A 144,179-nucleotide genomic window follows, 5' to 3' on the forward strand; every position below is an offset into this window, starting at 1 on the left:
CCCTTTCCCTCTTCTCACTCTCCCTCTTCTCCTCTCTCTCCCTCTTCTCCTCTCCCTCTTCTCCCTCTTCTCCCTCTTCTCTTTCCTCTTCTCCCTCTTCTCCATCTCCCTCTTCTCCCTCTCCCTCTTCTCCCTCTCCCTCTTCCCCTTTCCTCTTCTCCCTCCCTCTTCTCCCTCTCCCTCTTCTCCCTCTCCCTCTTCTCCCTCTCCCTCTTCTCTTCTCCTCCCTCTTCTCCCTTTCCCTCTTCTTCTCCCTTTCTCCCTCTCCCTCTCCCTCTGCTCCTCTCCTCTTCTCCCTCTCCCTCTCCCTCATCCTCTTCTCCCTCTCCCTCTTCTCCCTTTCCCTCTTCTCCTCTCCCTCTTCTCCCTCTCCCTCTCCCTGTTCTCCCTCTCCCTCTTCTCCCTCTTCTCCCTTTCCCTCTTCTCACTCTCCCTCTTCTCCCTCTCCCTCTCCCTCTTCTCACTCTCCTCTTCTCCCTCCCCTCTCTTCCCTTCTCCTCTTCCTCTTCTCCCTTTCCCTCTTCTCACTCTCCCTCTTCTCCCTCTCCCTCTCCTCTTCTCACTCTCCCTCTTCTCCCTCTCACTCCCTCTTCTCCTCTTCTCCTCTTCTCCATCTCCCTCTCCCTCTTCTCCCTTTCCCTCTTCTCCCTCTCCCTCTTCTTCTCCTCTTCTTTCCCTCTTCTCCCTCTCCCTCTTCTCCTCTTCTCCCTCTCTTCTCCCTCTTCTCCCTCTCCCTCTCTCCCTCTCCCTCTTCTCCCTCTCCTCTTCTCCCTTCTCCCTCTTCTCCCTCTCCCTCTTCTCCCTTTCCCTCTTCTCCCTCTCCCTCTTCTCCTTTCCCTCTTCTCCCTCTCCCTCTTCTCCCTCTTCTCCTCTCCCTCTTCTCCTCTTCTCTTCACTCTCCCTCTTCTCCCTCTCCCTCTTCTCCCTCTCCCTCTCCTCTTCTCCCTCTCCTCTTCTCCCTCTTCTCACTTTCCCCTTCTCTCCCTCTTCTCCCTCTCCCTCTTCTCACTCTCCCCTTCTTCTCCTCTCCCTCTTCCTCTTCTCCTCTCCCTCTTCTCCCTTTCCCTCTTCTCCTCTCCCTCTTCTCACTCTCCTCTCTCCCTCTCCCTCTTCTCCCTTTCCCTCTTCTCCCTCCTCTTCACTCTCCCTCTTCTCCCTCTCCCTCTTCCCTCTCCCTGTTCTCCCTCTTCTCCCTTTCCCCCTTCTCACTCTCCTCTTCTCCTCTCCCTCTTCTCACTCTCCCTCTTCTCCCTCTCCCTCTCCCTCTTCTCCCTCTCCCTCTTCTCCCTTTCCCTCTTCTCACTCTCCCTCTTCTCCCTCTCCCTCTCCTCTTCTCACTCTCCCTCTTCTCCCTCTCCTCTTCTCCCTCTCCCTCTTCTCCCTTTCCCTCTTCTCACTCTCCCTCTCCCTCTCCTCTCCTCTTCTCCCTCTTCCTCTTCTCCCTTTCCCTCTTCTCACTCTCCCTCTTCTCCCTCTCCCTCTCCTCTTCTCCTCTCCTCTTCTCCCCTCTTCTCCCTCTTCTCCTTTCCCTCTTCTCCCTCTTCTCCATCTCCCTCTCCCTCTTCTCCTTTCCCTCTCTCCTCTTCTCCCTCTCCCTCTTCCCCCTTTTCCCTCTTCTCCTTTCCCTCTCCCTCTCCCCTCTCCCTCTTCTCCCTCTCCCTCGTCTCCCTTTCCCTCTTCTCCCTCTCCCTCTTCTCCTCTCCCTCTTCTCCCTCTCCCTATTCTCCCTCTCTATTCTCCCTCTCCTATTCTCCCTCTTCTCCCTCTCCCTCTCCCTATTCTCCCTCTTCTCCCTCTCCTCCCTCTTCTCCCTCTCCCTCTTCTCCCTCTCCCTCTTCTCCCTCTCCTCTCCCTCTTCTCCCTCCCCCTCTTCTCCCTTTCCCTCTTCTCACTCTCCCTCTTCTCCCTCTCCCTCTCCCTCTGCTCACTCTCCTCTTCTCCCTCTCCCTCATCCTCTTCTCCCTCTCCCTCTTCTCCCTTTCCCTCTTCTCCTCTCCCTCTTCTCCCTCTCCTCTCCCTCTCCCTCTCCTCTTCTCCTCTTCTCCCTTTCCCTCTCCCTCTCCCTCTTCTTCTCCCTCTCCCTCTTCTCACTCTCCTCTTCTCCCTCTCCCTCTTCCTCTTCTTCTCCCTCTTCTCCTCTTCTCACTCTCCCTCTTCTCCCTCTCCCTCTTCTCACTCTCCCTCTTCTCCCTCTCCTCTCCCTCTTCTCACTCTCCCTCTTCTCCCTCTTCTCCATCTTCCTCTTCTCCCTTTCCCTCTTCTCCTCTCCCTCTTCTCCCTCTCCCTCTTCTCCTCTCCCTCTTTCTCCCTCTTCTCCTTTCCTCTTCTCCCTCTCCTCTTCTCCCTCTTCTCCCTTTCCCTCTTCTCCCTCTCCCTCTTCTCCCTTCCTCTTCTCCCTCTCCCTATTCTCCTCTCCTATTCTCCCTCTCCCTCTTATCCCTCTCCCTCTTCTCCCTCTCCCTCTTCTCCCTCTCCCTCTTCTCCTCTCCCTCTTCCCTCTTCTCTTCTCCTCTCCCTCTTCTCCTCTCCCTCTTCTCCTCCCTCTTCTCCTCTCCCTCTTCTCCTCTCCCTCTTCTTCCTCTTCTCCCTCTCCCTCTCCTTTCCCTCTTCTCCTCTCCCTCTTCTCCCTCTCCCTCTCCCTCTTCTCCTCTCCCTCTTCTCCCTCTCACTCCCTCTTCTCACTCTCCCTCTCTTCTCCTCTCTCTCCTCTTCTCCCTCTTCTCACTCTCCCCTTCTTCTCCCTCTCCCTCTTCTCCTCTCCCTCTTCTCCCTCTCCCTCTCCCTCTCCTCTTCTCCCTCCCTCTTCTCCTTTCCCTCTTCTCCCTCTCCCTCTTCTCCCTCTCCCTCTTCTCCCTCTCCCTCTTCTCCCTCTTCTTCCCCCTTTCCCTCTTCTCCCTCTCCCTCTTCTCCTCTCCTCTTCTCCTCTCCCTCGTCTCCCTTTCCCTCTTCTCCCTCTCCCTCTTCTCCTCTCCCTCTTCTCCCCTCTCCCTCTTCTCCCTCTTCTCCCTCTTCTTCTCCCTCTCCCTCTTCTCCCTCTCTTCTCCCTCCCCCTCTTCTCCCTCTCCTCTCCCTCTTCTCCTCTCCCTCTCCCTCTTCTCCTCTTCTCCCTCTTCTCATCCTCTCTCCCTCTTCTCCTCTCCCTCTCCCTCCTCTTCTCCCTCTCTGTTCTCCCTCTCTCCTCTCCTCTCCCTTTCCCTCTCTCCTCTTCTTCTCCCTCCCTCCCTCTTCTCCTCTCCCTCTTCTCCCTCTCCCTTCTTCTCCCTCTCCCTCTCTCCCTCTTCTCCCTCTCCCTCTTCTCCTCTCCCTCTTCTCCTCTCCCTCTCCCTCTTCTCCTCCCTCTTCTCCCTCTCCCCTTCTCCCTCTCCTCTCCCTCTCCTCTTCTCCCTCTCTCCCTCTTCCCTCTTCCCTCCCTTCTCCCTCTCCCTCTCTCCTCTTCCCTTTCCCTCTTCTCCCTCCCTCCTCCCTTCCTCTTTCTCCTATTCTCCCTCTCCCTCTTCTCCCTCTCCCTCTTCTCCCTCTCCCTCTTCTCCCTCTTCTCCCTCCCCCTCTTCTTCTCCCTCTCCCTCTTCTCCCTCTCCCTCTTCTCCCTCTCTCCCTCTTCTCTTCCTCTCCCTCTTCTCCCTCCCTCTTTCCCTCCCTATTCTCCCTCTCCCTATTCTCCCTCTTCTCCCTCTCCTCTTCTCCCTCTCCCTCTTCTCCCCTTTCCCTCTTCTCACTCTCCCTCTTCTCTTCTCCCTCTTCCCTCTCTCCCTCTCTTCTCCCTCTCCCTCTTCTCCCTCCCTCTCCCTCATCCTCTTCTCCTCTCCCTCTTCTCCCTTTCCCTCTTCTCCTCTTCTCCCCCTCCCTTCCCTCTCCCTCTCCTCTCCCTCTTCTCCCTCTCCCTCTCCTCTTCTCCCCCTCTTCTCCCTCTCCCTCTTCTCACTCTCCCTCTTCTCCCTCTCCCTCTTCTCCTCTCCCTCTTCTCCCTCTCCCTCTTCTCCCTCTTCTCCTCTCCCTCTTCTCCTCTCCCTCTTCTCCCTCTCCTCTCCTCTTCTTCTCCCTCTCCCTCTTCTCCCTTTCCCTCTTCTCCTCTCCCTCTTCTCCCTCTCTCCCTCTCCCTCTTCTCACTCTCCCTCTTCTCCCTCTCCTCTCTCCTCTTCTCCCTCTCCCTCTCTCCCCCCTCTTCTTCCTTTCCTTCTCACTCTCCTCTTCTCCTCTCTCCCTCTCCCTCTTCTCCCTCTCTCCTCTTCTCCTCTCACTCTCCCTCTTCTCCTCTCCCTCTTCTCCCTCTTCCCTCTTCTCCCCTTCTCCCTTCTCCCTCTTCTCCCTTTCCCTCTTCTCCCTCTTCTCCCTCTCCCTCTTCTCCCTCTCCCTCTTCTCCTCTCCCTCTTCTCCCTCTCCCTCTTCTCCCTCTCCCTCTTCTCCCTCTCCCTCTTCTCCCCTCTCCTCTTCCCTCTCCCCTTCTCCCTCTTCTCCCTCTCCTTCTCCCTCTTCTCCCTCCTCTCCCTCTTCCCTCTTCTCCCTCCCTCTCTCCCTCTTCTCCTCTCCCTTCTCCCTCTCCCTCTCCCTCTCCCTCTCCCTCTTCTTCTCCTTCCCTCTTCTCCCTCTCCTCTTCTCCCTCTTCTCCCTCTCCCTCTTCTCCTCTTCTCCCTCTTCTCCCTCTCCCTCCCTCTTCTCCCTCTCCCCTCTTCTCCCTCTCCCTCTTCTCACTCTCCCTCTTCTCCCTCTCCTCTTCTCCTTCTCCCTCTTCTCCTCTCCCTCTTCTCCTCTCCCTCTTCTCCTCTCCCTCTTCTCCCTCTTCTCCTCTCCCTCTTCTCTCCCTTCTCCCTCTTCTCCCTCTTCTCTCTCCCTCTTCTCCCTCTTCTCCCTCTCCTCCTCTTCTCCCTCCCTCTCCCTCTCTCCTCTCCCTCTTCTCCCTCTCCCTCTTCTCCTCTCCCTCTCCCTCTCTCCTCTCCCTCTTCTCCCTCTCCCTCTCCCTCTTCCTCTTCTCCCTCTCCCTCTTCTCCCTTTCCCTCTTCTCACTCTCCCCTCCCTCTCCCTCTCCCTTTTCTCCCTCTCCCTCTTCTCCCTCTTCTCCTTTCCTCTTCTCCCTCTCCTCTTCTCCCTCTCCCTTCTCCCTCTTCTCTCCCTCTTCTCCCTCTCCTCTCCTCTTCTCTCTCCCTCTCCCTCTTCTTCTCCCTCTCCCTCTTCTCCTCTCCCTCTCCCTCTTCTTCTCCCTCTTCTCCCTCTTCTCCATCTCCCTCTCCCTCTTCTCCCTCTCCCTCTCTCCTCTCCTCTTCTCCTCTCCCTCTTCTCCCTCTCCCTCTTCTCACTCTCCCTCTTCTCCCTCTCCCTCTCTCTCTCCTCTCCCTCTTCTCCCTCTCCCTCTTCTCCCTCTTCTCCTCTCCCTCTTCTCACTCTCCCTCTTCTCCCTCTCTCCCTCATCCTCTTCTCCCTCTTCTTCTCCCTTTCCCTCTTCTCCTCTCCCTCTTCTCCCTCTCCCTCTCCCTCTTCTCCTCTCCCTCTTCTCCCTCTCACTCTCCTCTTCTCCCTCTCCCTCTCCCTCTTCTCCCTTTCCCTCTTCTCCTCTCCCTCTTCTCCCTCTCCCTTCTTCTCCTCTCTCCCTCCCTCTTCTCCCTCCCTCTTCTTCTCCCTCTCCCTCTTCTCCCTCTTCTCCCTCTCCTCTTCTTCTCTCCCCTCCTTCTCCCTCTCCCTCTTCTCCTCTCCCTCTTCTCCCTCTCCCTCTTCTCCCTCTCTTCTCCTCTCCCTCTTCTCCCTCTCCCTCTTCTCCCTCTCCCTCTTCTCCTCTCTCTCCTCTTCTCCCTCTCCTCTCCCTCTTCTCCCTCTCTCTTCTCCCTTTTCCCTTCCCTCTTCTCCCTCTCCCTCTCTTCCTCTCCCTCTTCTCCCTCTCCCTCTTCTCCCTTTCTCTTCTCTTCTCCCCTCTCTTCTCCCTCTTCTCCTCTTCTTCTCCTCCCTTCTCCCTCTTCTCCTCTTCCCCTTCTCCCTCTCCCTCTTCTCCCTCTTCCCTCTTCTCCCTCTCCCTCTTCTCCCTCTCCCTCTTCTCCCTTTCCCTCTTCTCCCTCTCCTCTTCTCCTCTCCCTCTTCTCCCTCTCCCTCTCCCTCTCCCTCTCCTCTCCCTTCTTCTCCTCTTCTCCTCTTCTCCCTCTCCCTCTCCTTCTCCCTTTCCTCTTTTCCTTTCCCTCTTCTCCTCTCCCTCTTCTCCCTTCTCCCTCCCCCTCTCTCCTCTCCCTCTCCCCTTCTCCCTTCTCCCTCTCCCTCTCCCTCTTCTCCCTTCTCCCTTCTCCCTCTCCCTCTTCTCCCTCTCCCTCTTCTCCTTTCTCCCTCCTTCTCCCTTCTCCCCCTCTCTTCTCCTCTCCTCTCTCCCTCTCCCTCCTCTCTTCTCCTCTCCCTCTCCCTCTTCCTCTTCTCTTCTCCTCTTCTCCCTTTCCCTCTTCTCACTCTCCCTCTCCCTCTCCCTCTTCTCTCCTCTCCCTCTTCTCCCTCTCTCTCCCTCTTCTCCCTCTTCTCCCTCTTCTCCCTCTCCCTCTTCTCTCCCTTTCCCTCTTCTCCCTCTTCTCCCTTTCCCTCTTCTCCTCTCCCTTCTCCCTCTCCCTCTTCTCCTCTCCCTCTTCTCCCTCTCCTCTCCCTCTTCTCCTCTTCTCCCTCTCCCTCTTCTCCCTTTCCCTCTTCTCCCTCTCCCTCTTCTCCTCTCCCTCTTCTCCTCCCTTCTCCCTCTTCTCCCTCTCCCTCTTCTCCCTCTCCCTCTCTCTCTCCCTCTTCTCCCTCTCCCTCTCCCTCTCCCTCTCCCTCTTCTTCTCTCTTCTCCCTCTCCTCTTCTCCCTCTCCCTCTCCCTCTTCTCCCTCTCCCTCTTCTCCCTCTCTTCTCCTCTTCTCTCCCTCTTCTCCCTCTCCCTCTTCTCACTCTCCCTTCTCCCTCTCACTCTCCCTCTTCTTCTCTCCCTCTTCTCCCTCTCTCCCTCTTCTCCTTCTCCCTCCCCTTCTCTTCTCCTCTCCCTCTTCTCCCTTCTCCCTCTCCCTCTTCTCCCTCTCCCTCTCCCCCTCTTCTCTCTCTCCCTCTTTCCCTCCCTCTTCTCCCTCTCCCTCTTCTCCTCTCCCTCTCCCTCTTCTCTCCTCTTCTCCCTTCTCCCCCTCTCCCTCCCTCTTCTCCCTCTCTCCCTCTCCCTCTCTCCCTCTCCCTCTCCTCTCTCTCTCCTTTCCCTCTTCTCCCTCTTCCTCTTCTCCTCTCCCTCTTCTCCCTCTACCTCTTCTCCCTTTCTTCTCTTCCCTCCTCTCCCTCTTCTCCTCTCCCTCTTCTCCCTCTTCTCCCTCTTCCCTCTCCCTCTCCCTCTTCCTTCTCCCTCTTCTTCTCCTTTCCCTCTCTCCCTCTTCTCCCTCTCCTCTTCTCCTCTTCTCCCTCTCCTCTCCCTCTTCTCCCTCTCCCTCTCTTCTCCCTCTCCCTCTTCTCTCCCTCTCCCTCTTCTCTCTCCCTCTTCTCCCCTCTTCTCTCTCCCTCTTCTCCCTCCCTCTCCCTCTCCTCTTCTCCCTCTCCCTCTTCTCCTTTCCCTCTTCTCCTCTCCCTCTTCTCCTCTCCCTCTCCTTCTCCCTCTCCCTCTCCTCTCCCTCTTCTCCCTCTCCCTCTTCTCCTCTCCCCTCTTCTCCCTCTCCCTCTTCTCCCTCTTCTCCTCTTCTCCCTCTCCCTCTTCTCCTCTCCTCTTCTCCCTCTCCCTCTTCTCACTCTCCCTCTTCTCCCTCTTCTCCCTCTCCTCTTCTCCCTCTCCCTCTCCCTCTTCTCCTCTTCTCTCTCCCTCTTCTCCCTCTTCTCCTCTTCTCCCTCTTCTCTTCTCTTCTCCCTCTCCCCTTCTCACTCCCTCTTCTCCCTCTCCCTCTCACTCTCCTCTTCTCCCTCTCCCCTTCTCCCTCTTCTCCCTCTCCCTCTTCTCCCTCTCTCCTCTCTCTCCTCTTCTCCCTCTTCCCTCTTCTCCCTCTTCTCTTCTTCTCCCTCTTCTCCCTTTCCCTCTTCTCCCTCTCCCCTTCTCCCTCTCCCTCTTCTCCCTCTCCCTCTTCTCCCTCTCCCTCTTCTCCCTCTCCCTCTTCTCCCTCTTCCCTCTTCTCCTCTCTCCCTCTTCTCCCCTCTCCCTCTTCTCCCTCTCCCTCTTCTCCCTCTCCCTCTCCTCTTCTCCCTCTCCCTCTTCTCCCTTCTCCCTCTTCTCCTCTCCCTCTTCTCCCTCTCCCTCTTCTCCCTCTCCCTCCTCTCCCTCTTCCTCTCTCCCTCTTCTCCTCTCCCTCTCCCTCTTCTCCTCTCCCTCTTCTCCTCTTCCCCTTCTCCCTCTCTCTCTCCCTCTTCTCTCTCCTTTCCCTCTTCTCCTCTCCCTCTTCTCCCTCTCCCTCTTCTCCCTTCCCTCTTCTCCCTCTCCTTCTTCTCCTCTCCCTGTTCTCCCTCTCCCTCTTCTCCTCTCCCTCTTCTCTCTCCCTCTCCCCTTCTCCCTCTCCCTCTTCTCCTCTTCCTCTTCATCTTCCCCCTTCCCTCCCTTTCCCTCTTCTCCCTCTCCCTCTTCTCCCTCTCCCTCTTCTCTCCCCTTCTCCCTCTCCCCTCTCTCTTCTCTCTCCCTCTTCTCCCCCTTCTCCCTCTCCCTCTTCTCCCTTTCCCTCTTCTCCCTCTCCCTCTTCTCCCTCTCCCTCTTCTCCTCTACCTCTTCTCCCTTTCCTCTCTCCTCTCCCTCTTCTCCTCTCCGTCTCTCCCTCTCCCTCTTCCCTCTTCTCCCTCTCCCTCTTCTCCCTCTCCCTCTTCTCCCTCTTCTCCCTTTCCCTCTTCTCTCTCTCCTCTTCTCCCTCTCCCTCTTCTCCCTCTCCCTCTTCTCCTCTCCCTCTTCTCCCTCTCCCTCTCCCTCTTCTCCTCTCCTCTTCTCCCTCTCACTCTCCCTCTTCTCCTCTCACTCTCCCTCTTCTCCCTCTCCCTCTTCTCCCTCTTCTCCCTTTCCCTCTTCTCACTCTCCCTCTTCTCCCTCTCCCTCTCCCTCTTCTCCTCTCCCTCTTCTCCCTCTCCCTCTCCCTCTTCTCCCTCTCCCTCTTCTCTCCCTCTTCTCCCTCTCCCTCTTCTCACTCTCCCTCGCCTCCCTTTCCCTATTCTCCCTCTCCCTCTTCTCCTCTCCCTCTCCCTCTTCTCCCTCTCCATCTTCTCCCTCTTCTCCCTCTCCCTCTTCTCCCTCTCCCTCTTCTCCCTCTCCCTCTTCTCACTCTCCCTCTTCTCACTCTCCCTCTTCTCACTCTCCCTCTTCTCACTCTCCCTCTCCCTCTTCTCCCTCTCCCTCTTCTCCCTTTCCCTCTTCTCCCTCTCCCTCTTCTCCCTTTCCCTCTTCTCACTCTCCCTCTTCTCACTCTCCCTCTTCTCCTCTCCCTCTTCTCCCTCTCTCCTCTTCTCCCTTTCCCTCTTCTCACTATCCCTCTTCTCCTCTCCCTCTTCTCACTCTCCCTCTTCTCCCTCTCCTCTCCCTCTTCTCCTCTCACTCTCTCCTCTCCCTCTTCTCCCTTTCCCTCTTCTCACTCTCCCTCTTCTCCTCTCCCTCTCCCTCTTCCTCTCCCTCTTCTCCTCCCTCTTCTCTCTTCTCTCCCTCTCCCTCTTCTCCTCTCCCTCTCCCTCTTCTCCTCTCCCTCTTCTCACTCTCCCTCTTCTCCCTCTCCCTCTTCTCACTCTCCCTCTTCTCCCTCTCCCTCTTCTCCCTTCCCTCTTCTCACTCTTCTCTCCCTCTCTCTTCCTCTTCTCCTCTCCCTCTTCTCCCTCTCCCTCCCTCTTCTCACTCTCCCTCTTCTCCTCTTCTCCTTCTCCCTCTTTCCCTCTTCTCCTCTCTCCCTCTTCTCCCTCTTCTCCCTCTCCCTCTTCTCACTCTCCCTCTTCTCCCTCTCCCTCTTCTCCCTCTCCCTTCTCCCTCTCCCTCTTCTCCCTTTCCCTCTTCTCCCTCTCCTCTTCTCCTCTCCCTCTTCTCCTCTCCCTCTTCTCCCTTCCCTCTTCTCCCTCTCCTCTTCTCCCTCTCCCTCTTCTCCCTTTCCCTCTTCTCCTCTCCCTCTTCTCCCTCTCCCTCTCCCTCTTCTCCCTCTCCCTCTTCTCCCTCTTCTCCCTCTCCTCTTCTCCCTCTCCCTCTTCTCCCTCTCCCTCTCCACTTCTCCTCTCCCTCTTCTCCCTCTCCCCTCTTCTCCCTTTCCCTTTTTCCCTTCCTCTTCTCCTCTCTCTTCTCCCTCTCCTCTTCTCCCTCTCCTCTTCTCCCTCTCCCTCTTCTCCCTCTCCCTCTTCTCCCTCTCCCTCTCCCTCTCCCTCTCTCTTCTCTTCTCCTCTTCTCCCTCTCCCTCTTCTCCCTCTTCTCCTCTTCTCCCTCTCCTCTTCTCCCTTTCTTCTCCCTCTCCCTCTTCTCCCTCTCCCTCTTCTCCATCTTCTCCCCCTCTTCTCCTCTCCCTCTTCTCCCTTCCCTCTTCCCTCTTCCTCTTCTCCCTCTCCCTCTTCTCCCTTTCCTCTTCTTCTCCCTCTTCTCCCTCTCTCCCTTCTCACTCTCCCTCTTCTCCCTCTCCTCTTCTCCCTCTCCCTCTTCCTCTTCTCCTCTCCCTCTTCTCCCTTTCCTTCTTCTCACTCTCCCTCTTCTCCCTCTCCCTCTCCCTCTTCCTCTTCTCACTCTCCCTCTTCTCCTCTCCCTCTCCCTCTTCTCACTCTCCCTCTTCTCCCTCTCACTCTCCTCTTCTTCTCACTCTCCTCTTCTCCCTCTCCCTCTTCTCCCTCTTCTCCCTTTCCCTCTTCTCACTCTCCCTCGCCTCCCTTTCCCTATTCTCCCTCTCCCTCTTCTCCTCTCCCTCTTCTCCCTCTCCCTCTTCTCCCTCTCCCTCTTCTCCCTCTCCATCTTCTCCCTCTTCTCCCTCTCCCTCTTCTCCCTCTCCCTCTTCTCCCTTTCCCTCTTCTCACTCTCCCTCTTCTCACTCTCCCTCTTCTCACTCTCCCTCTTCTCCCTCTCCCTCTTCTCCCTCTCCCTCTTCTCCCTTTCCCTCTTCTCACTCTCCCTCTTCTCCCTTTCCCTCTTCTCACTCTCCCTCTTCTCACTCTCCCTCTTCTCCCTCTCCCTCTCCCTCTTCCTCTTCTCCCTCTCCCTCTTCTCCCTTTCCCTCTTCTCACTATCCCTCTTCTCCCTCTCCCTCTTCTCACTCTCCCTCTTCTCCCTCTCACTCTCCCTCTTCTCCCTCTCACTCTCCCTCTTCTCCCTCTCCCTCTTCTCCCTTTCCCTCTTCTCACTCTCCCTCTCCCTCTTCTCACTCTCCCTCTTCTCACTCCCTCTTCTCACACTCCCTCTTCTCCCTCTCCCTCTTCCTCTTCTCCCTCTCCCTCTTCTCCCTTTCCTTCTTCTCACTCTCCCTCTTCTCACTCTCCCTCTTCTCACTCTCCCTCTTCTCACTCTCCCTCTTCTCACTCTCCCTCTTCTCACTCTCCCTCTTCTCCCTCTCCCTCTTCTCCCTTTCCCTCTTCTCACTCTCCCTCTTCTCCCTCTCCCTCTTCCTCTTCTTACTCTCCCTCTTCTCCCTCTCCCTCTCCCTCTTCTCACTCTCCCTCTTCTCCCTCTCACTCTCCCTCTTCTCCCTCTCACTCTCCCTCTTCTCCCTCTCCCTCTTCTCCCTCTTCTCCCTTTCCCTCTTCTCACTCTCCCTCTTCTCCCTCTCCCTCTTCTCCCTCTCCCTCTTCTCCCTTTCCCTCTTCTCACTCTCCCTCTTCTCACTCTCCCTCTTCTCACTCTCCCTCTTCTCCCTTTCCCTCTTCTCCCTCTCCCTCTTCTCCCTCTCCCTCTTCTCCCTTTCCCTCTTCTCCCTCTCCCTCTTCTCCCTCTCCCTCTCCCTCTTCTCCCTCTCCCTCTTCTCCTCTTCTCCCTCTCCCTCTTCTCCTCTCCCTCTCCATCTTCTCCCTCTCCCTCTTCTCCCTCTCCCTCTCCCACTTCTCCCTCTCCCTCTTCTCCCTCTCCCTCTTCTCCCTCTCCATCTTCTCCCTTTCCCTTTTTTCCCTTTCCCTCTTCTCCCTCTCCCTCTTCTCCCTCTCCCTCTTCTCCCTTTCCCCCTTCTCCCTCTCCCTCTCCCTCTTCTCCCTCTCTCTCTTCTCCCTCTCCCTCTTCTCCCCCTTCTCCCTCTTCTCCCTCTTCTCCCTCTCCCTCTTCTCCCTTTCCCTCTTCTCCCTCTCCCTCTTCTCCCTCTCCCTCTTCTCCATCTTCTCCCTTTCCCTCTTCTCACTCTCCCTCTTCTCCCTCTCCCTCTCCCTCTTCCTCTTCTCCCTCTCCCTCTTCTCCCTTTCCCTCTTCTCACTCTCCCTCTTCTCCCTCTCCCTCTCCCTCTTCTCACTCTCCCTCTTCTCCCTCTCACTCTTCTCCCTCTCCCTCTTCCTCTTCTCCCTCTCCCTCTTCTCCCTTTCCTTCTTCTCACTCTCCCTCTTCTCACTCTCCCTCTTCTCCCTCTCCCTCTTCTCCCTCTCCCTCTTCTCCCTTTCCCTCTTCTCACTCTCCCTCTTCTCCCTCTCCCTCTCCCTCTTCCTCTTCTCACTCTCCCTCTTCTCCCTCTCCCTCTCCCTCTTCTCACTCTCCCTCTTCTCCCTCTCACTCTCCCTCTTCTCCCTCTCACTCTCCCTCTTCTCCCTCTCCCTCTTCTCCCTCTTCTCCCTTTCCCTCTTCTCACTCTCCCTCTTCTCCCTCTCCCTCTTCTCCCTCTCCCTCTTCTCCCTTTCCCTCTTCTCACTCTCCCTCTTCTCACTCTCCCTCTTCTCCCTCTCCCTCTTCTCCCTCTCCCTCTTCTCCCTTTCCCTCTTCTCCCTCTTCTCCCTCTCCCTCTTCTCCTCTCCCTCTTCTCCTCTCCCTCTTCTCCCTTTCCCTCTTCTCCCTCTCCCTCTTCTCCCTCTCCCTCTTCTCCCTTTCCCTCTTCTCCCTCTCCCTCTTCTCCCTCTCCCTCTTCTCCCTTTCCTCTTCTCACTCTCCCTCTTCTCCTCTCCCTCTTCTCCCTCTCCCTCTTCTCCCTCTCCCTCTTCTCCCTTCCCTCTTCTCCCTCTTCTCCCTCTCCCTCTTCTCACTCTCCTCTTCTCACTCTCCCTCTTCTCCCTTTCCCTCTTCTCCCTCTCCCTCTTCTCCTCTCCCTCTTCTCCCTTTCCCTCTTCTCCCTCTCCCTCTTCTCCCTCTCCCTATTCTCCCTCTCCCTCTTCTCCCTCCCTCTTCTCCTCTTCTCCTCTCCCTCTTCTCCTCTCCCTCTTCTCCCTCTCCATCTTCTCCCTCTCCCTCTTCTCCCTCTCCCTCTCCCACTTCTCCCTCTCCCTCTCCCTCTTCTCCTCTCCCTCTTCTCCCTCTCCTCTTCTCCCTCTCCCTCTCCCTCTTCTCCCTCTCCCTCCCTCTTCTCCCTCTTCTCCCTTTCCCTCTTCTCCTCTCCCTCTTCTCCCTCTCCTCTCCTCTTCTCCTCTCCCTCTTCTCCCTCTCCCTCTCCCTCTCCCTCTTCCTCTTCTCCCTCTCCCTCTTCTCCCTCTCCCTCTTCTCCCTCTCCATCGCCTCCTTTCCCTCTTCTCCCTCTCCCTCTTCTCCTCTCCCTCTTCTCCCTCTCCCTCTTCTCCCTCTCCCTCTTCTCCCTCTCCCTCTTCTCCCTCTCCATCTTCTCCCTCTTCTCCCTCTCCCTCTCCCTCTTCTCCCTCTCCCTCTTCTCCCTCTCCCTCTTCTCCCTTTCCCTCTTCTCACTCTCCCTCTTCTCACTCTCCCTCTTCTCCCTCTCCCTCTCCCTCTTCTCACTCTCCCTCTTCTCCCTCTCCCTCTCCCTCTTCCTCTTCTCCCTCTCCATCTTCTCCCTTTCCCCCTTCTCCCTTTCCCTCTTCTCCCTCTCCCTCTCCCTCTCCCTCTCCCTCTTCTCACTCTCCCTCTTCTCCCTCTCCCTCTCCCTCTTCTCCCTTTCCCTCTTCTCACTCTCCCTCTTCTCACTCTCCCTCTTCTCCCTCTCCCTCTTCTCCCTCTTCTCCCTTTCCCTCTTCTCCCTCTCCATCTTCTCCCTCTCCCTCTTCTCCCTCTCCCTCTTCTCCCTCTCCCTCTTCTCCCTCTCCCTCTTCTCCTCTCCCTCTTCTCCTCTCCCTCTTCTCCCTCTTCTCCCTCTCCCTCTTCTCCCTCTCCCTCTCCCACTTCTCCCTCTCCCTCTTCTCCCTCTCCCTCTTCTCCCTCTCCCTCCTCTCCCTCTCCATCTTCTCCCTCTCCATCTTCTCCATTTCCCTTTTCTCCCTTTCCCTCTTCTCCCTCTCCCTCTTCTCCGTCTCCCTCTTCTCCCTCTCCCTCTTCTCCCTCTCCTTCCTTCAAAGACCTTATTTTAACCGTAGAACATGACGATCGTACAGAGGCCATATGTTTCAGTCCACCAGACATACACAGAATCAAACAGTGATAACATCACAAATAAGTACCATGTACAATATATCAGCCTTTATGTCGGCCTTCACATAGGCCTTCACATAGGCCTTCACATAGGCCTTCACATAGGCCTTCACATAGGCCTTCACATAGGTCTTCACATAGGCCTTCACATAGGCCTTCACATAGGCCTTCACATAGGCCTTCACATAGGTCTTCACATAGGCCTTCACATAGGCCTTCACATAGGCCTTCACATAGGCCTTCACATAGGTCTTCACATAGGCCTTCACATAGGCCTTCACATAGGCCTTCACATAGGCCTTCACATAGGCCTTCACATAGGCCTTCACATAGGCCTTCACATAGGCTTTCACATAGGTCTTCACATCTGTATCCGACAATATGGATTGTAAACAAGATAAATCAGTCGATTAAAGGACAATATTCTAATCTATTGTATTAAATCATCAGCAAAATAATCGGGTGTGTGCAAGGTGTGAGCTAGCAAGAGGTTGAAAGTGAAAATGTATGGAACATTTACAAAATATCTCCAGATTTACTGCAAAGCAGTGTTCTTTTTCAACATTATTTTCTGCGCCAGGGGTGTTATAAAATTGTTATTTTCAGATAAAATTTGAATTTTATTTTGTTGTCAACAACTAGTGAATAGTCATCAAATGTGGAAAAAATGGACAGTTTATAGAACATGTATGGATGTGGACCCAGAACTACCCAGTAAAACATATTTTACCATATTCTGTTAAATGTACAGCTTTTAGAAATACCTTTGTATTTCATGATATCTGACCTCTTTTGTGTACATTATATTTTTAATTTTGTGTGGACTACATTACAGGTTTGTGACGTGATAGATTCTCCAGAGCAGAGCCTACCTTCTGCAGTAGCTGGGAACCAGAGTACTTGGCTGAGATGGACTTGATCTCTCCTCCGAACGCTGAGGCCCACAACTTCACCCTGTACGGAGAACACAGACAGGAGAGCACACTGGTCAGGAATGGACGCACACACACGCGCGCACGTGCACACACAGCTACAGTGTATTTAAGCTACTGTGAATCAGCTTGCACTTCATGGTCTTTGGTGTTTACAGGCCAGGTCTCTTTGTGCAGGCACTGCAGTTTCTTTATAAACATACACTTTGCGACAAATGTATTTGTGAAATGCTCAACACAACAAGATAAATGTTAATTGATCAATACTGACTTGTCTGAAGGTACTAGAAATAATAAAACCACAGAATATTTGTTATCAATCCAATATGATCTAATTCACAGAGGGGCAGTGGGTAGTCTGGTGGGTAAGAGCGTTGGGCCAGTAACCGAATGGTCAAATCCCTGAGCCAACTAGGTGACAAATCTGTCAATGTACCCTTGAGCGAGGCACCTAACCCTAATTGCTCCTTTAAGTTGCTCTGGATAAAAGCTTCTACTAAATGTAGACAGAGGAAAGCACCAGGTGAGAACACATCTGAGGAGAACAGTATGATCTGGTCTTCCGTGATCATTTCATGGGTTTGGTTAGAAAGGCTTATTGAACACTTGGCGGCATCGAGCATAAGATATGTCGTCTAGTTTTTGTAAGAATTTAAAAAAGCAGGTGGTATCACGAACAAAAACTGTATTTTTAGGTTCTAAAAAACGTTTACATTCATTAATAGCTTGTCACTGTATAATACAATTGAATTTATTACATATTGACATACTGTAAACTAAAAAATACTAATATATATTTTGAGTGCAGAGTGCGACTTCCACTGGAGTCGCATATCATCTGAATCCCTATCTGGACCAGACCGACCCCCGCGAAGTGCCTCAGTCAGTAGCCCACCTTAAGCCTACCAAATAAACTTTGTTGCTGAGGTTGGAAATACACAGCTATGAAATATATTCACCCATTATTACACATAATAACAATACAATTTGATCAACTAAAAATAAAAAAGTATTTTATAGGTTGCTATTTGTATTGTGAAAGTGACCGTTATTGACAGCTTTGTGACAGTTTGACATTGATTTTAGTAGGATACTCACACGGAGAGAGGGATGCTGCCTTGGTGCGACCCGACCACACCGACAACCCTCGTGCCAAGACATATCCACACTAGGAGCAGACACACACTCCACACACGAGAACACATCGAGTTCAGATCCCCCGGCATCTTCACACTCCTCCCTCAGTGCCCACTAGGAGTTGGGGCTTTCAGCTACGTCTCTGTGTGCGTTTCTGTGCGCTGCGTCTCCCGGAGAGCCAAGTAGCAAAAATCTTTAACCCAAATTACTGGTCCAATCAATGTTTTAATAAATCATGGTAAATGTTTTAATTCAGTGTGTCCATTCTCTCCGATGTGACAAGGCGGACACGGCGCGACAGTGTTTTTGTCGGAGTCGGTCTTTTCTGGGTTTGCTGCTGTGTGATGTCCTGAGCGCAGCGATTTCTCTCCTGCCGACTGAACAGGCAGTAACGGCTCTGCTGCGCGAGTCGACTCCCGCTGTAAGCAAAGTCTGTTAAACCGCCTCGGTGACCTACTGCAACCGAGAGCTGCCCTTCCGCAGCCAAAGAGTGGAATGAGGAGTAGAGAGAAGTAATAAAAGATTACGGAGAGGGAAGAGACTGAAGGAGACCATGAAATGATGCGGGAGGAGCACGCCTATTGAATGATGTGCCGAGGCTCTTCTCTTCGAGGATACTGAGGAGGATGCTGTTTCTTCGAGGATACTGAGGGGAATGTTGTTATTGCTGTGGTTGCCGAATGACAACATATACTATATATACAAAAGCATGTGGACACCCCTTCAAATGAGTGGATTCCGCTATTTCAGCCACACCCGTTGCTGACAGGTGTATAAAATCGAGCACACAGCCATTCAATCTCCATAGACAAACATTGGCAGCAGAATGGCCAGACTGAAGAGCTCAGTGACTTTCAACCTGGCACTGTCATAGGATGCCACCTTTCCAACAAGTAATTTTGTCAAATGTCTACCCTGCTATGGCTGCACATTCAACTGTAACTGCTGTTATTGTGAAGTGGAAACTTATAGGAGCAACAACGGCTCAGCCACAAAATGGTAAGCCACACAAGCTCACAGAACAGGACCACAGAATGCTGAAGTGCTTTGCGTGTAAAAATCGTCTGTCCTCGGTTGCAACACTCACTACCAAGTGTTGCCTCTGGAGCTGTCGGCAACACAAGAGCTGTCGGGAACATCATGAAATGGGTTTCCATGGCCGAGCCATAAGATCACCACAATAGCAAGCGTCGGGTAGAGTGGTGTAAAGCTCGCTGCCATTTGTATTTATTATGGATCCCCATTTGCTGCTTCCAAGGCAGCAGCTACTTATTCTGGGGTTCGGCTAAAAATTAAGGCAGTTATACAATTTTAAAAACATTACAATACACCATTGGACTCTAGACCAGTGGAAATGTGTTCTCTGGAGTGATGAATCACGCATCACCATCTGGCAGTCTGTTGGACGAATCTGGGTTTGGCGGATGCCAGGAGAACGCTAGAGTACCTGCCCGAATGCATTGTGCCAACTGTACAATTTGGTGGAGGAGGAACGAATGGGCTGAGGCTGTTTTTCATGGTTCGGACAAGGCAGTGAAGGGAAATCTTAACACTACAGCATAGAGTGACATTCTAGACGATCCTGTGCTTCCAACTTTGTGGCAACAGTTTGGGGAAAGCCATTTCCTATTTTAGGATGACAATGCCCCCATGCATTGTCGGCAGGGTAACATAGTGGTTAGAGTGGTTAGAGTGTTGAACTAGTAACCAGAAGGTTGCGAGTTCAAACCCCCGAGCTGACAAGGTACAAATCTGTCGTTCTGCCGCTGAACAGGCAGTTAACCCGCTGTTCCCAGGCCGTCATTGAAAATAAGAATTTGTTCTTAACTGACTTGCCTGGTTAAATAAAGGTAAAATTAAAAATAAAAAAAATGCACAAAGCGAGGTCCAAAAAGAAATGGTTTGTCGAGATTGGTGTGGAAGAACTTAACTGGTCTGCACAGAGCCCTGACCTCAACCCCATCAAACACCTTAGGGATGAATTGAAATGCCGACTGTGAGCCAGGCCTAATTTCCCAAGATCAGTGCCCGACCTCACTAATGCTCTTGTGGCTGAATGGCAGCAAGTCCCCGCAGCAATGTTCCAACATATAGTGGAAAGCCTTCCCAGAAGAGTGGAGGTTGTTGTAGCAGCAATGCGGGGACCAATTCCATATTAATGCCCATGATTTTGGAATGAGATGTTAGATGAGCAGGTGTCCACATACTTTTTGTCATGTAGTGCACCTCTCTCTCCTCTCACTCTCTCTCGCTCCCCCCCCCTCTCTCTCTCTCTTTCTCTCTCTCTCTCTCTCTCTGAGTGTTCTCGATTATACAGGGCTATAATAGCTCCTCTTCAGCTTTCATGTCAGATCAAGTCAGCTCTGTGGGCCAGGTTCACTGAGGCAGGAACTAGTACAAAAGTGCTGAAGAAAGCCAGGAGGGAGAGAGAGAGAAAGAGAGAGAAAGCAAGAGAGCGAGAGAGAGAGAAAGAGAGAGAGATGGCAGAGGGGCATGGATAGACACACAGCTTTCCTGACAAGTGAGAGAGTCTGTCGGGTTCTTTCCGGTCTAGAAACTGGACGATTAAATGCACGTTGCTGGAAATATGTCAATTTGGAAGCGCAGATTTTTGTCAAATACAGGCTACTGTAGTCTCTCTCATGCTGGACACGAGTGAAAGGGAGAGGGCACAGCGCGTGCGAACCGAATCCGCTGACAGATCAAGTTTCACACACAGCCAGAGGAAACATCCCCACATGGTTCTCAAATCCAGAGGCTGAATTTGGTGCCTGGCAGCCATCACATCTGAAACCTGAAGGACTGGGCTCACTCAGCGTACTGCAGTTTCACGGTGCCCTGCAATATCTGAGAAAGACTTTTTAAAGCTAACTTCCTGCAATTCTACACTTACTGCCATCGGGCTTGAGAGAAGATTTTGCAGTTTCATAGCTAATCTCATGCTATTCTTGACATTATGCCATGAGGCTGAGAGAAAATGTTGAGATCCATAGAGTTCCAGTGGACTTTCTCCGAGGCCTATTTAAGCTCTGTTGATTATGCAGTAAACATATAGAGTCTATACTCTGAGTGTCCTCTCATCACCAACCTCTTGCCATGTAGCCTACTGCACAGTTACAGTCAATGTGGTCTCAGAGCATTTTGTATTATTCTGTATGTAAATCCAATACAATCAATTTAGTCTGATATGTTATGTTTCATATGTGTTCATTTGTGGATGTTCATCATCCATTGCGCATGATATGTTACAAATTATAATTAGTATGATATGTTACAAATTACAATTCGTATGAAATGTTACAAATTACAATTCGTATGATATGTTACGAATTACAATAGCATACAATATGTTACAAATTACAATAACATACAATATGTTACAAATTACAATAACATACAATATGTTACAAATTACAATAACATACAATATGTTACAAATTACAATAACATACAATATGTTACAAATTACAATAACATACAATATGTTACAAATTACAATAACATACAATATGTTACAAATTACAATAACACACAATATGTTACAAATTACAATAACACACAATATGTTACAAATTACAATAACACACAATATGTTACAAATTACAATAACATACAATATGTTACAAATTACAATAACATACAACTTCAGCCGCCGACTGAGATGGCCGCCTCGCTTCGCGTTCCTAGGAAACTATGCAGTTTTTTGTTTTTTTACGTGTTATTTCTTACATTAGTACCCCAGGTCATCTTAGGTTTCATTACATACAGTCGAGAAGAACTACTGAATATAAGATCAGCGTCAACTCACCATCAGTACGACCAAGAATATGTTTTCCGCGACGCGGATCCTGTGTTCTGCCTTACAAACAGGACAACGGAATGGATCGCATGCAGCGACCCAAGGAAACGACTCCGAAAAAGAGGGAAACGCGGCGGTGTTCTGGTCAGACTCCGGAAAAGGGCACATCGCGCACCACTTCCCAGTATTCTTCTTGCCAATGTCCAGTCTCTCGACAACAAGGTTGATGAAATCCGAGCAAGGGTGGCATTCCAGAGGGACATCAGAGACTGCAACGTTCTCTGCTTTACGGAGACATGGCTTACTGGGAAAACGCTATCCAGGGCGGTGCAGCCAACGGGTTTCTCCACGCATCGCGCCGACAGAAACAAACATCTCTCTGGTAAGAAGAGTGGAGGGGGCGTATGCCTCATGACTAACGGGACATGGTGTGATGAAGAAAACATACAGGAACTCAAATCCTTCTGTTCACCTGATTTAGAATTCCTCACAATCAAATGTAGACCGCATTATCTTCCAAGAGAATTCTCTTCGATTATAATCACAGCCGTATATATCCCCCCAAGCAGACACATCGATGGCTCTGAACGAACTTTATTTAACTCTTTGCAAACTGGAAAACATTTATCCGGAGGCTGCATTCATTGTAGCTGGGGATTTTAACAAAGCCAATCTGAAAACAAGACTCCCTAAATTTTATCAGCATATCGATTGCGCAACCAGGGGTGGTAAAACCTTGGATCATTGTTACTCTAACTTCCGCGACGCATATAAGGCCCTGCCCCGCCCCCTTTCGGAAAAGCTGACCACGACTCCATTTTGCTGATCCCTGCCTACAGACAGAAATTAAAACAAGAGGCTCCCACGCTGAGGTCTGTCCAACGCTGGTCAGAACAAGCTGACTCTACACTCCAAGACTGCTTCCATCACGTGGACTGGGACATGTTTCGTATTGCGTCAGATGGGAATATTGACGAATACGCTGATTCGGTGTGCGAGTTCATTAGAACGTGCGTCGAAGATGTCGTTCCCATAGCAACGATAAAAACATTCCCTAACCAGAAACCGTGGATTGATGGCAGCATTCGCGTGAAACTGAAAGCGCGAACCACTGCTTTTAATCAGGGCAAGGTGTCTGGCAACATGACTGAATACAAACAGTGCAGCTATTCCCTCCGTAAGGCTATCAAACAAGCTAAGCGTCAGTACAGAGACAAAGTGGAATCTCAATTCAATGGCTCAGACACAAGAGGCATGTGGCAGGGTCTACAGTCAATCACGGACTACAAGATGAAATCCAGCCCAGTCACGGACCAGGATGTCTTGCTCCCAGGCAGACTAAATAACTTTTTGCCCGCTTTGAGGACAATACAGTGCCACTGACACGGCCTGCAACGGAAACATGCAGTCTCTCCTTCACTGCAGCCGAGGTGAGTAAGACATTTAAACGTGTTAACCCTCGCAAGGCTGCAGGCCCAGACGGCATCCCCAGCCGCGCCCTCCGAGCATGCGCAGACCAGCTGGCCGGTGTGTTTACGGACATATTCAATCAATCCCTATACCAGTCTGCTGTTCCCACATGCTTCAAGAGGGCCACCATTGTTCCTGTTCCCAAGAAAGCTAAGGTAACTGAGCTAAACGACTACCGCCCCGTAGCACTCACTTCCGTCATCATGAAGTGCTTTGAGAGACTAGTCAAGGACCATATCACCTCCACCCTACCTGACACCCTAGACCCACTCCAATTTGCTTACCGCCCAAATAGGTCCACAGACGATGCAATCTCAACCACACTGCACACTGCCCTAACCCACCTGGACAAGAGGAATACCTATGTGAGAATGCTGTTCATCGACTACAGCTCGGCATTCAACACCATAGTACCCTCCAAGCTCGTCATCAAGCTCGAGACCCTGGGTCTCGACCCCGCCCTGTGCAACTGGGTACTGGACTTCCTGACGGGCCGCCCCCAGGTGGTGAGGGTAGGCAACAACATCTCCTCCCCGCTGATCCTCAACACGGGGGCCCCACAAGGGTGCGTTCTGAGCCCTCTCCTGTACTCCCTGTTCACCCACGACTGCGTGGCCACGCACGCCTCCAACTCAATCATCAAGTTTGCGGACGACACAACAGTGGTAGGCTTGATTACCAACAACGACGAGACGGCCTACAGGGAGGAGGTGAGGGCCCTTGGAGTGTGGTGTCAGGAAAATAACCTCACACTCAACGTCAACAAAACTAAGGAGATGATTGTGGACTTCAGGAAACAGCAGAGGGAACACCCCCTATCCACATCGATGGAACAGTAGTGGAGAGGGTAGCTAGTTTTAAGTTCCTCGGCATACACATCACAGACAAACTGAATTGGTCCACTCACACTGACAGCGTCGTGAAGAAGCGCAGCAGCGCCTATTCAACCTCAGGAGGCTGAAAAATTCGGCTTGTCACCAAAAGCACTCACAAACTTCTACAGATGCACAATCGAGAGCATCCTGGCGGGCTGTATCACCGCCTGGTACGGCAACTGCTCTGCCCTCAACCGTAAGGCTCTCCAGAGGGTAGTGAGGACTGCACAACGCATCACCGGGGGCAAACTACCTGCCCTCCAGGACACCTACACCACCCGTTGTTACAGGAAGGCCATAAAGATCATCAAGGACATCAACCACCCGAACCACTGCCTGTTCACCCCGCTATCATCCAGAAGGCGGGGTCAGTACAGGTGCATCAAAGCTGGGACCGAGAGACTGAAAAACAGCTTCTATCTCAAGGCCATCAGACTGTTAAATAGCCACCACTAACATTGAGTGGCTGCTGCCAACACACTGTCATTGACACTGACCCAACTCCAGCCATTTTAATAATGGGAATTGATGGAAATGATGTAAATATATATATATATATATATATCACTAGCCACTTTAAACAATGCTACCTTATATAATGTTACTTACCCTACATTATTCATCTCATATGCATATGTATATACTGTACTCTACAACATCGACTGCATCCTTATGTAACACATGTATCACTAGCCACTTTAACTATGCCACTTTGTTTACTTTGTCTACACACTCATCTCATATGTATATACTGTACTCGATACCATCTACTGTATGCTGCTCTGTACCATCACTCATTCATATATCCTTATGTACATGTTCCTTATCCCCTTACACTGTGTATAATACAGTAGTTTTTTTTGGAATTGTTAGTTAGATTACTTGTTGGTTATCACTGCATTGTCGGAACTAGAAGCACAAGCATTTCGCTACACTCGCATTAACATCTGCTAACCATGTGTATGTGACAAATAAAATTTGATTTGATTTGATTTGAATATGTTACAAATTACAATAACATACAATATGTTACAAATTACAATAACATACAATATGTTACAAATTACAATAACATACAATATGTTACAAATTACAATAACACACAATATGTTACAAATTACAATAACACACAATATGTTACAAATTACAATAACACACAATATGTTACAAATTACAATAACATACAATATGTTATAAATTACAATAACATACAATATGTTACAAATTACAATAACCTACAATATGTTACAAATTACAATAACCTACAATATGTTACAAATTTGCAAAAAGTATGATATGTTACTAACATGCTAATTAGTTGCATAGCAGCAAAACATTTGTAAGTAGTTGCAAAGTTGCTAATTAGCTAAAATACTGAAGATGTCCAGGATGAAATTTGAACACGCAACCTTTGGGTTGCTAAACGTTCGCCTTATACACCTACCCATACACCTCGACCAACCACCCTATTTTCATTTTTGCCTTAAGTGACGTTCTATCTCATGTAACCATATCAATCTCATAATATCATACTACAATGAACAAAAATATAAACGCAACATGCAACAATTTCAAAGATTTTACTGAGTTACAGTAAGGAAATCAGTCAATTTGAATGAATTCATTAGGCACTAATCAATGGATTTCACGTCTGTTGGTCACAGATACCTTAATAAACAGTAGGGGCATGGATCTGAAAACTAGTCAGTATCTGGTGTGACCAACATTTGCATCATGCAGCACAACACATATCCTTCACATAGAGTTGATCAGGCTGTTGATTGTGGCCTGTGGAATGTTGTCAAAACTTCAATGGCTGTGCGAAGTTGCTGTAAATGCCTGTCCATACCATAACTGTCATGTTTTGTCTTATATTGTCTTGTCATTATGCTTTCCCTTCTGTTCGTTTCCCCCTGCTGGTCTTATTAGGTTCGTTCCCTTTTTCTATCCCTCTCTCTCTCCCTCCCTCCCTCTCCTCTCTCTATCGTTCCGTTCCTGCTCCCAGCTGTTCCTCATTCTCCTACTCACTCATTTAGTCTTTCCACACCTGTTCCCTATCTTGTCCTCTGATTAGAGTCCCTATTTCTCCCCTTGTTTTCCGTTTCTGTCCTGTCGGATCCTTGTATATTGTTCGCCGTGCTGTGTCTTTGTCTCGCCCTGTCGTGTCTTGTTTCCCTCAGATGCTGCGTGTGAGCAGGTGTCTGAGTCTGCTACGGTCGGTGCCTTCCCGAGGCAACCTACAGTTTATGGTCGAGTCTCCAGTCTGTCCTCGTCACTACGAGTGGAATTAGTTTTTTATGTTTTGTTTTCTGCTCCGATTTGTCTAGGAGTATTGCCTATTTCCTTTACTGGAATAAAGACTCTGTTTTCGCCAAGTCGCTTTTGGGTCCTCATTCACCTGCATAACAGAAGGATCCGACCAAAGAATGGACCCAGCGACTACAGATGCTCGTAACACTGCCGTCGAGATCCAAGGAGCCATGCTCGGCAGACACGAGCAGGAATTGTCTGCTGCTCGTCATGCCGTGGAGAACCTGGCCGCTCAGGTTTCCGACCTCTCTGGACAGTTCCAGAGTCTTCGTCTCGTGCCACCTGTTACTTCCTGGTCTGCCGAGCCTCCGGAACCTAGGGTTAATAACCCACCTTGTTACTCCGGGCAGCCCACGGAGTGCCGCTCCTTTCTCACCCAGTGTGATATTGTGTTCTCTCTCCAACCCAACACATACTCTAGAGAGAGAGCTCGGGTTGCTTACGTCATATCACTCCTTACTGGCCGGGCTCGAGAGTGGGGCACAGCTATCTGGGAGGCAAGGGCTGATTGTTCTAACAATTACCAGAACTTTAAAGAGGAGATGATTCGGGTTTTTGATCGTTCAGTTTTTGGTAGGGAGGCTTCTAGGGCCCTGGCTTCCCTATGTCAAGGTGATCGATCCATAACGGATTACTCTATAGAGTTTCGCACTCTTGCTGCCTCTAGTGACTGGAACGAGCCGGCGCTGCTCGCTCGTTTTCTGGAGGGACTCCACGCAGAGGTTAAAGATGAGAATCTCTCCCGGGAGGTTCCTTCCAGTGTGGACTCTTTGATTGCTCTCGCCATCCGCATAGAACGACGGGTAGATCTTCGTCACCAAGCTCGTGGAAGAGAGCTCGCGTTAACGGTGTTTCCCCGCTCCGCATCGCAACCATCTCCCTCCTCTGGCTCAGAGACTGAGCCCATGCAGCTGGGAGGTATTCGCATCTCGACTAAGGAGAGGGAACGGAGGATCACCAACCGCCTGTGCCTCTATTGCGGACTTGCTGGACATTTTGTCAATTCATGTCCAGTAAAAGCCAGAGCTCATCAGTAAGCGGAGGGCTACTGGTGAGCGCTACTACTCAGGTCTCTCCATCAAGATCCTGTACTACTATGTCGGTCCATCTACGCTGGACCGGTTCGGGTGCTACATGCAGTGCCTTGATAGACTCTGGGGCTGAGGGTTGTTTTATGGACGAAGTATGGGCTCGGAAACATGACATTCCTTTCAGACAGTTAGAGAAGCCTACGCCCATGTTCGCCTTAGATGGTAGTCATCTCCCCAGTATCAGATATGAGACACTACCTTTAACCCTCACAGTATCTGGTAACCACAGTGAGACTATTTCCTTTTTGATTTTTCGTTCACCTTTTACACCTGTTGTTTTGGGTCATCCCTGGCTAGTATGTCATAATCCTTCTATTAATTGGTCTAGTAATTCTATCCTATCCTGGAACGTTTCTTGTCATGTGAAGTGTTTAATGTCCGCTATCCCTCCCGTTTCTTCTGTCCCCACTTCTCAGGAGGAACCTGGCGAATTGACAGGAGTGCCGGAGGAATATCATGATCTGCGCACGGTCTTCAGTCGGTCCAGAGCCAACTCCCTTCCTCCTCACCGGTCGTATGATTGTAGTATTGATCTCCTTCCGGGGACCACTCCTCCTCGGGGTAGACTATACTCTCTGTCGGCTCCCGAACGTGAGGCTCTCGAGGATTATTTGTCTGTGTCTCTTGACGCCGGCACCGTAGTGCCTTCTTCCTCCCCTGCCGGGGCGGGGTTTTTTTTTGTTAAGAAGAAGGACGGTACTCTGCGCCCCTGCGTGGATTATCGAGGGCTGAATGACATAACGGTTAAGAATCGTTATCCGCTTCCCCTTATGTCATCAGCCTTCGAGATTCTGCAGGGAGCCAGGTTCTTTACTAAGTTGGACCTTCGTAACGCTTACCATCTCGTGCGCATCAGAGAGGGGGACGAGTGGAAAACGGCATTTAACACTCCGTTAGGGCATTTTGAGTACCGGGTTCTGCCGTTTGGTCTCGCCAATGCGCCAGCTGTTTTTCAGGCATTAGTTAATGATGTTCTGAGAGACATGCTGAACATCTTTGTTTTTGTCTACCTTGACGATATCCTGATTTTTTCACCGTCACTCGAGATTCATGTTCAGCACGTTCGACGTGTACTCCAGCGCCTTTTAGAGAATTGTCTCTACGTGAAGGCTGAGAAGTGCTCTTTTCATGTCTCCTCCGTCACTTTTCTCGGTTCTGTTATTTCCGCTGAAGGCATTCAGATGGATCCCGCTAAGGTCCAAGCTGTCAGTGAGTGGCCCGTTCCAAGGTCACGTGTCGAGTTGCAGCGCTTTCTAGGTTTCGCTAATTTCTATCGCCGTTTCATTCGTAATTTCGGACAAGTTGCTGCCCCTCTCACAGCTCTTACTTCTGTCAAGACGTGTTTTAAGTGGTCCGGTTCCGCCCAGAGAGCTTTTGATCTTCTCAAAGAACGTTTTACGTCCGCTCCTATCCTCGTTACTCCTGACGTCACTAAACAATTCATTGTCGAGGTTGACGCTTATTTTCCTCATCGCCTGTCGCCATCGGAACGCAACTATGATGTGGGTAACCGCGAACTGCTCGCCATCCGCTTAGCCCTAGGCGAATGGCGACAGTGGTTGGAGGGGGCGACCGTTCCTTTTGTCGTTTGGACAGACCATAAGAACCTTGAGTACATCCGTTCTGCCAAACGACTTAATGCACGTCAAGCTCGTTGGGCGTTGTTTTTCGCTCGTTTCGAGTTTGTGATTTCTTACCGTCCGGGTAGTAAGAACACCAAGCCTGATGCCTTATCCCGTCTCTTTAGTTCTTCTGTGGCTTCTACTGATCCCGAGGGGATTCTTCCTTATGGGCGTGTTGTCGGGTTGACAGTCTGGGGAATTGAAAGACAGGTTAAGCAAGCACTCACGCACACTGCGTCGCCGCGCGCTTGTCCTAGTAACCTTCTTTTCGTTCCTGTTTCTACTCGTCTGGCTGTTCTTCAGTGGGCTCACTCTGCCAAGTTAGCTGGTCATCCCGGCGTTCGAGGTACTCTTGCTTCTATTCGCCAGCGCTTTTGGTGGCCTACTCAGGAGCGTGACACGCGCCGTTTCGTGGCTGCTTGTTCGGACTGCGCGCAGACTAAGTCAGGTAACTCTCCTCCTGCCGGTCGTCTCAGACCGCTTCCCATTCCTTCTCGACCATGGTCTCACATCGCCTTAGACTTCATTACCGGTCTGCCTTTGTCTGCGGGGAAGACTGTGATTCTTACGGTTGTCGATAGGTTCTCTAAGGCGGCACATTTCATTCCCCTCGCTAAGCTTCCTTCCGCTAAGGAGACGGCACAAATCATCATCGAGAATGTGTTCAGAATTCATGGCCTCCCGTTAGACGCCGTTTCAGACAGAGGTCCGCAATTCACGTCACAGTTTTGGAGGGAGTTCTGTCGTTTGATTGGTGCGTCCGTCAGTCTCTCTTCCGGGTTTCATCCCCAGTCTAACGGTCAAGCAGAAAGGGCCAATCAGACGATTGGTCACATACTATGCAGCCTTTCTTTTAGAAACCCTGCGTCTTGGGCAGAACAGCTCCCCTGGGCAGAATACGCTCACAACTCGCTTCCTTCGTCTGCTACCGGGTTATCTCCGTTTCAGAGTAGTCTGGGTTACCAGCCTCCTCTGTTCTCATCCCAGCTTGCCGAGTCCAGCGTTCCCTCCGCTCAAGCGTTTGTCCAACGTTGTGAGCGCACCTGGAGGAGGGTGAGGTCTGCACTTTGCCGTTACAGGGCACAGACTGTGAGAGCCGCCAATAAACGTAGGATTAAGAGTCCTAGGTATTGTTGCGGCCAGAGAGTGTGGCTTTCCACTCGTAACCTTCCCCTTACGACAGCTTCTCGTAAGTTGACTCCGCGGTTCATTGGTCCGTTCCGTGTCTCCCAGGTCGTCAATCCTGTCGCTGTGCGACCGCTTCTTCCGCGACATCTTCGTCGCGTCCATCCTGTCTTCCATGTCTCCTGTGTCAAGCCCTTTCTTCGCACCCCCGTTCGTCTTTCCTCCCCCCCCGTCCTTGTCGAGAGCGCACCTATTTACAAGGTACGTAGGATCATGGACATGCGTTCTCGGGGACGGGGTCACCAATACTTAGTGGATTGGGAGGGTTACGGTCCTGAGGAGAGGAGTTGGGTTCCGTCTCGGGACGTGCTGGACCGTTCGCTGATTGATGATTTCCTCCGTTGCCGCCAGGATTCCTCCTCGAGTGCGCCAGGAGGCGCTCGGTGAGTGGGGGGGGTACTGTCATGTTTTGTCTTATATTGTCTTGTCATTATGCTTTCCCTTCTGTTCGTTTCCCCCTGCTGGTCTTATTATCCCTCTCTCTCTCCCTCCCTCTCTCTCCTCTCTCTATCGTTCCGTTCCTGCTCCCAGCTGTTCCTCATTCTCCTACTCACTCATTTAGTCTTTCCACACCTGTTCCCTATCTTGTCCTCTGATTAGAGTCCCTATTTCTCCCCTTGTTTTCCGTTTCTGTCCTGTCGGATCCTTGTATATTGTTCGCCGTGCTGTGTCTTTGTCTCGCCCTGTCGTGTCTTGTTTCCCTCAGATGCTGCGTGTGAGCAGGTGTCTGAGTCTGCTACGGTCGGTGCCTTCCCGAGGCAACCTACAGTTTATGGTCGAGTCTCCAGTCTGTCCTCGTCACTACGAGTGGAATTAGTTTTTTATGTTTTGTTTTCTGCTCCGATTTGTCTAGGAGTATTGCCTATTTCCTTTACTGGAATAAAGACTCTGTTTTCGCCAAGTCGCTTTTGGGTCCTCATTCACCTGCATAACAATAACCCCACCGCCACCATGAGGCGCTCTGTTTACAACGTACAGTTGAAACCGGGATTCATCCGTGAAGAGCACACTCCTCCAGCGTGCCAGTGGCCATTGAAGGTGAGCATTTTCCCACTGAGGTCAGTTACAATGCCAAACTACAGTGAAGATGACGAGCACGCAGATGAGCATCCCTGAGATAGTTTCTGACTGTTTGTGCAGAAATTCTTTGGTTGTGCAAACCCACAGTTGAATCAGCTGTCCAGGTGACTGGTCTCAGACGATCCCGCAGGTGACAAATCCGGATGTGAGAAATACATTTTTTGTGCATTTCAAATATTTCTGGGATCTTTTATTTCATCTCATGAAACATGGGAACATGTTGCTTTATATTTTTTGTTCAGTATAATTTCAGTGACCTGGATTTACGTTTACTATGTCACGTCTAGTCTATGAGACCAGCTTGTTACAGTAGCTCTGGTCATTGGACAGATAACTTCTCTAGAGGGTACTGTATAGGCCCATGAGGCGGGCAGACACTGTTCCGGCTAATGTGGGCATGCTGGGTGTGTACAGAGGAGGAAATACACAGCTGGAGAAAATCAATAAGGACAGAGCGAATGCGTGGAGCAATTATTAATGTTCTGCTTATTAATGTTCTGCTTATTAATGTTCTGCTTATTAATGTTCTGCTTGTGTTGGAATTCCTCAGAAAGCAACACATAGGGAATAGGATCAGAGGTAACGAACACCGGAAATATATCTTGGGTGGAAAAGCATCCCATTCTGAGACATTTTTCCAGACCTCATAACAACTACATCTTTACTGACCCTAATGTTAGGCTACAAATTCAATATAGGCCTATAATAATTGATACAAATGCTCCAATCATAGAATAATTTGAAATCATGTGTCCTAATGAATATAACATGCATAGGCCTGGAGTTGCTGGATATTGTCTGGAAATGGAACACTGTCGTACATGTTGATCCAGAGCATTCCAAACATGCTCAATGGGTGACATGTCTGGTGGGTATACTCGCCTTGGAAAAACTGGGAGATTTTCAGCCTCCGGAAATTGTGTACGGATCCTTGCGACATGTAGCCGTGCATTATCATGCTGAAACATGAGGTGATGGCGGCGGATGAATGGCACAACAATGGGCCTCAGGATCTCTGTGCATTATCATGCTGAAACATGAGGTGATGGCGGCGGAAGAATGGCACAACAATGGGCCTCAGGATCTCTGTGCATTATCATGCTGAAACATGAGGTGATGGCGGCGGAAGAATGGCACAACAATGGGCCTCAGGATCTCTGTGCATTATCATGCTGAAACATGAGGTGATGGCGGCGGAAGAATGGCACAACAATGGGCCTCAGGATCTCTGTGCATTATCATGCTGAAACATGAGGTGATGGCGGCGGATGACTGGCACAACAATGGGCCTCAGGATCTCGTCACGTTAGCTCTGTGCATTCAGATGCATTTGTAAGTCGCTCTGGATAAGAGCGTCTGCTAAATGACTTAAATGTAAATGTGTTGATTGTCTGTTGCTTATGCCTGCCCATACCAGACATGGTCACGAACAGGGATGTAAACACATATGCGCACAACATTTGACAGAGATAAGCTTTTTGTGCATAAGGAACATTTCTGGGATCTTTTATTTCAGCTCATGAAACATGGGACCAACACCAACACTACATGCTGTGTTATATTTCTATTCAGTATAAAACACACCTCTAGCCATCCAACACACGTTTTGAATCGATGTTATTTCCACGTCATTTCAATGAAATTACCTTTAACCAACGTGAAAAATACTTTGAATTGACGTCTGTACGGTGTGAAATATTTCACGAGTCCCGGTGTTAAGACCTTGGAGTTATTAAAACAGAGCAACAAAAAGTATTTCTATCTCTCTCTCTGTTCTTATCTCACGGCAGAGAGGGCGTGCGGCGTGGAGAATGGATTGTCAAGTCAAACAAGTCAGAGCAGCAATTCCCATCTCCCCCAGGTAACGCAGTCACACACGAAAGTGCATTTCAGACAGCGATTTACCTCCTTCCTAGATATAAAATAAATAAATAAAATAAATCACTAGCAGTTGTTTTTTAACTAAGGGTGAATTTCTTGTTTTTCTGGTAAATCTCAACTGAGTGCCTTTACTCTGGGGTACAGGCCAGTATGTAGTTGCTAACCTAGTCAAAAGTTCCTGATAGCACTCTAGCACAGGTGGGATTGCAAATGTCGGTTGGGTCTTTTTTTGCCCATTTATTAGCAGCAAAGATAAAACATAAAGAATGCAATGCAGGCAAATGTAGTTACCATAGGCGCCTATCATAATTCCAAGGTGTAAATCTTGAGCACATTAAGAACTGTATCAAAGATGATCTATTATATTGACAAGATAGTCGAGTGACCGCTCTAACAATGGAAATACATGGAAGGCAGGCGGGTGGAGGCGATATCACGTGGGACCATTCTAGCCAATGAGAGTTCTGATACGTGTGCGCACAGCAACTCCGATATTTTTCAAAGTTGCAAAAACGCCTTGTGCGTCCACTTATATTAGTGCATTCTTGACAACCTAGCCATTATGACAATTCAATTCGATCAAATAAGCCTCACGGACCAATTAACAATTCAATTTTTTTGTTGACCAAATTCGATATTGACCTCCATACAAAAATTCCTCACTTTGTGGTGTTATTTTTGTGGACAGATTTTGGGCACCGTAAACCATCTTGCTTCGCCTCTTCCTATCTGACTGTATTCTCTCCATACCTGTGCATCCCTACTTCCTGGTCACCTGTGTGCCTATATACTGTACGTGTGATCAGAGACCCATGACCCAACAAATAGTTCCTTCTCGTGTCAAATTTAATTGGAATATACCTGTATGGACAGTGCATTCAGAAAGAATTCAGACCCCTTGACTTTTTCCAAATTTTGTTATGTTACAGCCCTATTAGAAAATTGATTCAAATAGTTTTTCCCCCTCATTAATCTACACACAATATCCCATAATGACAAAGCAAAAACAGGTTATTCAAAATGTTTGCAAACACATGAAAACATTTTTTTACATAAAGTTAGGACACACCTACTCATACAAGGACTTTTCTTTACTTTTCTTTTTTTCCACATTGTGGAATAATAGTGAAGACATCAAAACAATGAAATAACACATATGGAATCATGTAGTAACCAAAAAAGTGTTAAACAAAAAAACAACTGTCATCAAGGCAAAGGGTGGCCACCTTTGTTTAATACTTTTGGTTGCTACATGATTCCATATGTGTTATTTCATTGTTTAGATGTCTTATTCTACAATGTAGAAAATAGTAAAAAATAAAGAAAATCCCTTGAATGAGTAGGTGTCCAAACTTTTGACTGGTACCGTAAGTATCCAATTTGTAAGTCGCTCTGGATAAGAGCGTCTGCTAAATGACTTAAATGTAAATGTATTCAGACCCTTTACTCAGTACGTTGTTGAGGCACCTTTGGCAGCGATTACAGACTCAAGACTTCTTGGGTATGACACTACAAGCTTGGCAAACCTGTATTTGGTGAGTTTCTCCCATTCTTCTCTGCAGATCCTCTCAAGCTCTGTCAGGTTGGATGGGGAGCATCACTGCACAGCTATTTTCAGGTCTCCAGAGATGTTCGAACGAGTTCAAGTCCGGGCTCTGGCTGGGCCACTCTAGGACAGTCAGAGACTTGTCCCAAAGCCAATTCTGCATTGTCTTGGCTGGGTGCTTAGGATCGATATCCTGTTGGAAGGTGAACCTTCGCCCCAGTCTGAAGTCCTGAGCGCTCTGGAGAAGGTTTTCATCAAGGATCTCTCTGTACTTTGCTCCGTTCATCTTTCCCTCGATTCTGACTAGTCTCCCATTCCTGCCGCTGAAAAATATCCCGAAAGCATGATGCTGCCACAACCATGCTTCCCCGTAGGGATGGTGCTTGGTTTCCTACAAACGCAACGCTTGCCATTCAGGCCAAAGAGTTCAATCTTGGTTTCATCAGACCAGAGAATCTTGTTTCTCATGGTCTGAGAGTCCTTAATGTGCCTTTTGGCAAACTCCAAACTCATTTGCTTTTTACTGGGGAGTGGCTTCTGTCTGGCACCTTTACCTTAAAGGACTGATTGGTGGAGTGCTGCAGAGATGGTTGTTCTCCACAGAGGAACTCTTGAGCTTTGTCAATGACCATCGTGTTCTTGGTCACCTCCCTGACCAAGGCCCTTCTCCCCCAATTGCTCAGTTTGGCCAGCCGGCCAGCTCTAGGAAGATTGTTGGTGGTTCCTAATTTCTTCAATTTAAGAATAATGGAGGCCTCTGTGTTCTTGGGGACCTTCAATGCTGACATCTTGTAGAGTCCATGCCCTGACGAATTGAGGCTGTTCTGTGGGCAACTACATATTTGGAAGGTGTTCTTAATGTTTTATTTACTCAGTGTAGTTTGTAGTGGTGTTCAGCTCCTTGTTGCTATTGGAGTGTAGAGCAACTATATTGGGTCTCTAAACAGTGACCCTGAGGTTCCAGCTCTAGTGCACTACGTCCTGTGCTATAAAATTACAGACCTCTTGGCAGATGCCATAGTTATAAGGGTGGATAGAGCCAAAGGGGAGCTCCACTTTCTCTGAAAGGTTTAATTTCATCCCTCAGGCATGTTTTCTCTTTCAATGGTCTCTGTTCCAAAGGTCAACATGTGCACCGCCTCCTGTATCTTCCCTCTACATGGATAACGAAGGTCCCTGGGATGGATAATAATGATCTGGAGTGACAGCAGATCTAGGATCAGATTACCTGATGACCAACTTCACCGTGGCCTTACATTGGGCCATGAAGAACTGTAATAAAACATATAGGAGGTATTTGGAGCTAATCCATGCCACCTACTTTTCCCTCGACCTCAGTGTACTGTACTGTATGTACTCTGAAACATATTGACCAAGAGGAGAATAGAGAGGAGAGATAAGAGAAGATAGTGATAGAGAATGGTGAGAGATGGCTGAGAGAACAGGTGATCAAGATAATGGATAGAGAGGAAGGTGGGAAGGATAGAGTGAGATGTGGGGAAGAAAGCGACATGGAGAGGTGGATATAGAATAATGGAAGATGAGAGAGGGTGAGAATGAGAGTGAGTTGGAGAAGATGGTGGTAGACTAGGGGTGGAGAATGGAGGGATAGAGATGGAGAAAAGAGAAAGGAGAGAGATGAAGGGAAGGGGAGGGAGGGGGAATAGAAGGGGTTAGTAGTGCTGTCAAGACCTGTCACAGACCCCCACTCTGAAGGAGGAGTAGAATTAACCATGGATCATGTCAGAAGGGAAATACCATCATCAAAGGGATTAGCATATCCTATTTTCTCTCTCTTTCTCTCTCTCTCTTCTTGTCGTCCTCCTTCTCTGTCTTCTCTTCACTCTCGCTCTTTTCTCACTTGCTATCTCTTTCTACCTCCCCCTCTCTGTTCCCGCCCCTCTCCTCTCTCTCTCTCTCTCTCTCTCTCTCTCTCTCTCTCTCTCTCTCTCTCTCTCTCTCTCTCATGAACAGTTTCTTTCAGCAGATGGAGACAGCGAGTGCTCCTCTCCTCAGTGTCTGGCCAGGCTGTAATTGCAGTGAACCTGACATCTTCCAACAAAGACCTTCTGAATCAGTCTGTGACATTTCACTTAATGGAGAGTTACCGTGACATAGCTGTAGTCTAGGTAGAACTGGGACAGGACAGGAATACTCTGGAGGCATGGCAATAGTTTAAAGTGATTTTCTTTCCTTCACCTGAATCTGCAACATATCCTATGTGATGACTTGCCAAACTAAAATATTATCCCTGAGTGGCCAAACTCACATGACCTGACCAATACTGCACCACTACCATGTGTTGTTGCTGTGACTGCACCACTACCATGTGTTGTTGCTATGACTGCACCACTACCATGTGTTGTTGCTATGACTGCACCACTACCATGTGTTGTTGCTATGACTGCACCACTACCATGTGTTGTTGCTACGACTGCACCACTACCATGTGTTGTTGCTATGACTGCACCACTACCATGTGTTGTTGCTATGACTGCACCACTACCATGTGTTGTTGCTATGACTACACCACTACCATGTGTTGTTGCTATGACTGCACCACTACCATGTGTTGTTGCTATGACTGCACCACTACCATGTGTTGTTGCTATGACTGCACCACTACCATGTGTTGTTGCTATGGCAGCACCACTACCATGTGTTGTTGCTATGACTGCACCACTACAATGTGTTGTTGCTATGACTGCACCACTACAATGTGTTGTTGCTATGACTGCACCACTACAATGTGTTGTTGCTATGACTGCACCACGGCCAAACAGTATTATAACCACGGTCAGGTAGACACATGATAAAGCTATATCATGACCATGGCCAAAATATAAGGGACCACATTACAAGCATGATGTTTCTCACCTTAATCCTCCCTACAACCTTCTCCGGTCTGACCACGGGGCAAACAGCTGCATGGTCTACACCACCTCGTTATTGCCAAGGTCATCACTGATTACATTATAAGGACGTTATTGAGTGGTGAGTAGGACAATATTTATTTGTGTGGGTGGGCAGGGGTTCGGTTATTTATTTGTGTGGGTGGGCAGGTGTACGGTTATTTATTTGTGTGGGTGGGCAGGGGTACGGTTATTTATTTGTGTGGGTAGTGATGGGTACGGTTATTTATTTGTGTGGGTAGTGATGGGTACGTGTATTTATTTGTGTGGGTAGTGATGGGTAAGGTTATTTATTTGTGTGGGTGGGCAGGGGTACGGTTATTTATTTGTGTGGGTGGGTGGGCAGGGGTACGGTTATTTATTTGTGTGGGTGGGCAGGGGTATGGTTATTTGTGTGTGTTGTGATGGCCCTGAGGGTGGGCAGGGGTGCAGTTATTTATTTGTGTGGGTGGGCAGGGGTATGGTTATTTGTGTGTGTGGGTGGGCAGGGGTACGGTTATTTATTTGTGTGGGTGAGCAGGGGTATGGTTATTTGTGTGTGTGGGTGGGCAGGGGTACGGTTATTTGTGTGTGTGGGTGGGCAGGGGTACGGTTATTTATTTGTGTGGGTGGGCAGGGGTACGGTTATTTATTTGTGTGGGTGGGCAGGGGTACGGTTATTTATTTGTGTGGGTGGGCAGGGGTACGGTTATTTATTTGTGTGGGTGGGCAGGGGTACGGTTATTTATTTGTGTGGGTGGGCAGGGGTACGGTTATTTATTTGTGTGGGTGGGCATGGGTACGATTATTTGCTTATTTGCTTATTTGTGTGTGTGTGTGTGTGTGTGTGTGTGTGTGTGTGTGTGTGTGTGTGTGTGTGTGTGTGTGTGTGTGTGTGTGTGTGTGTGTGTGTGTGTGTGTGTGTGTGTGTGTGTGTGTGTGTGTGTGTGTGTGTGTGTGTGTGTGTGTGTGTGTGTGATCATCTGTATGTTTAGTGTGTGTGTCGGTGTGTGGTAGAACGTGGGACAATTTTAAGTCACATTCTTTGAGTTTTCTTTGCTGATCTTTGTTTTCTTCCTAGTAGGAGCTGGGAACAGGCATCTCAGGCTTAGTTTACGTGGCAGCCCAATTCTGATATTTTGCCCAATGTTTGGCAAAAGATCTGATCTGATTGGTCAAAAGACCAGAATGGGCTTCCTGTGTAAACGCAGCCTTCGTGTGTCTGGGATGCCTATGATCCAAATGAACAATGACAGGACCATTCCATAGTACACTGGAAGCCCAAACCTTTCCATAAATAATTCCTCCTTCCCAGTCTTCCAACTCACCTGGCCCCAGAAATACCTCCCTTAATTTAATTAATGATGAGATTCCAAGATGACAACTTTTATCTGCAGAGCTACTCAACCAGTAGGGGAAACGAGCAGCTCTCAGCCTGTAGGGAGACAGAACAGCCCTCAGCCTGTAGGGAGACAGAACAGCCCTCAGCCTGTAGGGGAACAGAGCAGCCCTCAGCCTGTAGGGGAACAGAGCAGCCCTCAGCCTGTAGGGGAACAGAGCAGCCCTCAGCCTGTAGGGGAACAGAGCAGCCCTCAGCCTGTAGGGGAACAGAGCAGCCCTCAGCCTGTAGGGGAACAGAGCAGCCCTCAGCCTGTAGGGGAACAGAGCAGCCCTCAGCCTGTAGGGGAACAGAGCAGCCCTCAGCCTGTAGGGGAACAGAGCAGCCCTCAGCCTGTAGGGGAAGAGAACAGCTCTCAGCCTGTAGGGGAACAGAACAGCTCTCAGCCTGTAGGGGAACAGAGCAGCCCTCAGCCTGTAGGGGAACAGAGCAGCCCTCAGCCTGTAGGGGAACAGAGCAGCCCTCAGCCTGTAGGGGAAGAGAACAGCTCTCAGCCTGTAGGGGAACAGAACAGCTCTCAGCCTGTAGGGGAACAGAGCAGCCCTCAGCCTGTAGGGGAACAGAGCAGCCCTCAGCCTGTAGGGGAACAGAGCAGCCCTCAGCCTGTAGGGGAACAGAGCAGCCCTCAGCCTGTAGGGGAAGAGAACAGCTCTCAGCCTGTAGGGGAACAGAACAGCTCTCAGCCTGTAGGGGAAGAGAACAGCCCTCAGCCTGTAGGGGAAGAGAACAGCCCTCAGCCTGTAGGGGAAGAGAACAGCTCTCAGCCTGTAGGGGAACAGAACAGGTATCAGCCTGTAGGGGAACAGAACAGCCCTCAGCCTGTAGGGGAAGAGAACAGCCCTCAGCCTGTAGGGGAAGAGAACAGCTCTCAGCCTGTAGGGGAACAGAACAGGTCTCAGCCTGTAGGGGAAGAGAACAGCCCTCAGCCTGTAGGGGAACAAAGCAGCCCTCAGCCTGTAGGGGAACAGAACAGCTCTCAGCCTGTAGGGGAACAGAACAGGTCTCAGCCTGTAGGGGAACAGAGCAGCCCTCAGCCTGTAGGGGAACAGAGCAGCCCTCAGCCTGTAGGGGAACAGAGCAGCCCTCAGCCTGTAGGGGAACAGAGCAGCCCTCAGCCTGTAGGGGAACAGAACAGCTCTCAGCCTGTAGGGGAACAGAACAGGTCTCAGCCTGTAGGGGAACAGAACAGCCCTCAGCCTGTAGGGGAACAGAACAGGTCTCAGCCTGTAGGGGAACAGAACAGCCCTCAGCCTGTAGGGGAACAGAGCAGCCCTCAGCCTGTAGGGGAACAGAACAGCTCTCAGCCTGTAGGGGAACAGAACAGGTCTCAGCCTGTAGGGGAACAGAGCAGCCCTCAGCCTGTAGGGGAACAGAACAGCTCTCAGCCTGTAGGGGAACAGAGCAGCCCTCAGCCTGTAGGGGAACAGAGCAGCCCTATTCCCTTGGTGAGATAGAACAGCACTACCTGATAAAAAGTTACACCGTCATGGATCAAAATATACATAATGCAACAATATACAAAAGATAAACAGGATAGCGCCATATTTCAATTCCTTTAATGAAGTTGTACTTTCAAGAAGCAAAGTTTCTGCTTTGTTGCTGACATGCAAAACACTCCGGGACTGTATCAACAGCGGACTACCAAAATATTGTTTTTGAGTGGAATTCCCCTTTAAATGGCTGTCCCCCTTTCCTCAACATGACAACACCTTGAGTATATGATATCCAAAGCCTAGATGAAACCCATATGGGGTTTCAGAGTTATCATCTAAAGGCCTTTTCCCTTACATTTACAATTCCACCTGTCCTACAGTGGCTATCAGAAACTTTTGACTAGGTTAGCTACTACAAAAGTGTGGTTTCCATACATGTGCATCCCTACTTCCTGGTCACCTGTGTGCCTATATACTGTACATGACCTGTGACCCATGACCCAACATAAAGTGTGCCCTGTATGCAGTGTACAAATTAAATGGTGAAAAGATTGACTCCACACACACACACAACACATGAACCACAGAAGGATTTGTTATCAGCTGGAAAACGGTTTAATTCCAGCCTAAGACAGACAGGCAAAGGGAGAAACAGAGATCCTGTGTGCTGTATCTATCACTCAGTCGATACAGAGAAAAACAGCAAGTTCAGCATGAGAGAGAATGAGAGCAGGAGAGAGAGAGAGAGAGAGAGAGAGAGAGAGAGAGAGAGAGAGAGAGAGAGAGAGAGAGAGAGAGAGAGAGAGAGAGAGAGAGAGAGAGAGAGAGAGAGAGAGAGAGAGAGAGAGAGAGAGAGAGCAAAAGAGAGAGAGCAAAAGAGAGAGAGCAAAAGAGAGAGAGCAAAAGAGAGAGAGCAAAAGAGAGAGAGCAGTGCTGCAGGCTTTCTTATGGGACCGTAAAGATTAATTTGTCATTAAAGGAATCTGCACAGTGGAATGCATATTACTGAGCATAATTGCAATTTAAAGCAATTATACACCAATCATTTATTCTGCACACAGTTAAGAATGGGAACATAAAGCCATTTATGAAACTGAATTAGATTGTATAAGACTCCGGGCTACGACAGGGCTGAGGATTGTCCTCTGGTATCTTTGACCAACACGAAATAAAGCATTTCTGTTGCATTTCTGGACAATGGCAGTTATACAGTGAGTTATATTTAGTTGGTGAATACTGGTGGACCTTCTTCTCAGTCAGTGCATATGCAGCAAAATGTGTGTGTGTGTGTGTGTGTGTGTGTGTGTGTGTGTGTGTGTGTGTGTGTGTGTGTGTGTGTGTGTGTGTGTGTGTGTGTGTGTGTGTGTGTGTGTGTGTGTGTGTGTGTGTGTGTGTGTGTGTGTGTGTGTGTGTGTGTGTGTGTGTGCATTTGTGTGTGTGTGTGTGTGTGTGTGTGTGTGTGTGTGTGTGTGTGTGTGTGTGTGTGTGTGTGTGTGTGTGTGTGTGTGTGTGTGTGTGTGTGTGTGTGTGTGTTGATGTGTTGATGTGTTGATGTTGTTGCAGAAGCACCTGTTAAATAGATGCTCCTGTGCTAAGGAATATAAGGAATGATGATGCCATCCATGTGAGAGGCCAGATAAAACCCACTGCCACTAGACTGTGTCACAGCTACACAAACTATGATTAGCCAAGAAATTAGGTCTTATATCAACACAATAGAGAGGGCTGGGAGAGGAGAGAGGGAACGAGAGGGTCAGAGTGAGAGGAGGGGGTGGAGGGGAGAGAAGAGAGGGAGAAATTGGAGACAGCTATAGGGAGATAAAGGGAGAACACAAAATGAGAAGGAGACAGAGAGAAAAAGGAGAAAATGAGAGAGAAAGAGAATGGAAGAGAAAAACACCTAATAAAAGGGGAGACGGAGGGAGGGAGGGAGGGTGTAGGAAATAGACAGCCCAATAAATGAGAGAAAGAGGGAGGGAGGGTGGAGGAAATAGACAGCCCAATAAATGAGAGAAAGAGGGAGGGAGGGTGGAGGAAATAGACAGCCCAGTAAATGAGAGAAAGAGGGAGGGAGGGTGGAGGAAATAGACAGCCCAGTAAATGAGAGAAAGAGGGAGGGAGGGTGGAGGAAATAGACAGCCCAGTAAATGAGAGAAGACAGGAAGAGTGGATGAGAGGGAGAGGAAAAGAGGGAGATTATTTGGGCCATATAATGTGTTGATAAGGATCCTGGTGGAAATCATTGACCACCAGTGAAACATCACCACTCTCTCACTACGGAGCTCTATTTACTTAGTGTTGTACAACTAGACTTTGGACAAATACCACTAGTTATTCTTCCCTGGACAGAGAAAAACACAAGTCGATAGGTTGAAAACAACACTGAAAAATCCAGACAGAAAGCACAAGACAGAAAACGAAAACATGATTAAGGAGTACAAATATAGCCTAGCCTAGCCTAGCGTATGAGTCTCTGGACCCCCTCCAATCACACGTCACACTGTCTGAAGGAACAGGAAGCTTTGTGACATCTCTCTGATGGTCTCTTGTGCCTGTCTCTACTGTACTATTTATGCTGCTCGCTGCCCTGAAGACCACAGTACACAAGGCACCCTGCCTGGGCTTTTCCATTTCCCCATCATCATGATGGGTTTCTGCCCTGAAGACCACAGTACACCAGGCACCCTGCCTGGGCTTCTCAATTTCCCCATCATCATGATGGGTTTCTGCCCTGAAGACCACAGTACACCAGGCACCCTGCCTGGGCTTCTCCATTTCCCCATCATCATGATGGGTTTCTGCCCTGAAGACCACAGTACACCAGGCACCCTGCCTGGGCTTCTCCATTTCCCCATCATCATGATGGGTTTCTGCCCTGAAGACCACAGTACACCAGGCACCCTGCCTGGGCTTCTCCATTTCCCCATCATCATGATGGGTTTCTGCCCTGAAGACCACAATACACCAGGCACCCTGCCTGGGCTTCTCCATTTCCCCATCATCATGATGGGTTTCTGCCCTGAAGACCACAGTACACCAGGCACCCTGCCTGGGCTTCTCCATTTCCCCATCATCATGATGGGTTTCTGCCCTGAAGACCACAGTACACCAGGCACCCTGCCTGGGCTTCTCCATTTCCCCATCATCATGATGGGTTTCTGCCCTGAAGACCACAGTACACCAGGCACCCTGCCTGGGCTTATCCATTTCCCCATCATCATGATGGGTTTCTGCCCTGAAGACCACAGTACACCAGGCACCCTGCCTGGGCTTCTCCATTTCCCCATCATCATGATGGGTTTCTGCCCTGAAGACCACAGTACACCAGGCACCCTGCCTGGGCTTCTCCATTTCCCCATCATCATGATGGGTTTCTGCCCTGAAGACCACAATACACCAGGCACCCTGCCTGGGCTTCTCCATTTCCCCATCATCATGATGGGTTTCTGCCCTGAAGACCACAGTACACCAGGCACCCTGCCTGGGCTTCTCCATTTCCCCATCATCATGATGGGTTTCTGCCCTGAAGACCACAGTACACCAGGCACCCTGCCTGGGCTTCTCCATTTCCCCATCATCATGATGGGTTTCTGCCCTGAAGACCACAATACACCAGGCACCCTGCCTGGGCTTCTCCATTTCCCCATCATCATGATGGGTTTCTGCCCTGAAGACCACAATACACCAGGCACCCTGCCTGGGCTTCTCCATTTCCCCATCATCATGATGGGTTTCTGCCCTGAAGACCACAGTACACCAGGCACCCTGCCTGGGCTTCTCCATTTCCCCATCATCATGATGGGTTTCTGCCCTGAAGACCACGGTACACAAGGCACCCTGCCTGGGCTTCTCCATTTCCCCATCATCATGATGGGTTTCTGCCCTGAAGACCACAGTACACCAGGCACCCTGCCTGGGCTTCTCCATTTCCCCATCATCATGATGGGTTTCTGCCCTGAAGACCACAGTACACCAGGCACCCTGCCTGACCTTCTCCATCATCATGATGTGTTTCTGCCCTAACACAGAGCAATCTCACCTAGACATGCAGACAGGACCATGGACTCTACACAAACACACATATACATACAGAAACACACACACACACACACACACACACACACACACACACACACACACACACACACACACACACACACACACACACACACACACACACACACACACACACACACACACACACACACACACACACACACACACACACACACACACACACACACACACACACACACCCACCCCATGCCCTCTCAAACAGGCAGTAATACTAAAAGCACTATGACAACATGCATAATTAAAGCTGCCCTAACCAAAAATAGCTGGATGACAGAGAGGATGGGAGGAGTCTGGAAATGAGAGGATGGGAGAGGGAGAGACAGGGGGAGAGATGGAGGAAGAAGAGCAAGGGAGAGAAAGACAAAGAGAAGTAAGAGAACAGTGAAGACTGGGAAATAAAAGGGTGGAAGGAAGGAGAGGTAGGGCAGAAGAGAAAGGAGGTTGAGGGAGAGAAAATAGGTGGAGTAGGAGAAAAAAGAGGTGGAGTATGAGAAAAAGAGGTGGAGTAGGAGAGAAAAGAGGTGGAGTATGAGAGAAAAGAGGTGGAGTATGAGAGAAAAGAGGTGGAGTAGGAGAGAAAATAGGTGGAGTAGGAGAGAAAAGAGGTGGAGTAGGAGAAAAAAAACCAGGTGGAGTATGAGAGAAAAGACGTGGATTATGAGAGAAAAGAGGTGGAGTACGAGAGAAAAGAGGTGGAGTAGGAGAGAAAAGGGGTTGAGTATGAGAGAAAAGAGGTGGAGTATGAGAGAAAAGAGGTGGAGTAGGAGAGAAAAAAGGTGGAGTAGGAGAGAAAAGAGGTGGAGTATGAGAGAAAAGAGGTAGAGTAGGAGAGAAAATGATGTTGTCAATAGCTTGAGCTCGTCTCATGGTATCCTCAACTTGCCACGAGATCGGAGCCACGATCTTAGCAGCAGGAAGGACAGGCATGTCTGTGTCATCTCGAATGGCAGGAGCATAGACTCGGGACAGGGCATCCGGTTTGAGATTCTTCGACCCGGGCCGATAGGTGAGGATAAACTGGAATCGATTGAAGAAAAGAGACCATCTAGCTTGTCTAGAGTTCAACCGCTTCGCCTGCTGGATATACTCCAGATTTTTGTGGTCCGTAAGCACTTGAAACGGGTGAGAAGCCCCCTCGAGCCAGTGTCTCCATTCCTTCAATGCCATCTTAACCACTAGGAGTTCACGATGCCCCACATCGTAGTTCCTCTCAGCCGGGGTAAGCCGGTGTGAGAAGAAAGCGCACGGATGAAGCTTCTTGTCTTCACCCCTCTGAGACAGGACAGCTCCAACACCAACCTCTGAGGCGTCCACCTCCACCACAAACGGTTCATCCGTAGTCGGTAGTATCAGGATGGGAGCAGAGAGGACGCGCTGCTTGAGTCCTTGGAAGGCCGTCTCAGCTTCTCTTCCCCACAAAAACCTTGCATTGCCACCCTTGTTTAAAGCTGAGAGAGGGGCTGCCACCAAGCTGAAGTTCTTGATGAACTTGCGGTAAAAGTTAGTGAAGCCCAGGAAACGCTGAACTTCCTTAACGGATTTGGGGGTGGGCCAATCCGCTACCGCCCCTACCTTCCTGGGGTCCATTTGGACTCGACCGGGTTCCACTACAAATCCCAGGAATTGTACTCGGGATGAATGGAATTCACATTTTTCCGGCTTAACGTACAGATGGCTGTCTAGGAGGCGTTTGAGTACTTGTCTGACATGCTTAGTGTGTTCTTGAAGAGAGCTCGAAAAGATGAGGATGTCATCCAAGTAAACGAACACAAATATGTTAAGCATATCCCTAAGCACATAGTTTCTGAGCGCTTGGAACACCGCTGGGGCATTGGTCAGGCCGAAGGGCATCACCAAGTATTCATAGTGACCAGTAGGCGTGTTGAAAGCGGTCTTCCACTCGTCACCAGGTCTAATCCGCACAAGATGGTATGCGTTCCGCAGGTCAAGCTTAGTGAAAACAACTGCTTCCTGGAGCAGCTCGAAGGCTGTGGCCATAAGGGGTAGAGGGTAACGGTTACGGCATTGAGTCCCCGGTAGTCGATGCAAGGACGTAATCCACCGTCTTTCTTGGCCACAAAGAAAATCCCTGCTCCCGCCGGGGAGGTGGATGGACGCATGAGGCCTGCTTCCAGAGCGTCCTTGATGTAGGTATCCATAGCAGCTCGTTCGGGTGGAGATAGGGAAAAGATCTGACCCCTGGGAGGGCAAGTGCCCGGAAACAGTTCGATGGGGCAATCATAAGGTCTATGGGGTGTTAGCATGGTGGCCCTCTGTTTGCTAAATACCAGTTTGAGGTCATGGTAACACTCGGGAACTCGGGTCAGGTCGATGGATTCTAAAGACTCGGGAGTAGAACTCGGGGAATTCGGGAAAATACAAGTAGCTTGGCACGTAGGACCCCACTGCTTGATAGTGCCCACAGACCAGTCGATGTGAGGGTTATGGCTGTGAAGCCAGGGGTATCCAAGGACGAGAGGGAACTCGGAACAGGAGATCAAATAAAAGTTCATCAATTCCTGGTGTTGTGAAACTGAAAGTCGCAAGGAGGTAGTGACATGAGTGACAAGTCCAGATCCCAAAGGGCTTCCATCCAATGTAGTAACCCTCATGGGGTCACTTAGAGGTTCAGAGGGAACGCCATTCTCCTTCGCCCAGACATCATCCATGAAGTTACCTGCGGCTCCAGAGTCTACCAAGGCTTGCAGGTGAAGCTTGTGGTTGTCCCAGGAAAGGGTGACTGGAATGAGCAGACGGGAGTTGGACGGATGGGAGGAGGTTATGTTTCCCGTTACAGTTCCCCCCGGTCTGTACAGGACAGAGCGTTTCCCTGGAGCCCGGGACACGTGGAACGGAAATGGCCCGGTTTGCCGCAATATAGACAGCGTCGCTCCCTCATCCGGCGGTCTCTCTCAGCCTGGGAGATGCGTCCAATCTGCATGGGTTCCGGTGGAGCCAGCGAGGATAAAGGTGGGGACTCGGAGCTGGGACTGATAGGGGCTAGAGGTCTACGGTTGAGTTCTCTCTCTCTCTCAGACGCTGGTCAATGCGTGAGGCCAACTTGAGCAGGGACTCGAGATTGTCCGGTGGTTCCCGAGTGGCCAGTTCATCTTGGATAGTGTCGAGGCTGAGTCAAGACCACTGCTTGGGCCTTGAAACACTCGTTTGAATTCCTCAGCAAAGGCAGAGTAGCTGGCACAGCAGGAACTATGGGCATCCCACACGGCAGTAGCCCAGGCTAGGGCTTTTTCCGACAGCAGGGAAATTATATATGCGATCTTAGACCGGTCGGTGGGGAACGACAAGGGTTGCAGCTCGAAGGAGAGAGAACATTGGGTGAGAAACCCTTTGCAAGCACTTGGATCACCTGAGAACCGTTGGGGATGTGGAAGACGAGGTTCAGCCAGAGGGTTAACTGCCATGGGTATGTGAATCTGAGGTACTGGGACGGGAACTGTTGCCGGGGTAAATCGATCAGATATCTGCTTTATGGAAGTCAGCATCTCCGACAGAAGATGAGAATGTCTAGCCATTAAGGCCTCTTGCTGAACCAGGGCGGCTTCGTGGCGTTGGACAGTCTCCTGGTGGTGGGACAGCATGGCAACAAGGTCCTGGGAACTGGCTGCCTCTGGGTTCATTTTTGGCTCTGTGTTTCTGTCAGGACCCGGTTACGAACCCGGGTCTCCGGAGTGAGAAACAGTCACTTAACCAACTGAGCCACGAATAGTCGGCAGAACCCAGAAGATGAGGCAGACACAGCAGTACTTGAGACGGTGTATTTAATGAAGTAAAAAGTGAAGTTCTTCAGGAAAACATGTAACTCCACAACCTCAAAAGGAATCCTACAAGAACAAAGGTAATCCTCCAAGACAAAAAAGGTAAATCCACAAGGTGGAAGGTAAAGCACAAAAAGCCTCAAAAGATACTCAAAAAACAGACAAACAAGAACAAAAAACAAAATTCCACAAGAGAGTCCACTGGGATCAACAAAAGTTCTCAGAGTACTAGGGCTGGGTGCTAACATACAAACACAGAGCAAAGAACAGAGGAAAACAAAGGGTTTAAATACAATCAGGGGAAACGAGGCACAGGTGCAAATAATAATGGGGATCAAGGGAAAACAAAAGGTTAAAAGGCACAATGGGGGCATTTAGTGACCAAAACCGGAACAACCCTGGCCAAATCCTGACAATTCAGCTAGGAGAGGTTCACTATGTTGTTGTTAGGGCACTACCAGATTATATTCAGATAGGAGAGGTTCACTATGTTGTTGCAGGGCACTACCAGATTATATTCAGATAGGAGAGGTTCACTATGTTGTTGCAGGGCACTACCAGGTTATATTCAGATAGGAGAGGTTCACTATGTTGTTGCAGGGCACTACCAGGTTATATTCAGCTCTGTTGTTGATAGGGCACTACCAGGTTATATTCAGCTCTGTTGTTGCAGGGCACTACCAGGTGATATTCAGATAGGAGAGGTTCACTATGTTGTTGCAGGGCACTACCAGGTTATATTCAGCTCTGTTGTTGTTAGGGCACTACCAGGTTATATACAGCTCTGTTGTTGCAGGGCACTACCAGGTTATATTCAGCTCTGTTGTTGCAGGGCACTACCAGGTTATATTCAGCTCTGTTGTTGCAGGGCACTACCAGGTTATATTCAGATAGGGGAGGTTCACTATGTTGTTGCAGGGCACTACCAGGTTATATTCAGCTCTGTTGTTGCAGGGCACTACCAGGTTATATTCAGCTATGTTGTTGCAGGGCACTACCAGGTTAAATTCAGCTCTGTTGTTACAGGGCACTACCAGGTAATATTCAGATAGGAGAGGTTCACTATGTTGTTGTTAGGGCATTACCAGATTATATTCAGATAGGAGAGGTTCACAATGTTGTTGTTAGGGCACTACCAGATTATATTCAGCTAGGGGAGGTTCACTATGTTGTTGCAGGGCACTACCAGGTTATATTCAGCTCTGTTGTTGTTAGGGCACTACCAGGTTATATTCAGCTCTGTTGTTGCAGGGCACTACCAGGTTATATTCAGCTCTGTTGTTGCAGGGCACTACCAGGTTATATTCAGCTCTGTTGTTGCAGGGCACTACCAGGTTAAATTCAGCTCTGTTGTTGCATGGCACTACCAGGTTATATTCAGCTCTGTTGTTGCAGGGCACTACCAGGTTATATTCAGCTCTGTTGTTGCAGATCACGACCAGGTTATATTCAGCTAGGAGAGGTTCACTATGTTGTTGTTAGGGCACTACCAGATTATATTCAGCTAGGAGAGGTTCACTATGTTGTTGCACGGCACTACCAGGTTATATTCAGCTCTGTTGTTGTTAGGGCACTACCAGGTTATATTCAGCTCTGTTGTTGCAGGGCACTACCAGGCTATATTCAGCTCTGTTGTTGCAGGGCACTACCAGGGTATATTCAGCTCTGTTGTTGCAGATCACGACCAGGTTATATTCAGCTAGGAGAGGTTCACTATGTTGTTGTTAGGGCACTACCAGATTATATTCATCTAGGAGAGGTTCACTATGATGTTGCAGGGCACTACCAGATTATATTCAGCTAGGAGAGGTTCACTATGATGTTGCAGGGCACTACCAGATTATATTCAGCTCTGTTGTTGCAGGGCACTACCAGATTCTATTCAGCTCTGTTGTTGCAGGGCACTACCAGGTTATATTCAGCTAGGAGAGGTTCACTATGTTGTTGCAGGGCACTACCAGGTTATATTCAGCTATGTTGCTGCAGATCACTACCAGATTATATTCAGCTCTGTTGTTGCAGGGCACTACCAGATTATATTCAGCTCTGTTGTTGCAGGGCACTACCAGGTTATATTCAGCTCTGTTGTTGCAGGGCACTACCAGATTATATTCAGCTCTGTTGTTGCAGGGCACTACCAGGTTATATTCAGATAGGAGAGGTTCACTATGTTGTTGCAGGGCACTACCAGATTATATTCAGCTCTGTTGTTGCAGGGCACTACCAGATTATATTCAGCTCTGTTGTTGCAGGGCACTACCAGGTTATATTCAGCTCTGTTCTTGTTAGGGCACTACCAGGTTATATTCAGCTAGGAGAGGTTCACTATGTTGTTGCAGGGCACTACCAGGTTATATTCAGCTATGTTGCTGCAGATCACTACCAGATTATATTCAGCTCTGTTGTTGCAGGGCACTACCAGATTATATTCAGCTCTGTTGTTGCAGGGCACTACCAGGTTATATTCAGCTCTGTTCTTGTTAGGGCACTACCAGGTTATATTCAGCTAGGAGAGGTTCACTATGTTGTTGCAGGGCACTACCAGGTTATATTCAGCTCTGTTGTTGTTAGCGCACTACCAGGTTATATTCAGCTAGGAGAGGTTCACTATCTTGTTGCAGGGCACTACCAGGTTATATTCAGATAGGAGAGGTTCACTATGTTGTTGCACGGCACTACCAGGTTATATTCAGCTCTGTTGTTCTTAGGGCACTACCAGGTTATATACAGCTCTGTTGTTGCAGGGCACTACCAGGTTAAATTCAGCTCTGTTGTTGCAGGGCACTACCAGGTTATATTCAGATAGGAGAGATTCACTATGTTGTTGCAGGGTACTACCAGGTTATATTCAGCTCTGTTGTTGCAGGGCACTACCAGGTTATATTCAGCTCTGTTGTTGCAGGGCACTACCAGATTATATTCAGCTCTGTTGTTGCAGGGCACTACCAGATTATATTCAGCTCTGTTGTTGCAGGGCACTACCAGGTTATATTCAGCTCTGTTGTTGCAGGGCACTACCAGGTTATATTCAGCTCTGTTGTTGTTAGGGCACTACCAGGTTATATTCAGCTAGGAGAGGTTCACTATGTTGTTGCAGGGCACTACCAGGATATATTCAGATAGGAGAGGTTCACTATGTTGTTGCACGGCACTACCAGGTTATATTCAGCTCTGTTGTTGTTAGGGCACTACCAGGTTATATTCAGCTCTGTTGTTGCAGGGCACTACCAGGTTATATTCAGCTCTGTTCTTGTTAGGGCACTACCAGGTTATATTCAGCTAGGAGAGGTTCACTATGTTGTTGCAGGGCACTACCAGGTTATATTCAGCTCTGTTGTTGTTAGGGCACTACCAGGTTATATTCAGCTAGGAGAGGTTCACTATGTTGTTGCACGGCACTACCAGGTTATATTCAGCTCTGTTGTTGTTAGGGCACTACCAGGTTATATTCAGCTCTGTTGTTGTTAGGGCACTACCAGGTTATATTCAGCTAGGAGAGGTTCACTATGTTGTTGCAGGGCACTACCAGGTTATATTCAGCTCTGTTGTTGTTAGGGCACTACCAGGTTATATTCAGCTAGGAGAGGTTCACTATGTTGTTGCAGGGCACTACCAGGTTATATTCAGCTCTGTTGTTGTTAGGGCACTACCAGGTTATATTCAGCTCTGTTGTTGTTAGGGCACTACCAGGTTATATTCAGCTAGGAGAGGTTCACTATGTTGTTGCAGGGCACTACCAGGTTATATTCAGCCCTGTTGTTGCAGGGCACTACCAGGATATATTCAGCTCTGTTGTTGCAGGGCACTACCAGGATATATTCAGCTCTGTTGTTGCAGGGCACTACCAGGATATATTCAGCTCTGTTGTTGCAGGGCACTACCAGGATATATTCAGCTCTGTTGTTGCAGGGCACTACCAGGTTATATTCAGCTCTGTTGTTGCAGGGCACTACCAGGGTATATTCAGCTCTGTTGTTGCAGGGCACTACCAGGTTATATTCAGCTCTGTTGTTGCAGGGCACTACCAGGGTATATTCAGCTCTGTTGTTGCAGGGCACTACCAGGATATATTCAGCTCTGTTGTTGCAGGGCACTACCAGGATATATTCAGCTCTGTTGTTGCAGGGCACTACCAGGATATATTCAGCTCTGTTGTTGCAGGGCACTACCAGGATATATTCAGCTCTGTTGTTGCAGGGCACTACCAGGATATATTCAGCTCTGTTGTTGCAGGGCACTACCAGGATATATTCAGCTCTGTTGTTGCAGGGCACTACCAGGATATATTCAGCTCTGTTGTTGCAGGGCACTACCAGGTTATATATTCAGGGCTCTGTTGTTGCAGGGCACTACCAGGATATATTCAGCTCTGTTGTTGCAGGGCACTACCAGGTTATATTCAGTTATATTCAGCCCTGTTGTTGCAGGGCACTACCAGGTTATATTCAGCTCTGTTGTTGCAGGGCACTACCAGGATATATTCAGCTCTGTTGTTGCAGGGCACTACCAGGATATATTCAGCTCTGTTGTTGCAGGGCACTACCAGGATATATTCAGCTCTGTTGTTGCAGGGCACTACCAGGATATATTCAGCTCTGTTGTTGCAGGGCACTACCAGGATATATTCAGCTCTGTTGTTGCAGGGCACTACCAGGTTATATTCAGCCCTGTTGTTGCAGGGCACTACCAGGTTATATTCAGCTCTGTTGTTGCAGGGCACTACCAGGATATATTCAGCTCTGTTGTTGCAGGGCACTACCAGGATATATTCAGCTCTGTTGTTGCAGGGCACTACCAGGATATATTCAGCTCTGTTGTTGCAGGGCACTACCAGGTTATATTCAGCTCTGTTGTTGCAGGGCACTACCAGGTTATATTCAGCTCTGTTGTTGCAGGGCACTACCAGGATATATTCAGCCCTGTTTTTGCAGGGCACTACCAGGTTATATTCAGCTCTGTTGTTGCAGGGCACTACCAGGTTATATTCAGATAGGAGAGGTTCACTATGTTGTTGCAGGGCACTACCAGGTTATATTCAGATAGGAGAGGTTCACTATGTTGTTGCAGGGCACTACCAGGTTATATTCAGCTCTGTTTTTGCAGGGCACTACCAGGTTATATTCAGATCTGTTGTTGCAGGGCACTACCAGATTATATTCAATTAGGAGAGGTTCACTATGATGTTGCAGGGCACTACCAGATTATATTCAGCTAGGAGAGGTTCACTATGTTTTTGTTAGGGCACTACCAGGTTATATTCAGCTATGTTGCTGCAGATCACTACCAGATTATATTCAGCTCTGTTGTTGCAGGGCACTACCAGGTTATATTCAGCTATGTTGCTGCAGATCACTACCAGATTATATTCAGCTCTGTTGTTGCAGGGCACTACCAGGTTATATTCAGCTATGTAGCTGCAGATCACTACCAGATTATATTCAGCTCTGTTGTTGCAGGGCACTACCAGATTATATTCAGCTCTGTTGTTGCAGGGCACTACCAGGTTATATTCAGCTCTGTTGTTGCAGGGCACTACCAGGTTATATTCAGCTCTGTTCTTGTTAAGGCACTACCAGGTTATATTCAGCTAGGAGAGGTTCACTATCTTGTTGCAGGGCACTACCAGGTTATATTCAGATAGGAGAGGTGCACTATGTTGTTGCAGGGCACTACCAGGTTATATTCAGATAGGAGAGGTTCAATATGTTGTTGCAGGGCACTACCAGGTTATATTCAGATAGGAGAGGTTCACTATGTTGTTGCAGGGCACTACCAGTTTATATTCAGATAGGAGAGGTTCACTATGTTGTTGCAGGGCACTACCAGGTTATATTCAGCTCTGTTGTTGCAGGGCACTACCAGGTTATATTCAGCTCTGTTGTTGCAGGGCACTTCCAGATTATATTCAGATAGGAGAGGTTCACTATGTTGTTGTTAGGGCACTACCAGATTATATTCAGCTAGGAGAGGTTCACTATGTTGTTGCAGGGCACTACCAGATTATATTCAGCTAGGAGAGGTTCACTATGTTGTTGCAGGGCACTACCAGATTATATTCAGCTAGGAGAGGTTCACTATGATGTTGCAGGGCACTACCAGGTTATATTCAGCTCTGTTGTTGCAAGGCACTACCAGGTTATATTCAGCTCTGTTGTTGCAGGGCACTACCAGGTTATATTCAGCTCTGTTGTTGCAGGGCACTACCAGGTTAAATTCAGCTCTGTTGTTGCAGGGCACTACCAGGTTATATTCAGCTCTGTTGTTGCAGGGCACTACCAGGTTATATTCAGCTCTGTTGTTGCAGGGCACTACCAGGTTATATTCAGCTCTGTTGTTGCAGGGCACTACCAGGTTATATTCAGCTCTGTTGTTGCAGGGCACTAGCTACTTTATTGGGGGGAAATGTAGGTACTATCAGAGACAGAAGATGAAGCGAGACATCCCACTCCCACATTTTTTCCGTTCATATACAGTCAATGAACTAAGCAGACCAGACCCAGCTGCTATCACATTGGTGCCTGTCAGTGGAAGCTGGTGGGAGGAGCTATAGGAGGATGGGCTCATTATTATGGCTGGAATGGACGTTCGGAACGCAGTCAAACATGTAGTTTCCATGTTTGATGTGTTTTATACTGTTCCATGTATTCAATTCCAGCATTACAATGAGCCTGTCCTCTTACAGCTCCTCCCACCACCAGCCTCCACTGGTACCTGTGAGAGAGCCAGCCCCTTAAGCAGACCGGGACATGACAAAGACTGTGGAACTATGACTGTGATATGTGGTTATCAAACCTAGTTAGGATGAATACACTAACTGTAACTCACTCTGAATAAGAGCCTCTGGTAAATTAATCAAATGTAATACTATTGAGTAAGTTTATTGTTTTTCAAGATAACGGTATATATTTTTGTCAACTATTTTTATAACACTTTGCCATGTGGACATTTTGTAAATACTCAAGTATTTTACTGCTCGACACCAACTCAATAGACTACAGAGTCCTCTGTCTTAAAACACTACAGTGGGACTGTAATAGAAGACTATAGTATGGTACTGAGGACAGAAAGGGGAGGAAGATGGATGAGAGAAAGAGAGAAAGAGGGATGTAGATAGAGGGATGGTGGGGAGAAAGATAGATTAGAGAGAAAGAGGGATGTAGATAGAGGGATGGTGGGGAGAAAGAGGGATGTAGATAGAGGGATGGTGGGGAGAAAGATAGATTAGAGAGAAAGAGGGATGTAGATAGAGAGATGGTGGGGAGAAAGAGGGATGTAGATAATGGGATGGTGGGGAGAAAGAGGGGTGTAGATAGAGGGATGGTGGGGAGAAAGATAGATTATAGAGAAAGAGGGATGTAGATAGAGGGATGGTGGGGAGAAAGATAGATTAGAGAGAAAGAGGGATGTAGATAGAGGGATGGTGGGGAGAAAGAGGGATGTAGATAGAGAGATGGTGGGGAGAAAGAGGGATGTAGATAGAGGGATGGTGGGGAGAAAGATAGATTAGAGAGAAAGAGGGATGTAGATAGAGAGATGGTGGGGAGAAAGAGGGATGTAGATAGAGGGATGGTGGGGAGAAAGAGGGGTGTAGATAGAGGGATGGTGGGGAGAAAGATAGATTAGAGAGAAAGAGGGATCCTGCCTGGTAATGCTATAGAAGAGGCTACTGGGTTTAGTTGGACAGAAAATGGTCCTGGAAGTTTCCGTGTAAGCCTACCCAATGCTGTTGCCGTTTGACATTTTCCTGGCAATCTTCAGAACGAAAAAACATTTATTTTCCTTTCCTCTCTTCCCGAGCTTATTCTTCCTTCCACAGCGATTAAGGAAGAGAGACTGGCGCTGGTAAACCATGTTAAGATTATACACAGTAACTTCAAGAGACTGGCTGAGTTCTCATGTTTGAATAGTAAGTAATCCTTGAGCAGACAGACTCACACACACACACACATACACACACACACACACACACACACCACACACACACACACATTAATTTATGCCTTGGTTCATGTTAGAAACCATGAGAACCCCGGTGCTGATCTTATTATCATAAGAGAACTCAAGCATATGTGTAACTTTTTCTTCTTAAAACGTACTCTGTGAAATTACTGAGGCAGCAACATGTCTGTCTCTGATTCATTATGTGGGAAAAAAATAACAAGCATCAAATAGCAAGGTTTTCTGAGAGTTGCATTATAGTGAGAAGATTAAAACAGAACCTGGACTGCTCTATATTCAGAGGACACACTGAATTGTTTTGCCCAAAGCATCACATTCCTCTTTATTTTTTTTCCGGCCACTTCAATTAAACAAAAACCACCTTGCTGTTACAAATCAATCCATTATTTTTGCTTCTTTCTTTCTTTCATTCTCCCACCTTCCCTCCATCAGCTAATTTCAGATATGCAATCTCCTTTTAGCTCCTTCTGCTCTCTCATTGACTGTGCTTCGGTGCTCCTTATTAAAATGTATATTTTCAAATCATTCTTCAAAGGGGAACTGTTAGCCCGGAGAGCCAAACCAATGCTCCGTGTAACAGGAAATGAAAAGAAGGCTGAGTGAAACGAGATATCCCGTCTTTGCCGTTGCTTTCTGCATTCGGCGCATCAGTGTGGTGACGCGAGGCGGCCGTGTATCTCCTGGCTGACAAAACACGGCAGAGATATCTCTGACTCCATCTCTAACAGTTTACTGAGGCCTGGATGGAATAAAAACATGCCACTTTGTGCAGGTGTGTGGGAACATCTTGTGTTGACAACAGCTGCCTTGGGTAAATTGCGAAGATAGGGTTGGGGATGGTACTGTATCTCTTTGAAAACATTCACAATCACCATCCTTACAGAGTATGTGAATCATAGAGGTGTTCACTGCTTGTTTCATTAACTTTTCAACTGCAAAACATTGACCAAGAGATGAAAGCAAGGCCATCCACTAAATCCTCAAGAAGATAATATGATGACTGGTATGGGAAAAGAGGCTTCTGGCTGATTGACTAATCATTTTGTTGTTCTCTACATTTGTCCTATTTAACACATGTACAAGTGTGTATTATATGTATGAATTGGAAATGTGTTTTTTCATATCCCAGCAGCCCCTGAGACACCCTCAGAGAGTGCGGTCACACTGGCAACTCTGGAGCAATTAGTGTTAAAGTGCCTTGCAGAAGGCACAGCAACAGATTTTTTTTCACCTTGTTGGCTCAGGGATTCAAACTAGTGACCATTCAGTTACTGGCCCAAAGCTCTAACCACTCGGCTACCTGCCACCCGCAACGTGATTGGCCCAGGCTGCAATGTTTAATTAACCACTGATTTATCAAACCCAACGCAGGCTCTTTAACCTGCACAACAAAAAGCTCCTATTGGATCAAACCAATAATTGACAATGGGTGATAACCCCGCACATTGTCTCCTACCGGCCATATCCCTGCTCACTAACTAACCCAGACCTTCTTATAAAAGGGAAATAGAGAGAATGAAAGAGGGATGGAGAGAGAGAACAGTCCTCTCCTCTGCCAGTACCTTTCTATCAATAAAGTGCAGTAAGCAGCAGCAAGAAGGCCCCTTTTTTTCAATTTTCGCCTGAATGACGTACCCAAAGTAAACTGCCTGTTGCTCAGGCCCTGAAGCCAGGATATGAACATAATTGGTACCATTGGAAAGGAAACACGTTGAAGTTTGTGGAAATGTTCAAACAATGTAGGAGACTATAACATAATATAGATGGTAGGAGAAAATCCAAAGAAAAACCAACCAAACCTTTTTCTTTTGGAGAGACCATCCTTCTTTTGGAGAGACCACGCTCATATTGAAAATGAGCTCCCTGGATGCAATTCCCATTGCTTCCACAGGGTGTCAGCAGTATACGTTCAAGGTTTCAGGCTTGTAACTTCAAAAACAAATAAGAAATGTGTGTTTGCGTGCACCATGAAGACAGGGCTCACCTGCTAAAATCTGTTTCCTATTGAACATACCTCTTTCCTTTAGAAATATTACGTAAGAAACATAATTTGACCTGTTGAAAGAAAGAAAGTTTTCGGATTCCTTTCTCTGCATGTTGTACGAGTGGATTACTCAAATCAATGGTACCAACTAAACTGACTTTTTGGGATATAAAGAAGGATTTTATCTAACAAAACGACGTTACATGTTATAGCTGGGACCCTTTGGATTACAAATCAGAGGAAGATTTTCAAAAAGTAAGTGAATATTTCATTACTATTTATGAATTTATAAAACCTGTCCAGGTGTAAAAATATTTTGATGTGGGGCGCCGTCCTCAAACAATCGCATGGCATGTGTAATAGCGACTGTAAATTGGGCAGTGCAGATAGACTCACAACAATTTAAGCTTTCAACCGATATAAGCCCTGCGTACCTAAATGTTTAATATCCATAATTTCTATGATTATTTACTTGAATTGCGCGCCCTCCAGTTTCACCAGAAGTTGTCGCACTAGCAGGACGCCGAGGCCTAAAAGGTTCAATCAAATCAAATTTAATTTTGTTGGTCACATACACGTGTTTAGCAGATGTTATTGTGGGCGTTGTAAAATGCCTGTGCTTCTAGTTCCGACAGTGCAGCAATATACAGTTGAAGTCGGAAGTTTACATACACTGCCAAATACATTTAAACTCAGTTTTTCACAATTCCTGACATTTAATCCTAGTAAAAATTCCCTGTCTTAGGTCAATTAGGATCACCGCTATAATTTAAGAATGTGAAATATCAGAATAAATCGGAGAATGATTTACTTCAGCTTATATTCTTTCATCACATTCCCAGTGGGTCAGAAGTTTACATACACTCAAGTAGTACCTGTTAGCATTGCCTTCAAATTGCTTAACTTGGGTCAAACGTTTCGGGTAGCCTTCCACAAGCTTTCCACAATAACATTCCTCCTGACAGAGCTGGTGTAACTGAGTCAGGTTTGTAGGCCTCCTTGCTTGCACACGCTTTTTCAGTTCCGCCCACAAATGTTCTATAGGATTGAGGTCAGGGCTTTGTGATGGCCACTCCATTACCTTGACTTTGTTGTACTTAAGCCATTTTGCCACAACTTTGGAAGTATGCTTGGGGTCATTGTCCATTTGGAAGACCCATTTGCGACCAAGCTTTAACTTCCTGACTGATGTCTTGAGATGTTGCGTCAATATATCCATATCATTTTCCAACCTCATGATGCCATCTATTTTGTGAAGTGCACCAGTCCCTTGCAAGCCTCCCCCTTTTTCCTCCAAACATAATGATGGTCATTATGGCCAAACAGTTCTATTTTTTTTTCATCAGACCAGAGGTAATTTCTCCAAAAAGTACAATCTTTGTCCCCATGTGCAGTTGCCAACCATAGTCTGGCTTTTTATTGAGGTTTTGGAGCAGTGGCTTCCTCCTTGCTGAGTGTCATTTTAGGTCATGTCGATATAGGACTCGTTTTACTGAGGATACTTTTGTGTAAATACTTTTGTGCCTGTTTCCTCCAGCATCTTCACAAGGTCCTTTGCTGTTGTTTTGTGATTGCACTTTTCGCCAGAAAGTACGTTCATCTCTAGGAGACAGAACACATCTCCTTCCTGAGCGGTATGACAGCTGCGTGTGCACATGGTGTTTATACTTGCGTACTATTGTTTGTACAGATGAACGTGGTATCTTCAGGCATTTTGAAATTTCTCCCAAGGATGAACCAGACTTGTGGAGGTATACAATTATTTTCTGAGGTCTTGGCTGATTTATTTTGATTTCCAGCAAAGAGGCACCGCGTTTGAAGGTAGGCCTTGAAATATATCCACAGGTACACCTCCAATTGACTCAAATGATGTCAATTAGCCTATCAGAAGCTTCTAAAGCTATGACATCATTTTCTGGAATTTTCCAAGTTGGTTCAAGGCACAGTCAACTTAGTGTATCTGAACTTCTGACCCACTGGAATTGTGATAAAGTGAAATGTAAGTGAAATAATCTGTCTGTAAACAATTGTTGGAAAAATGACTTGTCATGGCTTCCGGCGCCGACAGAGATGGCCGCCTCGCTTTCCGTTCCTAGGAAACTATGCAGTTTTTATTTTTTTACGTGTTATTTCTTACATTAGTACCCCAGGTCATCTTAGGTTTCATTACATACAGTCGAGAAGAACTACTGAACATAAGAGCAGCGTCCACTCACCATCAGTACGACCAAGAATATGACTTTCGCGAAGCGCATCCTGTGTACTGCCTTTCACCCAGGACAACGGAAAGGATCCCAGCCGGCGACCCAAAAAAACCTACTTCGTAAAAGGGGGAAACGGAGCGGTCTTCTGGTCAGACTCCGGAGACGGGCACATCGTGCACCACTCCCTAGCATTCTTCTCGCCAATGTCCAGTCTATTGACAACAAGGTTGATGAAATCTGAGCAAGGGTAGCATTCCAGAGGGACATCAGAGACTGTAACGTTCTTTGCTTCACGGAAACATGGCTCACTGGAGAGACGCTATCGGAATCGGTGCAGCCAGTGGGTTTCTCCACGCATCGCGCCGACAGAAACAAGCATCTTTCTGGTAAGAAGAGGTGCGGGGGCGTATGCTTCATGGTTAACGTGACATGGTGTGATCATAACTACATACAGGTACTCAAGTCCTTCTGTTCACCTGATTTAGAATTCCTCACAATCAAATGTCGACCGTATTATCTTCCAAGGGAATTCTCTTCGATTATAATCACAGCCGTATATATTCCACCCCAAGCAGACACATCGATGGCTCTGAACAAACTTTATTTGACTCTTTGCAAACTGGAATCCATTTATCCGGAGGCTGCATTCATTGTAGCTGGGGATTTTAACAAGGCTCATCTGAAAACAAGACTCCCTAAATTTTATCAGCATATCGACTGCGCAACCAGGGCGGGAAAAACCTTGGATCATTGCTATTCTAACTTCCGCGACGCATATAAGGCCCTGCCCCGCCCTCCTTTCGGAAAAGCTGACCACGACTCCATTTTGTTGATCCCTCCCTACAGACAGAAACTAAAACAAGAAGCTCCCGCGCTGAGGTCTGTTCAACGCTGGTCTGACCAATCTGATTCCACACTCCAAGACTGCTTCCATCACGTGGACTGGGATATGTTTCGTATTGCGTCAGACAACAACATTTACGAATACGCTGATTCGTTGAGCGAGTTCATTAGAACGTGCGTTGAAGATGTCGTTCCCATAGCAACAATTAAAACATTCCCAAACCAGTAACCGTGGATTGATGGCAGCATTCGCGTGAAACTGAAAGCCCGAACCACTGCTTTTAATCAGGGCAAGGTGACCGGAAACATGACCGAATACAAACAGTGTAACTATTCGCTCCGTAAGGCAATCAAACAAGCTAAGCGTCAGTATAGAGACAAAGTAGAATCTCAATTCAACGGCTCAGACACAAGAGGTATGTGGCAGGGTCTACAGTCCATCACGGATTACAAAAAGAAAACCAGCCCAGTCATGGACCAGGATGTCTTGCTCCCAGGCAGACTAAATAACTTTTTTGTCCGCTTTGACGACAATACAGTGCCACTGACACGGCCCGCAACTAAAACATGCGGACTCTCCTTCACGGCAGCCGACGTGAGGAAAACATTTAAACGTGTCAACCTTCGCAAGGCTGCAGGCCCAGACGGCATCCCCAGCCGCGCCCTCAGAGCATGAGCAGACCAGTTGGCTGGTGTGTTTACGGACATATTCAATCAATCTCTATCCCAGTCTGTTGTTCCCACATGCTTCAAGAGGGCCACCATTGTTCCTGTTCCCAAGAAAGCTAAGGAAACTGAGCTAAACGACTACCGCCCCGTAGCACTCACTTCCGTCATCATGAAGTGCTTTGAGAGACGAGTCAAGGACCATATCACCTCCACCCTACCTGACACCCTAGACCCACTCCAATTTGCTTACCGCCCAAATAGGTCCACAGACGATGCAATCTCAACCACACTGCACACTGCCCTAACCCATCTGGACAAGAGGAATACCTATGTGAGAATGCTGTTCATCGACTACAGCTCGGCAATTAACACTATAGTGCCCTCCAAGCTCTTCATCAAGCTCGAGACCCTGGGTTTCGACCCCGCCCTGTGCAACTGGGTACTGGACTTCCTGACGGGCCGCCCCCAGGTGGTGAGGGTAGGCAACAACATTTCCACCCTGCTGATCCTCAACACTGGGGCCCCACAAGGCTGCGTTCTGAGCCCTCTCCTGTACTCCCTGTTCACTCACGACTGCGTGGCCACGCACGCCTCCAACTCAATCATCAAGTTTGCGGACGACACAACAGTGGTTGGCTTGATTACCAACAACGACGAGACGGCCTACAGGGAGGAGGTGTGGTGTGTGGTGTCAGGAAAATAACCTTACCCTCAACGTCAACAAAACTAAGGAGATGATTGTGGACTTCAGGAAACAGCAGAGGGAACACCCCCCTATCCACATTGATGGGACAGTAGTGGAGAGGGTAGTAAGTATTAAGTACCTCGGCGTACACATCACAGACAAACTGAATTGGTCCACCCACACAGACAGCATTGTGAAGAAGGCGCAGCAGGCTGAAGAATTTCGGCTTGTCACCAAAAGCACTCACAAACTTCTACAGATGCACAATCGAGAGCATCCTGTCGGGCTGCATCACCGCCTGGTACGGCAACTGCTCCGCCCACAACCGTAAGGCTCTCCAGAGGGTAGTGAGGTCTGCACAACGGATCACCGGGGGCAAACTACCTGCCCTCCAGGACACCTACACCACCCAATGTCACAGGAAGGCCAGAAAGATCATCAAGGACAACAACCACCCGAGCCACTGCCTGTTCACCCCGCTATCATCCAGAAGGCGAGGTCAGTACAGGTGCATCAAAGCTGGGACCGAGAGACTGAAAAACAGCTTCTATCTCAAGGCCATCAGACTGTTAAACAGCCACCACTAACATTGAGTGGCTGCTGCCAACACACTGACTCAACTCCAGCCACTTTAATAATGGGAATGGGAAATTATGGGACATTATGGGAAATTATGGGAAATTATGTAAAATATATCCTTCTGTAGCTCAGTTGGTAGAGCATGGCGCTTGTAACGCCAGGGTAGTGGGTTCGATCCCCCGGGACCACCCATACGTAGAATGTATGCACACATGACTGTAAGGTCGCTTTGGATAAAAGCGTCTGCTAAATGGCATATATTATTATTATATTATTATTATATTATTATTATATTATTATATCACTAGCCACTTTAAACAATGCTACCTAATATAATGTTTACATACCCTACATTATTCATTTCATATGTATATGTATATACTGTACTCTATATCATCTACTGCATCTTTATGTAATACATGTATCACTAGCCACTTTAACTATGCCACTTTGTTTACATACTCATATCATATGTATATACTGCACTCAATACCATCTACTGTATCTTGCCTATGCCGCTCTGTACCATCACTCACTCATATATCTTTATGTACATATTCTTATCCCCTTACACTTGTGTATAAGACAGTAGTTTTGGAATTGTTAGCTAGATTACTTGTTGTTATTACTGCATTGTCGGAACTAGAAGCACAAGCATTTCGCTACACTCGCATTAACATCTGCTAACCATGTGTATGTGACAAATAAAATTTGATTTGATTTGATTTGATCATACACAAAGTAGATGTCCTAACCGACTTGCCAAAACTATACTTTGTTAACAAGAAATGTGTGGATTGGTTGAAAAACTAGTTTTAATGACTCTAACCTAAGTGTATTTAAACTACCGACTTCAACTGTAAGTCATTTCAAAACATTTCACAACAAACCTAACAATGATACCTCACAAACTTTTACAGATGCACAATCGAGAGCGTCCTGTCAGGCTGTATCACCGCACACCCCACTATCATCCAGAAGGCGAGGTCAGTACAGGTGCATCAAAGCTGGGACCGAGAGACTGAAAAACAACTTCTATCTCAAGGTCATCAGACTGTTAAACAGCCACCACTAACACATAGAGGCTGCTGCCTACATACAGACTCAAATCTCTTGCCACTTTAATAAATTGACTTAATAAAGGTATCACTAGTCACTTTAAATAACGCCACTATAATAATGTTTACATATCCTACATTACTCATCTCATATGTATATTCTGTATTCTATACCATCTACTGCATCTTGCCTAAGCCGTACGGCCATCGCTCATCCATATATTTATCTGTACATATTCTTATTCATCCCTTTACACTTGTGTGTATGAAGTAGTTGTTGTGAATTTGTTAGATTACTTGTTAGATATTATTGCATTGTCGGAACTTGAAGCACAAGCATTTCGCTACTGTCGTGGAAGGATCAGAATTTGTTGGTAACATTTGTAAGATGTTTAATATTCATCAATTGTGTGTAAGTTACTTCTCATCAGAATGGTATTTTTGTATAATACTGTGGTGAGGTTGCAGTTATCTGTTCTATGTCAAAACTAAGTTGCATGGGCCACAGAGAGGGGAGAGGTCAGAGTGTCATCATGTGTAAACATATCTTTTACTCCCTACATTTTCTAGTGGGGAAAGAAGGGTGGCAGTGTCTGGAATCATTCTATGCTCCCTCTAATGTTGCTTTTATCTTAACCTATAGCCTCACTCTCCTCTCCATGAGCTTGTCCAGGTTTGTATTTTGAGTTGGTTGTATCTAAATGACAATTTGATATATGCCTGTTGATTTGGAGGATTGGTTTATGGTTCTGGGGTTTGGGAAAGGACACAAAGCTGAACGATGAATTATGTCTATGCTGTCTGACTATGTGTGTCTTTGCTATTAAAAGGAACTCAGTTGCATTGTAAGGGGGCTCTCACAGAATTCACTGGGAGACACTGAACTTATCTGAGAGTCACAGGATTGTGATAGAGCTCATATAATTAAAGATGGACTTTTATAACTAACTCTGACGTGTGTGTGTGGTTTGCTCCCATGATTTGGTAAATAGAGGACATTTTCACGACACTACACTCACATTAACATCTGCTAATCATCTGTATATGACCAATAAAATCTGATTTGATTTTCATTTGATTAATACACACAAATCTAAGTAAAGGAATGGAATTAAGAACATATAAATATATGGATGAGCAACATCAGAGCAAACGCTGTGGGAGAAAGGCAAGACTGCCAAATGCCTGCCTGATGCCCGTCCAAATTTACCCACAATCCTCAGCGTCCGTCCCTCTCCTTTGCTCCCAGAATGCAAAGCCTCTTAGACGCTGGGACCCCACCACAGTTTGGCTGGGACAAAAGAATTGTGTGAATTACCCGGCGGGCCTGTGCTTTATGGCTGGCAGCTTTACATATAAAACAGGCAGGCCTATCTGTCTCCTCGCAGGCTGCGGCCACAAAGTCCGAATCCCAGCTTTGAGCACTCTGAGGATCCTCACTCCGGAGTTCTGAGGAGAGACAGATTAACACCACCAAACACGGCTCCTATCCTCCTGCCTGACTGACGGAGGGATGGGTGAGGGAGGGGGGAAAAGCTGGAGGATAGTGTTACAGAGGAAAGTTTATACTCGTGAATGTCTCTGACTTACTTTCACATGTTCTGCAGCAGAATACCTGGCACTTGGTCGGGGAGTTGGTTTGTTGTGTGGAGTCACCATCTTGCTCTTGGCAGACTGAATGTAAAAGTGAATCCAATGTAGGAGTTTCAGCTGCTGAAGTTGACTGCTTGGCACTTCCATGCAGTTGCTGTCCATGGTGCTGAATTAACCAGAGACATAGATATTCAGAATTCAGCTAACAGTCAAGCCAGATGAGGAGAAATGTTAGATCAGTTTATTTGGTCATTTTCATACACCTGGCATTTTGAAGCAATAAAATCCAGTTATATTTAAGTAAACACTGACATCTAGTGGAAGTGTCCTGCACAGACTCAAACTGATATAAAGACAGCTCAGCAGAGAGCTCCACCCTATTCCTGCTTAACAGGAAGGAGAAAAGCTCACAACAGAACAGCGCTGTAACATGCAGCTATTAAATATTCAGTGAACTGTCATTAAGGGATGACCAAAAAACTTTGTAAACAACCAAGAATCAAAACAACAATTAACGGCTAAGGAACACCATCATCCAAATATAGATTTAGACTTTTTTAAAGTAAACCTTCATCAAAAGACTTCCAAAGCCATAACAGAAAGATAAACAGTGAGACATGTCTTAACATCTTCAAGGATCCTGTGGTCCTGTTGTGTAGCCACAGCTTCTGTAAGGCCTGTCTGGAGGAATACTGGAAACAGAAGACATCTCGGGAATGTCCAGTCTGCAGAAAGAAATCATCAATGGAATTCCCCCCCAGTAACCTGGTTTTAAAGAACCTGTGTGAGGCCTACTTACATGATAGAAGCCAGAGAGCTTCAGCAGGGCCTGAGGTGCTCTGCAGTCAACACAGTGAGAAACTCAAGCTCTTCTGTCTGGAGGATAAACAGCCCATCTGTTTGGTGTGTCAAACTTCCAAAAAGCATAAAAGCCATGACTGCTGCCCAATAGATGAAGCTGTACTGGATCATAAGGTAGGAGATGTATTTAACACGACTTACAGCATATATTGTGGAATGTGAATGAAGATCTGTGTGAATCCAATCCTTTTACCCACAGCATATCGTTAAAATGTTGTTTCATTCTAGGAGGAACTCAAGACCTCACTGAAGCCCTTACAGGAGAAATTGAAGGTCTTTGGAGAAGTTAAACTGATCTGTCATAAAACAGCCAACCACATCAAGGTAAGAATACAGAGTGAAGCTGAGATACAATGATACTGTGAAGATATCATAACCCTGTGGAATTATGGATAATCAGTTATTTCTATTTTTGACATTCTTCTCTACTGTCTCCAGAGCCAGACCCAGCACACAGAGGCTGATTAAGATGAGGTTTGAGAAGCTTCATCAGTTTCTATATCATGAAGAGAGAGCCAGGATAGCTGCACTGAAGGATGAAGAGGAGCAGAAGATTCAGAAGATGAAGATTGAGAAGATGAGCAGAGAGATATCATCACTTTCAGACACAATCAGAACCATAAAGGAAGAGCTGGGAGCTGAGGACATCTCATTCCTGCAGGTAAGGACTAATCTACCTCTGATAAATCAACTGCCATATCAACTTTAAACAAATATTGTAGTAATTGATTTTCTAAGATCAATACATCTATTAATGTGTTATTTTGTTTCCCAACAGAACTACAAGGATACAGTGAAAAGGTAATGGGACTTTATTATGTCTCTCTCTTCTCTGTGGTTCTGTATCAAACCCCACAGCAACACTGACTCCTGAATGTTCTTCCAGAGCCCAGTGTACACTGCCAGATCCAGAGAGGGTTTCAGGAGCGCTGATCGATGTGGCAAAGCACCTGGGAAACCTGCAGTTCAGAGTCTGGGAGAAGATGCAGGGAATAGTTCACTACAGTGAGTAGGTCTTTGAGATATAATGGGTATTAAACACTGTGTGTACAAAACATTAAGAACACCAGCTCTTTCAAAGATAAAGCTATGATCCCTTATTGATGTCACTACAAATCCACTTCAATCAGTGTAGATAAAGGGGAGGAGACAGGTTTAAGAATTATTTTTAGTCCTTGAGACAGTTGAGAAATGGATTGTGTATGTGTGCCATTCACAGGGGGAATAGGCAAGACAAAATATGTAAGTGCCTTTGAATGGATATGGTAGTTGGTGCCAGGGACACTGGTTTGTGTCAAGAACTGCAACACTGCTGGGCTTTTCACACAACATTTTCTCGTGAATATCTACAATAGTCCACTATGGGAAGCATTGGATTCAACATGGGCCAGCAAACTGAATATTAGGAATGTGTTCTTAAATGTTTTGTACACAGTGTATATTGGACCAATACTGTAACTCTCCAATACTGAAAAAAATAGAGAGTGAATGATATTTAGAATGACCTATATTCTGCCCTTGAGTTGCGTTTCCATGCAAAACTAGACAGATATCTAACAAATAAGTCTTCAATAAAACTTCCAAGGCCTGAATTTTCTTGAATGAATATATTGAAAATGTTTGTTGTGAAACTGCAAAATACAGAAAAGAATATACTTTAGTATTCAATTCGTCGACATACTGTAGCTGTACATTATACATTTGAAGTTGCATAAATACAAAGCACGTGCTAAGGTCCTGTAATGAAACAGACCTCGAACCCTCGACCCAAGGTAGCGCGCTATCGACCGTGCCGAAAAAGCATGTTCAAACCCCGATTTCCGCGATTATAAACCCCGGGTTGTTATAGTACCATGACTCTGGCATGATACCAAAGCATATAGCTAATTGTTACTCATATGGTAATTGGCTAACTCCTTTCATTACTCTAATAATATACAACCATCTCTGTAGAATAACAATGCATATTACACTAGAAACAGTAACAAAACTACAAAGTTGTATATTTTACCATTTGTTTGCATGACGCATGAAAGGCAAGGCAATTTGTGTGAGTAAATGTAACCAACATTGATATGTAAGAAATTCTATCAATAACAAGATTATCATCACTAGCAATATGCTTGAATCGAATTTACAAACAAATATTTTACGAGGCTGAAGCGTGACAAGAGATCCACACTGAAAGACCTGCACCGTTGCGTTGTTTTCAGCTGCTTCTCGGCGTCTCCTCCTGTTTCCTTCTGCATGTCTCTTCCTGTTTTCCTTACAGTCTAAGTACCAGAAAGCTCCAATAGGGGGCGAAAAACACAATGGAACACAATGAAAATCCATTTAAATCCATTGAAACCATAAAATAATCTGTTACCTTCTAGGAGGATGGCAGCACAACCTACATTTTTAAAAAACATACATTTGCTTTGTACATTTTCTGAGGATCTTCCAATAAGTAATGTGCACATAGAGATGAAGTCAGAATTTTATATGCACCTTAGCCAAATGCATTTATACTCAGTTTTTCACAATTCCTGACATTTAATCCTAGTAAAATTCCCTAAATCAGGTTTGTCAGGTTTGCAGGCCTCCTTGCTGGCACACGCTTTTCAGTTCTGCCCACACATTTTCTATAGGATTGAGGTCAGGGCTTTGTGATGGCCACTCCAATACCTTGACTTTGTTGTCCTTAAGCCATTTCGACACAACTTTGGAAGTATGCTTGGGGTCATTGTTCATTTGGAAGACCCATTTGTGTCCCACCACCTGCCAACCCCTCTTCTTACGTTACTGCTACTCTCTGTTCATCATATATATATATATATTTTTTTTTTTTTACTAGGCAAGTCAGTTAAGAACAAATTCTTATTTTCAATGACGGCCTAGGAACAGTGGGTTAACTGCCTGTTCAGGGGCACCGGTTAGTCAGGATTATTGAGGTGGTATGTACATGTGGGTACATGTGGGTATGGTTAAAGTGACTATGCTGCTTGACCCTTATGCTATGGGGCGGCAGTGTAGCCTAGTGGTTTGTACCTTGTCACCTCGGGGATTTGAACTTGCAACCTTTCGGTTACTAGTCCAACGCTCTAACCACTAGGCTACACTGCCGCCCCATAGCATAAGGGTTGTCTATTTTATTTTTTCTATGATTTGGGATTTCTGTGTTTGGCCTGGTATGGTTCTCAATCAGAGGCAGTTGTCAATTGTTGTCCCTGATTGAGAATCATACTTAGGTAGCCTGGTTTCCAACTTTCTTTTGTTTTTTGGGTGTTTAATTTCCGTGTCAGTGTTTGTTCCACACAGAACTGTTTCGGTTCGTTATTTCACGTGTCATTTATTGTTTTGTTTCAGTGTTCGCTTGGTTTAATAAAGAGCATGAACACGTACCACGCTGCGCATTGGTCCTCCGATCCTTACTACTCCTCCTCGTTAGAGGAGGAAGACAACCGTTACAGAAACACCCACCACCAAAGGGTCAAGCAGCGTGGTAACGGGCAGCAGCAGCGATTTCAGGACTCCTGGAGATGGGAGGAGATTCTGGACGGCAAGGGACCCTGGGCACAGGCTGGTGAATATCACCGCCCCAAGGCAGAGCTGGGGGCAGCGAAAGCGGAGAGGCGGCGGTATGAGGAGGTTGGAAGCCCGAGATGCAGCCCCAAAAATGTATTGTGGGGCGGCACACGGGGAGTGTGGCTAAGTCAGGTAGGAGACCTGAGCCAACTCCCCGTGCTTACCGTGGAGAGAGAGGGACCGGGCAGGCACTGTGTTATGCCGTGAGGCGCACGGTGTCCCCGGTGCGTGTGCATAGCCCGGTACGGTACATAGCAGCGCCTCGTATCGGCCGGGCTAGAGTGGGCATCGAGCCGGCTGCCATGAAGCCGGCTCAGCGCATCTGGTCTCCAGCGCGTCTCCTCGGGCCGGGGTACATGACACCAGCCCCACGCATGGTGTCCCCGGTTCGCCAGCACAGCCCAGTGCGGGCTATTCCACCTCGCCGCACTGGCCTGGCTACGGGGAGCAGGTAAGGTAGGGCAGGCTCAGTGCTCGAGACCTCCAGTGCGCCTTCACGGTCCGGTCTATCCAGGGCCACCTCCACGCACCAGCCCTCCGGTGGCAGCCCCCCGCACCAGGCTGTCTCTCCGTCTCCTCCCAATAGGTGCTCCCATGTGTCCTGAGCTGCCAGAGTCTCCCGTCTGTCCTGAGCTGCCAGAGTCTCCCGTCTGTCCTGAGCTGCCAGAGTCTCCCGTCTGTCCTGAGCTGCCAGAGTCTCCCGTCTGTCCTGAGCTGCCAGAGTCTCCCGTCTGTCCTGAGCTGCCAGAGCCGTCCGTCACCGGCGCTGCCGGAATCGCCCTTCACTCTGGAGCTGCCGGAGTCTCCCGCCTCTCCGGTGCTGCTGGAATTTCCCATCCATTAGGGACCCATTTCTAGGGTCCCCAGTCCGAGGTCAGTGGCGAGGGTCACCGTGTTAAAGAGGCCACGGAGGCGGGGTAAAAGGCGGACAAAGACTATGGTGGAGTCGGGTCCACGTCCCGCGCCAGAGCCACCACCGCGGACAGACACCCACCCAGACCCTCCCCTATAGGTTCAGGTTTTTTTTGGGGGGGGGGGTACTGTCACATTCTGACCTTAGTTCTTTTGTTATGTCTTTGTTTTTAGTATGGTCAGGGCGTGAATTTGGGATTTCTTTGTTTGGCCTGGTATGGTTCTCAATCAGAGGCAGCTGTCAATCGTTGTCCCCGATTGAGAAGCATACTTAGGTAGCCTGGTTTCACGTTTGAGTTGTGGTGCTTATTTTCTGTTCTGTGTTTTAGTTCACCGTTCAGGACTGTTTTGTTTATCATGTTTATTTTTGGGGGGATTCTTCGTAAAAGGCATAATGAATACTTACGACACTACACCTTGGTCCTCCTCTCTTTCTCCCAACGACAAACGTTACAATATAACACAAAACATACAATACATAGCATTATATATCATATACAGTAATGTATTCCCCCTTCATTTGAATTAACATAGTGTGTTTGTGTTCTCTCTGTCCAGCTCCAGTGACTCTGGAACTCAACACGGCCCACCCAGATCTCATCCTGTCTGATGATCTGACCAGTGTGAGATACAGTGATGAGGAACATCAGCTTCCTGACAACCCAGAGAGGTTTGATGAGGAAGAAACTGTCCTGGGTTTTCAGGGTTTTAACTCAGGAACTCACAGCTGGGACATTGATGTTGGGGAGAATATGTACTGGTACCTGGGTGTGATCACAGAGTCTGTCCAGAGGAAGGGAGACAGTGGATTTTGGGATGGATCCTGGGGTGTGTTGTTTGGTGGTGGTGATTATAAAACACAGCAGCCACTCACTCCCTTCATAGTGAGACAGAATCCACAGAGGATCAGAGTGCAGCTAGACTGGGAAGGAGGAAAGCTGTCATTCTCTGACCCTGTCAGTAACACACATCTACACACATTCACACACACTTTCACTGAGAGAGTCTTTCCATACATCAGGAATCTCTGTTTTCTCCACCCTCTGAGAGTGTTACCAGGGAAGGTGTCTGTATCAGTGGATACTGTCTCTGTCTGAATCAGGGACTAACAGGATGTAAATGAGTCAGTAACACCCCTTGATGTGCTTCATTAAGATTCTCACAGAGGGAGGACACACTGTGATGTAGTAGAGGGGACCTTCGTCCAGGAACTCAGGAGCACACAGCTGGGACATTGATGTTGGGGAGAATACATTCTGGTGCCTGGGTGTGACCCCAGAGTCTGTCTGGATCTTCCTCCATTAAGAACACTCCTGCTGAAACACTTGCACCTGTCTGATAATCATCACTATTATAATACTCTATCACAATAATCACTGTTAATATTACAATAATCATTATTCATATTACTATAATCACTATTAATATTACAATAATCACTATTAATATTACAATAGTCATTATTCATATTACAATAATCATTATTCATATTACAATAATCATTATTCATATTACTATAACCACTATTAATATTACAATAATCACTATTAATATTACAATAATCACTATTAATATTACAATAGTCATTATTCATATTACAATAATCATTATTCATATTACAATAATCACTATTCATATTACAATAATCACTACTAATATTACAATAACCATTATTCATATTACAATAACCACTATTACTATTACAATAATCACTGTTACTATACAATAATCACTGTTACTATACAATAATCACTGTTACTATACAATAATCCATATTAATACTATTTATCTAACACTTTCACCTGTCAGACAGTAATCTCTAACATCTGACCAAGTTTCCCAACATTTTAGTTGTGTGTTAACAGAGATTGGTCAAACAGTGGTAGTCATCACTGTTATAGAATATAAATGTCACCTGTTGGTTGTTGGGTTTTCTTTTTACCACATTTAGATGTTGTCACTGGTTATGTTAACACTGGCATGTATCCCAATACACTTGGGCTCCCTGAAAAACATTTGCTGTACAGTGTTGGGTTCTTGGACCAAGACTCCGACAACTAGCTTATTTAACACCAGCACATGTAACCCATGTCTATGGATTGTAACACATTTTCATCAAATTAACATGTTAAATTATCTCAACTGTCTTCCATCTGTGTTGGATCATGGGGTTAAATTAAGAAGTGTCCTGCACAGACTCAAACTGATATAAAGACAACTCAGCAGAGAGCTCCACCCTATTCCTGCTTAACAGGAAGGAGAAAAGCTCACAACAGAACAGCGCTGTAACATTCAGCTATTTAGAATTCTTTGTAAACAACCAAGAATCAAAACAACAATTGAAGACTAAGGAACACAGTCAGGAAAACATAGATTTCTAAGTTCAGATGAGTTTTCAAAAGTGAACCTTCGTCAAAAGAGTTCAGAAGTCAGAAGTGAAAGTAAACCTTCATAACAGAGATAAGCAGTGAGAAATGGCCTCGAAAGCTTCTCTCTCCGAGGATGATTTCTCCTGTCCAGTATGCTGTCACATCTTCAAGGATCCTGTGGTCCTGTTGTGTAGCCACAGCTTCTGTAAGGCCTGTCTGGAGGAATACTGGAAACAGAAGACATCTCGGGAATGTCCAGTCTGCAGACAGAAATCATCAATGGAATTCCCCCCCAGTAACCTGGTTTTAAAGAACCTGTGTGAGGCCTACTTACATGATAGAAGCCAGAGAGCTTCAGCAGGGCCTGAGGTGCTCTGCAGTCAACACAGTGAGAAACTCAAGCTCTTCTGTCTGGAGGATAAACAGCCCATCTGTTTTGTGTGTCAAACTTCCAAAAAGCATAAAAGCCATGACTGCTGCCCAATAGATGAAGCTGTACTGGATCATAAGGTAGGAGATGTATTTATCACTACAATTAACAAAATCGGTACCGGTGCCCCCTGTATATAGCTTCCACACTGACTCAGTACCGGTGCCCCCTGTATATAGCTTCCCCACTGACTCAGTACCGGTGCCCCCTGTATATAGCTTCCCCACTGACTCAGTACCGGTGCCCCCTGTATATAGCCTCCACACTGACTCAGTACCAGTGCCCCCTGTATATAGCCTCCACACTGACTCAGTACCGGTGCTCCTGTATATAGCCTCCACACTGACTCAGTACCGGTGCCCCCTGTATATAGCCTCCACACTGACTCAGTACCGGTGCCCCCTGTATATAGCCTCCACACTGACTCAGTACCAGTGCCCCCTGTATATAGCCTCCACACTGACTCAGTACCAGTGCCCCCTGTATATAGCCTCCACACTGACTCAGTACCGGTGCCCCCTGTATATAGCCTCCACACTGACTCAGTACCGGTGCCCCCTGTATATAGCCTCCACACTGACTCAGTACCAGTGCCCCCTGTATATAGCCTCCACACTGACTCAGTACCGGTGCTCCTGTATATAGCCTCCACACTGACTCAGTACCAGTGCCCCCTGTATAAACCTCGTTATTGTTATTCTTATTGTGGTACTTTTATTATGACTTTTTATTTTAGTCTACTTGGTAAATATTTTCTTAACTCTTCTTGAACGGCACTGTTGGTTAAGGGCTTGTCAGTTCAGTTTGCATTTCATGGTAAAGTCTACACTTGTTGGATTTGATTTGACTTACAGTATGTGGGTAGCAGGTAGCCACCCACGGGTCGCTCTTGATAATAGCAGACTTTTACCATCCTCTCCAAGGGTGTCTCAGGTGGAGTTGGGATGTACAGAAACCACCCTTCCAATTCACATGTGTATTAATACACACTTGTATATGTTAGAATATAAGCTCCCGCCTAATTGTGTTTTTGTATGTGCATACAGTCAATGTGAATTAAGATCTGTGTGCTAATCCACTCCTTTTACACACTGTACCTCTTTATAATGCTGTTTCATTCCAGGAGAAACTCAAGACTGCACTGGAGCCCTTACAGGAGAAGATGAAGGTCTTCAGAGAAGTTAAACTGAGCTGTGATCAAACAGCCAACCACATCAAGGTAAGAATACAGAGTGAAGCTGAGATACAATGATACTGTGAAGATTCATCATAACCCTGTGGAATATTGATATTGATGATTTCTTTGACATTCCTCTCTACTGTCTCCAGAGCCAGGCCCAGCACACAGAGAGGCTGATTAAGATGGGGTTTAAGAAGTTTCATCAGTTTCTATATCATGAAGAGAGAGCCAGGATAGCTGAACTGAAGGAGGAAGAGGAGCAGAAGAGTCAGATGATGAAGAAGAAGATTGAGAAGATGAGCAGAGAGATATCATCACTTTCAGACACAATCAGAACCATAGAAGAAGAGCTGGGAGCTGAGGACATCTCATTCCTGCAGGTAAGGACTAATCTACCCCTGATAAATCAACTGCCATATCAATTATGAAATAAATATTGTAGTAATTGATTTTCTAAGATCAATGCATCTTTAAATGTGTTATTTTTTTCCCCTACAGAACTACAAGGATACAGTGAAAAGGTAATGGGACTTTATTATGTCTCTCTCTTCTCTGTGGTTCTGTATCAAACCCCACAGCAACACTGACTCCTGAATGTTCTTCCAGAGCCCAGTGTACACTGCCAGATCCAGAGAGGGTTTCAGGAGCGCTGATCGATGTGGCAAAGCACCTGGGAAACCTGCAGTTCAGAGTCTGGGAGAAGATGCAGGGAATAGTTCACTACAGTGAGTAGGTCTTTGAGATATAATGGGTATTAAACACTGTGTGTACAAAACATTAAGAACACCAGCTCTTTCAATGATTTCGACTGACCAGGTGAAGCAATGATTCGTTATTGATGTCACTTGTTAAATCCACTTCAATCAGTGTAGGTAAAGGGGAGGAGACAAGTTTAAGAAAGATTTTAAATCCTTGAGACAGTGCCATTCAAAGGGTGAATAGGCAAGACAAGATATTTAATTGCCTTTGAACTTGATGTGGTAGTTGGTGCCAGGGACACCAGTTTTAGTCAAAATCTGCTGCAACACGGATGGGGCTTTCATGCTCAATAGTTTCCTGTGAGTATCAAGTATGAGCCACCACCCAAAGGACATCCAGCCATATTGAAAGAACTGTTTGAAGCATTGGAGTCAGGATTGGATTGGATGGGCTAGTATCCCTGCTTCCGACACATTCTAGAGTCCTTTCCTGACGAATTGAGCCTGTTCTGATTGCAGAAAATATTAGGAAGGTGTTATTAAATGTTTTGTACACACTGTATATTGGACCACCACTATTACTCTCCAATACTGAAAAAATAGACAGTGAATGATATTTAAAATTACTTACATACTGTACATTTATTTTGTACATTTACAGAGGATCTTCCAATAAGTAATCAAATCAAATGTTATTGGTCACATACACATGGTTAGCGGATGTTATTGGTCACATACACATGGTTAGCGGATGTTATTGGTCACATACACATGGTTAGCAGATGTTATTGGTCAAATACACATGGTTAGCGGATGTTATTGGTCACATACACATGGTTAGCGGATGTTATTGGTCACATACACATGGTTAGCAGATGTTATTGGTCAAATACACATGGTTAGCGGATGTTATTGGTCACATACACATGGTTAGCGGATGTTATTGGTCACATACACATGGTTAGCGGATGTTATTGGTCACATACACATGGTTAGCGGATGTTATTGGTCACATACACATGGTTAGCGGATGTTATTGGTCACATACACATGGTTAGCGGATGTTATTGGTCACATACACATGGTTAGCGGATGTTATTGGTCACATTCACATGGTTAGCGGATGTTATTGGTCACATACACATGGTTAGCGGATGTTATTGGTCACATTCACATGGTTAGCGGATGTTATTGGTCACATTCACATGGTTAGCGGATGTTATTGGTCACATACACATGGTTAGCGGATGTTATTGGTCACATTCACATGGTTAGCGGATGTTATTGGTCACATACACATGGTTAGCGGATGTTATTGGTCACATTCACATGGTTAGCGGATGTTATTGGTCACATTCACATGGTTAGCGGATGTTATTGGTCACATACACATGGTTAGCGGATGTTATTGGTCACATACACATGGTTAGCGGATGTTATTGGTCACATACACATGGTTAGCGGATGTTATTGGTCACATACACATGGTTAGCGGATGTTATTGGTCACATACACATGGTTAGCGGATGTTATTGGTCACATACACATGGTTAGCGGATGTTATTGTGACTGTAGGGAAATGTGCACATACACTACCGTTCAAAAGTTTGGGGTCACTTAGAAATTTCCCATTAAAATAACATCAAATTGATCAGAAATACAGTGTAGACATTGTTAATGTTGTAAATTACTATTGTAGCTGGAAACGGCAGACTTTTAATGGAATATCTACATAGTCGTACTGAGGCCCATTATCAGCAACCATCACTCCTGTATTCCAATGGCACATTGTGTTAGCTATTCCAAGTTTATCATTTTAAAAGGCTAATTGATCATTAGAAAACCCTTTTGCAAACATGTTAGCACAGCTGAAAACTATTGCGCTAAAGAAGCAATAAAACTGTCCTACTTTAGACTAGTTGATTATCTGGAGCATCAGCATTTTTGGGTTCGATTAAAGGCTCAAAATGGCCAGAAACAACGACCTTCATTCTGAAACTCGTAAATCTATTCTTGTTCTGAGTAATTAAGGCTATGCCATGCGAGTAATTTCCAAGAAACTGAAGATCTCGTACAATAGTGTGTACTACTCAAATCAAATCAAAGTTTTTGTCACGGGCACCGAATACAACAAGTGTATACCTTACAGTGCTTACTTATAGGCTCTAACCAATGGAGCAAAAAAGGTGTTAGGTGAACAATACGTAAGTAAAGAAATAAAGCAACAGTAAAAAGACATGCTATCTACAGTAGCGAGACTACAAAAGTAGCGAGGCTACATACAGACACTGGTTAGTCAGGCTGATTGAGGTAGTATGTACATGTAGATATGGTTAAAGTGACTATGCATATATGATGAACAGAGAGTAGCAGTAGCGTAAAAGAGGGGATGGCGGGGGCTGGGGGAGGCACACAATGCAAATAGTCTGGGTAGCCATTTGATTACCTGTTCAGGAGTCTTATGGCTTGGGGGTAGAAACTGTTGAGAAGCCTTTTTGTCCTAGACTTGGCACTCCGGTACCGCTTGCCATGCGGTAGTAGAGAGAACAGTCTATGACTGAGGTGGCTGGGGTCTTTGACAATTTTTAGGGCCTTCCTCTGACACCGCCTAGTGTAGAATAAAAGTCCTGGATGGCAGGCACCCTCTGTAGTGCCTTGCGGCCGAGCAATTGCCGTACCAGGCAGTGATGCAACCACTCCGGATGCTCTCGATGGTGCAGCTGTAGAACCTTTTGAGGATCTCAGGGCCTATGCCAAATCTTTTTAGTTTCCTGAGGGGGATAGGCTTTGTTGTGCCCTCTTCACGACTGTCTTGGTGTGTTTGGACCATTCTAGTTTGTTGTTGATGTGTACACCGAGGAACTTGAAGCTCTCAACCTGCTGCACTACAGCCCCGTCGATGAGAATGGGGGCATGCTCGGTCCTCCTTTTCCTGTAGTCCACAATCATCTCCTTAGTCTTGGCTACGTTGAGGGATAAGTTGTTATTCTGGTACCACACGGCCAGGTCTCTGACCTCCTCCCTATAGGCTGTCTTGTCGTTGTCTGTGATCAGGCCTACCACTGTTGTGTCATCTGCAAACTTAATGATGGTGTTGGAGTCGTGCCTTGCCATGCAGTCGAGGGTGAACAGGGAGTACAGGCTGAGCATGCACCACTGAGGAGCTCCAGTGTTGAGGATCAGTGTGGCAGATGTGTTGCTACCTACCCTCACCACCTGGGGGCGGCCCGTCAGGAAGTCCAGGATCCAGGTGCAGAGGGAGGTGTTTAGTCCCAAGATCCTTAGTGGTGAGCTTTGAGGGTACTATGGTGTTGAACGCTGAGCTGTAGTCAATGACTACCATTCTCACATAAGTGTTCCTTTTGTCCAGGTGGAAAAGGGCAGTGTGGAGTGCAATAGATATTGCATCATCTGTGGATCTGTTTGGGCGGTATTTCTGGGATAATGGTGTTGATGTGAGCCATTACCAACCTTTCAAAGCACTTCATGGCTACGGACGTGAGTGCTACAAGTCTGTAGGGATTTAGGCAGGTGGCCTTAGTGTTCTTGGGCACAGGGACTATAGTGGTCTGCTTGAAACATGCTGGTATTACAGGCTCAATCAGGGACATGCTGAAAATGTCAGTGAAGACACCTGCCAGTTGGTCAGCACATGGCCGGATCACACGTCCTGGTAATCCATCTGGCCCCACAGCCTTGTGTATGTTGACCTGTTTAAAGGTCTTACTCACATCGGCTATGGAGAGCGTGATCACACAGTTGTCCGGAACAACTGATGCTCTCATGCATGCCTCAGTGTTGCTTGCCTCGAAGTGATTTAGCTATTCTGGTAGGCTCGTGTCACTGGGAAGCTGGCAGCTGTACTTCCCTTTGTAGTCTGTAATAGTTTGCAAGCCCTGCCACATGAGACGAGCATCGGAGCCGGTGTAGTATGATACAATCTTAGCCCTGTATTGACGCTTTGCCTGTTTGATGGTTCGTCGCAGGGCATAGCTGGATTTCTTGTAAGTGTCCGGATTAGAGTCCCGCACCTTGAAAGCGGCAGCTCTGCCCTTTAGCTCAGTGCGAATGTTGCCTGTAATCCATGGCTTCTGGTTGGGGTATGTACGTACTGTCACTGTTGGGACGACATCCTTGATGCACTTATTGATAAAGCCAGTTACTGATGTGGTGTACTCCTCAATGCCATCGGAAGAATCCCGGAACATGTTCCAGTCTGGGCTAGCTAAACAGTCCTCTAGTTTAGCATCTGCTTCATCTGACCACTTTTTTATAGACCGAGTCACTGGTGCTTCCTGCTTTAATTTTTAGCTTGTAAGCAGGAATCAGGAGGATAGAGTTGGGGTCGGATTTACCAAATGGAGGGAGAGCTTTGTACTTGTCTCTGTGTGTGGAGTACAGGTGATCTAGAATTGTTTTCCCTCTGGTTGCACATTTAACATGTTGATAGAGATTTGGTAGATGTCACGCCCTGGTCGAAGTATTTTGTGTTTATCTTTATGTATTGGGTCAGGCCAGGGTGTGGCATGGGGTTTTTGTATTGTGGTGTGTTTTGTCTTGGGGTTTTGATGTGTATATATTGGGATTGTAGCTAGTGGGGTGATCTAGCAAAGTCTATGGCTGTCTGGAGTGGTTCTCAATCAGAGGCAGGTGTTTATCGTTGTCTCTGATTGGGAACCATATTTAGGCAGCCATATTCTTTGAGTTTGTCGTGGGTGATTGTCCTTAGTGTCTTTGTTCCTGTCGCTGCATTTAGTTGACAAGTATAGGCTGTTTCGGTTTTCGTTACGTTTATTGTTTTGTAGTGTTTGTGTTATTTCGTGTTTACGTTTGTTTGATTAAACATGGATCACAATCTACACGCTGCATTTTGGTCCGACTCTCCTTCACCGCACCTAGAAAACCGTTACAGAATCACCCACCACAAACGGACCAAGCAGTGTGTCAACAGGCAGGAGCCACAGGAGAGGCTACAGAGGCAGCAGCAGCAGGAGCAGCAGCAGCTGCAGTGGGAGAGGCTGCACCACCTGGAGAAATGGACATGGGAGGACGAACTGGACGGTAAAGGACCCTGGGCTCAGCCTGGAGAATATCGCCGCCCCAAGGAAGAACTTGAGGCGATGAAAGCTGAGAGGTGCAGGTATGAGGAGGCAGCACGGCGTAGCGGATGGAAGCATAAGAGTCAGCCCCAAAAATTTATTGGGGGGGGGGCTCAGGGAGAGTGTGGCAGAGTCAGGAGCCAGACCTGAGCCAACTCTCCCTGTTTATCGTGAGGAGCCAAGGAGGAGACCAGAACCAGAGCCGGTGTTGGAGGTGAGCGAAGCAGAGACTGTGAAGGAGTTAATGGGGAAATTGGAGGAGAGAGAAATGAGGGAGTTGCTGTGTTGGTGCTTTAAGCATGGAATTCGCCCGACGGAACGTGTCGGGATTTGATGGCACCTGAGTTAGCACTCCATAACCGTCCTGAGGTGCGTGTTAGTCGGCTGGTGAAGTTGGTGCCAGCCTCACGCACCAGGCCTCCTGTGCACATCCCTAGCCATGCACGTCCTGTGCCAGTACTGCTCTCAAGATCTCCAGTACGCCTTCATGGTCTAGCCCATCCTGTGACACCTCCACACCCCAGCCCTCCGGTAGCAGCTTCCCGCACCAGGCTTCCTGTGCGTGTCCTCGGTTCAGTTCCACCAGTGCCAGCACCACGTATCAGGCCTACAATGCGCCTCTCCAGCGCTGTCGGAGTCTCCCGCCTGTCTAGCGCTATCAGAGCCTTCCTCCTCTCCAGCGCTGCCGGAGTCTCCTGCCTGTTCAGCGCAGCCAGAGCCTTTCTCCTCTCCTGCGCTACCGGAGTCTCCCGCCTGTTCAGCGCAGCTCGAGCCTTCTTCCTCTACAGCGCTGCTGGAGTCTCCTGTCTGTTCAGCGCAGCCAGAGCTGTCAGTTTACATGGAGCAGCCAGAGCTGTCAGTCTGCAAGGAGCTGTCAGTCTGCAAGGAGCTGCCAGTCTGCAAGGAGCTGTCAGTCTGCAAGGAGCTGCCAGTCTGCAAGGTGCTGCCAGTCTGCAAGGAGCTGTCGGTCTGCATGGAGCAGCCAGAGCTGCCAGTCTACATGGAGCAGCCAGAGCTGTCAGTCTGCATAGAGCAGCCAGAGCTGCCAGTCTACATGGAGCAGCCAGAGCTGTCAGTCTGCATGGAGCAGCCAGAGCTGTCAGTCTGCAAGGTGCTGCCAGCCTGCATGGAGCAGCCAGAGCTGCCAGCCTGCATGGAGCAGCCAGAGCTGTCAGTCTGCATGAAGCAGCCAGAGCTGTCAGTCTGCATGAAGCAGCCAGAGCTGCCAGTCTGCAAGGAGCTGCCAGTCTGCAAGGAGCTGCTAGTCTGCAAGGAGCTGCCAGTCTGCAAGGAGCTGCCAGTCTGCACAGAGCCGCCAGAGCTGCTAGCCTACATGGAGCAGCCAGAGCCGCCAGTCAGCGTGGAGCAGTCAGAGCCGCCAGTCAGCATGGAGCAGCCAGATCTTTCAGTCTGCCAGGATCTGCCAGTCAGCCAGACTCTGCCAGGATCTGCCAGTCAGCCAGACTCTTCCAGATCTGCCAGTCAGCCAGACTCTTCCAGATCTGCCAGTCAACCAGACTCTTCCAGATCTGCCAGTCAACCAGACTCTTCCAGATCTGCCAGTCAACCAGACTCTTCCAGATCTGCCAGTCTGCCAGACTCTTCCAGATCTGCCAGTCAGCCAGACTCTTCCAGATCTGCCAGTCAACCAGAATCTTCCAGATCTGCCAGTCAACCAAACTCTTCCAGATCTGCCAGTCACCAGGATCTGCCAGTCGGCCAGGATCTGCCAGTTGGCCAGGATCCGCCAGTCAGCCAGAATCCGCCAGATCCGCCAGTCAGCCAGGATCTGCTGAGACCACCAGCCAGCCAGGATCTGGTAGATCTATCTACCTGCCTGAGCTTCCTCTCACTCCTGAGCTTCCTCTGACTCCTGAGCTTCCTCTCACTCCTGAGCTTCCTCTCACTCCCGAGCTTCCTCTCACTCCCGAGCTTCCTCTCAGTCCCGAGCTTCCACTCAGTCCCGAGCTGTCCTTCAGTCCCGAGCTGTCCTTCAGTCCCGAGCTGTCCTTCAGTCCCGATCTGCTCCTCAGTCCAGTGGGTTTCTGGGTGAGGACTACTAGGCCATGGTCGGCGGCGAGGGTGGACTATCCAGGGACGCGAGGAGAGGGGACTAAGACATTAACTGAGTGGGGTCCACGTCCCGCGCCGGAGCCGCCACCATGGACAGACGCCCACCCGGACCCTCCCTATTGTTTTGAGGTGCGTTTGGGAGTCTGCACCTTGGGGGGGGGGTTCTGTCACGCCCTGGTCGAAGTATTTTGTGTTTATCTTTATGTATTGGGTCAGGCCAGGGTGTGGCATGGGGTTTTTGTTTTGTGGTGTGTTTTGTCTTGGGGTTTTGGTGTGTATATATTGGGATTGTAGCTAGTGGGGTGATCTAGCAAAGTCTATGGCTGTCTGGAGTGGTTCTCAATCAGAGGCAGGTGTTTGTCGTTGTCTCTGATTGGGAACCATATTTAGGCAGCGTTAGTGGAATTTCTAAATTCCTGTATGTTTTGTAGCCAAAACCAAATTCGCACTCATTCTAATTCATTAATGATTTGTAAGTTCATTAATTATGCATGAAGTAGATTGAGACCAGCCTTAAAAGCCAAAGGTAACAGCGTTTATTTCAAGAGAGTACTGACCCAAAATACAAAGAACATTACATTTTAAAGAGAGAACATAAAATGACGTCATTAGTTTCACACACTCTCTCCGACCCCCACAATAGCGCAGTGTCTTTAGGTCTGGAGACCTTCTTCTACTCCCCTCATAAAACTACATTCCAAACTGTCTAAAAGATATACTTTTCTCCACTAATGGAACACAAAACAAACATTCTTATCTGTCTGAAAAGATACATCATCCTTCTCCCTTAAACCCGCAAGGTACAGACAATTAATTCGTTTTTCTTACATTTTCAGTAACAGCTTAACCAAGAACCCATACATTTCATACCATAACATAATAGTATTAGAATGGTTCTAATTAAAAATGTATACATAATTAATAATTTCAACTATAATTTCCTCCAACAGGCAGCCATATTCTTTGAGTTTGTCATGGGTGATTGTCCTTAGTGTCTTTGTTCCTGTCACTGTATTTAGTTGACAAGTATAGGCTGTTTCGGTTTTAGTTAAGTTTATTGTTTTGTAGTGTTTGTGTTATTTCGTGTTTACATTTGTTTGATTAAACATGGATCGCAATCTACACGCTGCGTTTTGGTCCGACTCTCCTTCACCACACCTAGAAAACCGTTACAGTAGAACTGATTTAAGTTTCCCTGCATTAACTTCTTATTTCACTTATCCAGTGAAATATGTCCGAAAATTGAAACTACAGAATTATAATTATTTAACTTTCATAAAATCACAAGTGTAATACATCAAAATAAAGTTGAACTTCTTGTTAATCCAGCCGCTGTGTCAGATTTCAAAAAGGCTTTACAGCGAAAGCACACCATGCGATTATCTGAGGACAGCGCCCCGCATACAAAAGTATGAAAAAATATTTCAACCAGGCAGGTGCGCCACGAAAGTCAGACATAGCGATATAATAAATGACTTACCTTTGATCTTCTTCTGTTGGCACTCTAAAAGGTCCCAAATACATCACAAATGGTCCTTTTGTTTGATAATGTCCTTCATATCCATAAAAATTCAGTTTAGCTGGCGTGCTTCAGTCAATAATCCACCGGTTTCCCTCCATCAAAAGGCATACAAAATTAATCCCACACGTTACTAATAAACTTTTCCAAACAAGTCAAACAACGTTTATAATCAAACCTTAGATACCCTAATATGTAAATAAACGATCAAATTTAAGAAGGAGAATCGTTATTGTCTTTACCCGGAGAAATATACAAAAGAACACGCTCTCTTCCATGCGCTTGGAAACACTACAGCCAAAATGGCAACCACCTAGAAAAACTTTCTGGCTCATTTTTCCAAAAACCAGCATGAAACTCTTTCTAAAGACTAGAAAGCCATAGGAACTGCAATCTGGGAGGATTTTGCCTTATATTAAACATAACAGTCATTGAAAACAGTGGTAGACTGAAATATTGTTTTTTTTTGGGATGGTTTGTCCTCGGGGTTTCGCCTTCCATATCAGTTCTGTTATACTCACAGACCTAATTGTAACAGTTTTAGAAACTTTAGAGTTTTCTATCCAAATCTACCAATTATATGCATATCCTAGCTTGGGCCTGAGTAACAGGCAGTTTACTTTGGGCATGCTTTTCATCCGGGCGTGAAAATACTGCCCCCTACCCAAGAGAGGTTAAGGTCTTCGGCCACTATGAGTGACTCCTCTGGATGAGTGGTTTCCTGTTTGCTTATTTCCTTATACAGCTGACTGAGTGTGGTCTTAGTTCCAGCATCTGTCTGTGGTGGTAAATAAACAGACAGGAAAAGTATAGCTGAAAACTCTCTAGGCAAGTAGGGTGGCCTGCAATTTATCACAATGTACTCTACTTTAGGCGAGCAAAATCTAGAGACTTCCTTAGATTTTGTGCACCAGCTATTGTTTACAAATATTCTCACCCCCACCCCGGCTTACCAGAGTGTGCTGTTCTATCTTGCCGGTGCAGCGTATATCCCGCTAGCTGAATATTCATGTCGTCATTCAGCCACGATTCCATGAAACATAGGATATTACAGTTTTTGATGTCCCGTTGGTAGGATATTCGTGATCGTACTTCGTCTAATTTATTGTCCAATGATTGCACATTGGCAAGTAGTATTGACGGTAACGGCAGCTTTCACAGTCTCCTTCGCCAGGGCCTGACCAGGCATCCGGCTCTTTGTCCTATGTACCTGCGTCGCTTACTCTTGCTCCCTTTTGCTGTAAAATATGGTGGCAGAAACATTATGTACAAAATAAGTTTTAAAAAACACATAATAGCACAATTGATTGGACCCCCGTAAAACTGCTGCCATTTCTTCTGGCGCCAACTGTCTCTAACCAGAATAGAAAGAGGAGTGGGAGACCTCGGTGCACAACTGAGCAAGAGGACAAGTACATTAGAGTGTCTAGTTTGAGAAACAACATCAACAGTGAAGAGGCGCCCCCTGGATGCTGGCCTTCTAGGCAGAGTTCCTCTGTCCAGTCTAAACATCAACAGTGAAGAGGCGCCCCCTGGATGCTGGCCTTCTAGGCAGAGTTCCTCTGTCCAGTCTAAACGTCAACAGTGAAGAGGCGCCCCCTGGATGCTGGCCTTCTAGGCAGAGTTCCTCTGTCCAGTCTAAACGTCAACAGTGAAGAGGCGACTCCGGGATGCTGGCCTTCTAGGCAGAGTTCCTCTGTCCAGTCTAAACGTCAACAGTGAAGAGGCGACTCCGGGATGCTGGCCTTCTAGGCAGAGTTCCTCTGTCCAGTCTAAACGTCAACAGTGAAGAGGCGACTCCGGGATGCTGGCCTTCTAGGCAGAGTTCCTCTGTCCAGTCCAAACGTCAACATTGAAGAGGCAACTCCGGGATGCTGGCCTTCTAGGCAGAGTTCCTCTGTCCAGTCCAAACGTCAACATTGAAGAGGCGCCCCCTGGATGCTGGCCTTCTAGGCAGAGTTCCTCTGTCCAGTCTAAACGTCAACAGTGAAGAGGCGACTCCGGGATGCTGGCCTTCTAGGCAGAGTTCCTCTGTCCAGTCTAAACGTCAACAGTGAAGAGGCGACTCCGGGATGCTGGCCTTCTAGGCAGAGTTCCTCTGTCCAGTGTCTGTGTTCTTTTGCCCATCTTACTCTTTTCTTTTTATTGGCCAGTCTGAGATATGGCTTTCCTTTAATCAGCACCACAGTTTTCAGCTGTGCTAATATAATTGCAAAAGGTTTTTCAAATGATCAATTAGCCTTTAAAAATGTTAAACCATTGGAACACAGGAGTGATGGTTGTTGACAATGGGTCTCTGTACGCCTATGTAGATCTTCCATTAGAAATCAGCTGTTTCTTGTTACAATAGTCATTTACAACATTAACAATGTCTACACTGTATTTCTGATCAATAGATTTTATTTTAATGGTAAAAGAAATGTGCTTTTCTATACAAAAACAAGGACATTTCTAAATGACCCCGATCTTTTAAACGGTGGTGTACGTAACACAAAACATACAACACATAGCATTATATATCATATGCAGTAATATATTCCCCCTTCATTTGAATTAATCCAGTGTGTTTGTGTTCTCTCTGTCCAGCTCCAGTTACTCTGGAACTCAACACGGCCCACCCAGATCTCATCCTGTCTGATGATCTGACCAGTGTGAGATACAGTGATGAGAAACGGCAGCTTCCTGACAACCCAGAGAGGTTTGATAGCCATAGAATGGTCCTGGGCTCTAAGTGTTTTAACTCAGGAACACACAGCTGGGACATTGATGTTAGGAAGAATAAAGGCTGGGACCTGGGTGTGATCACAGAGTCTGTCCAGAGGAAGGGATACAATGGTTATTGGCATAGATCCTGGGGTGTGTTGTTTGGTGGTGGTGATTATAACACACATGTACCAAAGCAGCCACTCACTCCCCTCATAGTGAGACAGAATCCCCAGAGGATCAGAGTGCAGCTAGACTGGGAAGGAGGAAAGCTGTCATTCTCTGACCCTGTCAATAACACACATCTACACACATTCACACACACTTTCACTGAGAGAGTCTTTCCATACATCAGGAATCTCTGTTTTCTCCACCCTCTGAGAGTGTTACCAGGGAAGGTGTCTGGATCAGTGGATACTGTCTCTATCTGAATCAGGGACTAACAGGATGTAAATGAGTCAGTAACACCCCTTGATGTCCTTCATTAAGATTCTGACAGAGGGAGGACACACTGTGATGGAGATTATCATTATCTGACCCACCTGTTACTAATATAGAATGAATATGTAATCTGTTCTTTGCTGGTTTTATTTTTTACCACATTTACATTTTGTCTGGTTGTTTTAACCCCTGCAGTATGTATCCCAATAAACTTGGGCTGCCTGAACGGCATTTGGCGTATAGTGTTGTGGCCTCGGACCATCCCTCTGTTAGCTATCTTGTAGACAATGACACCGTTAATGTATGTCTGTAGAGTGCAACACATTTTCAACCAATAAACATGTTTGAATTACCTGGAGCTGCTTCCATCTGTGTTAGGATTATGGGGTTAAAGGTCAGCTGTATACTGTGTACACAACAGACAACCAGTGGTTTACACAGACACACACAGACCTGGGTGCGTGGTTGACCAGGGGCTCAGCGTGATAACGGGGGAACTTGTAGGTCTTAAACTCCTCGCTGGTGGTAATCCCAGGCCAGGTCAACTCTGTTGGTGTGCCAGACAGACAGACAGACAGACAGACAGACAGACAGACAGACAGACAGACAGACAGACAGACAGACAGACAGACAGACAGACAGACAGACAGACAGACAGACAGACAGACAGACTCAATTTCTACAACCCTTTTGCCTCTTTCTGGGAACCACAGGTTAACATTAGGAAAAGTATATAATCTATCATTGTTTCAGTTACTGTGACATAAAGCCCTTGATATAACCTCACTCACCCATGAAGGGACATAATACTGTTCAGTCAGGATATCTAGTCAATTCCAACGTCCCATTGTTATCTAAAGTTCCTCTTATGTCACATAAGGACAGTGTTTTACACAAAGCCAGTTTGACTGACAGGTGGTCCCTGGGAACAGCAGACCCTCTCCAACTCCTCTAGTTAGCAGTGGATCATGCAGCAAAGCTATCAAGGAAAGTGCAATCAGAGATCCCTCAGGAATTGAGCCCCCCTGAATTATTGACCCCTCAATCCGGATCTAGGGATTTAGTTGGTATTATCTCTTATAATCTACAGCCTCTCTCTACTGAGTAGCTTTATAAGGACAGTGTGGTCCAGATTCTGAGTATCTGAATCTGTAGAGCCATTACCAGGCTACTACTCTACACAGCTATAGGGCCTCGATTAGACTGCTGGATATATTATTGATCTGCTACTAGACTGCTTTATCTACTATAGATCAGCTACTGGACTGCTTTATCTATTATAGATCTGCTATTGGACTGCTTTATCTATTATAGATCAGATTCTGGACTGCTTTATCTATTATAGATCAGATTCTGGACTGCTTTATCTATTATAGATCAGATACTGCACTGCTTTATCTATTATAGATCTGCTACTAGACTGCTTTATCTATTATAGATCTGCTACTAGACTGCTTTATCTATTATAGATCAGATTCTGGACTGCTTTATCTATTATAGATCTGCTACTAGACTGCTTTATCTATTATAGATCTGCTACTAGACTGCTTTATCTATTATAGATCTGCTACTAGACTGCTTTATCTATTATAGATCAGATACTGGACTGCTTTATCTATTATAGATCTGCTATTGGACTGCTTTATCTATTATAGATCTGCTACTAGACTGCTTTATCTATTATAGATCAGATACTGGACTGCTTTATCTATTATAGATCTGCTATTGGACTGCTTTTGTGCTTTTATAGATGAGGAATACCATCGGACTAAAAGCCGACTCTACGCCCTTCCAGTGTGTTTCTTAGATATTATAACACAGGTGTCTGGCCAGGTGGGTAGTGCAGGTGGGTAGTGCAGGTGGGTAGTGCTCACCACTCAACTCCACTGCCCCAAAAAGAACAGAATGGACCAACGACAGCTTCTCCCCAATCTCCATGGAAACATCTCCTCCTCCCCGGGCTCGGTCAGTGAAGCGCTGCTCTCCAGGACGGGCTTCACCATCCTGGCGGTGATCGTTGGTGTGTTCTCGGTGTCCGGAGTCTGTATGAACGTCCTGGTCATCGTGGTGACGATGAGACACCGGAAGTTGTTCCAGCCTCTGAACTACGCCCTAGTCAACCTGGCAGTGGCTGACCTGGGCTGTGCTCTGTTCGGGGGACTGCCCACTATGGTCACCAACGCTATGGGCTACTTCAGCATGGGGCGGCTAGGCTGCGTGCTGGAGGGTTTCGCTGTGGCTTTCTTTGGTGAGTTACCATCGAGGACCACTTTGGAAACAAGTGTTTTACTAAATACTTTTAAATCCTATCCTCTGAGAATACATTGTGCATCTAGTTGTATATGTTTTCACCCAATTAAATTCAATTAAATTCAATACAACAGTTTAGGGGTAGTAAATGGATGTGTCTGACTATGCAGAGAGAGTTAGATTTGTCAAATCTACAAGGCCTATTGATGTCAGTTGAATGGATGTGTTTGCTGGGTTATTGCATGCTTTTAATCAGGGCAAGGTGACCGGAAACATGACCGAATACAAACAGTGTAGCTATTCCCTCCGCAAGGCAATCAAACAAGCTAAGCTTCAGTATAGAGACAAAGTAGAATCTCAATTCAACGGCTCAGACACAAGAGGTATGTGGCAGGGTCTACAGTCAATCACGGAATACAAAAAGAAAACCAGCCCCGTCGCGGACCAGGATGTCTTGCTCCCAGGCAGATTAAATAACTTATTTGCCCGCTTTGAGGACAATACAGTGCCACTGACACAGCCCGCAACCAAAACATGCGGACTCTCCTTCACTGCAGCCGACATGAGGAAAGCATTTAAACGTGTTAACCCTCGCAAGGCTGCAGGCCCAGACGGCATACCCAGCCGCGCCCTCAGAGCATGCGCAGACCAGCTGGCTGGTGTGTTTACGGACATATTCAATCAATCCCTATCCCAGTCCGTTGTTCCCACATGCTTCAAGAGGGCCACCATTGTTCCTGTTCCCAAGAAAGCTAAGGTAACTGAGCTACATGACTACCGCCCTGTAGCACTCACTTCCGTCATCATGAAGTGCTTTGAGAGACTAGTCAAGGACCATATCACCTCCGCCCTACCTGACACCCTAGACCCACTCCAATTTGCTTACCGCCCAAATAGGTCCACAGACGATGCAATCTCAACGACACTGCACACTGCCCTAACCCATCTGGACAAGAGGAATACCTATGTGAGAATGCTGTTCATCGACTACAGCTCGGCATTTAACACCATAGTGCCCTCCAAGCTCGTCATCAAGCTCGAGACCCTGGGTCTCGACCCCGCCCTGTGCAACTGGGTACTGGACTTCCTGACGGGCTGCCCCCAGGTGGTGAGGGTAGGCAACATCTCCACCCCGCTGATCCTCAACACTGGGGCCCCACAAGGGTGCGTTCTGAGCCCTCCCTTGTACTCCCTGTTCACCCACGACTGGTTGGCCAAGCACGCCTCCAACTCAATCACCAAGTTTGCGGACGACACAACAGTGGTAGGCTTGATTACCAACAACGACGAGACGTCCTACAGGGAGGAGGTGAGGGCCCTCGGAGTGTGGTGTCAGGAAAATAACCTCACACTCAACGTCAACAAAACTAAGGAGATGATTGAACACCCCCCTATCCACATCGATGGAACAGTAGTGGAGAGTGTAGTAAGTTTTAAGTTCCTTGGCGTACACATCACAGACAAACTGAATTGGTCCACCCACACAGACAGCATCGTGAAGAAGGCGCAGCAGTTGCCTGGTACGGCAACTGCTCCGCCCACAACCGTAAGGCTCTCCAGAGGGTAGTGAGGTCTGCACAACGCATCACCGGGGGCAAACTACCTGCCCTCCAGGACACCTACACCACCCAATGTCACAGGAAGGCCATAAAGATCATCAAGGACAACAACCACCTGAGCCACTGCCTGTTCACCCCGCTATCATCCAGAAGGTGAGGTCAGTACAGGTGCATCAAAGCTGGGACCGAGAGACTGAAAAACAGCTTCTATCTCAAGGCCATCAGACTGTTAAACAGCCACCACTAACATTGAGTGGCTGCTGCCAACACACTGACTCAACTCCAGCCACTTTAATAATGGGAATTGATGGGAAATGATGTAAAATATATCACTAGCCACTTTAAACAATGCTACCTAATATAATGTTTACATACCCTACATTATTTATCTCATATGTATATGTATATACTGTACTCTATATCATCTACTGCATCTTTATGTAATACATGTATCACTAGCCACTTTAACTATGCCACTTTGTTTACATACTCATCTCATACGTATATACTGTACTCAATAACATCTACTGTATCTTGCCTATGCCGCTCTGTACCATCACTCATTCATATATCTTTATGTACATATTCTTTATCCCCTTACACTTGTGTCTATAAGGTAGTAGTTTTGGAATTGTTAGCTAGATTACTTGTTGGTTATTACTGCATTGTCGGAACTAGAAGCACAAGCATTTCGCTACGCTCGCATTAACATCTGCTAACCATGTGTATGTGACAAATAAAATTTGATTTGATTTGATTTGACATGTAGTGTACATGTTTGATGTTGTCCTTCCCAGGTATTGCAGGTCTGTGTTCAGTGGCCGTGATAGCTGTGGACCGTTATGTGGTGGTGTGTCGACCAATGGGGGCGGTCATGTTCCAGACCAGGTCAAGTATTCCATTTAACTCTGGTAACTGTGCATATACAGAGGGAAAGATAGCAGTTGCGTAGAAGTAAGGATACATGTGTGATGAAGTTAATTGTAATGTATTCGTACTGTAACATAGGCATGCAGTCGGAGGGGTGGTCCTGTCCTGGGTGTGGTCGTTTTTATGGAACACCCCGCCTCTGTTTGGCTGGGGCAGCTTTGAACTGGAGGGGGTTAGGACCTCCTGCTCCCCAAACTGGTACAACAGGGAACCAGGAAACATGTCTTACATCATCCTTTACTTCCTGCTCTGCTTTGCCATTCCTTTCTCCATCATCATGGTCTCCTATGCTCGCATCCTCTTCACACTGCACCAGGTGGGCATGGGATGTGTGTGTGTGTGTGTGTGTGTGTGTGTGTGTGTGTGTGTGTGTGTGTGTGTGTGTGTGTGTGTGTGTGTGTGTGTGTGTGTGTGTGTGTGTGTGTGTGTGTGTGTGTGTGTGTGTGTGTGTGTGTGTGTGTGTGTGTGTGTGTGTGTGTGTGTGTGTGTGTGTTTGTGTGTACTCATGTGTGTGTTTGTCCCAGGTGTCCAAGCTGAAGGTGTTGGAGGGCAACAGCACCTCCCGTGTGGAGATACAGGTTGTGCGTATGGTGGTAGTCATGGTGATGGCCTTCCTGCTCAGCTGGTTGCCCTACGCGGCCTTCGCCCTCTCTGTGATCCTTGACCCCAGCCTCCACATCAACCCTCTCATTGCCACGGTGCCCATGTACCTGGCCAAGAGCAGCACTGTCTACAACCCCATCATATACGTGTTCATGAACAGACAGGTGAGGGCCAACACATACAGTACACAAGGAAAGAGGAGACCTAGTCAGTTGCACAACTGAATGGATTCAACCGAAAAGTGTCTTTCGTATTTAACCCCTCTGAATCAGGGAGGCTGCCTATGGAGATACATGTCAGAGCCCAGAGAGCCGTTGTTGTTTCATTGGCTTGTTCAAGGGCAAAAAATAATGTTGCCCACCTTACCGGCTCTGGGATTTGAACCAGCAACCTCTTGGTTACAGGCCCAACACTAGTAACCGCTAGGCTGAGAGTTGTGTATAACAAGCACAGACACACATCCATTTGAAGTCGGAAGTTTGCATACACTTAGGTTGGAGTCATTAAAACTCGTTTTTCAACCACTCCACAAATTTCTTGTTAACAAACTATAGTTTTAGCAAGTCGGTTAGGACATCTACTTTGTGCATGACACAAGTCATTTATCCAGCAATTGTTTACAGACAGATTATTTCACTTATAATTCACTGTATCACAATTCCAGTGGGTCAGAAGTTTACATGCACTAAGTTGACTGTGCCTTTAAAATGCTTGGAAAAATCCAGAAAATTATGTCATGGCTTTAGAAGCTTCTGATAGGCTAATTGACATCATCTGAGTCAATTGAAGGTGTATCTGTGGATGTATTTCAATGTCTACCTTCAAACTCAGTGCCTCTTTGCTTGACGTCATGGGAAAATCTAAATAAATCAGCCAAGACCCCGGAATTTTTTTTGTAGACCTCCACAAGTCTGGTTCATCCTTGGGAGCAATTTCAAAACGCCTGAAGGTACCACGTTCATCTATACAAACAATAGTACGTAAGTATAAACACCATGTGCACACGCAGCCATCATACCGCTCAGGAAGGAGATGCGTTCTGTCTCCTAGAGATGAACGTACTTTGGTGCGAAAAGCGCAGATCAATCCCAGAACAACAGCAAAAGATCTTGTGAAGATGCTGGAGGAAACAGGTACAAAAGTATCTATATCCACATTTAAATTAGTCCTATATCGACATAACCTGAAAGGCCGCTCAGCAAGGAGGAAGCCACTGCTCCAAAACCTCCATAAAAAATGCCAGACTACGGTTTGCAACTACACATGAGGACAAAGATCGTACTTTTTGGAGAAATGTCCTCCGGTCTGATTAAACAAAAATAGAACTGTTTGGCCACAATTACCATCGTTATGTTTGGAGGAAAAAGGGGGAGGCTTGCAAGTCGAAGAATACCATCCCAACCGTGAGACACCGGGGTGGCAGCATCATGTTGCGGGGGTGCATTGCTGAAGGAGGGACTGGTGCACTTCACAAAGTGATGTGGATATATTGAACATCTCAAGACATCAGTCAGGAAGTTAAAGCTTGGTTGCAAATTGGTCTTCCAAATGGACAATGACCCCAAGCATTCTTCCAAAGTTGTGGCAAAAGGGCTTAAGGACAACAAAGTCAAGGTATTTGAGTGGCCATCACAAAGCCCTGACCTCAATCCCATAGAACATGTGTGGAAAGAACTGAAAAAGCATGTGCGAGCGAGGAGGCCTACAAACCTGACTCAGTTACACCAGCTCCGTCACGAGAAATGGGTCAAAATTCACCCAACTTATTGTGGGAAGCTTGTGGAAGGCAACCTGAAATGTTTGACCCAAGTTAAACAATTCAAAGACAATGCTACCAAATACTAATTGAGTGTATGTAAACTTCTGACCCACTGTGAATGCGATGAAAGAAATAAAAGCTGAAATAAATCATTCTCTGTACTATTATTCTGACATTTCACATACTTGAAATAAAGTGGTGATCCTAACTGACCTAAGACAGGGAATTTTTACTACGATTAAATGTCAGGGATTGTGAAAAACTGAGTTTAAATGTATTTGGCTAAGGTGTATGACCTTAGAGATCGCTTTAATTCTCTATTTGGTTAGGCTAGGGTGTGACTCGGGTGGGCAATCTATGTTTTCTATTTCTTTGTTGGTCGGGTATGGTTTTGTGGGCTGCCCCAAAAAATGGGGGGTAGCACACGGGGTGGTTGGCGGAGCCAGGGTTTAAACCAGAGCCAACTCCCCGTACTCACCGTGGGGAGCGTGTGACCGGGCAGGCACCATGTTTTACGGTGATACGCACTGTGTCTCCAGTGTGCATTCACAGCCCGGTGCGTGCTGTGCCAGCTCCCCGCACTTGCCGTGCGAAAGTGGGCATCTGTCCAGGACGGGTGGTGCCGGCTTAGCGTGCCTGGTCTCCAGTGCACCTCCTTGGTCCAGGATATCTTGCGCCGGCTCTACGCACTGTATATCCGGTGCGCCTTCACACCCCAGTGCGTCCTGTGCCAGCTTCCCGCACATGCCGTGCGAAGGTGGTCTTTTGTCCAGGATGCGTTGTGCCAGCTCTACACTCCAGACCTCCAGTGCGCCTCCACAGTCCAGTATATCTTGTGCCAGCTCCATACACCCGGCCTCCAATACATGTCTCCAGCCTGGTACGTGCTGTGCCTGCTCCACGCACGAAGCCTCCAGTGATGATCCATGGCCCAAAGCCTCCAGTGACGATCCATGGCCCGGAGCCTCCTGTGATGATCCATGGCCCAGAGCCTCCTGTGATGATCCATGGCCCAGAACCTCCAGTGATGATCCATGGCCCGAGCCTCCTGTGATGATCCATGGCCCGGAGCCTCCAGCGACGGTCTGCAGTCCAGAGCCTCCAGCGACGGTTCCCAGTCCGGATCCTCCAGCGACGGTTCCCAGTCCGGATCCTCCAGCGACGGTTCCCAGTCCAGATCCTCCAGCGACGGTGCCCTGACCTTAGAGATCCTTTTAATGACCTATTTGGTTAGGTCAGGGTATGACTAGGGTGGGAAATCTATGTTTTCTATTTCTTTGTTGGACGGGTATAGTTCCCAATCTGAGGCAGCTATCTATCGTTGTCTCTGATTGGGGATCATACTTAGGCAGCCTTTTTCCACCTGTTGTTTGTGGGATCTTGTTTTGGTACTGTGCTGTTTAGACCTAATAGACGTTACGTTTCATATTTGTTGTTTTTTCGGTGTTCATTTAATAAATTAAAATGTACACCTACCACGCTGCATCTTGGTCCGATCCTTCCATCAACGAGCGTAACACTAACTGACCTAAGACAGAATTGTTACTAGGATTAAATGTCAAAACTGAAAAACTGAGTTTAAATGTATTTGGCTAAGGTGTATGTAAAATTCCGACTTCAATTGTACATACAAACACACAACACTGTGGTCTTCATATTCATGAGCATAGGTATGATTGTGTACTCTATAAAAAATCTGAGATACATCATAGAATCATAATTTGAAAGATGGAATATGCATTTTGTTATGTACTGTTTAATAATGAGTATTATCTAGCTGGTGGAGTCCATGGTGTTACTGTGTTTTCTGAGAGTGTTATCTAGCTAGTGTAGTCCATGTTGTTACTGTGTTTTCTGAGAGTGTTATCGAGCTGGTGTAGTCCATGTTGTTAATGTTTTTTCTGAGAGTATTATCTAGCTAGTGTAGTACATTCAGTGGTGTAAAGTACTTAAGTAAAAATACTTTAAAGTACTACTTAATTAGGTTATTGGGGTATCTGTGTAACGGCGTTCGTCTGTTGAAGGAAGAGAGTCGGACCGAAATGCAGCGTGTTTGTTACTCATGATCTTGAATGAAGAAAATGAAACGATACATGAAATAACTAAATACAAAAACAACAAACGGAACGTGAAACCTATTACAGCCTATCTGGTGAAACTACACAAAGACAGGAACAATCACCCACGAAATACAAAGCAAAACTCAGGCTGCCTAAATACGGTTCCCAATCAGAGACAACGAGAATCACCTGACTGATTGAGAATCGCCTCAGGCAGCCAAGCCTATACAACACCCCTAATTAGCCGCGATCCCAAATACTACAAACCCCAATACGAAAAACAACATATAAACCCATGTCACACCCTGGCCTACCCAAACATATAACAAAAACACAAAATACAATGACCAAGGCGTGACAATTTGTGCTTTATTTTACAATTTGTAAAAAATAATTTTACTACTTTTACTTTTACTTCACTACATTCCTGAAGAACAAAAGGTACTCTTTACTCCATACATTTTCCATGACACCCAAAAGTACTCGTTACATTTTGAATGCTTAGCAGGACAGGAAAATGGTCCAATTAATGAATTTATTAAGAAAACATCCCTGGTCATCCTTACTGCCTCTGATCTGGTGGATTTACTAAACACACATGCTCCATTTGTAAAAAACTAATTATAAAAACAAGTAAATAGTGGCGCCTGGTTTGCTTAATATAAGGATTTTAAAATTATTTATACTTTACTTTAGATACTTAAGTATATTCAAAACCAAATATTTTTTTACTGGGTGACTTTCACTTTTACTTGAGTAATTTTCTATTAAGGTATTTTTTACTTTTACTCAAGTATGACAATACGGTACTTTTTCCATCACTGCGTCCATGAGTGTGTTGTGTATCTGTCTCTCTCCAGTTCCGGGACTGTGCTGTTCCTTTCTTGCTGTGTGGTCTGAACCCCTGGGCCTCAGAACCAGTGGGCTCTGAAGCTGATACCGCCCTGTCCTCCATCAGCAAGAACCCACGAGTCTCACCCCAATGACAGCAACTTTCTATTTTTTTGTACAATGTAAAGTTGCTGTTATAAAATATAGTTTGATGTGCAATATTTGGTTGTAACTGTTTCAAGAATACTAATAAAAGTATAGTCCATGATATATGGACAGAGACATCTCCAAGTGTATTGGAGATCATTAGTGTCACAAGGGCTTTAGGTGGATCCGGGTTCCTAATCTTAATCTGATTTACTACAAATATATTTAAATCACCTGCTGCCATATCCCGGTTTAATCTAATCTAAATTAAATGCATCTAAATGGATAACATGATCAAAGGGAGCAATACAAAAGTAATTGCTGCAATCCATGAATTCACGAAAGAAACAATTGCTGTTTTTAACATTGCTTTTATTGCCTCACACACATGTAAATGACAGCAAAAGAGATTATAATGTGTGGAAGTTAAGTGCAGAACCCTCCCAACCTACACCCTGACCCCCTCAGTCTCTCAGACGTTTTCTCCTTCAACCTGGAAGAGAAGGAAGCCACTGAAGGTGCTGACGTTTTTGAAAGCATTACTGGTCACCTGGAAACCAGACGGTAGGACCAGGTAAACGATGTCTCCTTTGGCCAGCTGCAGGGTGGCCCCGTTGGATGCAAAGTCTTCATTGTCCCCCTTGTCCTGATACTCATAGACCAGAGCTACCTGCTCTTGGTTCTTGTAAAGGGCCACACCGATGTTGGCCTCCTTTTTCCAGGCATAGGAGGTGAAAGTGAAGTAGTAGACTCCATGTACTGGTGCTGTGAATGCTCCTGTATGTGTCGACAAGGAAAAAATTCATGAGAATTTCTGATTTATAAAGCATTATTAAACTATTTATAACGGCAAGTTATCCTACTCTAAAGGTCCCGCTTTATTAGTAGTGTATCTTTATGAATCCTTATAGAGCATGAAATACAGTTATACATGATTTGTTACCCATTGATATGTAGTTCTTATAAAGCCAATATGTTATCTGGGAATGTTTCAGCCAGACAAAGCAAGAATTATATGGGAAAATGTGGATGCAGTGGGAGTTGTCTATGTAAATCGTAATAATATTTCAATGGCTGACCTGTCTGGGGGCTGAACGCGTTGCCAACGTTGGTGATGATGTGACTGTGGACCAGTTTGATGTCTCCCTGGTAGGGCCCGGTGTTGCCGTAGCCCTCATTGTCCTGGATAGGAGGTCTCAGGGCAGCTGAGAAGGCCACACCTACAGCTGAGTATAACAAAACAAATAAATTAGTTGATTTCAGTAGATTTGACATTTACATGTTTTTGCGCCCATCACCCCACAGACATGTTTAACGAGCAGTGGCTAAAGAGTAACACTTTATTTGGATAGTCCATGCTTTACAGAACTATCAGTAGCATTTCAACAAACTATCTGCTAACCCTAACCCTAACCCTAGCTCTAAGCTTAACCCCTACCCTAACCCTAACCTTTACCCTTATTCTAAACCTAACCCTAACCCTAACCTTTACCCTAATTCTAAACCTAACCCAAACCCTAACCTTTACCCTTATTCTAAAAACAAGGGCTCAATGAGCCCCAGCTGTGGGCCAATATGGGACTAATTGGACGGGGAAGGAGAATTTGACCATAAAGCTCACCTCGTTGTCTCTTCACTTGTGAAAGGTTGTGTGGCTTAATGGGTAGCACACTTGACTCACAATCAGACTGTCAGTGTTTGAGACCCACCTGGGTAATCCATTTTTGTTTCCACAGGGGCCTGGTAACCCAAAAAAGGCCCATAGGCCCATAGGCCAGAAAGCCACTGGCCTGGCCTGGGACAAAAGCCACTGCCCTGGCCTGGTACCTACATATCCCTAGCTGGGTTACATGTCTTTATCTGGGCATCAGAGGACACAAACAGGCCTCAAGGCCTTATATGACCTAGCAGGGTTACATGCCTTTATCTGGGTATGAGAGGGCACAGACAGGCCTAAAGGCCTTACATCCCTACCCGGGTTACATGCCTCTATCTGGGCATCAGAGGACACAAACAGGCCTCAAGGCCTTATATGACCTAACCGGGTTACATGCCTTTTTCTGGGCATGAGAGGACACAAACAGGCCTCAAGGTCAGGACTCTCTCTCATGGGATGAAGGGACAGACAGGCCTAAAGGCCTTACATCCCTACCCGGGTTACATGCCTCTATCTGGGCATCAGAGGACACAAACAGGTCTAACGGTCAGGCCTCTCTCTCATGGGATGAAGGGACAGACAGGCCTAAAGGCCTTATAGTCCTACTCGGGTTACATGCCTTCATATGGGTATGAGAGGACACACACAGCTTGGCCACTCTCGCTCTGGGCCTATGGACTCTGGACTTACCCACAAGGTAATAGCTGGGATAGAGCACCTGCCCAGGACAAGGCTCAATATCCTCACACCACCAAGCTGGGAAACATGGATCAAAAGTTAGGACAAATCGGGCGCCGAAAGGGCTGGTCAAACCACTAAATCTGTCGGCGGCAGAAAATGTCAAAAGTATCATGGTTGCGAGGGGCTCACATCCCTCAAAAGTGTCCATTACTCATTTTCTATTCGGGCTGAGCAGTTTGGCACCTCCCCTGTCTCTCTTGGACATGGAAGTCTTGTTGTCAAAAACCAGGTTTATGATTTCGTGCCGGTACCTGTCTGGTCGACCCGCCACTGAGTGTGTCATCAACAAACAGGCCAAATTATCGACATAAGCCCAGAACCTCCCAGGGCTTCTGTGCATCCCACCATTGGGGGTCAAATTCAGCCAAAACGTGAATAAATCAAAAAGTACACCAACAATCTGGATGGGGGGATTTTTGCACGAAAGGGCACATATAGACAAGCATTTCCATTGAATTAAAACCGTTTTTGTATAAAACTTTTTAATAGGAAATTGTGTTTTAAGTTTTGGGAAAAAGTGCATGTTACAGGGCACATAGGTGCCTGTGGATGCTAAATGTTTTTCACATGCTGTAATTGTTGCCCATCACGAGAGAGGGTATGAGACGAAATTTGGGACCTCTAGCCCTTCGGAAGTATTTTTAATCCTTTTTTGAAAATGACAGAACTTGGTCGAAAAAATGACAGAGTACACTTTTCACAGCCGTGCACCTGGTGATTGAAAATAGGCACCTGGTAACCCAAAAATATTATTACGGTTCTAAATGCACTTACCGGTGTTCCAGATATTCATGCCCACTATGTGAGCACCCTACTACGGCCCTATATCCATGGGGGGCCGTCCTGAGTGCTTTATGGACGGTTTAAAATATTCTGATGGATGCAGATTGTGATATACATCCGTGCAACTGGTGATTGAAAATAGGCACCCCTAACCCAAAAATAAAAATACGGTCCTAAATAAATTTACCTGGAATTTTGGGGTTCGGGGTGCCTATTTTCAATCACCAGGTGCACATGAAACATAGTGTTATTTTTGAAAAGTTTGGACTTCGTAAATTTTCACAACTATGGAGGATTCTAAAATAGTTGTGAAAATTTACTAAGTCCAAACTTTTCAAAAATAACACTGTTTCATGTGCAACTGGTGATTGAAAATAGGCACCTGGTAACCCAAAATAAAACACATTTTTAATAATTTTAATGTATAATGACACAAATACAAGGGTGAATTTCAAACAAATATGCTTTATTTAATCAGTTAATCATGGATTGATTTGTCCCTCAAACAGTGTCCGGGCCTGGCTGGCATTTTTGGGAAAATTGTGGTACCGGTATTGCCGTGCCTGCATTTCCAGAGAGTGACACATATGGTCAGCAACAGTTCCCCGGTCTGTAACCGAGCCTTGGTTAAAGTTCAATGTGGCAACACTGCGTCGAATTGTACCGAAGGTCACTTTACTTCCAATGCCAAACTCTGCAAAGATTTGCCCCACATACTCACACAGATTATCGTACGGTTGACCGCAGGATGTGAAAAAGAAGAGTTCTGTGTCTGAGGTCATTCCACTCAGATGAGGCCTGATTTGATGGAATCGTTTAAGCCAAGTGTATTCCTCCTGACATAGAACAATTCTGCACTCCCTGAAGCTATAGTTTGTTTTGTGGCTCGCTACGCACATCTGATAACCCCCACCTTCCGAGGTTACTTCAGTGAAATCACTGTCACTAAACATGGTGACTGGGGATCGTCGAGTGCCATTAAATATGGCCAACCGGCTGGACATGAGAGCTGCAAACCTACGCCTGTCAGAACACGTGGCACGGACCTCCAGCCTACTGAGAACTCAAGGAATGGCTTGATTGCTTAGCTCAACAAAGCGTTTTAACTCCGCAGCGCTGAGCACCTCGTCCCTGCAGCGTTGGCGGAATTTTGCCCTATGTGTTGCCTGGCTCTGCCGCGAGTCCCTGTCCATCTTCGCCAAGCAGAGTAACATCTTTCGAATTCCAATGACCTTATACCATTTGGCAGGAACTGAATAAGATAATTCAGGAAACCTCGAACATCGGCTCGGTACATTTTTAACGTGGATGGTGCCAAACCACGGTCGTCACATTGACCATACCACTCAGACACACGTCTGTAGTTATCCAGAAGACACAGTCCTTCATCGGCCTTGCCCTCCGACATAATGCGGAGGAATTCCCGTACTCGGGATATACTGGTGCGACTATTGTCAATTCGTTTAACTGAAGGGTGTCTACCCACAATATAGTGTTCATATTGCGTCAAAATTGCATTACTCCAAACCTCAATTCTGGACGGCACGCCGCCGTCTTCATCACTCTCGCTCTCCGTGAAAGTCGCCACGACGCAGCCTTGCTCCCTCGGTGAGCACAGTTCACTACCGACCTGACTGGTTGGCTGCACCGCCGCCGACGCACCTGCCGTCTGATCACCCTCGTCCACCAGCTGCTGCTCCACGGACAACTCACTTTCAAAACACTGCAAAATCACAGGGTCCATGATTCGGGCTGCTGTCTCTCAGTCGAAAACCGGCTAAATTGCATAGCATTCCTCCATTCCATAGTACCGGACTTAAGTGCATGTACAGACTTGAAATGTCGGTCTTGCCGCATGATATTCTGTTTACAACAAAGCCCACAGTCACGTCTTGGTCTGCTGCTCATAGCTTCTCTCTCCTGCCTTCCTCCGTGTCTCTTTGTTTGCTCCACGAAACAACCTAACCCTAACCTTTACCCTTATTCTAAACCTAACCCTAACCTTTACCCATATTCTAAACCTAAACCTATCACTAACCCTAACCTTTACCCATATTCTAAACCTAACCCTAAACTTTACCCTTATTCTAAACCTAACCCTAACCTTTACCCATATTCTAAACCTAAACCTAAACCTAACCTTATCCTTAGCAAGCAGTTGCTCATCAACATATTTGGTGATCTTATCTGTAGAGCATCTACAGATGAAACATCCAGATTAGCCATAAAGTGTGAGTGGCTAAAATTAGTTGATGTTTTTAGTGGCGGTAAAACGTAAACCAAACCTACGTATTTAAGGTTTATCTTGGCCCATAGACAGACAACTTTCAAGTTGAGTAACCATTTAACTTGTTATGGCTGCAATCCCGCTAACGGGATCGATAAGACAACTGCCAGTGAAAGTAGAGGGCGCCAAATTCAAACCACATAAATCTCATAATTACAATTCCTAAAACATACATGTGTTTTTTTATCATTTTAAAGGTCATCTTGTTGTTAATCCCACCAAAGTGTCTGATTTCAAATATGCTTTTCAGCAAAAGCACTACAAACGATTATGTTAGGTCTCCACCAAACCACAATAAGCACAGCCATTTTCCAGTGAAATATAGCATTCACAAAAAGCAGAAATAGAGATAAAATTAATCGCTAACCTTGAATTATCTTCATCAGATGACACTCATAGGACTTCATGTTACACAATACATGCATGTTTTGTTTGATAAAGTTAATATTCATATAAAAAAATGAGTTTAGATTGACGTATTAGATTCACTATTTCCAAAAACATCAAGTGATTTTGCATAGCCACATCGTTTCAACAGAAATACTCATCATAAATGTTGATGATAATAATAAGTTCTACACATGGAATTATAGATATACCTCTCCTTCATGCAACCGCTGTGTCAGATTTTTAAAAACGTTTACGGAAAAAGCAACCCATGCAATAATCAGAGACGGAGCTCAGAATTGTAGCCAAATTAGCTGCCATGTTGGAGTCAACAGAAACCAGAAAATACATGATACATGTTTCCTTACCTTTGATGAACTTCATCAGAATCTAGTCCTAGGAATCCCAGGTCCACAATAAATGTTTGATTTGATCGAAAATGTCCGTTATTTATGTTCAATTAGCTACTTTGGTTAGTCACAAAGTCACAAAACGCGTCCACTATAACGTGATGAAATGTCCAAAAGTTCCGTAACTGTAACGCTTGTCGTCTGGGGAATGAGAGGAGGACCAAGGTGGAGCGAGGTAAGTGTTCATATTTTAATAAACACTGAAAACAAAACAATAAACAACCAACGAACAGTCCTGTAAGGTGCAACACAACACTAAACAGAAAATAACCACCCACAAAACACAATGGAAAACAGGCTACCTAAATATGGTTCTCAATCAGGGACAACGATTGACAGCTGCCTCTGATTGAGAACCATACCAGGCCAAACACAGAAATAGAAAATAATAGACAAACTAACATAGACAACCCACCCAACTCACACCCTGACCATACTAAAACAAAAGACAAAACAAAGGAACTAAGGTCAGTAACAGTCAGTAGAAACATGTCAAACAATGTACTGAATCAATCTTTGGAATGTTGTTTACATATATCTTGAATAACATTCCAACCGGAGAATTAGAATGACTTCAGATGACCGGTGGAACGCAGGTCCTTCCCATGTGAACATGCATAGTGAAAGCATGGTCAACTCGTGACAGTGGTGACTATTTCCTGTCTCATTCGACCCCCCTTCACATTAGAGTTATCAGACAAACTCATCCATATCTCGCTGTAATTTCAATGAGAGCTTGGTTGAAAATCTGCCACCCCCAGAAAAAATCCAAACAGGAAGTGGAATTTCTCAGGTTTTTGCCTGCAATATGAGTTCCCTTATACTCACAGACATAATTCAAACAGTTTTAGAAACTTCAGAGTCTTTTCTATCCAATACTAATAATAATATGCATATATTAGCAACTGAGACTGAGCAGCTGGCCATTTACAATGGGCACCTTTTCATCCAAGCTACTCAATTCTGCCCCTGCAGCCATAAAAATGTTAACATTCATTTTTAAAATACTTAACTTCCCCTTTAAATTCAAATAAACTTATTTTAGTCATATCAGATAATTAATTATTGGCCATTGTTTTGTCATTGTTCATTTTCTGTGCATGTATATAATTTATATATGGTGCACCTAGTTACTATTATATTAAGAAAAATATATATAAAAATCCAAAGAGACTTACAGTTGCGTGACTTTTTCAAGTCCTCAACCTCCCTCCTCAGGTTCCCCACCTCGGCAGACAGGCCAGAGAAAAGGGTAATGAAAGGGTCACGGGTGTCATCAGAGATGGGTTGCTTGTTGGTGGAATCTTCTGCCTGTCCATAAGACAGGCAAACAATCACAATCAGCTGGAGAGGAAGCATCATCTTCTTCGTCTTCTTCATCATTGTCTTCATCTGGACCTGCAAGAGTCTGTGGAGTTGGGTAGTTCCATGGACTTGTTTATAAAGGGTGAGGTCATGTGACCAAAGTAAAGGACTTAGGAATTACATGTTGAGTGTGGAAATTAGAACACATACATTTTAACTGGGACTATTCCTGCCCTCTGTACAAACACATTTGTTGGGCCTGGGCCAAATAACACATAAGTATCTGCAAGAGCAAACTTCAACCTCATTTCCCGAAAATCTTTTCAACTGTTCAATTACAGGAAAACTTCTGTCAATTATTGCTTCATTTTTATCTTCTATTGATTTGTAAATATAGTATCATGCAGTCAATGATATTCAGTCTTTTCGTCAGTCCACCACATCGCATTGGACTGAGAATCTAAATACAAGTCTGAAGGTGACACAACTGCCTCTAGTTCTCAGGTATCATAACCGTGGCCACATCCCAATTATCTCTCCTTCCTCCCAAAGTGTGCACTAGTTCACTTCCCTTCACCGACTTAACAGAAAATGACTGTAATAAGAAACATGGAAACACAACTCTATCCCGTACCTATACCAATCCACAGCGTTTACATTTTGTTGGAAGTAGTGGACATACAGATCACACACTCAGAACAAACAATACATCAGTCACAAAGCCCTAACATGGAACCCACATGGCAAACACAAAAGAGGAAGACCCACCTGGAGACAGCACAGGGCAGGAGATGAAGGCAAAGGGTCTGACATGGCAACGCCTGGAGCAGAAAGCACAAGACCAAAAGGGATGGAGGCGATTCATCGATGGCCTGTTTACCTCAAAGAATACAAAGGCCAAAGTAAGTGAACGAGTGGACATTTCAGGAGGAAGAAGATATTATTGGGACACACCCTGTGACTATGCATGCTACTTCTTGTCTCACCACGTCTCAGTATGTCAGGCATTAGAGAGTTGATACTGAGAACTACAGGGTATAATTAATAAGTAAGGCAAGAGGGGGTGTGGTATATGGCCAATATACCACATCTAAGTGCTGTTCTTAGCATAATGCAATACGGAGTACCAGACAACTGCCCTTATATTGGCCAGATACCACACCCCCTCGGGCCTTATTGCTATTATAAACTGATTACCAAAGTAATTTGAGCAGTAAACATAAATGTTTGCCATACTCATGGTATAAGGTCTGATATACCACGTCGGTCAGCCAATCAGCATTCAGGGCTGGTACCACCCAGCTTACAATATACCGTATGTCTAGAGCATCCTGAAGCTACATCTTATCTTTGACCCCTCTCACTCTGCTCCCGTTGTGCCACTTGGTCTGATATCAGCCAGCTTTTTAGATCTTCCGGCACTGACAGAGATGGCCGCCTCGCTTCGCGTTCCTAGGAAACTATGCAGTATTTTTTACGTGTTATTTCTTACATTGGTACCCCAGGTAATCTTAGGTTTCATTACATACAGTCGGGAGGAACTACTGAATATAAGAGCAACGTCAACTCACCATCATTTACGACCAGGAATATGACTTTCGTGAAGCGGATCCTGTGTTCTACCTTCCACCCAGGACAACAGGTCGGATCTCAGCCGGCAACCCAAAACAACGACGTCGTAAAAGAGGAAAACGAAGCGGTCTTCTGGTCATGCTCCGGAGACGGGCACATCGTGCACCACTCCCTAGCATACTACTCGCCAATGTCCAGTCTCTTGACAACAAGGTTGATGAAATCCGAGAAAGGGTAGCATTCCAGATACTGTAAAGTTCTTTGCTTCACGGAAACATGGCTCACTCGAGACACGCTAACGGAGTCGGTGCAGCCAGCTGGTTTCTTCATGCATCGCGCCGATAGAAACAAGCATCTTTCTGATAAGAAGAGGGGCGGGGGTGTATGCCTTATGATTAACGAGATGTGGTGTGATCATAACAACATACAGGAACTCAAGTCCTTCTGTTCACCTGACTTAGAATTCCTCACAATCGAATGTCTACCAAGAGAATTCTCTTTGATTATAATCACAGCCGCATATATTCCCCCCCAAGCAGACACATCGATGGCCCTGAACAAATTTTATTTGACTCTATGCAAACTGGAAACCACATATCCTGAGGCTGCATTCATTTTAGCTGGGGATTTTAACAAGGCTAATCTGAAAACAAGACTCCCTAAATTGTATCAGCATATCGATTGTGCAACCAGGGCTGGTAAAACCCTGGATCATTGCTATACTAACTTCCGCGACGCATATAAGGCCCTCCCCGGCCCTCCTTTCGGAAAAGCTGACCACGACTCCATTTTGTTGCTCCCTGCCTACAGACAGAAGCTAAAACAAGAAGCTCCCGCGCTCAGGTCTGTTCAACGCTGGTCCGACCAATCTGATTCCACGCTTCAAGACTGCTTCGATCATGTGGATTGGGATATGTTACGCGTTGCTTCCAACAACAACATTGATGAATATGCTGATTCGGTGAGCGAGTTCATTAAAAAGTGCATTGACGATGTCGTACCCATAGCAACGATTAAAACATTCCCAAACCAGAAACCGTGGATTGATGGCAGCATTCGCGTGAAAATGAAAGTGAACCACTGCTTTTAACCAGGGTAAGGCGACCGGAAACATGACCGAATACAGACAGTGTAGCTATTCCCTCCGTAAAGCAATCAAACAAGCTAAGCGTCAGTATAGAGACAAAGTAGAGTCGCAATTCAACGACTCTACAGACGTCTACAGACGTCTACAGTCAATCACGGATTACAAAAAGAAAACCAGCCCCGTCGTGGACCAGGATGTCTTGATCCCAGACAGACTAAATAGCTTTTTTACCCGCTTTGAGGACAATACAGTGCCACTGACACGGCCCGCAACCAAACCTGCGGACTCTCCTTCACTGCAGCCGACGTGAGTAAAACATTTAAACGCGTTAACCCTCGCAAGGCTCCAGGCCCAGATGGCATCCCCAGCCGCGCCCTCAGAGCATGCGCAGACCATTTGGCTGGTGTGTTTACGGACATATTCAATCAATCCTTATCCCAGTCTGCTGTTCCCACATGCTTCAAGAGGGCCACCATTGTCCCTGTTCCCAAGAAAGCTAAGGTAACTGAGCTAAACGACTACCGCCCCGCCCCGTAGCACTCACTTTCTTTATCATGAAGTGCTTTGAGAGACTAGTCAAGGACCATATCACCTCCACCCTACCTGACACCCTAGACCCACTCCAATTTGCTTACCGCCCAAATAGGTCCACAGACGACACAATCGCAACCACACTGCACACTGCCCTAACCCATCTGGACAAGAGGAATACCTATGTGAGAATGCTGTTCATCGACTACAGCTCAGCATTTAACACCATAGTACCCTCCAAACTCGTCATCAAGCTCCAGACCCTGGGTCTCGACCCCACCCTGTGCAATTGGGTACTGGACCGCCTACAGGTGGTGAGGGTAGGTAACAACATCTCCACCCCGCTGATCCTCAACACTGGGGCCCCACAAGGGTGCGTTCTGAGCCCTCTCCTGTACTCCCTGTTCACCCACGGCTGCGTGGCCATGCACACCTCTAACTCAATCATCAAGTTTGCGGACGACACTACAGTGGTAGGCTTGATTACCAACAATGACGAAACGGCCTACAGGGAGGAGGTGAGGGCCCTCGGAGTGTGGTGTCAGGAAAATAACCTCACACTCAACGTCAACAAAACAAAGGAGATGATTGTGGACTTCAGGAAACAGCAGAGGAAGCACCCCCCGTTCCACATCGATGGGACAGTAGTGGAGAGGGTAGTAAGTTTTAAGTTCCTCGGCGTACACATCACGGACAAACTGAATTGGTCCACCCACACACTCAGCGTCGTGAAGAAGGCGCAGCAGCGCCTCTTCAACCTCAGGAGGCTGAAGAAATTTGGCTTGTCACCAAAAGCACTCACAAACTTCTACAGATGCACAATCGAGAGCATCCTGTCGGGCTGTATCACCGCCTGGTACGGCAACTGCTCCGCCCACAACCGTAAGGCTCTCCAGAGGGTAGTGAGGACTGCACAACGCATCACCGGAGGCAAACTACCTGCCCTCCAGGACACCTACACCACCCGATGTCACAGGAAGGCCATAAAGATCATCAAGGACAACAACCACCCGAGCTACTGCCTGTTCACCCCGCTATCATCCAGAAGGCAAGGTCAGTACAGGTGCATCAAAGCAGGGACCGAGAGACTGAAAAACAGCTTCTATCTCAAGGCCATCATACTGTTAAACAGCCACCACTAACATTGAGTGGCTGCTGCCAACACACTGACTCAACTCCAGCCACTTTAATAATGGGAATTGATGGAAATTGATGGAAAATATATCACTGGCCACTTTAAACAATGCTACTTAATATAATGTTTACATAACCTACATTATTTAGCTCATATGTATACATATATATTGTATTCTATATCATCTACTGCATCTTTATGTAATACATGTATCACTAGCCCCTTTAAACTATGCCACTTTATTTACATACCCTACATTACTCATCTCATATGTATATACTGTACTCGATACCATCTACTGTATCTGCCTATGCCGTTTTGTACCATCACTCATTCATATATCTTTATGTACATATTCTTTATCCCTTTACACTTGTGTGTATAAGATAGTAGTTTTGGAATTGTTAGGTTAGATTACTTGTTGATTTTACTTCATTGTCGGAACTAGAAGCACAAGCTTTTTGCTAATCTCGCATTAACATCTGCTAACCATGTGTATGTGACAAATACATTTGATTTGATTTAGTTGTCTGTATTTTATTTCCTTCAAAAAACGGTTTATCTGGACCTATGTCCATGTGTCATAGTACTAAGGCTTGTACCAATATTTACAATGGTGTGTAAGTATGATAAGGGTGTTAATGTTAAACAATGCGAGAACATTGGATGAGAATGAACCTACTATAAAGTCAAATATTTCTTTATCTATGGAGGTTTTCCTTGGAATGGAGGATTTGTATAAAAAGCTACTTCTGTTGTAGAAAATATTAAATCAAATTCTTCTTTGACACCGGAGCTTGTAAATTCAATTAGACTTTATTACAAAAGTAACAGAAGTGGAGCCTTTCTGTGGAAAAAAACAGCCTCCTCATTCTTACTGCTTGGCTTTTATACAGTTTTACCCTTCCATAACGTCATCACCCCACTTTACGAATCATGTTGTCTTACTTAGTTTCCATTCTCTTATTGGCTCAGACATTGGGGCATAGATTCTATTGGTAGCATGACATGCATACTCCCACTGGTGCCTACTGATTAGCTAATTTTCCTGTCCAAAGATCTTCTGAAGTTTAGACCATTGTTGTCTATGTATGATTAACCCATGTGCGTGTACAGTAGCCTTCACAAGATCAGATGTGGCCCAGACCAAACATGTCTTGTTGGTTTGTCTTGCCTCATCAACACAGATTCTGCTTACGTTCTGATTTTTACATGTCCAATGGTCAATTTGATGTTGATCTAGCTTGGACCCACATGGGTTTAACCTTCATTCAGTTTACACATGTATAATATTTAAACTTTTATTGATTATTCTTTCTACTTCAAAGAGAACAGTACAGGTTGCTGGAAATCAACACTAGTCATGAATATTCACCTACACTTCCTTGTGCAAATAACGCTTGAATATGAACATTACAGATGTACCATAGCTTAGGATGGTGCTCTCTCTTGAGGAAAGTGTCTGTAACCAGGATGGATCCGTGGTGAGACAGATAGCAGAAGTAACCACCATCTTCATCCTCCTTTACATCTCACCATCATCTTCATCCTCCTTTACATCTCACCCTCATCTTCATCCTCCTTTACATCTCACCCTCATCTTCATCCTCCTTTACATCTCACCATCATCTTCATCGTCCTTTACATCTCACCCTCGTCTTCATCCTCCTTTACATCTCACCCTCATCTTCCTTTACATCTTCATCCTCCTTTACATCTCACCATCATCTTCATCCTCCTTTACATCTCACCCTCATCTTCATCCTCCTTTACATCTCACCATCATCTTCATCCTCCTTTACATCTCACCATCATCTTCATCCTCCTTTACATCTCACCACCATCTTCATCCTCTTTAGATCTCACCATCATCTTCATCCTCCTTTACATCTCACCCTCATCTTCATCCTCCTTTACATCTCACCCTCATCTTCATCCTCCTTTACATCTCACCCTCATCTTCATCCTCCTTTAGATCTCACCATCATCTTCATCCTCCTTTACATCTCACCCTCATCTTCATCCTCCTTTACATCTCACCCTCATCTTCATCCTCCTTTACATCTCACCCTCATCTTCATCCTCCTTTACATCTCACCCTCATCTTCATCCTCCTTTACATCTCACCCTCATCTTCATCCTCCTTTACATCTCACCATCATCTTCATCCTCCTTTACATCTCATCTTCATCCTCCTTTACATCTCACCCTCATCTTCATCCTCCTTTACATCTCACCCTCATCTTCATCCTCCTTTAGATCTCACCATCATCTTCATCCTCCTTTACATCTCACCACCATCTTCATCCTCCTTTAGATCTCACCATCATCTTCATCCTCCTTTACATCTCACCATCATCTTCATCCTCCTTTACATCTCACCCTCATCTTCATCCTCCTTTACATCTCACTACCATCTTCATCCTCCTTTACATCTCACCCTCATCTTCATCCTCCTTTATATCTCACCCTCATCTTCATCCTCCTTTACATCTCACCCTCATCTTCATCCTCTTTTAGATCTCACCATCATCTTCATCCTCCTTTACATCTCACCCTCATCTTCATCCTCCTTTACATCTCACCCTCATCTTCATCCTCCTTTACATCTCACCATCATCTTCCTTTACATCTTCATCCTCCTTTACATCTCACCATCATCTTCATCCTCCTTTACATCTTACCCTCGTCTTCATCCTCCTTTACATCTCACCCTCATCTTCCTTTACATCTTCATCCTCCTTTACATCTCACCATCATCTTCATCCTCCTTTACATCTCACCATCATCTTCATCCTCCTTTACATCTCACCCTCATCTTCATCCTCCTTTACATCTCACCCTCATCTTCATCCTCCTTTACATCTCACCATCATCTTCATCCTCCTTTACATCTCATCTTCATCCTCCTTTACATCTCACCCTCATCTTCATCCTCCTTTACATCTCACCCTCATCTTCATCCTCCTTTAGATCTCACCATCATCTTCATCCTCCTTTACATCTCACCCTCATCTTCATCCTCCTTTACATCTCACCCTCATCTTCATCCTCCTTTACATCTCACCATCATCTTCATCCTCCTTTACATCTCACTACCATCTTCATCCTCCTTTAGATCTCACCATCATCTTCATCCTCCTTTACATCTCACCCTCATCTTCATCCTCCTTTACATCTCACCCTCATCTTCATCCTCCTTTACATCTCACCCTCATCTTCATCCTCCTTTACATCTCACCCTCATCTTCATCCTCCTTTACATCTCAACATCATCTTCCTTTACATCTTCATCCTCCTTTACATCTCACCCTCATCTTCATCCTCCTTTACATCTCACCATCATCTTCATCCTCCTTTACATCTCACCCTCATCTTCATCCTCATTTACATCTCACCCTCTTCTTCATCCTCCTTTACATCTCACCCTCATCTTCATCCTCCTTTACATCTCACCCTCATCTTCATCCTCCTTTACATCTCACCATCATCTTCATCCTCCTTTACATCTCACCATCATCTTCATCCTCCTTTACATCTCACCCTCATCTTCCTTTACATCTTCATCCTCCTTTACATCTCACCCTCATCTTCATCCTCCTTTACATCTCACCATCATCTTCATCTTCATCACTCCTTTACATCTCACCATCATCTTCATCCTCCTTTACATCTCACCCTCATCTTCATCCTCCTTTACATCTTCATCTTCTCCTCCTTTACATCTCACCATCATCTTCCTTTACATTATCATCTTCATCCTCCTTTACATCTCACCATCATCTTCATCCTCCTTTACATCTCACCATCATCTTCATCCTCCTTTACATCTCACCCTCATCTTCATCCTCCTTTACATCTCACCATCATCTTCCTTTACATCTTCATCCTCCTTTACATCTCACCCTCATCTTCATCCTCCTTTACATCTCACCATCATCTTCCTTTACATCTTCATCCTCCTTTACATCTCACCATCATCTTCATCCTCCTTTACATCTTACCCTCGTCTTCATCCTCCTTTACATCTCACCCTCATCTTCCTTTACATCTTCATCCTCCTTTACATCTCACCATCATCTTCATCCTCCTTTACATCTCACCATCATCTTCATCCTCCTTTACATCTCACCCTCATCTTCATCCTCCTTTACATCTCACCCTCATCTTCATCCTCCTTTACATCTCACCATCATCTTCCTTTACATCTTCATCCTCCTTTACATCTCACCATCATCTTCATCCTCCTTTACATCTTACCCTCGTCTTCATCCTCCTTTACATCTCACCCTCATCTTCCTTTACATCTTCATCCTCCTTTACATCTCACCATCATCTTCATCCTCCTTTACATCTCACCATCATCTTCATCCTCCTTTACATCTCACCCTCATCTTCATCCTCCTTTACATCTCACCCTCATCTTCATCCTCCTTTACATCTCACCATCATCTTCATCCTCCTTTACATCTCATCTTCATCCTCCTTTACATCTCACCCTCATCTTCATCCTCCTTTACATCTCACCCTCATCTTCATCCTCCTTTAGATCTCACCATCATCTTCATCCTCCTTTACATCTCACCCTCATCTTCATCCTCCTTTACATCTCACCCTCATCTTCATCCTCCTTTACATCTCACCATCATCTTCATCCTCCTTTACATCTCACTACCATCTTCATCCTCCTTTAGATCTCACCATCATCTTCATCCTCCTTTACATCTCACCCTCATCTTCATCCTCCTTTACATCTCACCCTCATCTTCATCCTCCTTTACATCTCACCCTCATCTTCATCCTCCTTTACATCTCACCCTCATCTTCATCCTCCTTTACATCTCAACATCATCTTCCTTTACATCTTCATCCTCCTTTACATCTCACCCTCATCTTCATCCTCCTTTACATCTCACCATCATCTTCATCCTCCTTTACATCTCACCCTCATCTTCATCCTCCTTTACATCTCACCCTCTTCTTCATCCTCCTTTACATCTCACCCTCATCTTCATCCTCCTTTACATCTCACCCTCATCTTCATCCTCCTTTACATCTCACCATCATCTTCATCCTCCTTTACATCTCACCATCATCTTCATCCTCCTTTACATCTCACCCTCATCTTCCTTTACATCTTCATCCTCCTTTACATCTCACCCTCATCTTCATCCTCCTTTACATCTCACCATCATCTTCATCCTCCTTTACATCTCACCATCATCTTCATCCTCCTTTACATCTCACCCTCATCTTCATCCTCCTTTACATCTCACCCTCATCTTCCTTTACATCTTCATCCTCCTTTACATCTCACCATCATCTTCATCCTCCTTTACATCTCACCATCATCTTCATCCTCCTTTACATCTCACCCTCATCTTCATCCTCCTTTACATCTCACCATCATCTTCCTTTACATCTTCATCCTCCTTTACATCTCACCCTCATCTTCATCCTCCTTTACATCTCACCATCATCTTCCTTTACATCTTCATCCTCCTTTACATCTCACCATCATCTTCATCCTCCTTTACATCTTACCCTCGTCTTCATCCTCCTTTACATCTCACCCTCATCTTCCTTTACATCTTCATCCTCCTTTACATCTCACCATCATCTTCATCCTCCTTTACATCTCACCATCATCTTCATCCTCCTTTACATCTCACCCTCATCTTCATCCTCCTTTACATCTCACCCTCATCTTCATCCTCCTTTACATCTCACCATCATCTTCATCCTCCTTTACATCTCATCTTCATCCTCCTTTACATCTCACCCTCATCTTCATCCTCCTTTACATCTCACCCTCATCTTCATCCTCCTTTAGATCTCACCATCATCTTCATCCTCCTTTACATCTCACCCTCATCTTCATCCTCCTTTACATCTCACCCTCATCTTCATCCTCCTTTACATCTCACCATCATCTTCATCCTCCTTTACATCTCACCACCATCTTCATCCTCCTTTAGATCTCACCATCATCTTCATCCTCCTTTACATCTCACCCTCATCTTCATCCTCCTTTACATCTCACCCTCATCTTCATCCTCCTTTACATCTCACCCTCATCTTCATCCTCCTTTACATCTCACCCTCATCTTCATCCTCCTTTACATCTCAACATCATCTTCCTTTACATCTTCATCCTCCTTTACATCTCACCATCATCTTCATCCTCCTTTACATCTCACCCTCATCTTCATCCTCCTTTACATCTCACCATCATCTTCCTTTACATCTTCATCCTCCTTTACATCTCACCCTCATCTTCATCCTCCTTTACATCTCACCATCATCTTCATCCTCCTTTACATCTCACCCTCATCTTCATCCTCCTTTACATCTCACCCTCTTCTTCATCCTCCTTTACATCTCACCCTCATCTTCATCCTCCTTTACATCTCACCCTCATCTTCATCCTCCTTTACATCTCACCATCATCTTCATCCTCCTTTACATCTCACCATCATCTTCATCCTCCTTTACATCTCACCCTCATCTTCCTTTACATCTTCATCCTCCTTTACATCTCACCCTCATCTTCATCCTCCTTTACATCTCACCCTCATCTTCATCCTCCTTTACATCTCACCCTCATCTTCTTCATCTTCATCCTCCTTTACATCTCACCCTCATCTTCATCCTCCTTTACATCTCACCATCATCTTCATCATCTCACCCTCATCTTCCTTTACATCTTCATCCTCCTTTACATCTCACCCTCATCTTCATCCTCCTTTACATCTCACCCTCATCTTCATCCTCCTTTACATCTCACCATCATCTTCCTTTACATCTTCATCCTCCTTTACATCTCACCCTCATCTTCATCCTCCTTTACATCTCACCATCATCTTCATCCTCCTTTACATCTCACCCTCATCTTCATCCTCCTTTACATCTCACCCTCTTCTTCATCCTCCTTTACATCTCACCCTCATCTTCATCCTCCTTTACATCTCACCCTCATCTTCATCCTCCTTTACATCTCACCATCATCTTCATCCTCCTTTACATCTCACCATCATCTTCATCCTCCTTTACATCTCACCCTCATCTTCCTTTACATCTTCATCCTCCTTTACATCTCACCATCATCTTCATCCTCCTTTACATCTCACCATCATCTTCATCCTCCTTTACATCTCACCCTCATCTTCATCCTCCTTTACATCTCACCCTCATCTTCATCCTCCTTTACATCTCACCCTCATCTTCATCCTCCTTTACATCTCACCATCATCTTCATCCTCCTTTACATCTCACCATCATCTTCATCCTCCTTTACATCTCACCCTCATCTTCCTTTACATCTTCATCCTCCTTTACATCTCACCCTCATGATCACCATTTCCAGCTTCATCAACCACAAACCATTACTTCTATTTCATCACAGTTCTGTCAATTATCCAGTTATCTAGTATCAGCAATGTACAAATGTAAGGAGAACATGAAATGAAAACCCCTCTTTTCACTCTACTGCTACCCTCTGTTTATCATATATGCACAGTCACTTTAACCATATCTACATGTACATACTACCTCAATCAGCCCGACGAACCGGTGCCTGTATGTAGCCTCACTACTGTTATAGCCTGTATATAGCCTCGCTACTGTTATAGCCTGTATGTAGCATGTATATAGCCTCGCAACTGTTATAGCCTGTATGTAGCCTGTATATAGCCTCGCTACTGTTATAGCCTGTATGTAGCCTGTATACAGCCTCGCTACTGTTTTAGCCTGTATATAGCCTCACTACTGTTATAGCCTGTATATAGCCTCGCTTCTGTTTTAGCCTGCATATAGCCTCGCTACTGTTATAGTCTGTATATAGCCTCACTACTGTTTTAGCCTTTATATAGCCTCGCTACTGTTATAGCCTGTATATAGCCTCGCTACTGTTTTAGCCTGCATATAGCCTCGCTACTGTTATAGTCTGTATATAGCCTCACTACTGTCATAGCCTGTATATAGCCTCGCTACTGTTATAGCCTGTATATAGCCTCGCTACTGTTATAGCCTGTATGTAGCCTGTATGTAGCTTCACTACTGTTTTAGCCTGTATGTAGCCTCACTACTGTTATAGCCTGTATATAGCCTCACTACTATTTTAGCCTGCATATAGCCTCGCTACTGTTATAGCCTGTATGTAGCCTCGCTACTGTTTTAGCCTGTATGTAGCCTCGCTACTTTTATAGCCTGTATATAGCCTCGCTACTGTTTTAGCCTGTATATAGCCTCCCTACTGTTTTAGCCTGTATATAGCCTCGCTACAGTTTTAGCCTGTATATAGCCTTGCTACTGTTATAGCCTGTATATAGGAAGCTTCCGGTTCCGGTTGGAGCGAGTGGTCGCATCTGCACTTCGCTCCCACGGGTAGTATAACTTTTTCATTATATTTCATTATATCACAACGGTTTGATTTGTCTTATCTTAGCAATTTCTTCTCAGCTAGCTACATAGCCGTCTTTGTATCAAAGATAATTGCGTAATTATCGTATTTCGCCGTCCTAACGTAGTCTTCACTAGCCAGCTAGCTAACGTCCACTGATTAGCTGCACTGGAGAAACTATTACACTCAACTGAACGACTTGATTAGTTTAGTGTTAGCTAGCTACATAGCTGTCTTTGCTGTCTTCGTATCATCGTATCCAAGATAATTGTGTTGTTTAGGTTTAGAGTGTGTAGTCTTAGAGTGATTATCTTAATTACCGAGGTTAGCTAGCCAGCTATTTGTCGTCCTTAACGTAGGTGACTCTGCTAGCTAGCCAACGCTAGCCAACGTCTTCTGTATAGAACTCAACTACCCGGTCGCATTCACAGGTAGTATCACATTTTCACTTCATTTCATTACAGTACAACGGTTTGATTTGATCGTAGCTAGCTACTTAGCTAGCTACATAGCCGTCTTTGTATCAAAGATAATTGTGTAGTCTAGAGCGATTTTCTAGGTTCGCTAGCCATCTATTGTCGTTCTTTTAACGCAACGTAACGTAAACAACACTGCTAGCTAGCCTGCTAGCCCCCGAATAGCAACACTGCAGAAACTATTACACTCAACGGAACGACTTGATTAGTGTAGTGTCAACAACGCACCCACTGCCAGCTGGCCTACTTCAGCAGTACTGTATCATTTTAGTCAATATGATTCTTGCTACGTAGCTTAACTTTCTGAACATTCGAGACGTGTAGTCCACTTGTCATTCCAATCTCCTTTGCATTAGCGTAGCCTCTTCTGTAGCCTGTCAACTATGTGTCTGTTTATCCCTGTTCTCTCCTCTCTGCACAGACCATACAAACGCTCCTCACCGCGTGGCCGCGGCCACCCTACTCTGGTGGTCCCAGCGCGCACGACCCACGTGGAGTTCCAGGTCTCCGGTAGCCTCTGGAACTGCCAATCTGCGGTCAACAAGGCAGAGTTCATCTCAGCCTATGCCTCCCTCCAGTCCCTCGACTTCTTGGCACTGACGGAAACATGGATTACCACAGACAACACTGCTACTCCTACTGCTCTCTCTTCGTCCGCCCACGTGTTCTCGCACACCCCGAGAGCGTCTGGTCAGCGGGGTGGTGGCACCGGGATCCTCATCTCTCCCAAGTGGTCATTCTCTCTTTCTCCCCTTACCCATCTGTCTATCGCCTCCTTTGAATTCCATGCTGTCACAGTTACTAGCCCTTTCAAGCTTAACATCCTTATCATTTATCGCCCTCCAGGTTCCCTCGGAGAGTTCATCAATGAGCTTGATGCCTTGATAAGCTCCTTTCCTGAGGACGGCTCACCTCTCACAGTTCTGGGCGACTTTAACCTCCCCACGTCTACCTTTGACTCTTTCCTCTCTGCCTCCTTCTTTCCACTCCTCTCCTCTTTTGACCTCACCCTCTCACCTTCCCCCTACTCACAAGGCAGGCAATACGCTCGACCTCATCTTTACTAGATGCTGTTCTTCCACTAACCTCATTGCAACTCCTCCAAGTCTCCGACCACTGCCTTGTATCCTTTTCCCTCTCGCTCTCATCCAACACCTCCCACACTGCCCCTACTCGGATGGTATCGCGCCGTCCCAACCTTCGCTCTCTCTCCCCCGCTACTCTCTCCTCTTCCATCCTATCATCTCTTCCCTCCGCTCAAACCTTCTCCCACCTATCTCCTGATTCTGCCTCCTCAACCCTACTCTCCTCCCTCTCTGCATCCCTTGACTCTCTATGTCCCCTATCCTCCAGGCCGGCTCGGTCCTCCCCTCCCGCTCCGTGGCTCGATGACTCATTGCGAGCTCACAGAACAGGGCTCCGGGCAGCCGAGCGGAAATGGAGGAAAACTCGCCTCCCTGCGGACTTGGCATCCTTTCACTCCCTCCTCTCTACATTTTCCTCCTCTGTCTCTGCTGCTAAAGCCACTTTCTACCACGCTAAATTCCAAGCATCTGCCTCTAACCCTAGGAAGCTCTTTGCCACCTTCTCCTCCCTCCTGAATCCTCCGCCCCCTCCCCCCCCTCCTCCCTCTCTGCAGATGACTTCGTCAACCATTTTGAAAAGAAGGTCGACGACATCCGATCCTCGTTTGCTAAGCCAAACGACACCGCTGGTTCTGCTCACACTGCCCTACCCTGTGCTCTGACCTCTTTCTCCCCTCTCTCTCCAGATGAAATCTCGCGTCTTGTGACGGCCGGCCGCCCAACAACCTGCCCGCTTGACCCTATCCCCTCCTCTCTTCTCCAGACCATTTCCGGAGACCTTCTCCCTTACCTCACCTCGCTCATCAACTCATCCCTGACCGCTGGCTACGTCCCTTCCGTCTTCAAGAGAGCGAGAGTTGCACCCCTTCTGAAAAAACCTACACTCGATCCCTCCGATGTCAACAATTACAGACCAGTATCCCTTCTTTCTTTTCTCTCCAAAACTCTTGAACGTGCCGTCCTTGGCCAGCTCTCCCGCTATCTCTCTCTGAATGACCTTCTTGATCCAAATCAGTCAGGTTTCAAGACTAGTCATTCAACTGAGACTGCTCTCCTCTGTATCACGGAGGCGCTCCGCACTGCTAAAGCTAACTCTCTCTCCTCTGCTCTCATCCTTCTAGATCTATCGGCTGCCTTCGATACTGTGAACCATCAGATCCTCCTCTCCACCCTCTCCGAGTTGGGCATCTCCGGCGCGGCCCACGCTTGGATTGCGTCCTACCTGACAGGTCGCTCCTACCAGGTGGCGTGGCGAGAATCTGTCTCCTCACCACGCGCTCTCACCACTGGTGTCCCCCAGGGCTCTGTTCTTGGCCCTCTCCTATTCTCGCTATACACCAAGTCACTTGGCTCTGTCATAACCTCACATGGTCTCTCTTATCATTGCTATGCAGACGAAACACAATTAATCTTCTCCTTTCCCCTTCTGATGACCAGGTGGCGAATCGCATCTCTGCATGTCTGGCAGACATATCAGTGTGGATGACGGATCACCACCTCAAGCTGAACCTCGGCAAGACGGAGCTGCTCTTCCTCCCGGGGAAGGACTGCCCGTTCCATGATCTCGCCATCACGGTTGACAACTCCATTGTGTCCTCCTCCCAGAGCGCCAAGAACCTTGGCGTGATCCTGGACAACACCCTGTCGTTCTCAACCAACATCAAGGCGGTGGCCCGTTCCTGTAGGTTCATGCTCTACAACATCCGCAGAGTACGACCCTGCCTCACACAGGAAGCGGCGCAGGTCCTAATCCAGGCACTTGTCATCTCCCGTCTGGATTACTGCAACTCGCTGTTGGCTGGGCTCCCTGCCTGTGCCATTAAACCCCTTCAACTCATCCAGAACGCCGCAGCCCGTCTGGTGTTCAACCTTCCCAAGTTCTCTCACGTCACCCCGCTCCTCCGTTCTCTCCACTGGCTTCCAGTTGAAGCTCGCATCCGCTACAAGACCATGGTGCTTGCCTACGGAGCTGTGAGGGGAACGGCACCTCAGTACCTCCAGGCTCTGATCAGGCCCTACACCCAAACAAGGGCACTGCGTTCATCCACCTCTGGCCTGCTCGCCTCCCTACCACTGAGGAAGTACAGCTCCCGCTCAGCCCAGTCAAAACTGTTCGCTGCCCTGGCCCCCCAATGGTGGAACAAACTCCCTCACGACGCCAGGACAGCGGAGTCAATCACCACCTTCCGGAGACACCTGAAACCCCACCTCTTTAAGGAATACCTAGGATAGGATAAGTAATCCCTCTCACCCCACCCCCCCTAAGTTTTAGATGCACTATTGTTAAGTGACTGTCCCACTGGATGTCATAAGGTGAATGCACCAATTTGTAAGTCGCTCTGGATAAGAGCGTCTGCTAAATGACTTAAATGTAAATGTAAATATAGCCTCGCTACTGTTATAGCCTGTATATAGCCTCGCTACTGTTTTAGCCTGTATATAGCCTCGCTGCTGTTTTAGCCTGTATATAGCCTCGCTACTGTTTTAGCCTGTATATAGCCTCGCTACTGTTTTAGCCTGTATATAGCCTCCCTACCGTTTTAGCCTATATATAGCCTCGCTACTGTTTTAGCCTGTATATAGCCTCGCTACTGTTATAGCCTGTATATAGCCTCGCTACTGTTTTAGCCTGTATATAGCCTCGCTACTGTTTTAGCCTGTATATAGCCTCGCAACTGTTATAGCCTGTATATAGCCTCGCTACTGTTTTAGCCTGTATATAGCCTCGCTACTGTTTTAGCCTGTATATAGCCTCGCTACTGTTTTAGCCTGTATATAGCCTCGCTACTGTTTTAGCCTGTATATAGCCTCGCTACTGTTTTAGCCTGTATATAGCCTCCCTACTGTTTTAGCCTGTATATAGCCTCGCTACTGTTTTAGCCTGTATATAGCCTCGCTACTGTTATAGCCTGTATATAGCCTCGCTACTGTTTTAGCCTGTATATAGCCTCGCTACTATTTTAGCCTGTATATAGCCTCGTTACTGTTATAGCCTGTATATAGCCTCGCTACTGTTTTAGCCTGTATATAGCCTCGCTACTGTTTTAGCCTGTATATAGCCTCGCTACTGTTTTAGCCTGTATATAGCCTCGCTACTGTTATAGCCTGTATATAGCCTCGCTACTGTTTTAGCCTGTATATAGCCTCGCTACTATTTTAGCCTGTATATAGCCTCGTTACTGTTATAGCCTGTATATAGCCTCGCTACTGTTTTAGCCTGTATATAGCCTCGCTACTGTTTTAGCCTGTATATAGCCTCGCTACTGTTTTAGCCTGCATATAGCCTCGCTACTGTTATAGCCTGTATATAGCCTCGCTACTGTTTTAGCCTGTATATAGCCTCGCTACTGTTATTTTTCACTGTCTTTTTTCTTCTTTACTTACCTATTGTTCACCTAATACCTTTTTTGCACTGTTGGTTAGAGCCTGGAAGTAAGCATTTCATTGTTGTTTTCGGCGCACGTGACAAATAAACTTTGATTTGAAAAGAGGATCACATGTAATGTTTTGTCTCTGACCCTGGGCCACACCATTCTGGACATTAGTATGAGCCGTTCTCCCCTCAGCAGCCTTCTGTGTGTGACCCTATGACGACCTGAATGGATTTCATTGAGCCTGTTGCTAGGATCTAAGCCACTATTGCTTATATCTATTCAGTCCTATCATACAGTGACCAAAGCGTGCAGGCGGGTGTAGTGGCCAGGTGTTGATGTCCAGAGGACTTGCTCCAGACACCGTTGATGAGTAAAGTAATGGAGGAAAATAGATGGGATATGAATGAGGATGTGTATTCTGTCCAGGCAGACCAGTGCTGTGGCCTTATATACAGACTCAGAAGAAAAGACCAGGGAAGTGTCCCAATACTCAGACTCCTTCAGAGAACAGGTTTTATTTTTCACTGTAAGGTCAAGAGTAACACATTGCGTTGACTAGCAGATCCCCTTATGCACAGATCTAGGATCAGCAAGCGTAGCTTCCTGAGCCCCAAAACGTTAACCATCGGGGGAAACTGCAAAACTGACCTTAGATCAGTGTCAAGGGGTAACAAACACGAATGTAACTGGTCCAACAGGCATTACATAGTACAGTTCAGCATCACCATGGATACCTGCAGACCTGGGTACAAATACCAGTTCAAATATCTCAGTTACTCTCACATACATTTGAAGTAAGTATTAAGATATTGTTTATTTGCGAAGACAAGTAGTTGAATATTATTATGTATTTGGAAATACACTTGGAAAGTAGTTGACAATAGTCAAATATACTCCCATGCATTTAACCCGGGTATTTGAAAATAGTATTTGAAAAAAGTATCCCTGGCTCATTTACAATGCCCTATAAGATAATGTAAGTTAAATGAACATGCACTTAAGTAAAACAATATATTGACTTAAGTCCATGTTAAGTCTTTTTTTATCTCAAGTCTGAAGCAGGCGCTTGGTGACCTCCCCATGTCCTTCTGTTCAGCGACATTGGCAGGCAGAATTACATCAAACAAGGACTCCATCAGTGGAGGCTGCTGAGGGGAGGACAGCTCATAAATATGGCTGGAATGGAGTCAATGGAATGGTAACAAACACATAGAAACCATGTCTTTGATGTGTTTGGTGTCATTCCATTGATTCCATTCCAGACATTACTATGAGCCGTCCTCCCCTCATTAGCCTCCACTGGACTCCATGGGTGATGTTGGAAATCCTTGTGTTTCACGGTGATGCTGTCAGTAGTATTGGTACAGGAGTGTGATCCTGTCCTGTACTCCTCCACAAAGACAGGCTGGGAGGTTGTAATAAACCACACACACTTACTGCATGAAGGCTTCAAAGGAAGACAAAATATTTAAAGTATTTCATGAGAAAAACACTCCATCAAACTAAGGATTTTTATTTAGTGTTCACAATTATTTCACCCATCATTGCACGAGCTCTGTGATGCACACACACCGAACCTCTTCGTAAGCTCACACACTCGCGTCACATCACACGCACTCCACTCCCGTTAAACTGTGTGGGGAAACTGTGACGATGTTGTGTGACCACTAGGTGTCACCAAAGCACAGTAAGACAGTGATAGGGAGGCTATGGCGTTATACTCCATCAAACCTCTCAAATCGAAACAGAAAACATTTACTCTCCTAACATTATTTATATCACTGAAAAAGGGATGAATCTCTCCGGAAATCATTGATCTGTGTTTTTTTTAGCAGACCTCTAATTCCCTCCTGATAGATACACGTACTATATTATCATACAGCCTTGGCCCGATTATCAATACAGAAATATTGCTCTGGTTTTCAAAATAAGGTTACCTGACTGAGTCTGCTGCCGTATCAAACCTGTACACTGCCTATATACAGACTGACGGATCATCTATGTACATGCTACATACTCTCACACTCTGAGTAGAAGTTGCCACTAAGGTACAGATCTAGGATCAGCTTATCAGCTCCAAATCCAGACTTTAATCATTAGGGGGGAAGGCATAACACAGTACTGACCCTAGATCAGAGTTTAGGAACAACTTCATCCTGCTCACACTCTCCCACTCACAAACTCACTGACCGGTACACAACCTGACCACTTGCATACGAAACAGTCGTGTTTGCACCCTCGGGGGGGGAATTCAATCTAAGTTCAATTCCAGCCTCAGTGTGTTTTGGTCCAGTGGTCTTAGTTCATCTGGTGCCTTCACAACAAAGCAGACAACAGAGAGTAAATGCTCTAAAACTGGGGTTAAAACTAACTGATAAAAGTAGCTGATAGGTTGCAAGAAGGTAGTCAATGAGGTCACTTCCTATGTTCTCCCAATCACTGATCAGTAAATACTATGTGACTCTGCCCTTTCCTGTCTGCTCAAACTGCAGCCATTTCACAAACATGAGACATCGAAATATCCCATGATATATCCATACAGACATGAGACATATCCCATGATATATCCATACAGACATGAGACATATCCCATGATATATCCATACAGACATGAGACATATCCCATGATATACCCATACAGACATGAGACATATCCCATGATATATCCATACAGACATGAGACATATCCCATGATATATCCATACAGACATGAGACATATCCCATGATATATCCATACAGACATGAGACATATCCCATGATATATCCATACAGACATGAGACATATCCCATGATATATCCATACAGACATGAGACATATCCCATGATATATCCATACAGACATGAGACATATCCCATGATATATCCATACAGACATGAGACATATCCCATGATATATCCATACAGACATGAGACATATCCCATGATATATCCATACAGACATGAGACATATCCCATGATATATCCATACAGACATGAGACATATCCCATGATATATCCATACAGACATGCTTTAGCTTCTAAAGGGAGGAGTGAAGTAAAGGGAATGGTTAGGAATTATTATTCTGAGGTTACTCTTTAAACAGCACTTTAACCCACCCCCAGACTAACTAGAGGAGGGAGACAGATCCATGATTGATCTGTTGACTGATTGATCGTGTAGATGATAAAGTCATCCATACATCTTGTCTGAGCACAGAGCATAGTGGGCCATTTTCCAAGAGGCCCTTCTAGACAGGCTTGTCCTATGTTAAACTCTACAAGGGGAACATTTAGGCTGCACTTTCCTTATAACCTAGCTAACCTCATGTTCCTGGCTTCTAGGGAACAAGACTACCTGACACCAAATCCACAAAACTACAATACCCATAAATCCTGAGCTTAAGGAATGTGCAACACGTTCTCAGTCAGTCACCAGCGTTTCCCACGGGAACGGCCCAGTGACACAGAGAATTGCATTCTGGGAAATCATTGCTTGTACCTTATTACTAAAGAGTGAAACGTATGGTCATATACACAGATTAGAAACAGAACAAAACTATATTGTGTGCGTGTGCATAAGAGAGAGAGAGAGTGTGTGTGTGTGTGTGTGTGTGTGTGTGTGTGTGTGTGTGTGTGTGTGTGTGTGTGTGTGTGTGTGTGTGTGTGTGTGTGTGTGTGTGTGTGTGTGTGTGTGTGTGTGTGTGTGTGTGTGTGTGTGTGTGTGTGTGTGTGTGTGTGTATAAGGGTGTTTGAGTGGGGGGAGCGTTGGTGTACTTTAGATTTAGTATCTAAGAGGTCAGATCAGGTGCAACAAAAACAGCTCAATGTTAATTAGCTATAAATGGAGCATAAGAACCAGGGTAGTTGAGAATCAAGGTTGACAGGGGTTCAGGGGTTTTGTTACACTGTTTAAACCCCCTTTGTCCTGTGATATATTGCTCTGTTGTGTATCACTATAGCGTGTCATAAAAGTATCCCATCACATCATACAGATAATAATCTCTTCATAATGCATTGTCCTATTGTTGTGTGTTGTGTAACTTAGTGTTTCCTAGTGTGCACTTCAGCATAGTGGCCTAGTGAAGTGCCCATTCCTGTTGACTTCAGTAGATACTGTACACTTTGAAAAAGATAACTTTAGTGTTGTTAGTGTATGCTTGGTACTGTATTGGTAAAGTATTGGTAAAGTATTGGTACCGTATTGGTAAAGTATTGGTAAAGTATTGGTACCGTATTGGTAAAGTATTGGTAAAGTATTGGTAAAGTATTGGTAAAGTATTGGTACTGTATTGGTAAAGTATTGGTACCGTATTGGTAAAGTATTGGTAAAGTATTGGTACCGTATTGGTAAAGTATTGGTACCGTATTGGTAAAGTATTGGTACCGTATTGGTAAAGTATTGGTAAAGTATTGGTACCGTATTGGTAAAGTATTGGTAAAGTATTGGTACCGTATTGGTAAAGTATTGGTAAAGTATTGGTACCGTATTGGTAAAGTATTGGTAAAGTATTGGTACCGTATTGGTAAAGTATTGGTAAAGTATTGGTAAAGTATTGGTACTGTATTGGTAAAGTATTGGTACTGTATTGGTACCGTATTGGTAAAGTATTGGTACTGTATTGGTACCGTATTGGTAAAGTATTGGTAAAGTATTGGTACCGTATTGGTACAGTATTGGTAAAGTATTGGTACTGTATTGGTAGTATTGGTACCGTATTGGTAAAGTATTGGTACTGTATTGGTAAAGTATTGGTAAAGTATTGGTACTGTATTGGTAAAGTATTGGTACTGTATTGGTACTGTATTGGTACCATATTGGTACCGTATTGGTAAAGTATTGGTACTGTATTGGTACCATATTGGTACCGTATTGGTAAAGTATTGGTACTGTATTGGTACCATATTGGTACCGTATTGGTAAAGTATTGGTACTGTATTGGTACTGTATTGGTACAGTATTGGTAAAGTATTGGTACTGTATTGGTAAAGTATTGGTACTGTATTGGTACTGTATTGGTACCATATTGGTACCGTATTGGTAAAGTATTGGTACTGTATTGGTACTGTATTGGTAAAGTATTGGTAAAGTATTGGTACTGTATTGGTACCGTATTGGTAAAGTATTGGTACTGTATTGGTACCGTATTGGTAAAGTATTGGTACTGTATTGGTACTGTATTGGTACTGTATTGGTACCGTATTGGTAAAGTATTGGTACTGTATTGGTACTGTATTGGTACAGTATTGGTAAAGTATTGGTACTGTATTGGTAAAGTATTGGTACTGTATTGGTACTGTATTGGTACCGTATTAGTAAAGTATTGGTACCGTATTGGTAAAGTATTGGTACTGTATTGGTACCGTATTGGTAAAGTATTGGTACCGTATTGGTAAAGTATTGGTACTGTATTGGTACCGTATTGGTAAAGTATTGGTACTGTATTGGTAAAGTATTGGTAAAGTATTGGTACTGTATTGGTACCGTATTGGTAAAGTATTGGTACTGTATTGGTACAGTATTGGTAAAGTATTGGTACTGTATTGGTAAAGTATTGGTACTGTATTGGTACTGTATTGGTACTGTATTGGTAAAGTATTGGTACCGTATTGGTAAAGTATTGGTACTGTATTGGTACCGTATTGGTAAAGTATTGGTACTGTATTGGTACCGTATTGGTAAAGTATTGGTACTGTATTGGTACCGTATTGGTAAAGTATTGGTACTGTATTGGTAAAGTATTGGTAAAGTATTGGTACTGTATTGGTACCGTATTGGTAAAGTATTGGTACTGTATTGGTACAGTATTGGTAAAGTATTGGTACTGTATTGGTACCGTATTGGTAAAGTATTGGTACTGTATTGGTACTGTATTGGTACCGTATTGGTAAAGTATTGGTACCGTATTGGTAAAGTATTGGTACTGTATTGGTACCGTATTGGTAAAGTATTGGTACTGTATTGGTAAAGTATTGGTAAAGTATTGGTACTGTATTGGTACCATATTCTGCCTGAGTGACTGATTGATGAGGTAATAGAATGAGGGATCAGGTGCTATAGAGTCGACCTTCGGGATGCCAGGTCTGGGTACTGTATTGGTACCGTATTCTGCCTGAGTGACTGATTGACGAGGTAATAGAATGAGGGATCAGGTGCTATAGAGTCGACCTTCGGGATGCCAGGTCTGGGCACTGTAATGTACAAATGTGTGTGCGGGGGGGGTGGGAAGCATGGAATGGATTAAATAGTGAGATTCTCCAGGCTCAGTATGTAATCCATTCCATTCCAAATATGATTTGGAATCAAAGGATTAGCATCCTATAGACACAATTCTATGCCTCGTGTGTGTGTGTGCATGTGCATACATGTGTGTGTGTGGGGTAGAGAAATGGACACGACCGGCGGTATGGTAGTTAGCTAGGTGTCGATGTTTCAGCTATTGGCTGGGGTTAGGGCTTGAGGTGTTGGTTAATGGTAGGGGTTGAGGTGTTGGTTAAGGTTAGGGGTTGAGGTGTTGGTTAAGAATAGGGGTTGAGGTGTTGGTTAAGGTTAAGGTTAAGGTTAGGGCTTGGGGTGTTGGTTAAGGTTAGGGGTTTGAGGTATTGGTTAAGAATAGGGGTTGAGGTGTTGGTTAAGGTTAAGGTTAGGGCTTGGGGTGTTGGTTAAGGTTAGGGGTTGAGGTGTTGGTTAAGAATAGGGGTTGAGGTGTGGGTTAAGGTTAGGGGTTGAGGTGTTGGTTAAGAATAGGGGTTGAGGTGTTGGTTGGGGTTAGGGGTTGAGGTGTTGGTTAAGGTTAGGGGTTGAGGTGTTGGTTAAGAATAGGGGTTGAGGTGTTGGTTGGGGTTAGGGGTTGAGGTGTTGGTTAAGGTTAAGGTTAAGGTAAGGGCTTGGGGTGTTGGTTAAGGTTAGGGGTTTGAGGTGTTGGTTAAGGTTAGGGGTTGAGGTGTTGGTTGGGGTTAGGGGTTGAGGTGTTGGTTGGGGTTAGGGGTTGAGGTGTTGGTTGGGGTTAGGGCTTGAGGTGTTGGTTAATGGTAGGGGTTGAGGTGTTGGTTAAGAATAGGGGTTGAGGTGTTGGTTGGGGTTAGGGGTTGAGGTGTTGGTTAAGGTTAGGAGTTGAGGTGTTGGTTGGGGTTAGGGGTTGAGGTGTTGGTTAAGGTTAGGGGTTGAGGTGTTGGTTGGGGTTAGGGGTTGAGGTGTTGGTTGGGGTTAGGGCTTGAGGTGTTGGTTAATGGTAGGGGTTGAGGTGTTGGTTAAGAATAGGGGTTGAGGTGTTGGTTGGGGTTAGGGGTTGAGGTGTTGGTTAAGGTTAGGAGTTGAGGTGTTGGTTGGGGTTAGGGGTTGAGGTGTTGGTTAAGGTTAGGGGTTGAGGTGTTGGTTGGGGTTAGGGGTTGAGGTGTTGGTTAAGACTAGGGGTTGAGGTGTTGGTTAAGGTTAGGGCTTGAGGTGTTGGTTAAGGTTAGTGTCATGTTTTGTCATTTATTATCATGTCTTGTCTCTGTGCTTCCCTTCTATTCGTTTCCCTCTGCTGGTCTTATTATGTTCTTTCCCTCTTTCTATCCCTCTCTCTCCCCCTCCCTCTCTCCCTCTCTCGCTCTCTCTCTCTCTCTATCATTCCGTTCCTGCTCCCAGCTGTTCCTCATTCTCCTAACTACCTCATTTACTCTTTTCACACCTGTCCCCTATTTTGCCCTCTGATTAGAGTCCCTATTTCTCCCTCTGTTTTCCGCTTCTGTCCTTGTCGGATCCTTGCTTGATGTTCGCTGTTCTGTGTCCTTGTTCCGCCCTGTCGTGTTTTACCTTCTTCAGATGCTGCGTGTGAGCAGGTGTCAAAGTCAGCTACGGCCGGTGCCTTCCCGAAGCGACCTGCAGTCTGTGGTCGCGTCTCCAGTCATTCCTCTCTACTGACGAGTGGATTTCAGTTTTTCTGTTTTTGCATTAGGATTATCGCTTTTGTTTAAGATTTGAATAAAGACTCTGTTTCCGTTAAGTCGCTTTTGGGTCCTCATTCACCAGCATAACAGAAGGATCCGACCAAGAATGGACCCAGCGACTACGGATTCTCGCAACACTGCCGTCGAGATCCAGGGAGCAATGCTCGGCAGACACGAGCAGGAATTGTCTGCTGCTCGTCATGCCGTTGAGACCCTGGCCGCTCAGGTTTCCGACCTCTCAGGACAGCTTCAGAGTCTTCGTCTCGTGCCACCAGCTACTTCCTGGTCTTCAGAGTCTCCGGAACCTAGGGTTAATAACCCACCATGTTACTCTGGGCAGCCCACTGAGTGCCGCTCCTTTCTCACCCAGTGTGATATTGTGTTCTCTCTCCAACCCAACACATACTCAAGAGAGAGAGCTCGGATTGCTTACGTCATTTCACTCCTTACTGGTCGGGCTCGGGAGTGGGGCACAGCTATCTGGGAGGCAAGAGCTGAGTGTTCTAACAATTATCTAAACTTTAAAGAGGAGATGATACGGGTTTTTGATCATTCAGTTTTTGGTAAGGAGGCTTCTAGGGCCCTGGCTTCCCTATGTCAAGGTGATCGATCCATAACGGATTACTCTATAGAGTTTCGCACTCTTGCTGCCTCCAGTGACTGGAACGAGCCGGCGTTGCTCGCTCGTTTTCTGGAGGGACTCCACGCTGAGGTTAAAGATGAGATTCTCTCCCGGGAGGTTCCTTCCAGCGTGGACTCTTTGATTGCACTCGCCATCCGCATAGAACGACGGGTAGATCTTCGTCACCGAGCTCGTGGAAGAGAGCTCGCGTTAACGGTGTTCCCCCTCTCCGCATCTCAACCATCTCCTCCCTCCGGCTCAGAGACTGAGCCCATGCAGCTGGGAGGTATTCGCATCTCGACTAAGGAGAGGGAACGGAGGAGAGGGAACGGAGGATCACCAACCGCCTTTGCCTCTATTGCGGTTCTGCTGGACATTTTGTCATTTCATGTCCAGTAAAAGCCAGAGCTCATCAGTAAGCGGAGGGCTACTGGTGAGCGCTACTACTCAGGTCTCTCCATCTAGATCCTGTACTACCTTGTCGGTCCATCTACGCTGGACCGGTTCGGCTGCTTCCTGCAGTGCCTTGATAGACTCTGGGGCTGAGGGTTGTTTTATGGACGAAGCATGGGCTCGGAAACATGACATTCCTCTCAGACAGTTAGGGAAGCCCACGCCCATGTTCGCCTTAGATGGTAGTCTTCTCCCCAGTATCAGATGTGACACTACCTTTAACCCTCACAGTATCTGGTAACCACAGTGAGACCATTTCCTTTTTGATTTTTCGTTCACCTTTTACACCTGTTGTTTTGGGTCATCCCTGGCTAGTATGTCATAATCCTTCTATTAATTGGTCTAGTAATTCTATCCTATCCTGGAACGTTTCTTGTCATGTGAAGTGTTTAATGTCTGCTATCCCTCCTGTTTCTTCTGTCCCCTCTTCTCAGGAGGAACCTGGTGATTTGACAGGAGTGCCGGAGGAATATCATGATCTGCGCACGGTCTTCAGTCGGTCCAGAGCCAACTCCCTTCCTCCTCACCGGTCGTATGATTGTTGTATTGATCTCCTTCCGGGGACCACTCCCCCTCGGGGAAGACTATACTCTCTGTCGGCTCCCGAACGTAAGGCTCTTGAGGATTATTTGTCTGTTTCTCTCGACGCCGGTACCGTGGTGCCTTCTTCCTCTCCCGCCGGAGCGGGCTTTTTTTTTGTTAAGAAGGACGGTACTCTGCGCCCCTGCGTGGATTATCGAGGGCTGAATGACATAACGGTTAAGAATCGTTATCCGCTTCCCCTTATGTCGTCAGCCTTCGAAATTCTGCAGGGAGCCAGGTTCTTTACTAAGTTGGACCTTCGTAACGCTTACCATCTCGTGCGCATCAGAGAGGGGGACGAGTGGAAAACGGCGTTTAACACTCCGTTAGGGCATTTTGAATACCGGGTTCTGCTAAACGACTTAATGCACGTCAAGCTCGTTGGGCGTTGTTTTTCGCTCGTTTCGAGTTCGTGATTTCTTATCGCCCGGGTAATAAGAACACCAAGCCTGATGCCTTATCCCGTCTCTTTAGTTCTTCTGTGGCTTCTACCGACCCCGAGGGGATTCTCCCTGAAGGGCGTGTTGTCGGGTTGACTGTCTGGGGAATTGAGAGACAGGTAAAGCAAGCACTCACTCACACTGCATCGCCGCGCGCTTGTCCTAGTAACCTTCTTTTCGTTCCTGTCTCTACTCGTCTGGCTGTTCTTCAGTGGGCTCACTCTGCCAAGTTAGCTGGCCACCCCGGCGTTCGGGGCACGCTTGCTTCTATTCGCCAGCGGTTTTGGTGGCCTACTCAGGAGCGTGACACGCGCCGTTTCGTGGCTGCTTGTTCGGACTGCGCGCAGACTAAGTCAGGTAACTCTCCTCCTGCCGGTCGTCTTAGACCGCTTCCCATTCCTTCTCGACCATGGTCTCACATCGCCTTAGACTTTATTACCGGTCTGCCTTCGTCTGCGGGGAAGACTGTGATTCTTACGGTTGTCGATAGGTTCTCTAAGGCGGCACATTTCATTCCCCTCGCTAAGCTTCCTTCCGCTAAGGAGACGGCACAAATCATCATTGAGAATGTGTTCAGAATTCATGGCCTCCCGTTAGACGCCGTTTCAGACAGAGGTCCGCAATTCACGTCACAGTTTTGGAGGGAGTTCTGTCGTTTGATTGGTGCTTCCGTCAGTCTCTCTTCCGGTTTTCATCCCCAGTCTAACGGTCAAGCAGAAAGGGCCAATCAGACGATTGGTCGCATATTACGCAGCCTTTCTTTTAGAAACCCTGCGTCTTGGGCAGAACAGCTCCCCTGGGCAGAATACGCTCACAACTCGCTTCCTTCGTCTGCTACCGGGCTATCTCCGTTTCAGAGTAGTCTTGGGTACCAGCCTCCTCTGTTCTCATCCCAGCTCGCCGAGTCCAGCGTTCCCTCCGCTCAGGCTTTTGTCCAACGTTGTGAGCGCACCTGGAGGAGGGTCAGGTCTGCACTTTGCCGTTACAGGGCGCAGACTGTGAGAGCCGCCAATAAACGTAGGATTAAGAGTCCTAGGTATTGTCGCGGTCAGAGAGTGTGGCTTTCCACTCGTAACCTTCCCCTTACGACAGCTTCTCGCAAGTTGACTCCGCGGTTCATTGGTCCGTTCCGTGTCTCTCAGGTCGTCAATCCTGTCGCTGTGCGACTGCTTCTTCCGCGACATCTTCGTCGCGTCCACCCTGTCTTCCATGTCTCCTGTGTCAAACCTTTTCTTCGCGCCCCCGTTCGTATTCCCTCTCCCCCCCCGTCCTTGTCGAGGGCGCACCTATTTACAAGGTACGGAAGATCATGGACATGCGTTCTCGGGGACGTGGTCACCAGTACTTAGTGGATTGGGAGGGTTACGGTCCTGAGGAGAGGAGTTGGGTTCCATCTCGGGACGTGCTGGACCGTTCGTTGATTGATGATTTCCTCCGTTGCCGCCAGGGTTCCTCCTCGAGTGCGCCAGGAGGCGCTCGGTGAGTGGGGGGGTACTGTCATGTTTTGTCATTTATTATCATGTCTTGTCTCTTTGTCATTTATTATCATGTCCTGTGGTCGCGTCTCCAGTCATTCCTCTCTACTGACGAGTGGATTTCAGTTTTTCTGTTTTTGCATTAGGATTATCGCTTTTGTTTAAGATTTGAATAAAGACTCTGTTTCCGTTAAGTCGCTTTTGGGTCCTCATTCACCAGCATAACAGTTAGGGGTTGAGGTGTTGGTTAAGAATAGGGGTTGAGGTGTTGGTTAAGAATAGGGGTTGAGGTGTTGGTTGGGGTTAGGGGTTGAGGTGTTGGTTAAGACTAGGGGTTGAGGTGCTGGTTAAGGTTAAGGTTAGGGGTTGAGGTGTTGGTTAAGGTTAGGAGTTGAGGTGTTGGTTGGGGTTAGGGGTTGAAGTGTTGGTTGGGGTTAGGGGTTGAGGTGTTGGTTAAGGTTAGGGGTTGAGGTGTTGGTTAAGGTTAGGGCTTGAGGTGTTGGTTAAGGTTAGGGCTTGAGGTGTTGGTTAAGGTTAGGGGTTGAGGTGTTGGTTGGGGTTGAGGTGTTGGTTAAGGTTAGGGCTTGAGGTGTTGGTTAAGAATAGGGCTTGAGGTGTTGGTTAGGGTTAGGGGTTGAGGTTAGGGCTTATAGTTAGGGTGTGATATGAAAAAGCAGAGTTCTACAGCTCAGTCTAGACTATAGAAAGAAAGAGGGAGAGGTTCCCTCCCTCACTTTAAACATGCCTGTCCTCTAGCCTGGGGGTGCAGAGGCTCACATTCCCCAACCCCCTCATCCCCCCTTCCCTCCCTCACTTTAAACATGCCTGTCCTCTAGCCTGGGGGTGCAGAGGCTCACATTCCCCAACCCCCTCATCCCCCCTTCCCTCCCTCACTTTAAATATGCCCGTCCTCTAGCCTGGGGTTGCAGAGGCTCACATTCCCCAACCCCTCATACCCCCCCCCTCCCCTCCCGTTAGAGCTCACTGATACAGCAAATCCTGTTCAAACCATATCCACTCAGCTTAGTCCAAAGCGGCCCTAATCACTGCTTTACTCTGAGCAGTAGAAGCAGCACGGAGGATCGCTCCTCTCATCTTCCTCTTCTTACATATTCACCTTCATGTTCAAATCCTCAAGTCTTTTCATCCTCTGGCTTCATTATGTTAAGTCATTTGTTTTTCTCCATTTAGTGTTCCTCAGTCTTGTGTTGTTGACTTGTTGTTTTTGTTTCGGGTAGTATTGTGTGTTTTCTTTCCTTCTGTGAGTGTGTGTGGCAGGGTGTGTGTTGGATTCTTCGGGGTGAGTGAGTGTGTGTGGCAGGGTGTGTGTTGGACTCCTTCGGTGTGTGTGGCGGGGTTGGTGTGTGTGTGACAGTTCCGTACGTCACTGTCCTCCTCACAACCCCCCCCCCAACCCCACCGACACTAAAACAACACACTTTGCCTCCTACTCTTCCCCTGGGCTGAGAGACAGAGACAGACAGAGGGAGGAGGGGAAAAAGGGTTAGAAAGGGGAAGAAAAAAAAGAAAGAAACATAATATATTAGCATTGTGTTAAACAGACCGGTACCACCCCACACAGACAGGTACCACCCCACACAGACAGGTACCACCCCACACAGACAGGTACCACCCCACACAGACAGGTACCACCCCACACAGACAGGTACCACCCCACACAGACAGGTACCAACCCTCACAGACAGGTACCAACCCTCACAGACAGGTACCACCCCTCACAGACAGGTACCACCCCACACAGACAGGTACCACCCCACACAGACAGGTACCACCCCACACAGACAGGTACCACCCCACACAGACAGGTACCACCCCACACAGACAGGTACCACCCCACACAGACAGGTACCAACCCTCACAGACAGGTACCACCCCTCACAGACAGGTACCACCCCTCACAGACAGGTACCACCCCACACAGACAGGTACCACCCCACACAGACAGGTACCACCCCACACAGACAGGTACCAACCCTCACAGACAGGTACCACCCCTCACAAACAGGTACCACCCCACACAGACAGGTACCACCCCACACAGACAGGTACCACCCCACACAGACAGGTACCACCCCACACAGACCGGTACCACCCCACACAGACAGGTACCACCCCACACAGACAGGTACCACCCCACACAGACAGGTACCACCCCACACAGACAGGTACCACCCCACACAGACCGGTACCACCCCACACAGACAGGTACCACCCCACACAGACAGGTACCAACCCTCACAGACAGGTACCATCCCTCACAGACAGGTACATTTACATTTACATTTAAGTCATTTAGCAGACGCTCTTATCCAGAGCGACTTACAAATTGGTGCATTCACCTTATGACATCCAGTAGAACAGTCACTTTACAATAGTGCATCTAAATCTTAAAGGGGGGGAGGGGTGAGAAGGATTACTTATCCTATCCTAGGTATTCCTTAAAGAGGTGGGGTTTCAGGTGTCTCCGGAAGGTGGTGATTGACTCCGCTGTCCTGGCGTCGTGAGGGAGTTTGTTCCACCATTGGGGGGCCAGAGCAGCGAACAGTTTTGACTGGGCTGAGCGGGAACTGTACTTCCTCAGTGGTAGGGAGGCGAGCAGGCCAGAGGTGGATGAACGCAGTGCCCTTGTTTGGGTGTAGGGCCTGATCAGAGCCTGGAGGTACTGAGGTGCCGTTCCCCTCACAGCTCCGTAGGCAAGCACCATGGTCTTGTAGCGGATGCGAGCTTCAACTGGAAGCCAGTGGAGAGAGCGGAGGAGCGGGGTGACGTGAGAGAACTTGGGAAGGTTGAACACCAGTCGGGCTGCGGCGTTCTGGATGAGTTGTAGGGGTTTAATGGCACAGGCAGGGAGCCCAGCCAACAGCGAGTTGCAGTAATCCAGACGGGAGATGACAAGTGCCTGGATTAGGACCTGCGCCGCTTCCTGTGTGAGACAGGGTCGTACTCTGCGAATGTTGTAGAGCATGAACCTACAGGAACGGGCCACCGCCTTGATGTTAGTTGAGAACGACAGGGTGTTGTCCAGGATCACGCCAAGGTTCTTAGCACTCTGGGAGGAGGACACAATAGAGTTGTCAACCGTGATGGCGAGATCATGGAACGGGCAGTCCTTCCCCGGGAGGAAGATCAGCTCCGTCTTGCCGAGGTTCAGCTTGAGGTGGTGATCCGTCATCCACACTGATATACCACCCCACACAGACAGGTACCACCCCACACAGACCGGTACCACCCCACACAGACATGTACCAACCCTCACAGACAGGTACCACCCCACGCAGACAGGTACCACCCCACGCAGACAGGTACCACCCCTCACAGACAGGTACCACCCCACACAGACAGGTACCACCCCACACAGACAGGTACCACCCCACACAGACAGGTACCACCCCACACAGACAGGTACCACCCCACACAGACAGGTACCACCCCACACAGACAGGTACCACCCCACACAGACAGGTACCAACCCTCACAGACAGGTACCACCCCACACAGACAGGTACCACCCCACACAGACAGGTACCACCCCACACAGACAGGTACCACCCCACACAGACAGGTACCACCCCACACAGACAGGTACCACCCCACACAGACAGGTACCACCCCACACAGACAGGTACCACCCCACACAGACAGGTACCACCCCACACAGACAGGTACCACCCCACACAGACAGGTACCACCCCACACAGACAGGTACCACCCCACACAGACAGGTACCAACCCACACAGACAGGTACCACCCCACACAGACAGGTACCACCCCACACAGACAGGTACCACCCCACACAGACAGGTACCACCCCACACAGACAGGTACCACCCCACACAGACAGGTACCACCCCACACAGACAGGTACCACCCCACACAGACCGGTACCACCCCACACAGACAGGTACCACCCCACACAGACAGGTACCACCCCACACAGACAGGTACCACCCCACACAGACAGGTACCACCCCACACAGACAGGTACCACCCCACACAGACAGGTACCACCCCACACAGACAGGTACCACCCCACACAGACAGGTACCAACCCACACAGACAGGTACCACCCCACACAGACAGGTACCACCCCACACAGACAGGTACCACCCCACACAGACAGGTACCAACCCTCACAGACAGGTACCAACCCTCACAGACAGGTACCACCCTCACAGACAGGTACCACCCCACACAGACAGGTACCACCCCACACAGACAGGTACCACCCCACACAGACAGGCACCACCCCACACAGACAGGTACCACCCCACACAGACAGGTACCACCCCACACAGACAGGTACCACCCCACACAGACAGGTACCACCCCACACAGACAGGTACCAACCCTCACAGACAGGTACCACCCCACACAGACAGGTACCACCCCACACAGACAGGTACCACCCCACACAGACAGGTACCACCCCACACAGACAGGTACCAACCCTCACAGACAGGTACCACCCACACAGACAGGTACCACCCCACAGACAGGTACCACCCCACACAGACAGGTACCACCCCACACAGACAGGTACCACCCCACACAGACAGGTACCACCCCACACAGACAGGTACCACCCCACACAGACAGGTACCACCCCACACAGACAGGTACCACCCCACACAGACAGGTACCACCCCACACAGACAGGTACCACCCCACACAGACAGGTACCACCCCACACAGACAGGTACCACCCCACACAGACAGGTACCACCCCCTCACAGACAGGTACCACCCCACACAGACAGGTACCACCCCACACAGACAGGTACCACCCCACACAGACAGGTACCACCCCACACAGACAGGTACCACCCCACACAGACAGGTACCACCCCACACAGACAGGTACCACCCCACACAGACAGGTACCACCCCACACAGACAGGTACCACCCCACACAGACAGGTACCACCCCACACAGACAGGTACCACCCCACACAGACAGGTACCACCCCACACAGACAGGTACCACCCCACACAGACAAAGAGGATCGAAACTTCCATCTCTGAAATAAAAGTTCATCCAAAACATTTGATGTCAAGTTTGATTTATCCGAGTTCTCCTTAACAGTAGCTCAACATGCACAAAACCAGAACTGTACAAAACACAACAACACAAAGTCATCTAAAGAACTCTGTCACACACACACACACTGCACCCTGTGGTCACACACACTTACAGACAAAACACAAAGGCTATATCTCCCTCTGCAGGAACCTGAACAGAGCTGAACAAAGCGTTTCAATCAAAATCTCTCCTCTCGCTCCCATCCTTCCCAGAATTCCTTCTGTTTGACCTTTCACCCCAACCTCACTGAAATACAACACTGGGAGGTTTCTGTCTCAGAGAAAAGTACAAAGAAGGCAAATGGTGGAATGATGAACAGAAAAACATGGGCAGCAAGAACAGAAGGAGAGAGAGAGAAAGACAGAGAGTCACGGATGAAGAAGAGCATCACTGGTAAAGTAAGGACATCACAGAGGCAACAAGAACAGAAGGAGAAAGAGAGTGCAGCATCACTGGTAAAGTGCAGGGGGGAAGATACAAGGGGAAGAGAGGACATCACAGGGAAGATACAAGGGAAGAGAGGCAACAAGAACAGAAGAGAGAGAGAGAGAAAGACAGAGAGTCACGGATGAAGAAGAGCATCACTGGTAAAGTGCAGGGGAAGATACAAGGGGAAGAGAGGACATCACAGAGGCAACAAGAACAGAAGGAGAAAGAGAGAAAGACAGAGAGTCACGGATGAAGAAGAGCATCACTGGTAAAGTGCAGGGGAAGATACAAGGGGAAGAGAGGACATCACAGAGGCAACAAGAAGAACCAGAGAATAAGTAAACAGGGAATATAAGGCAGTAGGTCTGAAATGGACAGAAACACAGTTCATACAGTTATTAGAAGTGGAGAATAGAATAGGCACAGATAAGCAGTGGACACGAAGATAGACATCGGGACATACAGATAGACATCGGGACATACAGAAAGACATCTGTACTGAAAGTGAGGAAAATGAAGTGAAAGTGTGAGAGAGCATGTATTTACCAGAATGGGAGGGGCAACTCAGCCTGTGGAGGGGGAGGAGAGGCCGTGACTCTGAGCCCTGGGATTGGCTCCTTCTCTCTGGAAGTACTGCGAGGGGGCGGAGCCTAGCTTATGGGCCACTGCTATTTAGGAAGGGAGGGGCAAGGTGGTGGTGGTGGGGGGTACATGAGAAAGAGACAGAGACAGAGAGAGAGAGGAAGAGAGAGGCAGGGGGAGAAGGGGGAGGTGTTTGGTGTTGTCAGAGGCACACGGGAGGAGGAAAGAAATAGAGAGGCAGGAAGAGAAGAGAGAAAGAGAGAAAGACACAGAGAGAGTGAGACAGAGTGATAGAGACAAAACCAGTGAACTTGGTAGAGGCAGATGTCAATACGGCACACCAGAGAGCATAGTTCACACTAGCATGGAGTAGACGGTGTGAACCAGGCACGGCTCTGCAAATCACAAGGCAGAGTCCCAAGACACGGTGTGAGACGCATTATGACCACACTGCAATATGAGAAACACAGAAAGATCACAGACAGAGTGAGAGGCACAGAGACAGAGAGAGAGGCACAGAGACAGAGGCACAGAGACAGAGAGAGAGGCACAGAGACAGAGAGAGAGGCATAGAGACAGAGAGAGAGGCACAGAGACAGAGGGAGAGGCACAGAGACAGAGAGAGAGACATAGAGACAGAGAGAGAGGCACAGAGACAGAGACAGAGAGAGGCAGAGACAGAGACAGAGAGAGAGAGGCACAGATACAGAGACAGAGAGGCACAGAGACAGAGAGAGAGGCACAGAGACAGAGAGAGAGGCACAGAGACAGAGAGAGAGGCACAGAGACAGAGGCACAGAGACAGAGAGAGAGGCACAGAGACAGAGAGAGAGGCACAGAGACAGAGGCACAGAGACAGAGAGAGAGGCACAGAGACAGAGAGAGAGGCATAGAGACAGAGAGAGAGGCACAGAGACAGAGAGAGGCACAGAGACAGAGAGAGAGACATAGAGACAGAGAGAGAGGCACAGAGACAGAGAGAGAGGCACAGAGACAGAGAGAGAGGCACAGAGACAGAGAGAGAGGCATAGAGACAGAGAGAGAGGCACAGAGACAGAGAGAGAGGCACAGAGACAGAGAGAGAGGCACAGAGACAGAGAGAGAGGCACAGAGACAGAGAGAGAGGCATAGAGACAGAGAGAGAGGCACAGAGACAGCAACATACATCAACAGAGATGAAGCGATATAGACACACAACAAATATATATATACAGTACTGTGCAAAAGTTTTAGCCAGGTGTGAAAAAATGCTGTAAAGTAAGAATGTTTTCAAAAATAGACATGTTAATAGATTATATTTATCAATTAACAAAATACAAAGTGAGTGAACAGAAGAAAAATCTAGATCAAATCCATATTTGGTGTGACCACCCCTTTGGCTTCATAACCATATTTGGTGTGACCACCCCTTGGCTTCATAACCATATTTGGTGTGAACACCCCTTGGCTTCATAACCATATTTGGTGTGAACACCCCTTGGCTTCATAACCATATTTGGTGTGAACACCCCTTGGCTTCATAACCATATTTGGTGTGACCACCCCTTGGCTTCATAACCATATTTGGTGTGACCACCCCTTGGCTTCATAACCATATTTGGTGCGACCACCCCTTGGCTTCATAACCATATTTGGTGTAACCACCCCTCGGCTTCATAACCATATTTGGTGTGACCACCCCTTGGCTTCATAACCATATTTGGTGTGACCACCCCTTGGCTTCATAACCATATTTGGTGTGACCACCCCTTGGCTTCATAACCATATTTGGTGTGACCACCCCTTGGCTTCATAACCATATTTGGTGTGACCACCCCTTGGCTTCATAACCATATTTGGTGTGAACACCCCTTGGCTTCATAACCATATTTGGTGTGAACACCCCTTGGCTTCATAACCATATTTGGTGTGACCACCCCTTGGCTACATAACCATATTTGGTGTGACCACCCCTTGGCTACATAACCATATTTGGTGTGACCACCCCTTGGCTACATAACCATATTTGGTATGACCACCCCTTGGCTACATAACCATATTTGGTGTGACCACCCTTTGGCTTCATAACCATATTTGGTATGACCACCCCTTGGCTTCATAACCATATTTGGTGTGACCACCCTTTGGCTTCATAACCATATTTGGTATGACCACCCCTTGGCTTCATAACCATATGTGGTATGACCACCCCTTGGCTTCATAACCATATTTGGTATGAACACCCCTTGGCTTCATAACCATATTTGGTGTGAACACCCCTTGGCTACATAACCATATTTGGTGTGAACACCCCTTGGCTACATAACCATATTTGGTGTGAAAACCCCTTGGCTACATAACCATATTTGGTGTGAACACCCCTTGGCTACATAACCATATTTGGTGTGAACACCCCTTGGCTACATAACCATATTTGGTATGAACACCCCTTGGCTACATAACCATATTTGGTGTGAACACCCCTTGGCTACATAACCATATTTGGTGTGAACACCCCTTGGCTACATAACCATATTTGGTGTGAACACCCCTTGGCTTCAAAACAGCACTTTGTACACTTGCACAAAGTCAGGGATTTTGTAGGCATATAGTCAGGTGTATGATTAAACAATTATACCAAACAGGTGCTAATGATCATCAATTCAATATGTAGATTGAAACACAATCCTTAACTAAAACAGAAACAGCTGTGTAGGAAGAATAAAACTGGATGAGGAACAGCCAAACTCAGCTAACAACAGTTTTACTGTCAAATGTCATACACCATGTCAAGACACAAGGTAGTTATACTGCATCAGTCTCTCCCAGGCAGACATGTCAAGACTGAGCCCAGCAACAAGACACAAGGTAGTTATACTGCATCAGTCTCTCCCAGGCAGACATGGCAAGACTGACAGACATGTCAAGGCAGACAGACATGTCAAGGCAGACAGACATGTCAAGGCAGACAGACATATCAAGGCAGACAGACATGTCAAGGCAGACAGACATGTCAATGCTGACAGACATGTCAAGGCAGACAGACATGTCAAGGCAGACAGACATGTCAAGGCAGACAGACATGTCAAGGCAGACAGACATGTCAAGGCAGACAGAGGCTTCCAGATGTGCTGCTCTTTTGAAGAAACACAAAGAAACAGGAGACGTTGAGGATCGTAGACACAGTGGTCGGACAAGGAAACTTACTGCAGCAGATGAAAGACACGTCATGCTTACTTCCCCTCGCAATCAGATGTCCAGCAGTGTCATCAGCTCAGGACTGTCAGAAAACAGTTGGACCCTGGTACACACATCTACTGTCTGGAGAAGTCTGGTCAGAAGTGGCCTTCATGGAAGACTTGCAGCCAAAAATCCATACCTCCGACGTGGAAACAAGGCCAAGCGACTCAACTATGCACAAAAACACAGGAACTGGGGGGGCAGAAAATGACAGCAGGGGCTCTGGACTGATGAGTCAAAATGTAAAATATCTGACTGCAGCAGAAGGCAGTTTGTTCGCTGAAGGGCTGGAGAAGGTACACGAATGAGTGACTGCAGGCAAGTGAAGCATGGTGGAGGTTCCTTGCCAGTTTGGGGCTGCATTTCTACAAATGGAGTTGGGGATTTGGTGAGAATGAACGGTCTCCTCAATGCTGAGAAGTACAGGCAGATACTTCTCCATTATACCATTTTTGTTTACCATCAGGGAAGGCATCTGATTGGCCCCAAATTTATTCTGCAGAATGACAACGACCCCAAACATACAGTGAAAGTCATTAAGAACTATCTTCAGCGTAAAGAAGAACCAGGAGTCCTGGAAGTGATGGTTCGGCCCCCACAGAGCCCTGATCTCAACATCATCGAGTCTGTCTGGGATCACATGAAGAGAGAGAAGCACGTGAGGCTGCCTAAATCCACAACTGTGTGTGGTTAGTTCTCCAAGATGTTTGGGCCAACCTACCTGCCGAGTTCCTTCAAAAACTGTCTGCAAGTGTACCTAGAAGAATTGATGCATACGTGAAGCTGTTTTGAAGCCAAGGGGTGGTCACACCAAATATGGATTTGATTTTTCTTCTGTTCACTTACTTTGCATTTTGTTAATTGATATATATATATATATATATATAGAGAGAGAGAGAGAGAGAGAGAGAGAGAGAGAGAGAGAGAAAGAGAGAGAAAAGGAAAATATGCTGGAGACAGGCTCATATTGCTTGAGACACTCCAGATTTCCTATTTCTACTCCAACTATTGTCCCCCCAACCCACCTCTCTAACCCAGCTCTCTAACCCAGCTCTCTAACCCAGCTCTCTAACCCAGCTCTCTAACCCACCTCTCTAACCCACCTCTCTAACCCAGCTCTCTAACCCACCTCTCTAACCCAGCTCTCTAACCCACCTCTCTAACCCACCTCTCTAACACACCTCTCTAACCCAGCTCTCTAACCCAGCTCTCTAACCCACCTCTTTAACCCAGCTCTCTAACCCAGCTCTCTAACCCAGCTCTCTAACCCACCTCCCTAACCCAGCTCTCTAACCCAGCTCTCTAACCCACCTCTCTAACCCACCTCTCTAACCCAGCTCTCTAACCCACCTCTCTAACCCAGCTCTCTAACCCAGCTCTCTAACCCAGCTCTCTAACCCAGCTCTCTAACCCAGCTCTCTAACCCAGCTCTCTAACCCAGCTCTCTAACCCAGCTCTCTAACCCAGCTCTCTAACCCACCTCTCTAACCCACCTCTCTAACCCACCTCTCTAACCCACCTCTCTAACCCAGCTCTCTGACCCACCTCTCTAACCCACCTCTCTAACCCACCTCTCTAACCCAGCTCTCTAACCCAGCTCTCTAACCCACCTCTCTAACCCAGCTCTCTAACCCACCTCTCTAACCCACCTCTCTAACCCACCTCTCTAACCCACCTCTCTAACCCACCTCTCTAACCCAGCTCTCTA

At 46.8% G+C, this 144,179-nt stretch overlaps 5 protein-coding genes, 1 long non-coding RNA gene and 1 pseudogene across 8 annotated transcripts in view; 3 read left to right on the plus strand and 4 right to left on the minus strand.

Moving 5' to 3' along the window:
• cacna2d3a (calcium channel, voltage-dependent, alpha 2/delta subunit 3a) overlaps positions 1-17,224 on the minus strand; it is a 442,979-nt gene extending 425,755 nt beyond the window's left edge. The window contains exons 1-2 of the mRNA XM_046364965.1: positions 16,388-17,224; positions 15,230-15,311 (exon numbers count right to left, since the gene is read on the minus strand). Coding sequence (XP_046220921.1) covers positions 15,230-15,311; positions 16,388-16,515 — 210 coding nt within the window. The 5' untranslated portion in view covers positions 16,516-17,224. The remainder of the gene's footprint in view (positions 1-15,229; positions 15,312-16,387) is intronic.
• A 47,395-nt stretch (positions 17,225-64,619) lies between these two features.
• LOC124045581 lies at positions 64,620-67,538 on the minus strand. The gene is made up of 3 exons (XR_006840876.1): positions 67,308-67,538; positions 65,235-66,269; positions 64,620-65,160 (listed from the first exon to the last, which is right to left on the minus strand). It is a non-coding gene; the product is annotated as an uncharacterized LOC124045581 (long non-coding RNA).
• On the plus strand, positions 64,827-71,914 carry LOC124045578 (annotated as a pseudogene).
• Positions 71,915-72,016: 102 nt separating this feature from the next.
• On the plus strand, positions 72,017-86,669 carry LOC124045013 (zinc-binding protein A33-like). Its single transcript, XM_046364216.1, has 6 exons — positions 72,017-72,654; positions 73,698-73,793; positions 73,904-74,134; positions 74,253-74,275; positions 74,361-74,479; positions 85,730-86,669. The coding sequence occupies exons 1-6, from the start codon at positions 72,250-72,252 to the stop codon at positions 86,275-86,277; spliced, it is 1,422 nt and encodes a 473-aa protein (XP_046220172.1). The 5' UTR covers positions 72,017-72,249; the 3' UTR covers positions 86,278-86,669.
• Positions 86,670-87,449: 780 nt separating this feature from the next.
• On the plus strand, positions 87,450-96,947 carry parapinopsina (parapinopsin a). The gene is made up of 5 exons (XM_046364968.1): positions 87,450-88,535; positions 90,894-90,984; positions 91,105-91,342; positions 91,551-91,793; positions 96,309-96,947. The coding sequence occupies exons 1-5, from the start codon at positions 88,193-88,195 to the stop codon at positions 96,432-96,434; spliced, it is 1,041 nt and encodes a 346-aa protein (XP_046220924.1). The 5' UTR covers positions 87,450-88,192; the 3' UTR covers positions 96,435-96,947.
• Positions 96,782-104,109, minus strand: LOC124045582 (complement C1q tumor necrosis factor-related protein 3-like). Its single transcript, XM_046364967.1, has 3 exons — positions 103,870-104,109; positions 97,506-97,652; positions 96,782-97,203 (listed from the first exon to the last, which is right to left on the minus strand). Exons 1-3 carry the CDS (start codon positions 104,081-104,083, stop codon positions 96,899-96,901), a joined length of 666 nt encoding a protein of 221 aa, XP_046220923.1. The 5' UTR covers positions 104,084-104,109; the 3' UTR covers positions 96,782-96,898.
• A 30,444-nt stretch (positions 104,110-134,553) lies between these two features.
• The window catches only part of LOC124045584 (cyclin-dependent kinase 17-like), a 125,382-nt gene continuing 115,756 nt past the window's right edge, over positions 134,554-144,179 (minus strand). For 2 of the 3 annotated variants that reach the window (XM_046364969.1, XM_046364971.1), the window contains 2 exons: positions 139,217-139,338; positions 134,554-134,601 (listed from right to left, as the gene is read on the minus strand). In XM_046364969.1, the coding sequence (XP_046220925.1) occupies positions 139,235-139,338 (104 nt within the window). In that variant the 3' untranslated portion in view covers positions 134,554-134,601; positions 139,217-139,234. The remainder of the gene's footprint in view (positions 134,602-139,216; positions 139,339-144,179) is intronic. The other variant, XM_046364970.1, reaches the window with a different exon arrangement.

This window comes from Oncorhynchus gorbuscha, linkage group LG10 (genome assembly GCF_021184085.1).
Source record: "Oncorhynchus gorbuscha isolate QuinsamMale2020 ecotype Even-year linkage group LG10, OgorEven_v1.0, whole genome shotgun sequence".
NCBI classification, from domain to species: domain Eukaryota; kingdom Metazoa; phylum Chordata; class Actinopteri; order Salmoniformes; family Salmonidae; genus Oncorhynchus; species Oncorhynchus gorbuscha.

Excerpts from the sequence above, each read along its gene's own strand:
- LOC124045013 (XM_046364216.1), top strand. The coding sequence starts at position 72,250 with ATGGCCTCGAAAGCTTCTCTCTCCGAGGATGATTTCTCCTGTCCAGTA. Across the intron at positions 74,135-74,252 it reads AGGACATCTCATTCCTGCAG|AACTACAAGGATACAGTGAA; the intron begins GTAAGGACTAAT and ends TTTCCCCTACAG. Across the intron at positions 74,480-85,729 it reads GCAGGGAATAGTTCACTACA|CTCCAGTTACTCTGGAACTC; the intron begins GTGAGTAGGTCT and ends CTCTCTGTCCAG.
- parapinopsina (XM_046364968.1), top strand. The coding sequence starts at position 88,193 with ATGGACCAACGACAGCTTCTCCCCAATCTCCATGGAAACATCTCCTCC. Across the intron at positions 91,343-91,550 it reads TCCTCTTCACACTGCACCAG|GTGTCCAAGCTGAAGGTGTT; the intron begins GTGGGCATGGGA and ends TGTTTGTCCCAG. Across the intron at positions 91,794-96,308 it reads ACGTGTTCATGAACAGACAG|TTCCGGGACTGTGCTGTTCC; the intron begins GTGAGGGCCAAC and ends GTCTCTCTCCAG.
- LOC124045582 (XM_046364967.1), bottom strand. The coding sequence starts at position 104,083 with ATGAAGACAATGATGAAGAAGACGAAGAAGATGATGCTTCCTCTCCAG. Across the intron at positions 97,653-103,869 it reads CTTGAAAAAGTCACGCAACT|CTGTAGGTGTGGCCTTCTCA; the intron begins GTAAGTCTCTTT and ends TGTTATACTCAG. Across the intron at positions 97,204-97,505 it reads CGCGTTCAGCCCCCAGACAG|GAGCATTCACAGCACCAGTA; the intron begins GTCAGCCATTGA and ends CGACACATACAG.